The sequence below is a fragment of the Glycine soja genome, chromosome 11, assembly GCF_004193775.1.
Source record: "Glycine soja cultivar W05 chromosome 11, ASM419377v2, whole genome shotgun sequence".
In the NCBI taxonomy this organism is placed as follows: Eukaryota; Viridiplantae; Streptophyta; class Magnoliopsida; order Fabales; family Fabaceae; genus Glycine; species Glycine soja.
The window spans coordinates 52,860,682-52,983,080 of NC_041012.1; the positions used below are offsets into that span (position 1 = coordinate 52,860,682).

Consider the following 122,399-nt stretch of genomic DNA (forward strand, 5'->3'; position numbering starts at 1 on the left):
ATCAGAGTAATCCAGGTATTGACCACTGGAGAGCTGCTAAGAAAGTGTTGAGGTACCTTCAAGGGACCAAAGATTACATGCTTATGTATAGACAGACAGACAATCTAGATGCGATTGGTTATTCAGACTCAGACTTTGCTGGTTGTGTTGACTCTCGTAGATCAACATCTGGGTACATTTTCATGATGGCTGGTGGAGCTATTTCATGGAGGAGTGTTAAGCAGTCTTTGACTGCTACTTCTACCATGGAAGCTGAGTTTGTCTCTTGTTTTGAGGCTACATCACATGGTGTATGGCTTAAAAGTTTCATTTCTGGGCTGAAGATAATTGATACTATTTCAAGGCCTTTAAGAATTTTTTGCGATAACTCAGCTGCTGTCTTTATGGCTAAGAATAACAAAAGTGGAAGTCGAAGTAAGCACATCGACATTAAGTACTTAGCCATTAGAGAAAGAGTAAAAGACAAGAAAGTGGTCATTGAGCATATAAGCACTGAGTTGATGATCGCTGATCCTTTAACTAAAGGCATGCCACCGTTTAAATTTAAGGATCATGTAGAAAGAATGGGACTTGGTTCCAATTTATGATTGTATACATATATGTAAAAATTGAAACTTTTATATTATGATATTTTCTCATATTTTGGTGCACATTGATTTATTTGAGAAAAATTATGTTTTGGACCAAGAATAAACATTGGGTTTATTCATGAAGTTTTATTACCACTTTAAGTATACTGCTTGGGAAATTGAGTATATTGTAATACATAGATGATATTACTCGTTATAAGAGGAACTATCACTATGATTCATATATTCATTTCTTAAGAAGATTGAGCATTAAGTCAAAATGTATGGACCAAGTGGGAGAATGTAATAATTCATGGTCATAACATTTTTGAAATTTTGTAACGCTCATCAGTTTTGAAAGCCATTTTTGAATGGTTGTTAATGGATGATAATGGCCAATAAAGAATTGTAACAGCCAATAATGAGTGGTAATGGCTGATAAATGCATTCTTGATGGTAGAATGCCTATATAAGCACATGAATTTGGTCCCTGAGCTCATCCCTTCGAATTCAGTCTTATACACCATCTAGAGAGTGGAAGAGAGAGAGCTTGGAAGAACCAAAACAAGAAACTCTTCATAGCAATGGCTGGAGGTATGTTTTGATCTATAATTTCCGCATTTTATTAATAACCTGTGTTTTTTTGTAGTTTGTAATATCACAGGTTAAAAGAGATTTGTTCTAACAAAAAATACTTGACAATTAATGAAGTATTTAAAGCAGTGGGTAGTCAGTACTAAAAAGAAAAAACATGCTGCTGTTAAAGCGAATCATTCACTTAACTTAATAGGGAAAATGAGATGTTAATTTTAACAAGTATGTTATTCATTATATGGATACACATATAATATCAATCATCAATTTTTCATTAATAATTGAGAGTTGAGACTTGAGAGAATGTATCTTTTTCAAAGTAATTAAACTGGTCACTTTTTATTGTATGTTTATTTACTTGCACATTCTGGTCATGTGACAAATTTGTTTGATTGTAAATTAGACTTGAGATGAACCATCAAAATCCCATGAAAAGGTGACACACCTTTGAGAATGTTGATTCATTCATGGTTTCTTTTCTTAAGATATATACGCTACAAAGTCTGGTTGACGTATATAATGTTTTAAGTGGCTAAAATTTAAATGAAGAGGAGATGAAATAAACCACATGTACATACGTCTTGAACTGAATGGACAAAGTTAAAAGCAGTTTACCTTCAAGGGGACCCAACTCAAACTGTTAGGGGTCCCTTCCCTAGTACAAAGTACTAGTCCAGAGTGTAAATCTCGTGACGAACATAAATGCGCAAATTCTCTCCTCTCACATTTATAACACTAGCGTCCTTTCTCGTGAGCACACATTACTCCACTCCATGCACATCACCAACTTCGCATTTAAATAGTTAAAAACACAACATAACTTCTCTCACTGATCCCCCCATTCATTAATGGATATCGATCCTCTATAAAAAAGAAACCAAATTCCCACCCATATCATACGACCACACACTCCAAAATGAGTCCGTGTCTTCATCTACTCCTACAAGTACTATGTTGTACGTTGATTTTGCCGCATGCAGTAGTAACGGCGTTCACGGTGATCATGTCCGATTCCGGCGTGCCGTCCACCCTAGTTGACGGTCCACAAACGGGATTTTCCATGAACCAAGACGGTTCCCGAACCGACAAGCGAGAGCAAGAAGCAGTGTACGACATCATGCGAGCCACCGGAAACGCTTGGGCCACCGACATCCCCGACGTGTGCCGCGGCCGCTGGCACGGCATCGAGTGCATGCCCGACAAGGACGACGTTTTCCACGTCGTTTCCCTCTCATTCGGAGCACTCTCCGATGATACCGCTTTTCCGACATGCGACCCAACCCGCTCCTTCATCTCAGCCTCCATCGCCAACCTCCCTCACCTCAAGACCTTGTTCTTTTACCGTTGTTTCAGTTACAACCCTCAGCCCATCCCATCCTTCTTGGGCCTATTGGGCCCGTCCTTGCAAACCTTGGTCCTCAGAGAAAACGGCCACGTTGGGCCCATTCCTGTTGAATTGGGCAACCTCACCCGTTTGAGGGTACTTGATCTTCACAAAAACAACCTCAACGGCTCCATACCCATCTCCTTGGGCCGTATCACTGGTTTAAGGTCTTTGGATTTAAGCGGCAACAAAATAACCGGTTCCATACCCGGTTTTGCCTTCCCCTCTTTGAACGTATTGGACCTTAGCCAGAACCTTCTCATGGGCTCAATTCCTTCTACCTTTTGGGACTGCTACTCTCTCATCAAATTGGATTTCAGTCGCAACCGGCTCGTGGGCCCATTGCCGGAGAAGCCCATGGGCCTGAAGGATCTCATGCTTTTGGATTTAAGCTACAATCGTATCCAAGGCCCATTTCCGGGATCACTCAAGAGCCTGAGTTCTCTTCAGGCCTTGATCCTCAAAGGAAACCCAATGGGCTCGACGAGCATACCCGATGATGGGTTCGATGGTATGAAGGCCCTAATGATCCTTGTTTTGTCTAATATGAATTGGCATGGGCCGGTCCCAGAATCACTAGGCAAGTTGCGAAACCTTCGGGTGCTTCATCTGGATGGCAACCACTTCAATGGGTCAATTCCGAAGAGTTTTCGAGATTTGAGAAGCCTTAGTGAATTGAGGCTGAATGATAATGGGCTTATTGGGTCGGTCCCATTTGACAGAGAAATGGTATGGAGGATGAAAAGGAAGCTAAGGTTGAATAATAATTCAGGGCTTTGCTATGATGCAAGTAGTGGTTTAGGGGATAGCATGGATTCCACATTTGATTTAGGTATCAGTTTGTGTGACACTTCGAATCCAGGGTCGGTTAGGACAGTGCAACATCTTTCGGCTACCCAAAAGTTAATGCCCGTCACATCAGATGCTGTGGAAGCACTTACTTCATGGTCACTGGGACTAACTACTTTTGTACTGTTTTTCTATAATTTTGTTGTCAGTTGTAAATATTCATATCAATAGCAAAAGAATCTCAGGATGCCCTTGTCAGCACCTAGGAAGGAAAAAAAGTTTTTTTTAGTACATCTAATGTCTCATAAAGAGTAAATAGTTTTCAGTGTTTCTTTGCTTACCTGTCTGCTACTATTATCTCTTTCGATTTTTGAATAATATATATAAATAATTTTTGGTACACATGTTGTGGGTGCACATCAGGAAGTTGATGGCGTCGGCGTTTGGATATACAGAAAATAATGTTGAGATGAGAGAAACCGTGCAAATGTCACGTTTATATACACTTGCTTTCTGGTCCAGTGTAATGAAATGAATGCTAAAGTAAATTATTGCAATTATTAAGGTATAATTTTTCTTGTTCATAGATTAGAATTAGAATTTTACAACAATAATTCACTTCTTACTCCTTTCTTTTTGTACCTCTCAATGTGTAGATCAAGAGGTTTTCAAGAATCATTTTTTTATTAGAGCAAGTGCTAATTATTATCATTCAGTATGCCAAAATCCCAAAACATTGCACTTTCTTTCATCGTTTTTTTTTTTTGTTATCATTTTGTCTGCCATATTACATTACTAATAATTATCAATTATATTTATCTCCTTTCTTCTTGTATCTCTCATGTGTAGAGATCAAGATGTTTTCAAAGAATCATTTTTCTATTAGATCTTACTTCCATTTAATATATTATTTTCCACGTGGGAAAAAAAGAGAGAGCAAGGCTAATTATTTTCTTTCAGCATGCCAAAATCCCAAACATTGCACTTTCTTTCATCGTTTTTTATTTTTTTAGGGGGAGGCTAATTAAGTTTCTTGGATTTTTTTTTGCGGTACATATATGGATAACATTTATGTATAATTATAATTATATGTTAAAAATATAAATACCATTTAAAGGTCTATATGTCTATAAAGAGATGTCTGTAGTGGTTTGAATTTCAAATTGCGTTGCGAATACGAAACTGCTGGTACGAAGTCATGCTCGACTAAATTTAATCCCCTCATTGCACCCAATACAAATGTATTTATATGTTATTTTTTTATTCATACGAATTAAACATGATATTAAAAGATTTATAATATTTATATAATTCAATTAATTGAACTAAATTTTCTAATATTTTTTATTTTCTTGTAGGGGATAACTCGGCCTCCAGGTATTGGTTATTATACAAATTATTTTTTGTATGCAACCTTAAAAAATGATAATATAGTACTCCCAATTTCAGTAGTTTGCCTCAGTTATCTCCTTAAATAGGGGCTTAAAGAATCAGCTCTAGATATAGGAAAAAATAATTAAGACTACTGCACCAGTTTGCACCGTACGTGTATTAAGACTTAAGAGTGTTGTTGTCTATATAGGCTTTCATATTAAAGTGAAAGTATTTTGATACATATATACTTGCATAGTTGCATGGCATAATAGTTTATAAAAATGATTTTCTTTTTCCCGAAGATCATTTTGAATTGAAGGGTTTGATCGATGAAATAGTTGTTTTTGATTTGTACTTTTTAGTATTAATAATTCTAAACGGTATAAATAAGTCATGAGAATAATCCTTAGCTCTTACTCTCCTTCCTACTCTGTTGCGTAAACACTAAACCGGTCAAGGCAACTGGTTTAAAAAAAATTGTAGGACATCTCATTTCAGCATGTCTTAGAGGACAACTCGCATCCCTCACAACAATCATTGAATCATCATAGGCCTACCTAATTAGGAAAATCATATTATAGATATAACCTACAATCCCTTAAAACAAAGCTACCTTCACCTGACACTGAACAAAACCCACAAATAAGGTCAAATTATTTATCCAATCTCATGTAACCAAACAAAATTTCTAAATATTATAATATTTTTGTTGTAGCAAAGCAACCATGTATATATATATATATATATATATATATATATATATATATATATATATATATATATATATATATATATATATATATATATATTACAATGCTGACACTAAAATTAAAATCTAGAAATTCATGTATATTATCTAAACTTTCAACTACTAGATCGATTCCAGTGATTTTGTATAATAATATAAGATCATTTTTCATATTCGCAATTGGTTGCTACAAAGATTCAATAATATTTGTTGCGAAGAACGCTTAAACGATAAACTAATCATGGATTCATGTGTTTATGGAAAAAAAAAATCCTTGAAAATCTAACATGTTATAGATCTTAGAAATTTTTATGAATTATTCTATAATATATACATGTGAATTTTTTACTTATGCGTAAAGAAAAATTATTATAACAAGGATTAAAATCTAACATTTTGTGGTTCGCTCAATCTCTATATATGATATATTATTAAAAAATTATAAATTAAAAAATATAATTACATGCATGCCAGATCAAAATTATCAAAATTGTATAATCAAATCATATAATAATCATATAGAGGACTTAAGGAGAGAGGACTGGCTAATTTCCTTTTTAAAGTTAAGAAGTGTTCTACAACTTCCTATCTTGTAGGCCTAAGTATATGTTAATCTTTTTATTCTCTAACAATCAGTGTGACAAATTATAGCTGCCAAAAAAAATTTGTCTGTGCTTACGCATCTAAACGAAAGTGCAGAACAAAGACAATTATTTATCACTTGACTTTACCTGTCAACAGTGGAAAAGCACGGTCAACAAGACAAGTATTGTCCAACACTCCAACTAATGGAAATTAATATCTAAATAAATATATCAATATGAAAATATTGGTGACAAGGTTATCTTATGAGAATATTTTAGGAAAATTTTATCGTTTACAAGGTAATGAATGATTGGTTGTTGAATAATTTTTTATTAACTATAAGTTAACGATAAAATTGAATTGAAAACAATTGTTAATTGGGAAAACAAATAGGAATAAAGAAGTCTTATGTTAATAATAGACATGAATAAGGAAGTTAACAAATAAATGGGAAGAACTATATTTGATGTCTATATAATTTTTTAGTTATTTTCTGCATGTTGAAAAATAGGGTTGTAAATGAGTATGAATCATCCTTAAACCTAAGTTGATCCAAATCAATCCGAATAGTTCGAGTTTGGTCATTTATGTATTTGGATCAAAATCGAATTAAATCGATCAAAATCGTTCATGTTCAAATTAAATCACGAATCTATATTTAAAGATTTGATCACAATCGAACCGAACTCATCAAAATTTTTAGAGTTCTTTGTTTTGGCTTTAAATAATGTTAATATTGAGACTCCAAGTGGTAGGACTGCACGTGTTGATTACTAATGTTGAACTTCGTAAGGAATTGTACATAATTATTTGTTTCACCTTTTTTCATATTTATTTTTTCTGACATGTTTATAATATTAATAAATTATATTTTATTCATTTATTTCAACAAATCTAGTTACAACAAATTTGGTTGTAGCAAAGCTTATTACAAGAAATTGATTTGTAGGAAATAATTATGATTCAAACTATTAGAATAAATCTCGTTGAAAAATATTTTATTTTAATTTGTATTAGTCTATTTTAGAATATTATGTTGATGATATTAAATGAATCAATTTTATTAACATTTGACAATATTATCTTAATTGTATTGGATATTTGGATGAATCATGATATAAATTAAATAATTATTCTAAGAAAAAAATATCAAATTTAAATGGGTAACTTGTTGACCCGAATCAAACTAATCAAATTTGATTGGATTAAGTCCTAAGTTTGACCAAAACTAATCCAAACTGGTCCGCGAATACTCCTATTAAAAAACATATTAAGTAAAAAGGACCATATAAATTAATGAGTGTTAGACATTGGCAGAGGTATGTACGATTCAAAGTTTACAAATTTATTTCTGATTTTGATGTAAATAAATAAATAAAATACAAGCAACTACTAGTTAGCCCCCTTGTCTCATGAAAAAAAAAGTTAGCTTCCTTGTCTTCAATGGCCCAAGTTTCTAGCAATGATATTAGATATAGTAAAAAGGAATAATCTTTCACAATATAATGTATGGTTTTTACATTCATTGTTCAAACATGAGTCGAATCAAATTACGTTTAAAAGAATATATTCATGAAAAAAAAACAAATTTATATAAAATTTAATGCCTTGAGATTATTTTGGATTATATATATATATATATATATATATATATATATATATGTATATATATATAAAAACTTCACTTTAATTTTTTTAGCCATTAAATTAAAACTTTAATTTTATAATAACCGTTAATTTGATTTAATTATATATTTCGTTTAATATTTTTTAACCATCATATCAAAATTTTAACCTGATAATAATCGTTGATATATAATTTCATGTGATCTAACATTAATATATAGTTTTAATTATCATCTAATTTTTATTTTTTATAAATTCAAACTTTAATAATAATAATAATGTAACTTGAACTTTTTTGCTATCGGATTAAAACTTTAACTTTACAATAATTATTGATTTTACTTAATTTTAATATTTTTGAGATGCCAAATTAAAACTTTAACCTCATATGATATATAATTCAATGTGAAGTAACATTAATATATAATTTTTTATTTTATTAATTCAGACTTTAATAACAATATATAACAATAATAACAACAACAACTTTAAAATTTAAATAATAATAATAATATGGTTTATTAATTTTTTTAAAATAATGGTTTGCTAATATAATATTATCTTTTGTATACTTCTTAAGAAATAGAGAAAAATAATAAATAATAGTTAATGTAGTTTAATTTAAAATTTGAAAATATTATTTTTAAAATAATATACACGAATTTATTTAGAAATACAAAAAACTAATAAAATAAGAGAAAATGTAGTGCTAATTTAAAAATTAAATTTTAAAATTTTAAAATAATTATTTTCTTTTTCTTTATTATGATTAACTTATGATTATTTTTTAAAATGTAGAGTAGAATTCCTTTATTATAAAATATTCATATATTAAATTTGATACTATTTATTAATAATTTATGTACCACTTTAAAATATTTTCTATAGATGATTATAACGTACAATTTTGTTAAAATAAGTTAAATAATTTGAATAATTCACCCATTTATTATAGTCCTTTATATTCTTCTCTTTTCTTTTTGCTTATTAGTACACTGAGGACCAAAATGAAAAACATGAGAGTAGAGTACCATAACTTATGTTTTTAATTTAATTACTTTCATAAATGAATATTAATTTAATTTAAATCAATTTAATATAAACCAGTTTTAAAAACGTTTTAGAAATAAAATACTTAGTTCCAAACTAAAAGAACTGAATTAGATTATCTATAAATCAATTTAATAATAACTATTGCCTACACATATTAATTGACTTACTAATTATAAAAAAAAAGTTGTTTGGCATTATATATACGTATTAGTTAATTTACTGATATTGGTTGATTGGAAAACAAAAGGTCGGTTTGCAATTGTTATCGAGTGGTTGATAACGTTATAATATAATTTACCTCTATTAATTTTATAGTATTTTAATTAATTCAAAATTTTATAATGAATATACACAACTAAAGGTTATATAACTTTTTTTTGTCTTTTTTATTAATTTTTTAATAATCCCATAATTAACTTCTCATTAGTAATCACTCTCACTTTTCATTTTCACATTCATTTTTTTCTCCCACTCACTTCTCTCTCCAACAATTATATATTTAGGCAAAACTATTCCACCACTCACTTTCTCCCACTCATCATTCTCTCTCTATTTTTTTTTTTTTTTGCTTCTTTTACCTCCCATCTTGGGTTTTTTTTTTTTTAATTCACATCTTGGTGATTTTTCTTTAGATGAATCTGCATCTTATTTATTTTACATATTTTTTAATTGTATTCATGTACATATTTAAATTTAGAAAAAAAACCCGTAATCGGTAAATAAATATGAGTATAACCATCCTTATCTCTAAATTTAATAATAATATTTATCTTTGAAATTGAGGAATCATCATTATCTCTTAAATAAATGTGTTTTTTTTAGGTGTTACCATGATTTTTTATTTAAACACAAACAAAAGGAAAACAATGAGGTAGGTGATTTATTTTTAGTTAAGAGCTTCAAAAAAAGAAGAAGAAAGGGAAGCAAAAAAATGACTTTGAAAAGAGAGTATAGACCAACAACGAGGCAGGCAAAGAAAAAACCTCTTGCATTTTAGTTCTAATAACAGGAGTTATAATTATCTTATAATTAAATATTATTTTATTCAAACCAATTTAATTTTCATATTTTAAATGTTTATTTTTACTTTTATAATTTTAAAATATTATTAGTGTGTTTTTACCAATAATTATTTAGTACTCGGTTGTTTCATTTCGTATACTGCATAGATGATCTTTATTTTATTTTCTCAAAAAAGCAGGTCAATAAACCCTCTCACATTTAAAAACCAGATATATAATTATTTATTTGATAATTTTGTTATTGATAATAGTTAAACAATAAATTTGTAACAGTTAAGTATTAAATAAAATTTCAAAGTTTGTGTTAAAAAAAAATAAATTTGTAGCAGTCAAGTATTAACGTTAATCTCAATATTATTATACAAATTTTACAAATAATAACAATGATAATAATCTTTTTCATACTAATAACAATAATAATAATAATAGTGTTTAAATTTATTCTGCAATGAAGTTAGCCATTTAAAATTATTATTTTCAAAATTATTCAAAACATGATTTTAAAATGATCAACAACTGTATCATTTAAAAAAAAATACAATTTCAATAAATTTAATATACACATTACTTTTTTACAATAAATACATTAAACATAGTTTATTATAAAAGACAAAAATCAAGTACATGTTAATATAACATCCAAAAAAAAAAAAATACTCAAATTTAAATGATTATATACTATTTTTTTTCATGTTGAAATGTATAGTATTTATCATAGTTACCTTTATTTTAATTTATACAATTTATATAGGTATATTACATGATTATTATCATTTAAAGAAAGAATAAATCATAATAAATTTTTGTAGGTTAAATATTTTGTAAGACAACATATATTCAACTAAAGATTTAATTAATCTTCTTTCTAAATAATTAGTGTATTTAATATATTATTAAATATTTTAATAAAAAAATAATTTTATTTATTTAAATATGTTAAAAAAATACAATTTAAATAAATTTGTGTGTTAAAATCTAATGTGTATTGTAAACTTCACTTACTAATACGATAATTTAATATATTATTATTAAGATTCCCTATCTTTTAACACACACGTTTAGGAATTTTGCCTAATAAATAATAATGGATGTCCATGTTTCTCCAACAGTTTTACAATAAAGTACAAACTTTCACCTATAATTCTTACGAAGTTAAAAGTAATCAATCATAAAGATGCTGATTGCTTGAATTCAATTTACAAAAGGTTATATTATTCTTTCAACAAATCCCATTCAAGATTCAGTCATAAAAAATTTAGTAACATTAATAATTTCTGCAGTATGTACTCACCCTTATTGACTATTCAGAGAAAAAAAAAACTTATTTGACTTGCTTGAACTTGAAGTACTACCGTGTGTATCATCATAACTAAATTATAAGTGAGTATTTGATACTAGTACATTATTTTAACGGTAGGAATTCGAACCGCTGGGTTTTGAAGGAATAGTTTTGCAATGCATTCAATACCCCGACTTTCAAAAGACATTATTGGTTGATTTTATCATGTCTGATAATGTCTTTCATTCGCTCTAATCCTAAGCCACGAGCCATACTTCATATAATTACTAAATCCATTAATCGTGTCTTAGATATCCTATTTAAGGAACATTTACACTATTATTATTTTATAATGTTATTTGATCATGACTTTCTCATTGATCCTACCCCATGGCACACTTCATATTACTAAATCCATTATTCTTGTCTTACAGCCTCTGGAAGGAACTTCTACTACTTCTTTTGATATAATAATAATAATAATATCAAATAACACCGTACAGAGTTAAGGGAATTACCCTTAAACAAATTTCCATATAATAATAACTAGTGTCAATGAACCGTACGTTATACGGAGCGAAAAATATATATTAAAATTAAAATTTTAAATTAAATTTAAATATAAAATATATGAGAAATTTTAGTAAAAACACTATTTCTCTAAGTATAAATGCAGTTACACATACAATTTTTATTTTTATAATGCGAATGCTTATCATATTATTTAGATATCAATATATTTCACAAAAGATTTATTATAAATAAAAGAAAAATGGAGCCCACAGGTGTGTTTCTTCTGTTTTGAAATGTGCAACCAGCTGGAAGAAGACAGAAGACTTGGCTTACACACCAGCACCATCATTCGCATCTCATCTATTCTACTCGATCAAACAATAATAACCGATTATTCCCACTTTTCCTTTTCTTTTTCTTTTGATTTGGGCTTTCGGTTTCACGTTACATAACGCAACGTTTGCAGAAAAGCCAAGCTTGTCTTCAGTTTCTCTTTGTCGCTAGTAACAGAATATTACAAAGTAACGGCTTTCTGAGTGGAGCGCTTGATTTCGTTTGGTGGGTCAACTTCAAGTTTCGATTTTGTTCATTTTTCTCTCGTCGATTGAGAAGGCTCAGTTGCAGAGACAGTGGGGGTGGGACGGTTATGGCTTTTTGCCCAATTTTTTGTTGCGGAAATGGTTCGGATCGGTATGACAATGCTTCATTGGTCTCTACTTTATATAATTTTATCAATATTATTGTTTGGATCAGATGTGACATATTTGCCTCACTCATATCACTTTCAGATTTTGTACTTTTTTATTTTATTTTTTGAGGGAATTAATTATAGAGAGGGGTTTAGATTCTGGTTTAGCTTAGATTCTAGGTATGAGTCAAGCTTCTCTGTGCAATAAGAGTTCTAAAGGTTAGTTTGGTAGGTGAAGCCACAGGGAAAATAAAGAGGAAAAATTGTCAGATTGAGTTTTTTTCTTATGACTTTAATTAACATTACATGCAAGGTTAATCGTTCTGGGTTTACCAAAGTACTCTGTTTCATTGATTCCATACCTGAAGAGTTTTTAAAGTACAGTTTTAGATTCAAACTGTTGTGTCGGCTATGCTTTTTTGAATGGAATAGTTGATATTAGTCTCTTTCAATGCAGCAAAGGACGAGGGAAGAAACAACCTCCATGGCGGGTGTTTTCTTTGAAGGAATTACACTCCGCTACTAATAATTTCAACTATGATAACAAACTTGGCGAAGGGGGATTCGGCAGTGTGTACTGGGGCCAGCTCTGGGATGGATCGCAAGTAGGACCATACTTTGCTTTTTTATTCTTTGTTCATCTTACCAAATCAGCTTTAGTTTATGGTTATTCTTGACCATTCTAGTTTTGATTACAATTGCTGTGTTCTTTGTAATGGTTAATACAGTTAATTCAAATGTTATGGCTAGTTGATATCTTAGTGTCATATTGAGATCTACTTGCTTTGACAGATTGAAACATCTCAGAAAAATAAAATCTTATGGAATCTTGAATGACTCTAGTTATGATGGTTTTATCATGTAACACTGATAAGGATCAGGTTATGAAGGATTTGTGTGGAGGATTTTTTTTTCTCGATCAAATTAGGGATAGAGAGGAAAAATAACTTACATCCGGTATCTCCTCTGGCTTTGTTTCTTTTTTTTCTATTGCAGCAATCCTTCAATGTAAGTACAAAAGACTGATGATTAGTGACTGAACGTAAAACAACTTTATTTCTTAGCTGCCTTCTTGGTATTGTTTTCCCTTAATTTTACTGCTGAGCAAGGATGGTTATTGCTAATGGATGATTCTTGACTTGTAAGTTTTTTTATTTAACCTTATAATGCAATTTATAAAACAAACGGTCAAAAATTTCAGTGTCCAATGCTTCAAAAACCTCTGATAAAAACATTTTAGCTGGTACCTGTGAAATGAACCTTTTTGTAAAATTTGCCGATGGCTGGCACAGTAACCTTTTTCCTTTTTCCAAGATCTTTTCGTGATGGCTGCTGCAATTCTATGTATGTTGATCTGTGTACATGTGCAGATTGCAGTGAAAAGATTGAAAGTTTGGAGCAACAAAGCAGACATGGAATTTGCTGTTGAAGTTGAGATGTTGGCTAGAGTACGACACAAGAATCTTCTCAGTCTACGTGGCTATTGTGCTGAAGGTCAGGAACGGTTAATTGTGTACGATTATATGCCAAATTTGAGCCTGCTCTCTCATCTTCATGGACAGCACTCAGCAGAATCCCTTCTTGATTGGAACCGGCGGATGAATATCGCAATTGGGTCTGCTGAGGGAATTGCGTGAGTGCTAACATGTCTTTTCCTTATACTCTTCTGCCTCTATCATTACATTAATACTAAAATTTAATTACTTTCAGATATCTTCACCACCAGTCAACGCCACACATCATCCACAGAGATATCAAGGCAAGCAACGTGTTGTTGGATTCGGATTTTCAGGCACGGGTTGCTGATTTTGGTTTTGCCAAGTTGATCCCTGATGGGGCAACACATGTGACTACAAGAGTTAAGGGCACCCTAGGCTACCTTGCACCAGAATATGCTATGTTAGGTAAAGCAAATGAGAGTTGTGATGTCTACAGTTTTGGAATTCTCCTTCTAGAACTTGCTAGTGGCAAAAAACCACTTGAGAAACTTAGTTCTGCAGTGAAGCGATCAATAAATGATTGGGCGCTGCCATTGGCTTGTGAGAAGAAATTCAGTGAACTGGCAGATCCAAAACTTGAGGGTAACTATGCGGAGGAAGAGCTTAAAAGAGTGGTTTTAATTGCTCTTTTATGTGCTCAGAGTCAGGCAGAGAAGAGACCCACCATACTCGAGGTAGTAGAGCTACTAAAGGGAGAATCCAAAGATAAGTTGGCTCAGTTGGAAAATAATGAACTCTTTCAGAACCCTCCAGCTGTAGGACATACTGATGATGGGACCGTTGCTGCTGAAGGCAGTTCAGATTTCATCTCAGAAGAGAAGGAATCAAAACATGAGTTGGAAGAGAATACTGAGCCATAAACTATGCAAAAGAAATGGAACTATGGATTATTGGATTTGATATGTTAAATACGGATTGATTGTGAATCTGCAGGATTGCTTTTTTTGTATTTACTATTTTTGTTACTTGTGCAGAGAAAGACTGGGCGCCTATTTATTATAGAGGTGACTGCATGCTTGTTTCTACTTGCACACTATGAATGTGGCTATGAATCATGCAGAATTGCTGAAAGTCTGTAACTAGGAATTTATTGTTAAATATAGATTGTGAAGTTTTCAAAATTTGTGATTTCTTTTTTAAATGTTTGGAAACACTTCCTTTTCGTGGGCTATAATTTATTAAACGTGGACGCTTGCAGAGCCGTTGTCCAGGCTGTAGGGTCCTAAATAGTGTCCAAACTTAAAAGTTGAAATTGATACCATTTAAGCAAAGTTACGGCCAAGTCAATACTTTATATTGAGATACTAAATTTTCGATGATGTCATAAATCTTATTAATTTGATTATATATAGCATCATATTATGTTATGGTTACCTCGTTGATGATGGAAGTGAGATTAGTAGTGGCTTTATTGTCGGCAACAATATTTTGAGTGATGCACTCCTCTAACTCTATGGCTATCTTTATAAAAAAACTGAGCAAAAAAGTGTTTCCTAAAATAGAATTTTTATCAAATTTGAATGCGACAAAAGTAAAGGGATTGCCTTCTACATTTATTCATAAGCTGTTGGAATTTTGACTAAGAATTTCTCACTTTTTTTTGTCAAAGTTCATAAAAATAATTGACTTTATAAAAAATGTTAACATGAATAAAGATTTAATGTGTTTAAGATTTAAAATATTTATTGTTTTAAGTTTAACATGTATTGATACTATTAAAAAAATAAAAAAAATCAACGAAGTGAATAATTTATAACTACAAATAATTGTTATGAAATTCAACATAGTATTTTAGTTTATGGGTTAAATTATATTTTATATTTATAACAAATAATTTAAATTATATAAAGAGACAAAAGAGATAAAGATAAAAAAAAAATTGATAGTTTACTTAAGTGATCATAGAGATCATATATTGATGGAAGACAATTATGTTGGAACTAGCTTGAACCAATATGGGTTATAAAAGGCTTTTTTTCAAGTATTTTGTATAATTGCACACCAAATACTCTAATATTTTTGTTACTTAATAAATTCTACAAAATTATTTTTAATTTACCTGAAAATTTTATATAATATTTTGCTGAATCATTGTTATTTATGAGATTGAAATGGGCCGATATTATCACTCCTAATTTTTTAGAAATTTCAAATAAAATTAATGGTCCAAACAAGTATCGAACATGTGATTTTTGCATTATTAACACAATGTTCTAACCAACTTAACTAATTAGTCAATTATATTATAATACTAACATTTCTAACATATATTTAATACGCATGTAAATTTGATAATAAATTTTATAAGAATTAATTGATATAATAATTAATATGTTTACATATATAAATTTTTATGAAACTTATGATTTTTATTTAAAAATTATATATGTAAATAAATTAATTATTAGATTAAAATTAATTATCACAATTTATTATATAAATTTACATACACGTTAAATATAAATTAGAAATTTTAGTATACATATAACAACATTAATTATTTTATAAAATAACTGATTTATTAGTTCAATGAATTAAAATATTTTACCAAAAGACAATAAAAATCATGCAAATTATGCTTGACGTACCAATAATTTGCATGGTGTGCGTAACAACAGCCTAATCATTGTTGTATTATATGATTCGACTCAACTAATCGGACTGAGAAATGCATGACCCAAATTCTTAGTTGAGTCATGACAGCATTTTGTAGGCCGAATAAAGTTTAATTTTACACCAGGAATTTTGGTTTAGTAGTTACAAGATTTAAAAATAATACAGGCATGACCTTTACGTCAAATATATATTATACATTAGACCACGTACAGTTATTCAGTTACGTCCTTTCATAATTTGCTAAAATTGGATATATAGTAAATGCAGAAGCAGATATTTGTAGAAGTAGAATTGTTGATTCGTAATTATATACAAAGCTATGATACCGTTGTTGCAAAATCCCTAGGATGAAAAAACAGTAGATAATACAACATACTCTGACAAGTTTAAAAAATTAAAAGACCTGCCACTTGCATATCTCAAACAAAAATATTTTTATCTCAAGAGAATGTATCCTCTCGATCTCCCTCAGCAGTTATCTCCACTTCCTCCATATTGCTGAACTCTAAGAAATGGGTTGGTCTATGGTCCTCGTGGTAATATTCCCTAGGAGTCCCAAGCTTCACTCCATATTTCATCCCTGATGCGTGTCTCACCCCCATGAAGTTGTAATTCCATGGACCATTATCAGGAACCTACAAAATTGTAGCAAAAAAAAAACACAATCAGTGAACCACGTTCAATAATAATAATAACAACCATGATTTTAACAAAAAATATAATAATTATAATTAATTATATAATACGCCTAGACAACTTTGAGCAGGCAGGAAAGTTACCATGTAGAAACCAAGGAAGCGATCACTAAGGAGCATCTGAACCTTCTCATAATGGGTGGGAAGGTAACCATGTGGATTGCTTCCCGTATCCTTATTAACACGCCCCCATTCATAACCAGATGGAGTGAGCTTATATGCAGTTAAAGAACAAGAACCAGGAGTAAAGCTGCAAGTCAAGATAATACACTTCTCCCCATCCCATTGCTTATTGTTCTCTAGGATCTTGGCATGTGAAGTGAGATCCTGCAATGATCATTTCTCACGTGAGACAATGTACCATGAATCATAAATATATTTCCTTGACAAGAGGTAGGGGAGGAGTAATTGTTTCAAAAACTATATCATCTACATTTTTACATTTGTTACTATCTTCAAAAAGGATAAATAAAACCTCACTCTTGTAATCAAATTAAAAACATAAGAAAATTGCAAATTGAAGTAAGCAAAACCTGAGGCGACAACTGAGGAAGTTCATTTGGTTGAGTATGCATCCATCCTAAAGGCTCCAAATCATTCAAGAAATCATGCTCTGGAAGAGCTGATGGCAGATGAACTTGTTGATGTGTCCCCCATTGGGGTGGCATCACAATGCAGCGAATTTCTTTAACCTGAGGATTATCTGGAGGACTTATGCCATACATGTACCCAGAAATTTGCGTTCGAAGATCTGCTATGCATATAAACTTTTTCAAAATGTTCTTTGGCATAATATAGGTGTATCCCGTTTCCTGCACCACAAAACCTGGTATTTAGCATCTGACAGGAGTTGTAAGTGTAACACAATGGGCAAAAATGAAGAAAAATGGCACAAACCTTTATATCCTCAGAGTTCACATATATATGGTTCACGCGAAGGTATAAATTTGTGGCTGATATTGCTCTGACACGCCAGTCAGTCTTAGAACCAAAAGCAGCTTGCTCATAAGGACTAGTGGTGGTTACTATAAGTTCTTCACCGTGAACATTTGTAGTCTTTGTTGTCACAGCTGTCACCTGATTTGCTTCATGGGCCTGCAAAATAATAAATACAAAAGTCGGGTAAGTAATTCAACAACAAAACAGTGAAAAAATCAAGTATATGCAATGAAAAAGAATAAAAAGGGGAGAAAATAGTCCTAAGAATTATGTCTGAAGAAGAAGCAAAAAATAATTTAACCTGTTTCTCAATCTCTGCAATCTGTTGCCGCTGTTGAGAAGGTGGAGTAATCTCAGCTCCAAGTATAATATCACGGATCTCAGACTGAGTCAAAGCTGAAGTATTCACATTGTTTTTCTTTGCATAATCTGATAGTATAAGATCTCTTAATGCAACCTCCACCTGTGAATGCATCATGTTTTAAGCCATAAATACTAAAAGGAAATAGAAAGCTGCAGAATCAGAACTACATATAACTTCACCAGCAGCAAATAAATGAAAGTTATGTAGCAACTATTTCTAAGAGTATAAAAATTGAAGTTACTACAGTATAAAACATCAGAAAATTGCAAATGAAAATTAAAACTACCTTCATCCATTGATCATCACTTAGAGAAGGCCAGATGTGATGAGGTTCAGTGATGATAGTTTTATCAGGCTTCAGCAACATTTTTGCCTTTTCATTATTCACATGGAGTGCACGCAGAATCAGAATCAGCCTGGAGAATGCAGTGTATGAAGAAATACTCTTCAGCCAGTCATCATAGATATTGAACAAAACCATTTGCGGTTCTGTGGCCTTCAATATAAGATCCCCAAATTTCTCAATTTTCAAACATGCCTGGAAAGGAAGTTGCAGTTCACTTCCTTTAATAACAATGTTGGGGAAATCCAGCAGGTGAACCTCCAATGGATCCAACATTCCTTTACGAGTGACAATAATTTGCTTTGGCTGTTCTTCAACAGGCAAAGACCTTACAAGAGCAGCAACTTCTTCTGCTGTTTTCCACTTCGCCAACTGCCCAAGACGCTTCTGACCAGCCCACACACTGGTATGAATAACCTACAAGGCACAATATGAAAGATCAATAACTAGACAACTATGTTACAAACACCTCAGCAAAAACAAGAGAATGTAAACAAACCTTGAGAAACAACTGCCCAGTCCTTGGATTGAAAATAAATATAGCACCATTGATGGGCTTCGTTGTAAGATTTCCTTCGAAAGTCTTATGAATTGTAACACGATACACATTAGTGTCATCAACAAACCATATTATTTGGTTGCTGAATATCTCTCCATAGTTTTGGGAAGACAAATATGGTTCAGTGGGCTCAGAAGAGTACAACTGCAAACCTTTCCTTATCCGTTCCCTCAACACATACAGTGCAGGATTTGACTGCATATGAACAACATTATTAGTAAAACAGATAAAAAAACACACTTAGATTCAACACTACGGTCACCATAGCTTAGTGAAGATAGTGTTAATATAGATTAGAACAGATCATAATCACATTTTTATCCCCCCCCCCAAAAAAAAAAAGGTAATTGTATCCAAGTGATTTATAATTGTGTAACAGACTTACCTTCATGATCTTATTCATGGCCTGCTGAAGTAGTGGTTTTGACCCTGGGAACCAGTTCCCAAACGCAGAATGCAAATTATATGCCAAATCAAGACCAATCATCACCCCTGCATGGAAAGCCATGCTGTAGTCAACTCTACATATAAATTCCATATCATGGAGAATTGTAAAATGATAGAGATATACCAGTAGGAGATGGGTATATAGACATGTTATCTGTTGTGTAGTCCATAAATTTGGCCCGAGTATAACGCTCAATATCATGAGAGTCATAATCACCCCATCGTAGCTGAACATCAATCCAGTACTTATTGCTTGCCTTCTGATCAAAAACATCCTTAGATTCAGCTACAAGACTAGGCTTTGACATTGGCCATCTATGGGCAGCAAAGAGAAGAATGTCTGCACAAGAACTGTTCATTTTGTAGCTTTTCCTTGGATGGATTGTTTCCTTCTGAACAGTTTCAATCTCCAAAGCATCCAACTCTTGATCCAAAACCTGACAGAGATCCATAACAACACTCTCATGGATCTTTTGCCACAAGTGAGCTCTGAATATCTGAATAAGGGATATCTTCAAAGTTGGTATTTTTCCATGCATGAAAATACCAGTCAGATCTAGCTGCACTTGGAAACCCACATAAACATTGGCTCGGTTAATGGTTGGGGACCACCATAGTGTAAATCTTCGGTTGGGTATCTGGTTTAGACCAGATCTCTGAGCATTGGTGAGCTTCTTATACTTCATAGATTCCTCAAAGCCAGATGCCTTTTCCCAGAAAAGACCCTCCCAAGTTGGAAAACTAACAGTGAAAAATAACAGTAAATCAATCACAGCTTTTTCCATAGTAGACACATAATAGAAATAGTTAAATACTAAATAAGAATACCCCAAATTCAAAAAGCAAAACAATCTCAAAGAAAGTAAGACTTACTATGTTCCTTTGAATAAAGTATGTTCAAGAATTCCTTCAACTCCTCCAAGGGCTTGAATAACATCAGTACGGTAATTGTTCAAGTTCCACAATTTCCCATCATGCCTCTGATGTGTCCACCAGAAGGGATTTTGTTTGAGAACTTGATACTGCTTGAAATCAGTACGCACCCTCCATCCTTTATCATAAGCCAAAGTGTGTCTATCCTTTTGAAACAAAGTGTTTATACGTGGTATACCTCTATCCCATGAATCCTGCGGAACAGGTCAACAATAACTTATTAAGTAAATGAGTAGATCTGTTCTAAGAAAAACACAGGAACATTGCCACTATATAATCCAGACAAAACCAAACATTGGGATCGTTAAGAAGGCATCAGAAACTCACTTCCAGATCTTCAAGGGTCAAACGTCTGTTTTGAGCCTGTGCTTCCTGCCTCTTCAAAGCATATTCAGCCCAGACACGCTGTGAATCAATGAATTCGCTCTCCCAAGGCTGCATAAACCAAAAGAGCAAAAAAATATGAAGTACATACAAATATTCAAATATAAGATTCTTAATAAATCATATGTGAAGGTAAATGCACACAGATTATTGCATTTAAGGGGGAAAGAATTGAGGTTCACCTGTATATAACGATAAAGGTTGGGAATCAGTTGGTCCTCCTCATGACTCATCCCACTCCTGAAGTGGGTTACTCCAACATCTGTCTGCTGGCTGTATCGAAGATCACTTTGTGGAATCAAAATGTGGCCCATGGACAACATTCCAAGCCCTCCAATTTCTTTAGGGGTGTAGAAAATGACAGGTGGAAACCTGATAAAAGAAACAGTATAATAGATTTGAGCATTAAAACCCAATAGTTATGAATAAAATTATAAAAAAATCTGATTATTTACCTGCTAGGCATCTTTGAGTTGAGTCCAATCTTAATACGAGTCTGAATTTTATTTTCACATTTGACTAGCAAATCCAACAGCTCTTGAGTATGCACAGTTGCCTCCCGGAAATAAGTCATGAGTCCTGATAAGAACCAAACACAATAATGATAACCTCTTATTTCTTAATAGAGCTCCTACAATTCAACTTCTCTTACCTATTAAAGCTGTGTTCCACTTATTGACAATTTTTGTGAATGTAGTAGAACCGGAAGACATAAGAATCTGCCTCACACGATTCTCGAACACTTTCATGTGTTCATCATCAACTCGTAAGAAAGCAACAGCTGTCCTTTCTTTCGTCTGTTCATTCTGGAGATTCCAGACACCATCTCTTGTGTTACTGAATGCTTCTTGAGTCATTCTAATTTTAGGAAGTATCCTCACTTCAAATCCACACCTAAAGGTCATTCACAGATGTCAGTAAAGATAGCTTCATTCATCATATAAATAGGTTAAAGGAAAATTCAAAACCCCAAAAAACAAAAGATCAACAACCTAGCACTGACAATTTGGTACCAAGGAAATTAACAATTAGAAACACAAAGTTTCCAATGGGAAGCACAACTGACAGAGACAGATCATCTAAAACCATATTTTCAATCACAATCATATCAGGTTAGACATCCAAGGACAGTTTAAAATTCTGAAAGACTTCAATGCAAAGTGAAAAGTGATTGATATGCATAATCACTTCCATTTCCCATTGGCAAAAAAAGGGGAAGGAAAAAAAACACTATAACAATTAATCAATACTCACATGCTAAAAAGCAAGTTTGGATTATCCTTGCTGTAAACAGAAACAAAACTGTTCTCCCACAAAGGAAATTAACAATTAGAAACACAAAGTTTCCAATGGGAAGCACAACTGACAGAGACAGATCATCTAAAACCATATTTTCAATCACAATCATATCAGGTTAGACATCCAAGGACAGTTTAAAATTCTGAAAGACTTCAATGCAAAGTGAAAAGTGATTGATATGCATAATCACTTCCATTTCCCATTGGCAAAAAAAGGGGAAGGAAAAAAAACACTATAACAATTAATCAATACTCACATGCTAAAAAGCAAGTTTGGATTATCCTTGCTGTAAACAGAAACAAAACTGTTCTCCCACAAAGGAAATTAACAATTAGAAACACAAAGTTTCCAATGGGAAGCACAACTGACAGAGACAGATCATCTAAAACCATATTTTCAATCACAATCATATCAGGTTAGACATCCAAGGACAGTTTAAAATTCTGAAAGACTTCAATGCAAAGTGAAAAGTGATTGATATGCATAATCACTTCCATTTCCCATTGGCAAAAAAAGGGGAAGGAAAAAAAACACTATAACAATTAATCAATACTCACATGCTAAAAAGCAAGTTTGGATTATCCTTGCTGTAAACAGAAACAAAACTGTTCTCCCACTCCAATGTTGTGATGCTTCGAGGAAGGCGATTCTTCATATCCCAGAAGACACTCCTTCCAAGATTGACTGAATTATAACAATTAAAATGTTAAACATATTAAGACCAAAAGGTCAACATAAATAATCCACACATGGTAGAAGGAAGAAACAAATACCATCATGTTTCATAAGCCTCATTCTAGCATCTCTTGGCCAACACTTCTTATTATTGTACCCCACCATGTTCTCATTGTTAGGATCAGGGTGCTCGGTCAGATACCGCTGAATGAGATCCCGAGCCTCCTCATGGGTGAAACGAAATAATATATGGACCCGATCAATGTACCGAGAATAAAGCCTGATTGGATGCTTAGTCTCAACTTTTGTATCCCAATAAGTAATGAATTCGTTTGGCATCTGTGGTGGACCAGCAATCTCACTGGCTCGAGTCAGTCCAAGAAGTAAAAGATCTAATACCAGCCCATAATACTGAACAACAAAGGAAGCAAACTGCAGGCCACGTATAAGACCATATGAATTTGTATGGCTCATATCCTTGTATGACAACACCACATTGTTCTTTGCAGTGACATAATCAGCAATATTATGGTCTAGAACCAGTCGCAGAAGCCTGCAACATCAATAATAAATTTAGCAGAGAAAATAACCAAGTGCATTCACAGAGTGATTTACAAAATGAACTCATACCTGTTAAGCATTGTTAAATCAATCTTCTCAAAGAATTTCTCAAACTTAGTTTGCAGCATCACAACACACTGACCCTCACTGGTGTCCCATATACTTTGCAAATTGTTTATACCTTGACACCATTTGTAAACTAAAAGGGGAGGAGGCTCTGAATCTGCTGGCTTGATCCAGTTGGGAAAGAGATGACGCTTGTCACCTTCATACCACAGGTATTGATCAAGATATGCATCTGTAATTTTCTCAAGAGGCTCTATCTCGTAAACTGGAATCAAGTAGCTATATAAATCCATAAACTCTATCCCAACCTGTCAAAATAAAACAAAACAAAATTATACTCGTACTGTGCTAGGAATGGACATCCTAAACATAACTAAATTAATTATATTGGCATACTTCTTTGAATGCACGCTGGGTGAGCAAGTGCCGCTTGATTCGCGATAATGCCTCATGTGGATTGTCATAAGCTTGCTCAATCAGCCCCAACTCTTCTCTTTGCAGTTGATTTAATCTCACTGCAACACTATAGGATTCTTTCAACCTCTCAAGTGCAAGGATAAGCAGCTTGGTATCATGCTTATATGATAAAGGTGGAAAGGGAATAGGGGAGAACTTCCTAGATTCCAACCAATGTACAGTTGTTGTATAGATAGCAACAGCTTCTTCAGGAGTAACATACGGACCATCTTTCAAATAATTGTGTTGACGTTCCTGAAACAGGCATCAATGATAAGGAAGTGACTTCAATTATTAAAATGTCTATAGAACTAATTCAAACAACAATTCGTTCAAAATAGTGAGCCAGCAAAAAAATCATATCAATCATAGAGAACACTGAACACACCTGTTCTGCCTTCAGCCAGAGTCGTGTCAATCTTCCAAGATTCTTACGACAAACAGTCTTATCCACAGTTGCACCTCTTCTTATACGCTCACGATTATAATGAGCAACATTTGTCCACCAGTCTGCTTTTGATTTCACATATCGAAGAATCATGTTCTCAATGGGAACAGGCAGGCCAGGAACCTACATATTACAAAATATATCAACAATAAGACCGTGAAAGAGGGAACCAAATTCATATGAGGTCAAATGATTTTTTAAGAACAAAAAATGTATGACCTCTCTTTGCTACAATATTTGAATCAGATTTCAGAAAACTTTTGGAACCAAGTTTCCATTGCTTATTGTGTCTCACTATGCTCAGGACCTAGAACAGCTTATAGACAAGCAAACAAGACATCTTGAGATTACAAACCAACCACATGTTTAGTTTCACTAACTCACCAGCAATACAATTTAGTGCTTGTTTGGATTAATTTATTTTCAAAAGAAAAATCACTTTTTTTCAACATCTCAATTGATTATTTCTCCAAAATTAAGCTGAAACTGAAATATTAATAGTCTACAAAATAGAATCATCAAAGAGTCATTTACCTTCCAAGGAATATTTGCTTTCCAGCATCGCCAAGCCTCACTCAAATGTTGCAATATAGTCCTTGCCTTATTTTGCTTTATACCCTCTGCCATCAAGGAGGAAAACACCTTAACTTTAGTATATCCCTTAGGGAAAAGAAATAGCAGAAATCACTTGGTTAAAAGAAACTCAAAATCAGAAAGAATAATGTTGTTAAATAAAAAATGATCACCTGGCATGGCATCAAGCACGTCATGCATAACTGCTGCCCGAAGCTCCAAGTCAAAGTGGCTCTCAACACGCTGTTTAGTTACAGTCTTGGCCACTCCTTTTGAATGGCGCCCCTCAAACTGCCGTGCAAGTAAATTGCCCAGCCATCGTTCAAGAAGGGGCACAATACCACGAAGGAAGAATAACCAAACCCTCCACATTGGTGCCCAAAACCCACACCCAGGTCCCTTCCCAACAGGCCCAGTGTTAAAGCGGTAGTAAATCAAGTGCTTCAAATCCTTGCACATCCTTATTTGCCGCATAAGCCTATACTTGTACCTATACATACCAGTCAACTGTCCAACATGTGAAAAAGTATACTGCAGACCATCTGCAAGCTGAAAAGCATCAACATTCCCCAAACGGAACTGAACATTGGCATCAACCACGAGTTTCGTCAATCGGAGGATCTCACGACAGAGATGGAAAGCATTACCAAATCGTGATTTCTTCCGCTCTTTTGTAGTCAAGGTTTTCACAGGCTTTAGATTAAAATTATAATCAAGGTGAAGGTAGTTCAAATTTTTCCTGTGTATCAGCAGATTCAGCATGTTATACCCCTGCCTACAAACTTGAAGACCTGCCTCAACCCAATCAAGTTCAGTGGTTTGGAAAAACTTAGTTGCTTGGAGAGATCGGAATAAGTGCTTCTTTTTTTGAGCCTTAGGAGGTCTATGATGCAGCTCGTTCAACACAAAACATTTCAGCAACTTTTGATAACTAACCCGAACTTTAACTGGATATGATGGAGGACTGTTGGGCAATAAAAAAATAGTTAATTTTCCTATCAGACTATTAAGAGAAAATGGAACATTATGTGCATAATTAACAAACAAATGACATGCTAGAAAGCATACAAGGTAAAGCTATAACTTACCAATGCTCTTTATACCACTCTGACACAAGAGGAATATCCTCTGCCCGCCTCATGCGACCAGATCTCATATTAAAAGGACGAGGAGCAAACAGCAAAGAGATACCAGCAGCTGTCGTGTCTGTATAAAGTTGTGTATCTTTAAGCAAAGGCTCCACACCATCTGGCAATATCCAATCATCATCATCATCATCCTCATAAACTCTCTTCTCACGGCGCTCCTTGTTAGCACTGGTTATTGGATGTATCAAGGGATCATAATAAAATGCGGGTAGATCAGGATCTTCAGCTTTTATGAACATGATCATGGGAGTATGATACACGCAAAGCTTTACTTTGCGAGGCCTGTTGTTATAAAGGTGAGGAAAAGCAATTCTATACTCTGTGCGAAGTGGTGACCTTATAATGAGTTTATTGATGTCATTAAACTCATTCCAGTCCTCATCTCCCTTTTCCATATCACGGTAGAGAGGCTCAAATTTAGGTCCACCTGGAGGGCATCCATAACAAAAAAATCAACGCAGGTTTTTGACTCTCCACATAATTCTAATATGCATATTTGTTTTCAACATAGCTTTCTATGCCTTTTACAGCTCATTATATTATAATCTGCATTGTTATCTAGTTTTATATTTAGCAATATCTACTCAATGGATAACACAATCAATATCTAACCCAGTAATTATCAATTAAGTATTAATACTTTTTAGTATAAATAGCCATAAATATATTAGCGAATGAAATGATTACCGGGTATGCACATGTTCAAAGCCTTTGCTGTAAAAAATGACTCCATGTCAAACAAGTAGAAATAATTGCGGTCAATTAAATCAGAAAGTAGCTGCCCAGCTAGCCGATGCAAAGTTGCCATTATAGGGAGGGAAAGATGCCATTTCCGGTAACTAGGACCATTTATGAGCTTTGTTTTCACAAGAGGTTTATGGTCATAGAACCAAGTATACACAGCAGAATCTTCCTCTTCATCTAGCTCCAGCTGAATTGGCTCTAGAGGATCAACATCTAAAAGATTATCAGCATAGTCTAGTGGAGGCTCCTCATCATCAAATGGAGGAAACCGCATCCTCTTAAAATGACGACGATCTCTTTTCTCCCTTCTCATCATGATCCACATGGTACCCCACTGCAAAAATAGTTTGTTTAGTGCCAAACTATGGAGATAAAAAATTGCTGTGTAGTGATACACAACATAGCTGACTTTATCTATAACTGTAACTTCTACGATGAGTTGCTACATAAATACAGTAGAAGGAGAATGAAACAACCAACCTGAGCGAGATAAATAGGCTCAACGACCCATGGTATTTCATTGACAAATGTGATAGCCCCAGAAATATGGTACAAGACCCTCACATCTCGGACCTGCATTTACCAAAAGTAAATTTAAAGATACTATTAGTACGGAATTACAATACAGTGAATCAAATGAAGAGAAGGAAAACCAGACAGCAAAGATTGATCAAAACATGATGAACTGAAAAACGTAGAGAACCTGCTCCCACGGCATAGGCATATTTTCCAGAAGTTTGTAAACTGCATGTGGTATGAATTTAAGTGCTCCAAGATAAACACGTTTGTCATGACGATATTTCTTTGAGGACATGTCACCATGATCCCTGAAATAAAGAATGGCAAAGAGAGTTACAATTTGAAACAATGGTAATAGCACCATAATTAGATTGGGAAAAAAAAGTCTCAGATGGAATTATCCTTTTCACAGTTCGCACCACGGAATAATATAGTTTCTACAAACTATCACCCTGACAAATACTAAATAAATAAATATAGTTTCTAATAAGCTATCAGCTAACCCTAACAAGCTATCAGCACCAGCAAAACCAAACAACTCCAATCTCACTTATATTGTAAAACTAAATAAATAGGTTCATCAAGCAACTGTATTTCACACACGAACAAGATTCAGATTCTGAAGGGAAAAACACTCGCCTGATGATTTTCCTGACATGTTCGGGAGGCATGTCCTCTTTCTGCGTCTCGACAAACCCGAATTTCCTCTTGTCGCTGTACCGCTTGGAATTGAGCTGCTGCCATTTTCTAGCCTTCTCCTCGAGGCGCGCCTCCGCATCGGCCTCGGTCTCCATAGGCACCGGAGGTGGAGGCGGCGGCGGAAGCACCGTGTAGGAGGGTTGCGCAGCGGGAGGCGGAGGAATCGGAGGAACGGAAGTTCCAGGCGGCAGAATCTGGCCGTTGTTCCACATCTTGAAGAGACTCTATCTATCCTTGGGAAATTGAAATTGGAATGATTGGGGATAGTTTCAGAGCATGTTCTTGGTGGATTGAACGAAGAGCCTTGGCGGGCTCTGCACGAGTATTCGTAGGTTCGTTCTAGGGTTTGGGTTTATGAGTGGAAGATAAAATGAACAGAGCTTTAGTAGTGAGTAGTGAGTACTGAGTAACGAGTAGTAGAGGAAGAACTCGAACGATACTGCCCAGGCGTTCAAAAATGTTTTTATTAATGGTAGCACGTGCTGCCTCTTTTCTGATATACCGCCTTCACAATTGGGTTGGGTTATCTTTACTTGGGCTCCATGTTTCAGCCCAAGTCTTTGAGGCATTCCTATTTTATTACTGAAATAAAATAGATTAAAAACATTTTAGATAAATTATTAAGAGACAATTGTTACTCGATAACCTTCTTTATTTCCTTTGTTGTCTATTCAAATCTGTTGTTTATTAATTTCCCCTTTCTTTCTCATAAGCTCATAAAATTATTTTCTCCTTATACCTTAATATCTCATGTCAAATGCTGACAATGACTAATATTTTTGTCTAGCATGTGTATTTCTCTCCCATTTTTCTATCTTTGGTTGTTGCTTAAAGCACTATAAACTTTTTTAAGCCTTTTGATGTTATGGTAGCATAAGATGGCGTAATTTTTTCCCTTGCATTGAATAAAATATTTTAAACATTCCAGTTAGTAATTGAAAGTATCAACTTTCTTAATTTAGTAAAAGAAATTGTTAAGTTGTTATTATTATTATTAAAATATATGATAAAAAAGCTGTTTTTTGTAATAAGAGACTAACCTCAAATTAAAACTTACAAAAGAATGATACAATAGACACATCTACAATAATAAAAGTCTAGATATAAACATGTAGATTTTCAAAGGTATATAGACCTTTTGGCATGAGAGCCACGTTTAACAATGATATCATGAATTTAATTGGGTTCTTTGAACACATTGTTGCAAAAAATGCCCCTCTCAAGTTCAAACATATCAATTACCCTCCTTACAAGCATATGGGTTATGTTGCATCCCTCGTTAAGAAACTTTACTATCAAAGTTGAGTCAGATTCTACAAAAAATCCTTTCATTCAAAGTTCTATCTTGAATTAATTGCAATACAAGACAAATAGCCCAAAGTTTAGCTTGAACAACGAACCAAGATCCCAACTTCTAGGAATAAGGAATAAGTTAGGACAATGACACCAAGATGAATATGTATAATTCCACCACAAGAAACTTATTTTCTACCATTCACATACATTCAATGGTAGAAAAGAAAAACTTGTAATGGAAAAAATTGTTTATATACTCTTGTGTATTTGATGATAGTTTCACTTGTTTGATAATTGTTTACATTATGTCATGCTTCCAATCATGAGTGAATCGTTAAATATCATAATTATCAAATTTAAAGTTTAATTGTTTGATATCAAAATTCTATCTTTAATTTGACATTTGTTTATTTATCCTATCAATGTCATACAAGTAGCAAATAAAATAGTGAAAAAATATATGTTTTAAAAGAAAAAAAGGTCAATTTATTCAAGGAGTAATTCTAAAAAAAAATTATTCCTCATTCTTATCATTTATTTCCTTGAAATTTAATGGTTGTAACAATTAACGAATCTTAACAATTAAATTTCAAGAAAATACAAGATAAAAATGAGGAATAACTCTAAAAATTTATATAGAGTAAGCTCATCTCTCCTCATTTTAAAAATACAAAGTGAATGCATATAACACCCTCATTAAAACTAACCATAACACAATAGCTAGCATCAAAACCTTTTTGATTTCTCTCAATTTTTTAGCTTATTTAAATTGTTCTCCAATGTAATACAAAAGAGTTATTATAGTGGTATAAGGTCTTATTGTATTTACATGTGTGAGAATAATTATTTAATAAAAGAATTGTGTTCGATTTTCACTGTGTAAAAAATCACTAAGATAAGTGACAACTACACACTTTGAGCGAAATTAGTCTTTGATCCAATAGATTGAGAGACACACGTGATCTCTAAATATAATTAATTTACTAAAAGTGTAAACTCAACCACATTTAATTATTATCAAAACACATTTAGTGACATATTTACAACATTAACAAATGTACATTTTTAGTGTAGAAAAATAATTTTAACAATTTAACAAATGTATCATTGCCAAAAGTAATAACAATTATTTGTCAAGTATAATAAATACATATATAAAATATGTATTTTCTTTTTAACACAATTTATTTCATACCAACATGATTCCAACCCAAGCACATTTGTTTTATTTTGCTTGTATTTGAGTTTGGATTAGGTATTAATTTCAGTGAATCCATTTGTTTTATTAAACTAAACATAAAAAATATAATTATAAAAAAATTAAAAATATTAGGAGGATGGCATTACGTTAAGGGGAGGGGTAAAGACGGGAGACGAAAGTTTGCATAAAACGGGAACGGGAAATGGAAATGTAACCCTGTCTTTGATTTTGGAGCAGAAGAGGCCGTAACTTGTTTGTTGGGAACTTGACCTATCCAAGAGACGAATATCAACCAAACCCATTTTTTCATTTTTAGGAATATAAGGAATCCCCTTCTTCCCCGTTGCGCTTATGGTTTTGTGAGCAACCCTAATCCACCCCAACCCAACCCTATTGAATTGAATTGGGGGAAGAAGAACATAGAAAGAAGAAGAAAAATCTGCACAATTGTTGTAATTGAACGATGTCTGCTGCGGTGTGCGGAAGCAAGAGATCTTTGTTCGAAGAGCTTCCCCCTTCCCCGCCAGTATCCAAGAGGCTCCGCTGTTCCTCCTCCCCTATTCGCCTCTCTCTCCCTTCTCTCATCGACCACCTTCGCCCTCTCTTCCCTCATATGGATGACCAGGTTCCACTTTTGCTTTTTTCTTTTTCATTCATTCATTATCAATTAATTAATCAATAATTGAATTAAAAAATTATTCATTGCTATGCTTTCTTCGTTGGTTTTTTTATTAGGTCCTCGAGAGAGCGCTCCAAGAATGTGGCAACGACCTAGATGCGGCCATCAAGAGCCTCCACGGCCTCTGTTTGGGATCTGCTGATGATAATTCTCAACCTGCTCCACAACCTGACCACCCTAACCTCGTCGTCGACACAGGTTTCAATTCTATACTTTATTTAAACGTCCACCAAGAGATTAGGGAAAGGATCATCAATTTTCACCTATTGACTGGATTACACATATTATTCGTAACCACGGGTTTCAAATTTCAATTGGGTGTTGTTCGTTTTGTGCTGTTGTCGGCTGTAATTTCCTTGATAGCATTTCGTGGCTTAATAAAATGGATTTTGGATGATTTGATTTTCAAAAACTTGCTTGCAGGTGCGTTGGAAGAGAATGGGGATGCTTCTGCTTCTGGGGATCAGCCCGCTGCTGCCAATTTTCCTGCCGGTGGAGCAGAATGGATTGACTTATTTGTTAGAGAGATGACGTGTGCTACTAGTGTTGATGATGCCAGGTCCCGTGCTGCTAGATTGCTGGAGGTTCTAGAGAAATCAATTACTGCACATGCGAGTTCTGGGGTGACAACGGCTCTTCAAAGGGTATTTGTTTGTGCTACAATTGCTTTTATTAACTGTACATGGTAAATACCGTTAGAATTTCATCTTGGGAAGGCTGTCTTGTTGATTAGACAAAAAACGTGAGTTGCGATATATGGTATGGGCAAGGGATTGTTGAAGCAGCAGTTGTATGATATGATATTAATAACCAAGGTTTAAATATGGTTCCGTTACACAAAAAAGGGCACACCAAAATGGTTTCATCTTTCAACGATACCTTTACAGGATGATATTGTGGAGTGAAAAGAAATCAAGTATTTTGGCCGCAACACACTACCGTTCGCATCTTCCCAATCTATGCTCAGCAGCTATTAATGCGACTTTTGTGCGTCGAGGGAGAAGAGTTGATAGTTTGTGTGTGTGACTTGGGTGGGCAAACTGATGAGTTGGATGGTTGTGGTTGTGTGTGGGAAGGGGATTATGGGGGTTGGAATTTTGAAGCAGGGTTTTTTGACTCTGTGCGCGTGAGAGTTGGATGTAAGTATGGGGTCATGGGTTGGGGGGATTTGGGCTGAATGGGTTGATCTCAACATGTGTGTAGTGAGATTGAGACGTGTGGCTTTGGGGAGTGGGGATTGGGAAAATAGGATGGGATTATTATATAATAATACATGAAATTTTAATATAATTTGTGTCAAGATGTGCGCAATTCACACCGCAACGACCACAATCCGCATTGCAAAATCTATAATATCCATAAGCACGAAAACCTTAACATGACTGCAACTGCAACTGCAATTTAAAACATTGTTAACAACTGAAGTGTAAGTTTTTAGCTTGTAATAGTAGTTTTCCTAACTCATAAGAGGTTTTCACTTTCAGGAAAATTTGATGCTGAAGGAGCATATTGAAGCTTTGACTAAGGAGAAAAATTGTTTTAAAAGTGCTTTTAGAATCCAGCTTGAACGCCTTTCTGATTATGAGAATAGAAACCAAGAGTTGCAGCAATTGAAGCAGTTGGTATCTCAATATCAGGAGCAGATCAGAACTCTTGAGGTACTGCTTTATCCCAGTTCAGTTCACACAGTTAACTTTTGATCAAAACATTTCAATGGTTCTCGTATTTGGGTTTTTAAATATTGAAATTTTAACTAATATCTGCATAAATTTTTAATCCCTTCCCCCTGTAAAACGGAAGAGAAACAGAGGAAATGACATGAATGCTTTAACTGTAGAAATATTAGACTCAATGACGATGATCGTGGGGATGCTGCCATGCACTCCTCCCCTAGGGATGGAGACTTGGTAGTAAATCCACACTATCTACAATCAACCATAGGTCTAAGTGTGAGAATTTTCCTTTCACAGGTCATCTCCCAATTTCCTCCCTTTTGCCTGGCAGAGCTTGCACTGTAAAGAGGGCAGGGCCAATGCTGGGTTTATTGCATCTTAACATAAGAAAATACTTTATACTGCAATCTGTCCATTATTTCTGACAAAGGATTAGTAGAGTTATAATAGTGGATGGAATTCTAAGATTAACAATCATCCCCAATTTGTTTTTAGTCAAAAAAACATTTTTTTGTACATGCTGATGAATGCTGTGTCTATGGCTTTGTTGACAGGTGAATAACTATGCTTTGCGAATGCATTTGAATCAGGCACAACAATACAGCCCCTTTCCTGGGTGTTTCCCTCCTGATGCCTTCTAGGGCGATCAGTATGTAGGATATCATAATTGAGGCAGTAAAATAGCTGCATCTGGTTAATATCCCAAAGAAAAAAAATGCGTATTGTTAAATTGTTGCAGTTTGTGAAGCTCCTGTAGGTCAAGGAATAGTAACTGTTTCCAGTTCAGGGGCGATTCGGATAGAGTTTGATATTATAGATGAAATTATTCGTCAGTTTATTCAATTGTTTATTCCCCATTTTAGCATTGAGATTTGAGTGTACTGTAATTACTAAGGATGTTCAAGATCACTTTGATGTACCATCACAGCAGACTACTACAAATTATATTTTATTTCCCAGTCTTGACTATTTTCGATTATCACAATGGCAGTGATTGTTCTATGCTAATATTTGATTAAGAAATGGTTGAGTTTGAGCTTTGTGTATAATTTTTTTTTTGCTGTGAAGTTAGTCTCACTGCGTAGTAAGATGAGTTAATTATGTTTGGTTTTGGGTTTGTAGATGAGACGCTAGGGCTTGCCCTGGTTCGTGGGTGGCTGCAAGAAGTGTTCTTCAACCATGTATACTTTTGGCACTTCTGGTGCTCCTTTTAATATTTTATTGTTATTGCTGTTAAAAAAAAGTCTGACTGCGTAGTAGTAGATGTTTATAACTTGAATAATTCTGTTTTTAATATTACCTGTGATTTAAAAAAAATAAATTCAAGGGGGCGAGGGTTGGTCGGGTGGTCCCGTCAGTCTTTTTTCTTAATTTTTTTTTACGAAATCTAGTTATTTATGTAAAAAAAATATGGATAACATTATGTGATATAATGATGATGCATAATAAACTTTAAATAATTTAGACTTTATAAATATAAAGATCTATTTTAACATCAGTAAAAAAAATTATTTTAACAATATATGTTTGTTTGTATATTAAATGATATATTGTGCATTAATAATTTAATATGGCATATAGAAAAAAAGTTTAATCAATCATTAATTATAAAAAATATAAATGTGATTCATTTTATAATAACTTTAAAAAAATGGTGTAATGGTTGAGTAGATTTTTTTTTCAAAATGTTATTAAAATATAATTTTATAAAGTTTGATATTTAATGGGTTAAATTACTCGTTTGGTTTCTATAATTTTATTATTCTTACCTTTTTAGTTTCTATAGTTTGAAAGTTATTTTTTTAATCCTATAGTTTATATTTTAATTCTCTTTTAATTCTTGTAGTTTAAAAGTATTTTTTTTAATCACTATAATTTACATTTTAATTCTGATTTCCTTTTAGTCCCTCTAATTTGAAAACTATAAAAATTATAAAAGTAACAATCATAAAACTATAGGGATTAAAAATATCACTTTCAAAATTAAATAATTAAAATGTAAACGATAAAGACTAAAAAGATCACTTAAACTAAAAAAATAAGAATCATGAAATTATAGGAATCAAATGAGTAATTTAATCTATTTAATATCTTAAAAGAAGTATCTAATATCAATTTATTTTATTTCATAAAAGCATGTAAAGGTTAATTAAGAGAGAAAAGATAATTAAGATGAAATAATAAAAAATTATTCCGTGACTAAAAAAATATTTAAATTGAGATGGGATGACCTTCAAGTCGAGAGGTAATTATGAGACTAAATTATAATTTTTATTTTTCAAAATTTTCAATTTCATGATTTTTGGTTTTTTTAGATTTTAATTATAACATTTGGTCTCCATAATTTTATAATTAGTAATTTTGATCCTTCTAATAAATTATTAATAAATAATTCTAATTAATCGAGTTATTAAATTATTTATAAATTAATTAAAATAATTAATTATTAAAAAATAAAAAATATTAATAATTTTAATTTTTCACAACATTGGGATCTTCTTGTACACAAACATTTCTTCCACCTTCATTGTTGTACTTAACTCCACCTACACCTTACTATCGTTAATAATTTTTTATTAAATTTTTTAATGATTAATAATTTTTATTTAATTTATAACTAATTTAATATTTATAATAATCAAAATTATTAGTTAATTATCTATCAAAAATAATAAAATAATCAATTTATAAAACTTGGGACTAAATATTTCCATTATAAATTTAGAAAACTAGGAGAATAAAATTGCAATTTATTGAAAAAATAATTAAGTAAAATTATCTTTAAAATGTTTGACTTCAAAATTTGAATCACTCTGACTAATATCTAGAAAATTTGCCTAAAAGTATAGTCACTTCAATGAAATGTTTGGAACAAATGACGGTTGGGTTAAAAGAACAGCGAATCTAGCTAAATTTAATTTAATTATAGAAAGTTAGAAACCGTTTGGAATGCTATAAAACAAAAGAAAAAAGTCCATTTGATAAGTTTTAATGTGTTACATTTTTATAATTTGCAACCACACAACTTATCCAGTGGGTCCCACGAGGTGGTTCGCAGCAATAGCAAGGCCATAAAAGGTGACCTTTATGCTTGGCACACATAGCCTAGTTCCCACCCACACACGCGCGCAGACGCAGAGTGAGTGGGTAAAGCAAAATCATGAAGTGTTGTTCCTCCCTGCACTTGCTCTCTTCTTCTTCTTAGTTATCATTCCTTCCTTCCTTCCTTTCGATTTCCGCATTCATTCAATGGCACTTACAACACTCTCTCTGCTCCCACCCTCCACTCCTCCCTGCTTCTGCGGCACCCTCCATCTCCGCTCCCACAACAGCTTCCTTTCCATCCATTCTCCTTCTTCTTCTTCTCCCTTTCCTTCCTTCTCCTCAATTTCAATTCCCAACCACTCTCCCACGCGCCGCCGCTTTCACACTGTCTTCGCCGCTTCCTCCGACTACTATTCCACTCTCGGAATCCCCAAATCCGCCACCGGCAAGGAAATCAAAGCCGCCTATCGAAGGTTAGCTCGCCAGGTATGTATCCAATTTCATCCTAAAGTTGATTCTAAGCCTCTTCTATGGTAGCAAATTAGAAGTTGAAAAGGAATTCGAGTGGTTATTTCTGTTTTTCGATGCCTACTTGTTGGAACTTGAACTATGCAATGCTCCTAAAAAAGCATATTCCCAACTTGCCTGATTTTTTGTGTTCATCCGTCGTCGTTTTGTCTGCAGTACCATCCTGACGTGAATAAGGAGCCCGGGGCAACTGAAAAGTTCAAAGAGATTAGTGCTGCCTATGAGGTATGCATTGAAACTACACTGTGATGTTATGTTAAGTCTTCTTTACAGGACGACCTGTATGTATGTATGCATGTTTAGCATCACTTCCAAAAGCGTGTTTAGGGTCCTGACACGTGTGCTGTTTTTCTTTTAGTCTTTTAGTTTTGTGTAAAACATTGGAGTTACATAGGCTTTGGTCCATGATTAACTTTAGTCAATTGTTGTTTGAATGTAATCAGGAGGGCTTCAGCTGCCTCGGGCTAGATCCAATATATATATATATATATATATATATATATATATATATATATTTTAACGTTTTTTCTTATTGGAATACATGCTTGCTTTTAAAATATTTCCATCCTTTTTCTCTCATTTTTGTAGTTGAATATGACTGCCAATATAAAGCATCATTGGGGCATGGAAAAAAAATTATAAAACTTAGATGCAATTTCTTAGGTACTCTTGGTGTTGTTCTCTAACTAGAATTGGAATTTCACTTTGGTAACCTATGTTCACCAAGAGTACATAAATAATTGCTTCTAAGTGAACATAGGTTATTATTGAAATGAAATTCTAGTTCTAATAGGAAAATAGTACCAAAAGTACATAAATAATTGCTAGGAAGTTTTCTCTATGAAGAATGGGCTATTATTATAAAATATATCTTTTTTTTTAAAATAAAAAGATGACAGATAAAAAAATCACAACAGACGTCACATTTTAAAGCATAGATAAGTAAAAGTGATTACCACCAAGTCATAGGTGTATATTGTGTAGTTTAAACTTACATTCTTATTTATTTATTTGTTTACTTTTTTATGTTCTTTGTCTTAAAGGACTCAACATCAATAGTTTATGATAGTAATTACTTGTTACTCTCAACTGGGTTGGTGGAAATATCTGAGACTCCTACTTTATTCTGAAACAATGGCATGAACCAGTCTTTGTAGTCATACAACTGAATGCACAGTTTTTTAAATTATATTTGTGATATTAGTTTTTGAATTCTGAATTGCAACACTGTCAGGTGCTATCAGATGATAAAAAGAGGGCCTTATATGATCAATATGGCGAGGCAGGAGTTAAGAGTGCAGTCGGAGGAGGGTCAAGTGCCTATACGGTATTCAATATGTTATTTTTTTTCTGGTATATAAGTTTTGAGAGCAATACCTATTTGAAAGGATGACAAAAAGTTCACTGGTCAGCAGAATTAGTGGTCACTGGTCAGCAGAATTAGTGGTTAATATACTGAGAACTCCAATGCACATATGTTGTCTTATTTTTTGGGGAAAAAACTGAAATGTATGGCAATTGAAGTTGTGTTTTACGTTATCCACTCTTCTTTTGCTGCTTCTCTAAGGTAGAATTATATTTAACAATCTTTTTCTTGCAGACAAATCCATTTGATTTATTTGAGACATTTTTTGGGCCAAGCATGGGTGGCTTTGGTGGCATGGATCCAACTGGATTTGGAACTCGTCGTCGTAGTACCGTTACTAAGGGTGAAGACATTCGGTGAGTTGTGGATAGTTGGTTATTTTTTGTTTGGCTATGTTAGTCAGGAGAATGATTACTATGTTTAGCTGGTTAAAATAAATATTGCTAGTGTTTGAAAAGAACCTTGGCACAGTTTGGATAAACTTCTCTAGAAATATTTATAGGAAAAGAAAATAAGAATAAAAAATACTTCAAACTTTTTCCATAAGTTAAAATCAATTTATCCACCTCAACTTTTTAATATGTTTTTTTTTGTCCAACTTCTCAAAAAGTTGATTGCATGAGTTATTTTTAATTTTTAGGAGAAGTTTGGGCTCTTATTCTATAAATGATTTTTTGAATATTTAGTTTTTGCTTGAGTTCAATGGATATTGTTTGATTCATATAGCTGTCCTAATTAACTTACTAACACCCTAATTAGCTAACTAATTGATATAACTGTCTTAACTCCTGACAACATAAAGTATTAATATGGGGAAATTTTAAGCAATAAATTTCTCCTATTATTATTTGATGATCGCAAATTTTAATATCTAATATTTTATATTTTATCCTATCACATTAATTCTGCATTCAGAACATGTGACTTGACAGTTCTATATATGAAAATATTACAGCTTCCAAACTTTTAATGAGAGTTTGCCATGATTTGAGAAGACTTCTGATTCAAATGTCAACAGGTATGATTTTTCCTTAGAGTTTTCTGAGGCAATTTTTGGAACAGAGAAAGAATTTGAGCTTTCTCATTTGGAAACATGTGAAGTCTGTACTGGTACTGGAGCAAAGATAGGCTCCAAGATGAGAGTATGTTCAACTTGTGGTGGGAGAGGTCAAGTGATGAGGACTGAACAAACACCTTTTGGGTTGTTCTCACAGGTAATTTGAGTTCTTTGCCTTGGATGCCCCCCCCCCCCCCTTTAATTTTGTATGCTGTGATCATGTGAAGAAAAATAAATTAGAGTTTTATAATCAGTACCCATATGGAGCTTTGAGATTGTCCTGTTAATGTGAAGACCTCGCAGTTTTTCTATGAAATTGATTGCCTCCCTGGTAATTTCATAAAATGAATCTCATTTGCTGCATGAAATGACTCTGGAAGAAACAAGTAAAGCACAGACCTGTAACCTATGTTTCTTGTCCGTGAACCAAAAAACAGAAAAGGATAAAAGCAAATCTACCAATGAATTTATTTTAGTGAGTCATATTTTTTAGTTCTGATATCATTGATTTATTTTGAGTTCAATGTCATGAAAAATATTTGATGATTAAATTTTTGATAAAAAAATGCTTGCTGAGTAATTTACAACTGAGATTGTAACTTGCTACGTGAATACATTTGTTGAGAAGTATGTAATGATCAATTTGAAAATCTCTGTTGAGAAATTAACTTGTACGGCTTGGTTTGATTTCTTTTGTGATGCCATGCACACAGTGCAGCACAAAAAATCAAATGGTTTGGTGTGGTCAGAAATTTTATATGCTGATCCGTGTCTTCCAAATAAGTTTCTTCATTGGGCAGACATTCTGCTTGTCCCTTTGTAATTTTCCATTTCTTTTCATGAATTGTAGACATCCTCATGCTTTACTTTTGGGAATAATTGATTTATATTCTCATCAATTGCTTATATTACTTCATCACTCATCTGTTCATCTTCATTTCGTACACAGTTTTCTTTCACAAGGTAAAAACCTTGTACTTTTCTTATTCTTGAGAGTGCTATTCTAATCTAATATCTTTTTTTCAATATTAGGTTTCAGTATGTCCCAACTGTGGAGGGGATGGTGAAGTCATATCTGAATATTGCCGTAAATGCAATGGTGAAGGACGAATACGGGTTAATAAAAATATTAAAGTTAAAGTTCCTCCTGGTGTTAGCTCAGGCAGTATTCTAAGAGTTACAGGGGAGGGTGACGCTGGACCAAGAGGGTATGCTGTCTTTATATTAATATCTGGTCTCATTGCGAAAGTCTTTGACCAACAATTGAATAAAAGTTATATTGAGATTTTGTGTGTTTTGCTTTTATTGTAAATGCAACATGGTATTCCATCCTGTGTTAGAACAAATCTAGTTGTCCAGGCCTTCAAGGGCAAATGTCTCGTCAAAACTTGAGCATTCATCTATAATAAATGACACTAAAGGGTAGGATACAAAGAATACTACCATACAGCCTACTTCAAATGTAAATAGCTAATGGGAAATGTATGTACAGAGAGCAACACATCAGGCATAAACTATGCTCCTAACATATCTATTAGAAATGGACTGGGTCTAATTTATTCTCAAAAGTTAACTCAAGGGAGGAGAATTGCCCAAGTCTTACAAGGTGTATTTTGTCTATATTCCTAATTGGACATCTTAACACCTTCTGCTCATGCCCAAAATTGGAAACTTGGAGCATGAAGTATGCAAGATTGGACATTTGCAACTAGCCCAAAATTTGGAGGATTGGACATCTTTGGGTGACCCAAGATAAAGAATGGATATGTCCTGATACCATATTTGGAATGGATTGGATTTGGGTCTAACTCATTCTTAAAAGCTGGCTCAAGTGATGAGGATGGTACAAGTCTTCTAAGGGGTATTTTGACCATATTCCTAAGCCAATGTGAAACATCTTAACTGTATCCAATTAAGAGAAATGAATTTTGATTTTCTTTGTTATGACATTATTGTTGACCTTTTTCTTTGTTCTGGTCTTTAAGTTTAAATTTCTTGCTTTTTTTTTTTTTTGGAATCATGGAGAAAAGGAATTGGAGAGAAGTATCTATGAATCTTCAAATGTTTTGAAAAGAAGGTCAAAGATAATAAAAGTTTTTCCAGGCATCTCTTTTGATTATTTTATGCATGCTAGGAAACCAATTTGTATCTTTTCATGTTTAACCCCAACAGAGGGCATGATGAACCTTTCTTTAAATGGAAAGGGTTTACTTGTATGTGAATTCAGAGTCAGACTATTTTATTATTCAATTATATGATTTAGAAGTGGCTATTTATCTTGTCATAACAGGGGCCCTCCAGGAGATCTGTACGTATATCTTGATGTGCAAGTGATACCTGGAATTCAAAGAGATGACATTAATCTCGTCTCAATAATATCAATCAGTTATCTAGATGCTATACTGGGGGCTGTTGTGAAGGTAAATTAATTTAGTCAGTATTCATGCTTTGAGCTTGAGTGTTTTTTGCATCATTTTGTATTAGCTGGAATTGCACTTTTATGCCTCTTAATTTCAGTGGCAATATTATCATCCCTGTAGTTTTCATTGTTATCCATGTCACCATGTGTAAAACTTGACACTTGGCATAGTGTTACTTTTCGCTAATCCCTGGTATTCCACACAACCCCTGGCCTTAAAGTGTATATATATATATATATATATTGCAATAATAATGCTATATCTTCCCATATAATGGTAGTGGAATGATACTCATATTCATATCTTCCTTTGGATGGAAACTATGGCATGATAGATATATACAGAGGAGTTTATGTATCTTTCTTATGTTCAACAACACTTTTGTTGTTCCACCAGCTAGTAATTTTGTTGCCTTGTGAGTGTCACATGAAAAAAGTTAGAATTGATGTCACCAAGTGATATTTTTGCAAACATGTTTGGCTAATAAGATTTTGTATGACTAAATATATAGTCTTCCCTTTTTTAGTTTTTAAGATTTTTTGCTTTTTATTATAGTGAATGTTAAGGTAGCAAGGTTTAATATTTGCTGGATATTTAATCTATTTTCCCTCAGCTTTTTGTATTCTGATATAATCTAGGCTGGTGTGACTTGTTAACTTGTGTCCTCGTGGCCTCACCATTGATTGATTGAATTTTGGCACCTAAACAGGTAAAGACAGTTGAAGGCATTTCAGAACTACAAGTACCTGCTGGTACCCAACCTGGAGATGTCCTTGTCCTTGCAAGAAAAGGTGTACCAAAATTAAATAAACCATCAATACGTGGTGACCACTTATTTACAGTTAAAGTTACAATACCAAAAAGGATTAGGTAATGAGTCATTTTATAATTCTGATTTTGATTTTGTCTCTATTGCCCCCCGTATGTCTTGTTCTTTTGTCCATATCCCTTGAATATATATCAGAAGTTTGATATCAATTGACTCTGCGTTGCATCTTCAGTACAAAGGAGCGTGAGTTGCTTGAAGAACTTGCTTCTCTAGGTGACACAAGCAGACGTTCAAAATCCCGTCCTAGGACTCACTCTTCCAGTAGGTGGCTTTTTTATTATTGACATATTTGTTAGTTTTTTTCCCCCTACCTATCCTACAATCTATAGGAACATTTAGTCATTTGGCAACTTTAATCTTTTATGTAACATGACATTTGGCTAGGTCTTTGCAACACATTTCCAAGTTGCAATGGAGAAATCTCACAATGCAATGAGTAGACACTATATTTGAGTTGTGAACCACTGAACCATATTTTTACCTTCTGCAGCAGGTGGTACGGAAAGTCCGAAAGCTCAAAAGGATGAAAGTACAACATCAACAGTCGAAGAAAAAACTGAAAAATCAGAAGATGAAAATGATGTATGGAATAAATTGAAGGACTTTGCTGGGTAATCATTTTCTCTTATTTTATTTTTATTTGTTTTTTCATAAATGTGTAGAGAGAGCCTTCAATTTTCAAAAATTGAAAACTTTAATTCTGACTTAAATAACTAATTTCTGCAGAGCAACACTCCTCTTTTTATGGTATAAAAACAATCAAAATAAAGCATTTCAGTTTTAGTAGCATTTAAAGAATCCTTAATATACAATGAGCTCTTAAAAGGACTTATAGTTCTGTCTTAGATAAGTTTGAGCACAGATTATGTTCTTTACGTACTCTAGTGCTATTTTTCCAAGTAAGAATTGATTCTTATTACAAGAGTGTATTTCTCATTGAGTTGATAACTTGGAATGGAGATTGTAGCTACTATGTTGATGCTTTTTATTATTGTTCAGAGTCCTCACAAATGGTTTGACAAGAAAAGAAATGCTAAACTGGAGTAGTTTATCTTTGCAAATTGATAGATTGTTTTAGATATGCCGTTTATTGTAACTTTATAGGATGCTAAATTGCCAAAAAAAAAATTGTACTGGTCCTACTATTAGATTGAAAGCTTCCTCATTGGTCATTGTTTTGTTCATGTGTCAAGTTGACTGAAACTTACCACCACTGAAACTTGCAGATCTGTGGCAAATGGAGCTTTAAAGTGGTTTAAAGATAATCTCTAGTCCTATGGGGTTGTTGGGTGGAGCAGAATCTTCAAGATGTAGTTTACCTAATGTGGGTTAGAGTTCTCATGATTCCAACAGTTACTGGAAGGAAAGGGACTAATGCAGACATTTTCTTGAAATGCTTTAACTGAATTTTTAGCTACCCAGCGAAATCAAATAAGTAGTGATGCAGATTCTTTTATTTGTTTTTGATTTGTAAATTTTGGCACCAGTCAATTTACACAGAATAACTTGTTCAAGGATCTCAAATTGTACTCCATGAGCAGGTTGCACTAAGAGAAAGCTAGTGTATATCTGGTAGGAAGTCTAAGCTCTTCTACACGAGTGAATGAATTACCTAAAAATTTAGTTATTGAGTGAATCCTTGTGTTTAGTTTCGCTCTTTGCATTAGATTTTTTGTTTTAAATAAACTCAAAGTGATCCGGTAAACCATTAAATTTGTCTCAAATATCAATATTCAGACTTTGAAAATGAGAAAAAAATTAGTTCTTGAAATTAACTATTGTAAGTTATTTCAGTGTTTATTATTAGGGAGCCATCAATTTGAACTGTGACTAAAGTAATTTCAGATAGTTTTTGTCCTGGTTTTAGAATGATAATTTAATTTGGTTCCTAAAATTAAGGACCAAAGCAACTGATAATATTTGTCAAATTTATAGACTAAATTAATTGACTTTATAATAACAGGGACTAAGTTAACCAAGTAATAAAAAACTTATTTTAATTGACTTTATAATAATAGGGACCAAGTAATTAAAACCTTTTATTTTAAATAAATTTTAGACACTATGATGATAAATTATCCGATTATATCTCACGTTTTTTTTTACCCTCAGCCCTTTGAGTATTTTGAATGCAAAATTAGTTACTGCAAATAATTTTTACTTTCTTTTGTAATTTATTGTAAAATAATAATTTAATTATTCATTTGGTTCTTAAATTATTTTAAAAAATTTAATTTGGTCCCAAATTTTTGAAAGATTCAATTTGATTTTTAAAATGCAATTTAATTCTTTCTGTACAACTAAATTGAGGCAGTTAAAAGTACGAATTTCAAGAGTTTTTGTTTAACAATGATAGATTTTAACCGTCATTATATTTACTATTATTAAAAAAACGGCTTTCCCTTTGTTCTTCACACCTTCATTCACCACCATCATACCTTAATGTTAGAACAACACCACCAAAACCATTAAGAATAAATTAATTATTAAAACCATTTTTATTTTAGTATTATTACAGTTGGATTCTGAGAAATCATGCAGACACAGTACAAGCAAGTGCATCACACAAATTTGATATTGATAAATGATAAATAAAGTTGCTGCTATGGGTTTGTACGACTTTCCTTGATCAAAAGAAAAACAGCGACAAGCACAGGAGTTAGAATGAGAAGTAGAGCCACCACAAGGTTGGGAGTAGTTATCTCAGGGAATAGAGCACTGCCATATTTGATTGCAGCCCCACCCGCAAAAGAACCCGCCACTAGTTTTCCCACGTACACTAAATCCTCCTATTTTGCACCATTCAAAAAAGAGTATTAATTTATATGATAGCTTTGGAAGGAAATTAATGTAATAAATAAAAAAAGAAATTGGGTCGATTGATTGATTTTACTTGAGAAGAAGAGGTGTAGTTTTGATGTTCGGTTGATTTGGAGGAACATGGGCGTGTTTGGTATTGCTGGGTTAACTCTGTGACACAAAACCCTCCAACTTCAACCTATCTCTGATGAGATTGCCATATCTATATTTCTTTTCGTTGTTTTCCCTCACCACATAACAAGCATCATCATGTAATACAGTTACGTACGGAACAACACATGACATGGGTTACAAAATGAAGGCCCAATCCGAGCCAAGGCCCATTAGTATGTAGTGGTTACAGTTTTACTTTTTTTCCCTCCCAATAATGCCCCGCTCATTTTACCGGCGGTGGAAGAGAGATAGACCAATAATCTGAATCTGAAACCTCCGTGTTGGGGTTGCATATCCAAACCCTAATTTGGAAATTGAATTGTTGAAGGGAAGAAGATCAAGATGGTTCTGGCGGAGTTAGGTGGGAGCATTGCGCGTGCTCTCCAGCTGATGAGCAATGCGACAGTAATCGACGAGAAGGTGCTCAACGATTGCCTCAACGACATCACTCGCGCTCTTCTTCAATCCGATGTTCAATTCAAGCTTGTCCGCGACATGCAGACCAACATCAAGAACATTGTCAACCTCGACGATCTCGCTGCCGGTCACAACAAACGCAGGATCATCCAACAAGTACTTTTTATCGTTTCTCAATTAATAAATAATAAATTTGTGATATGTTTGTTATTATTGCTTATGCATGCCCTCTGGATTATTCTATTCTATTTGTAGGCTGTGTTTAACGAACTCTGCAAAATTCTGGACCCTGGGAAGCCCTCTTTCACTCCCAAAAAGGGCAAAACAAGTGTTGTCATGTTTGTTGGTTTGCAAGGTCTGTTACCATGTTTGGATTCTCTCATATTCTTTATGCTCCGTTTTGTTATGTACTCAACCTTTATGCATTATCCTTAGTAATATGTAGCATTTCTCAGCTTTTGTTCTGTTCTTTTTAACAAACAATAAAAAAATAGTTTATTATTATTGATAGTTACTTATATGCTTTTAAAATGAATCCAGGTTCTGGAAAAACCACAACGTGTACAAAGTATGCATATTATCATCAGAAGAAAGGCTGGAAGCCGGCTCTAGTATGTGCAGATACATTCAGAGCTGGTGCATTTGATCAATTGAAGCAAAATGCAACTAAAGCTAAGATCCCTTTCTATGGAAGGTAGGTACTTGTTTGTTGCCATTTGTTGTTGGTTAGTATTTATCGTATGTAGGCTCTGATATAGATGTTGATGAGCACAACTGCAGTTTTATTTCTGTATGGCTTGTATGTTTTTGTTTTTTTTTAGAAAAAAGGGGGAAGGAAAGGCATCAGGGCTATGAACAGCATCCCAACTATGTTGGCACTTTGCTCATATCCCATCCTATGCCCCCACCCCACCTAAATTTATATCTCGAAAAGAGATGAAACAAACTACATGGGGGGACTATGCCAATACCCATGCTACTGTAAGGAAAACCTATGACTTGTATGGTAGCTGCTTATAGTTTTTATGTTAATTCTGAAACTACAAGATGAATAATATTTCAAGGGATCTGGCTGGTTCTTTCTGAAGATTTACTTCTAGAAGAATTATCTGTAGTTGTAGAATGGTGTTTTGGAAGAATTTTTCTTTATATTGGGTAATGCATCCCAAGCTTACTGCTTACCTATGTTCTTTTAGTAACTGTTAATTGAGGACAAGGTTAGATCAATGATGATTGATGAACAAAACAAACTTAACAATTTCTAGTCTGAGGCATGTAATTGTTGGGCCTATTAAAAAAGAGGGGAAAAAAAAAGTAAGGATAAAGAAATTGCTGGGCCATTATAAATACATGGGTAATTTGGAAGATATCAAATTCCCATCACAAAGCAAACTTATCATTTTCCCTCTCCCCCACAGGATATCTGTTTAGTCTAATCTTATGATTTCAAATTTCCTTTTTTTTTTAATCTTTGTTTTTTGAAAGGGGTCATCCATATTGAACCACTTTTTATTCTTATTATAAGTCCTTGAAGATGAGCTATGACTATGATATGCTGCGCTTAATATTATTTGTCTGTGATTTCCATTGTCCATGATTTCTATTCATAAGTAATTATTGCATTGTTGTGCCCCCATTCCTCTTCAGCTATATGGAATCCGATCCGGTAAAAATTGCTGTGGAAGGTGTGGAGAGATTCAAGAAAGAAAACTGTGATCTTATAATTGTTGATACTAGTGGGAGGCACAAACAAGAAGCTTCTCTTTTTGAAGAAATGCGCCAAGTTTCGGAAGCAACGGTATATCCCCTTGTTGCTATATGTGTTTGATATTTATTTCCAAAATCCATTAAATGCTAATATATTTTATTTGTGTTTTTCAGAAACCAGATCTTGTTATATTTGTTATGGATAGCAGTATTGGTCAGGCTGCTTTTGATCAAGCCCAAGCATTTAAGCAGAGTGTTGCAGTTGGAGCTGTAATTGTTACCAAAATGGATGGCCATGCAAAAGGTGGTGGTGCTCTTAGTGCGTAAGTGTTAAGAGGATAATTGCATATTATTTACTATCAAGTATCAACTTTTGCAACTATGAACATATGAATTTAACAGCTAGTAATCTTACTTGCAAATGACACTGTTTAAATGAACAAATGCATTTAAGTGTTACGGTGTTACCAGTATAATGCACTTGTCTGGAATGCAAGTGCATTGCAGATTTTGCAACGTAAATTTTAACTACCCTTGTGATTTAAATCTTACATTTACGCAACAAAAATTAAACTTTTCATCATCTAAAGGATTTGGAAATTAATATTATAAATGGATGTGTTTGTATATATTTTTGTGTGTATTTAATGTGTACATGTGTAATTATGTGGTTTGGATACCTTACACTTGGTAATTTTATATGTGCAGTGTTGCAGCAACAAAGAGTCCTGTCATATTCATTGGAACTGGAGAACATATGGACGAGTTTGAAGTTTTTGATGTTAAGCCATTTGTCAGTCGTCTATTAGGTGTGTATTTTTTTTATTTTTATTTTCATCTCATTCATTACATTATTATTTATCAGGAACATGCTACAGATGTCCAAATTCCTAAAAATATTTAATCTTAGTCGTTTCAAATGGCTTTTTGAACTAGGAATGGGCGACTGGTCTGGGTTTATGGACAAAATTCATGAAGTCGTTCCTATGGATCAACAACCTGAACTGCTTCAGAAGCTGTCAGAAGGAAACTTCACCTTGAGGATTATGTATGAGCAGTTTCAGAACATACTTAAAATGGGTCCTATCAGCCAGGTTATTACTTGTACCCTATTGTATTAAGTGTTCAATTGAATTTTTTTTTCTTTGATATTTTATGAGGGCGAGCCCTGGTGCAGCGGTAAAGTTGTGCCTTAGTGACTTGTTGGTCATGGGTTCGAATCCGGAAACAGCCTCTTTGCATATGCAAGGGTAAGGCTGCGTACAACATCCCTCCCCCATACCTTCGCATAGCGAAGAGCCTCTGGGCAATGGGGTACGAAGTTTTTATATTTACATTTGATGTATTAAGTGTTGATTGTTGCTATATAATCACCTAATAATGGCTGCTATTTCATTTTGAACTAATTTCTTGGTTGATTTATGTAGGTTTTTTCTATGCTTCCCGGATTTAGTGCTGAATTAATGCCAAAAGGCCGTGAGAAAGAAAGCCAGGCAAAAATTAAGCGTTACATGACAATGATGGATTCAATGACAAACGAAGGCAAGCATTATGTTTTGATTGTTGTGAAGATCAACTTTATGCATACACGATTCTGGTCCTCATTAGAATTACATACCCTCACATGCTAACCTTTAATTGCTAATACGTTTCAGAGTTGGATAGTTCAAACCCCAAGCTCATGAATGAGTCACGCATGATGCGGATAGCTCGAGGTGCAGGTCGTCAGATTAGGGAAGTGATGGAGATGTTGGAAGAGTACAAACGTCTTGCAAAGATATGGAGCAAAATGAAAGGGCTTAAAATACCAAAGAAAGGTGATATGAGTGCCCTATCCCGAAATATGAATGCCCAACACATGAGCAAAGTCCTTCCTCCTCAGATGCTGAAGCAAATTGGTGGCATGGGTGGGTTACAAAACTTGATGAAGCAGATGGGATCCGCCAAAGACATGATGGGAATGGGAGGAATGTTTGGTGGTGGTGGTGGTGGTGATTAGTTAATTGGCTTGTGAGCTGAGGATTGTTCCTGACCATAGCCACTGTCATTGCATTGTGGTGTTTTACAACTAGACTCGATTGAGCAGGTTATGCAGTTCAATCGGTGTTGGAGTGCCATCTGCAATAGCCGCAATGGGTGCAAGTGTCTCTTTTTGTAAAATTAAATCCTTCTTCCCTTTTTGTGTATATTTACTTATTTATTATTCAGAGCAATCAAAGTAATCTTATTAGAAATTTTCATAGTCTAGGAACATTAAAAACAAAAGCTATATTCCTCGGATCATGCTTGTCTCGTTTTGGATTCTGCTCCAGCTGAATGTTTCATTTAATTCTAGCAGACAGCTTAAGCACTGTTACTGTTAGGAGCTAGTTCTGTTTCTGTTTGTTTTTTTTTCTGCATGATTATTTTTTTTTATTGATTGATGGAAGAGGCGATGAGGTTTATATTCAGGTATTAGATTTGTGGATTACAATTGATTGGTACAATGTGTTAGCCGTATTGACTCCAACTATTCATATTAATTTCGGCGGAACAATAAACGGACTGTTGTTTCCTGCACCTACAAGTTACTTCATGCACTTTTTTTTTTCTTTTGAAATGATCAATCCGGAATATAAAATTACGTTATGGAATGATTACATATTTTGATTTGACGAGTCCAAGTTTAAACAAATCAACTCAAAATTTGTTTATTAAAATAAACAGAAAATTATATTTTTAAGTATAAGCAATTTAATCAACCATACTTAAACAAAATAAACTATTTATTTTATTTAATAAAAATATTTCTTTTAACAAATATGCTTTAAAAATGATAATGATGATCGACTCGCAAGGACAGTGAAACCAAACAGTTGCAAAATAAAATTATAGACCATAATTAACAGAGAAGTAACCCAATAATAAAATATATTAATAGATACAGATGTAGTGTTGAACATGCTATCTTTTTTTTTTTCTATTTTGTAAATAGTAACTATAATATTATAAGTATATCTACTTTTCTGTTTGCTCTATCGCATTCTTTTCTATTTTGTTAATGTGTGTTGTTCACTGAGAAGATCATCTACATGTCACATGGTTTTATGCGCAAGAGTTAGGCACACTAAATCGATTAGTAATTTTATGAGTTCTATGTGGAGGAAGGAATACCCATTACAAATTTTATTTTATCATCATCAAGCAACCCTTTGTACTTTACTAAAAAGTGTACCCTTTTAAATGATACACTGCCATAAAATGAAATGGAAGTACATGCATAATAGTTGATGAAATTATTAATTTTTATTTTTCGATTATAATTAAAAACATAATTTATATTGCAATTAAATTCTATTCCTATAAAAAAAAGATAATGTGTCATCGTTAAAATAATTTGTATCATAATTAATTAATTTGATTACTATTAAAAACACAACAAATATTGTAATTAAATAATTAAAAGCAAAAAAAAAATTGAAAACACGATTTCACTGTGTATCTAGGTTTCTCTAAAAAAAACTGTGTATCTAGATTTAGATACACAGCAAAAATGGATTATGTTGAATTAACAAAAAAATTGTCTTGTGTAGTAAAATAGAGGAGATCAACAGTGTCTTTTCGCTCGATTTTAAAAAAGTAACGGGGGAAGATCATTAATTGTGGCGGAAATAACAGTCCCCTAAATTATGGATTGGATAAAAACAGCAGATCCGTTAAAACGGGATGGATCGGATTCAGTTAATGGATTTTCTTCTCAGGCAATATAATATATGAGAAAAAAGGTTATACTGTCACAGATGCAAAAGGCAAATGCTGCCCCCAGGAACTGATAATTGAAATCCTGTTGAGGTTGCCGCCAGTGAAGTCTCTTGTTCAATTCAAATGCGGGTCTAAATCATGGCTTTCTTTGCAAAATTACAAAAAGAAACATCCAAGGAACAAAAAGAAACAGGCTTTTTTCTTTTCTTTTCTTTGTTACGCCTTTACTATCTTCTGGATACTCGTCTTATATCATGATTTATGAAATTCTTGGGGTATATTAAAGCATGAAAAAAATAATAGCTAGAATGCTGAATTGCTATTTCATCATGTTCTGTTTGACTGTTTTAGGAATATTCCATCGTGATTTTTATTACCGTGTTATTGTTTGCAATTTATATTCTTCCACTCATTCACAGGCTTTTTAGCTTAGCCTTAATAGTGAGTTTATTACATTTTTCTTGCATGATATGTAGCTAAATTTTAAATTGGGACAATGAGTTGATAGTTGAAGGAACTGAACTAGATAAAACGTTACTATTAATGTTGATATCTAATTCAGTCTAAGCTACATGACAACATGTTGTGAAGTCAATATTAACAATCTTGGCTTCCATGCATGCCAAATCAAGGTGTTTATTTTTATATTCATTCATGTCTTGATTAACTCAAATTACCATTACTTTGATGAAAGCCACATTTTATGAATCCAAAATTACTCTTTTTACTTCATGTATTGGCTTGACCGCTTTAATATGAAGTAGCCAAGTTGTGCAGGCTGAAATGCTACTTCATAGCCATGCTGCAGTAGATAGCTTAATAATTTTTAATTGTCAAAGTATGATGCTTAGCTTTTATCTCAATGTAAATCACATGTAGGTTTGGAAATTCAGCAGCAACATAATGTCAATGTGGTTTTGTAGCTCTGTTTTTTTTTATATATTTCTAATGGTATGTGCAATCACATACATATTGAATCTTCATCAATGAATGTTTTAATTAAACATTGTTGATTTGCAATAATGGAATTCACAATTGATTTTGTCTCGAGGTTTGATCTGTCCTGCATAACCAGGACCTCGTTCTTCTGCTCTTCAATGCAGTATAGAAAGGCCAAATGAGTATAATTCCCAGTAACCCGTTTCCATAGTGCCACTGAAATTGGTGCGGTTCTGATGATGGGTCTTCATTTTTAGGAACATGAAACTCCTTTACCATTCCCTGTGTTTCCACAAACATGTATCAAAAGTCCTTTTTCCATGTGGTGTGCGTGTTATGCCAAATCATCTTTAATTTGACCTTAAGATTTCACGAAATCACCTTGATAGCTTCTTGAATGAACAACGCTGTAATCAACATGCTAAAAAGCTCCTCCGCAACCCTCGTAAATCTGTTAATGATATTGCCAGCATTGAATATTGCTAGAAGAAACAGCGGGAGTGTTATTATTTATCTTACATGCTATGGATGTCCAAGTTCCTATAAATTTTTAATCTTTAGTCAAGTAAAACTGCTTCAAAAGCTGTCAGAAGAAAACTTCACCTTGAGCTGGGCATTATTGCTGACCATAGTGCTTTTGAACTAGACTCAGCTTGATCAGGTTATGCAGTTCAATCGGTGTTGAATGTGCCATCTGCAATAGCCGCAATGGGTGCAAGTGTCTCTTTTTGTAAAATCCTTGTAAGATTACGTTTTTTTTTTGTACACTTATATGATTGCTCTGCATACTAAAATTAAATATACACAAAGGGTTTTAATATGCATAGCAATCATAAAGTTGTCAAACAAAAAAGACGTAATCTTACAAGAATTTTTAGTAGTTGAGTATCATTAAAAACAAAAGCTATATTGATTGATGGAAGTGTCAAACTCAGGTATTAGATTTTTCGATTACAATTGATTGGTACAGTAGCCGCAATGACTCGAACTATTCATATCAATTTTGGCGGAACAATAAACGCATTTTTGTTTTTTTAAGATCGGCTCGGAACGAATGGCAGTGAAACCATACAAGTGCAAAAATTTATAGACCATAATTAACAGAGAAGTAACTCAATAATAGATACACGGTGTAGTATTGAACAAGCTATCTTTCTAAGAACTTGCTTAGGACAGTTTTTTGCAAATGGATTTCTTCACCGTCCTCTTCGGAATTGATATTTGCATTTAGAGCACAACGAATAACAGAATTGATTTGTTTCCTTAAACTGGCATTGTCAACAAACATATGTGCCAGCATCTTTCTCAATTCATCATAAGTTTTCCCAGTATTGTCTGTGGTTATATCCCGGGTCTCTTCAACAGCAACAACAGTATCTTCTACATCTTGTGCCAAGAGCTGTGCCTGTTCCAATATTTGCATACAGCATGTAACCAAAACAGTGAGTAGAGAGGGCAGTAAATAGAAGGCTATATAGGGCAGCATAGTAAAACATAGTATAACCCCAATGACAATTGCCAAGTGAACTTTCAGAATCCTGTCTTTTTATTGAAATAGTTAATTTGACAGGACTCTTCATTCACACACAAAGTATCATTTAAATTCCTACTGACACCAAAAACATACTGCACGTAAACCACAGCCATTGTAATACTCTGGAAGATCCATCATTTTGCATGGCTCTCATGAAAACCGATGCCAATGAATATAATAATGGATAAACAATGGAGTGTAATGTCCAATCATGGAGCTACAAAATAAGTTAGAGTAGTAGGGAGTAAAGAGGAGAAAACCAGAGGGGCTGGGGAGATAAAATAATTTTCAAGAATGGGATAGATAAATAGATTGTAAACGCAATTAGTAAAATCATGAGGACTTAATGTCTAAATGCACAAAATAAAAACCAGACCACCAGTAATAGCCTGCACCGTATTTTCTAAGTGCCCCAGAAAATAAATATCTAAGGACAAAATTGTTGCTCAAGGTGCATATCATACCTCTGCAAGCAAGAGACCAATCCGATTATCTGATGTTGCTAATAAATCCAGAGCATCAGATGGCAAAGTGTCGATATTTAGTTTATCTTCCTCTTCAACAAGGAAATTTACACTACACTCCCGAAGCCTCTTCTGAAGGATTGCACACTCATGCAGCAACTTTGTATTTGCATTATGTGAATTTTCCATTCTTTGCTTTTCCTTCTGGAGGATTCTCTGAATACCATGAAAACAATTGGATTTTCAAACTTTTAGGACACCACAGAACATAATATTTGAATCATTTTGTCATTAAAAAAAGATTATAAATAAGAAGAAATTTCAAATTTGTGTGGGAAAAAAAAAACCGTAAAGATTTTAGAAGGAACTAGTCAAAATAGATTAATTGCATGCGTTTGTTTACAAGTCAATTTGATACTTTCCAAGTCTAAATGTATATATATATATAAAAAAAAAAAATCATCAGTGCTAGTTGACATCCAAGAACCAGAAAAGACCATACCTCCAAATCTAACTTCTCCTTCATCAATTCACTTAGCTGCTGTTTCAGTTCTAACTCAGAATTTCTAAGGGATTTTACCTCCTTTATTAGAACCTTCAAATCTGTCTTTGATTTCATCTCAAACTCATCATGATGTTTTTGCAAGTGCTTAAATTGTTCTCTAGCTACATCTAGCTCTTGCTGCAACATTTGCTTCTCCTGAATGACAGATTCTTTCGTAGATTCTGCTAGCAGCCTTTCATCCTAAAACATTATAACTTTTCACTAAAAGCCCACCAAAATGCAATGATAAGAGATGTTGATTAAAGTAAATTATCACAACAAACCTCTTCCAACTTCAATTTCATTTCTGTCTCCAGGCATTTCCTCCGAAGTTCCTCCATATCCCACTGCATTTGTGTAAACCTTTCTTTTTCAGTCAAAACAGCCTGCTGCATGTTTTCTCGGCAGTTCAGTCGAGTTGTTTCAAGTTCAACTTCCAAATCTTTGACCTACAAGTAAAAAGAAATATTAGAACATATAACATAAAAAAGCCCAATAAGACATCATCATTTCTTGTCATTTTTCCAACATGAAATTCTGACTTTCTAATGGCAATGTGCTGAATATGAACCACAGGCACATAACTAAATCTATGGCATGGCATTGATTCAAGGTTTTAAGAACTGGGAACAAACAATCTACCAAGGAAAAACACCATACAGGTGGTGAATATTTATCCTAACTATATTTAGTGTAACAAATAAAGCAAGTGACAAATGAAAAATTCTAGGTTTAATTACTCATTTGGTCCCTATAGTTTCATTATTTGTACTTTTTAATCCTTATAGTTTTAAAATTATTTTTTTAGTCCCTATAATTTACATTTTAATTCTTTTTTAATCCCTGTAATTTGAAAGTGATTTTTTTAATCCTTATGATTTGCATTTTAATTCTCTTTTAGTCCCTATAACTTGAAAGTGGTCTTTTTAGTCCCTATTGTTTACATTTTAATTCCCTTTTAGTCCTTACCATCAAAATATGAGTAATATTATTAATTACAATTAACTACAAAAATATTAGCAAGAATTCATAACTAATTTATCGCAAGATAATTTGTAATAAAAAAATACTTGATAATTTATAACTAATTTGTAACTTATTATTTTTATATATATTTTTACAGTAAGGACTAAAAGGTAATTAAAATACAAATTATAGGGACTAAAAAGATCACTTCCAAACTATAGAGACTAAAAGAAAATTAAAATGTAAACTATAAGGACTAAAAAATCACTTTTAAACTATAGGGACTAAAAAAAAATTAAAATGTAAACTATAAGGACTAAAAAAATCTCTTTCAAACTATAGAAATTAAAAAGATACAAATCGTGAAACTATAGAGACCAAATGAGTAATTTAACCAAAATTCTATTTTAGAATTCAATAATAAATGAAAAATCTTAAACATACACAGGATACCTTTGTCACAAGATATTGTCTTGCAGCCATTTCTTGATTCAATCTTGCTATAAGATCTTCAACATCAGCTTTTGCAGTGACCAATCTCTGTTTCTGGGTATTAAGAATTTTGTTCAACTTGTGCCGCTCATCCAATGGAAAAGTCAAAAATAAATCTGAATTTCTTGAGGCTTCATGGCTCCCAGCAAGGTTATGTGAAGCATCCTGAACCAAAGTGGTCGTAGTTAAATTTGATGTTTCAGTATTCCTTAGAGAACTTAAGTCACTTCTAATGCTTTCTGTTGACAATCTCTTAACATGAGCATTCAAGTTATAATCTCGTACAGCAGGTGTAAACTCAGTTCCATCTAGGTGAAGAGCTATAGCATCAGCAGTATACCCAGTGACTTTGTCTGTAATATTATCCTTATAAACGAAGTTTTCGCTGGATGTGGCATAATGAACATCCGTTTCAGTTGGATTAATTAAGCCATGTTCCAATGTTGAATTATCCATAATTTGATCAGAACGGTTATCCATTCCATGTTGTGGTGTTCCCAGCTCAGAAACTTCATCGTTACCAGGAACTATTGCTGCAGATGAACCATGAGCTTTTACAGAACCAGGTGAGGTATCTTGGATCATTTGTGAGGGTGTAGTAGCATTGGCAGATGCTTCATCCGAAACATGCTCGTTCACATCATGAAATGCTGGAAAATATCAGCAACAAAAGGGTGTTAAATGCTTGTGGAACATCATGATGGACTGTTTTTCATACTCTTCCAAATAATGAACAATTATTTAAGACATAAAATGACAAAATGTTGTTATGTTTAGGTTTACGAGGAAAACAGAAAACATACATGATCTAGCAGCAGCTTCTAGCTCAAGAAATATTGCCACCGGGGCACTTCTTGATACATCAACGTCCGATAACAACTTTTCCATCCAATCAGCTAATAAAAGGCGTCGCTGAAATCAAGGAATTTGTAAGTATCAAAATCAACTAAGAGTTGTTTGTGATTTGTGAAATAGCATTGCAGTGATAGTAAATGATGTAGGTACCTCTTCCAACACAGTGTGACTTTTAATTCTGAGTATCTTTTTGGGTGGAGGTGTAGGCAGATCTTTTATGGGAAATTCCTTTTTCAGCTGCAAAAATGAAACAAAAATAAATATCGAAATTCTTTTTTCTCCACACAAGGCAGAGACAAGTACACACACTTACTTGAGAAAAGAGATTGACGAAATCACTAAATCTGCGTAGTAATAGTCGAGAAGTGGTGATTGCTTGGGGAGATTGTACACCGACTTGAACCCTAAAAAACTAGAGAGAGAGAGAGAATAAACGTTAGAATAGAAGATAAGAAGAAAAACGGTAGAAAGGAAGTGTTATACTATTATTATTATATATACTAACGGCGACGGGATCAGAAGGAGGGGATTGGGGAGCGGTAACCCATGAAGGAAGCGTGACGCAGAAGCTCCATCCGGTGGGAGGATGACGCGGCCAAACAGTGCTGCGACCCTCCCATAGGCGCGGCGGAGGGCTCCAATCCATGCCCAGTGGGAGAGGTGAGGTTCCGTCGTGGTGATGGGCTGAAACGGCATCGTGGCGACGGGCCGAAACGGCGTCGTTTGGAAAGAGGTCATCGTCGTATAAGTAGGGACGATGATGATTGTAAGTGAAATTGGGGTCGAACACAGGTACGTCGGGACCCAACCAGTGCATATGCATCCTTTGCTGCAACTTCAACTCTCTCCTTCTCCCTCACTTCAACCTCAACTCTAACCCCTAATCATCCAACACAGAAACTAGCAAGTATTAAATGTATTTGTATAAAATAATTAAAAATAGGGTTAATTATATTGTGAATCTTGTCAATAACATACAATATTTAAGGATCAAGTTTCACAGTAAGTTATATTTTAAAAGATTAATTTAATATTAAGTTTTAGAGTTAATAAATTAATTCATTTAATATATTTTTTTTTATTTTATAAGCATTAATTTATCTTCCCATCACGTATCAAAAGACTAATTTAACTATTATCATTACATCACATCACATTTTTTACAGATAAATACATTACTTATTCTTATTTAAAATTACTTTATTTGTATAAAATAATAAATATATTAGTTAACTAAATTACACACTTAAAAGTATTTTGATTCTTTTAATTTAAAATATTCTTCATTATCCTAATTATTATGTCAGAATTAAATTAACCAGAGTTAATAATCAAAATTAAAAAAAGTGTTAAGAGTCTAAAAATAAATAAAATCATAACTTAAGAGTTAATAATATCTTCATATTGTTTTTTCTTTGTTGTTCTTAATTACGCCGGTATATTATGCGTAAAAGGAAATGTATATATATAAAATTTATTAAAGTATAATTTAAGTTTAGCTTCAAATTTATTTTTCACCCATATAAAATTTACTGGATTTTATTCAGTGAATTTTTCATTTGTTTTGTGTCCATGTGATTTTTTTTCTTAAAGTAAAATTCATATTCAAGTGTATGTAATCAATAAAAAATATTATATTTACATTAATTATATATGTAATTAATATAATTAATGTAAAAAAAATGTTACATTTACATAAGTTGCATAATTGATATAAATTTTATTATCATTACAACCAAAATTTATTTTGTGTAAAAATGACACATTGTAATTTTATAAAGACAGAAAAATAAACTAAAAATTTGTAGGAATAAATTCTGAATTTTATCAAATTGACAACGAGGAGAAACATAGTAGGTGTAAAAAATTTATTAATATACAAAAATTTATTTATACTTTTTGCTTGTCCCTTAAACATTTTCTTGATTTGTGGTACCGATGAGATCAATAGAGTCATAGAGGGAAATTGATTGTTGACCTTACCCCTGAATTGAACCAGACTACTACAGAGGTATTAAATACCATCAGCCATCAGGTCTATTACCGTTCAGAATTGCAATATGTGTTTTCTGATTATACATCTACATCATTTATGAGCGTTTTTGTATTTTCTTCAAAATACTACACTTAATTTTAAGGTTAAAAATAAAAATGATATTGAATCATCAAGTCATTATATCAAACTGTCAAAAAAAAAAGTCATTATAACAAAAATATCACGTAGGTAAGTAACCTGAAATTGAACATTATTATTGTTTTTAACCGACTCTTAATTGTTGTTCTCTAATTTAGATTGTTATGGTTGCTTCACTTTAACATGAAAATCAATCCGATCCACCCTTTTAGGACACTCACAAGAAAAGCGTGCACACTTTAAGTTTTGGGCCGATGTTGCAGTAAACCTGTGAATTAACTGTGCCTGGCTGCACCTTTCATATTGCAATGCAGCCCCACTGTCCCTGATCCTGATCTTATCTTTATATCATGTTGAAATGTTGATATTGCTTATCTACAGCAAGCTCAAAGGGTCTTCCTCCTCTCTCCTTTCCACTCCTCTATAATTCAATTAATTCTGCTATATATTTGGCTGCTTCAGGATTTCAACTTCCATGCTTTCTTCAACAAGTCCTGTTATGCTTTTCCACAGCTTTCTTGAACTTCTTATGCCTAGTGCAATTATTGATGTGGCATAGAAGTTTAAGAAAAATGTGGAAAAACATGTCAAATCTAGGACTTAATTGGTTCTAAAAAATCCCACACAATAAGCTTCTTTTTTTTTCAGTTATTGCATATGCCACAAATAAATGGTGGTCTAATTGGAAGGAGATCATCAAACTCATCCCACAATAATATGAATTCAAATTTCACTACCAATATGAATACTATGTAGATGAACGATTTGTAAGTGTTTTATAAGTATTCTTTAACTCACCTAATTCATCTAAACTTTTCATCACACAAAAAAAGCCATAGCATATGCCACATATAGGACTTGGTGTCCTGGTTGTAATATCCAAAGCCAAAGCCTCGTGTACTTTGAGTATGACTGCTGCTCCTCCCTCTTTTCTTTTCTTTTTCTAAAAATGTTTCTTCAAATTATATATATATTGTTTTCATCATCTATAGTCTAGCTCTGACCTAGTTATATAGAGTCATATGCAACCTTTCTGTATATTAATTTATTTATTTTCACTGTTTCAATGTTGTCTATTTAAAGTTTTGCTGTACATGGCAATTTGTTTGGTAATTCACTGAGTAGCAAATTTTCCAACGTTAAATCTTAAATTGAAAGTAATGATAAACGGTGAAGCAGAAAAATAGTTGATTCTAAGTTTTTTTAATTAAAATATTAAATCGTTCAGTTTAACAAGATATCTTACGATATTGTCAACGAATGAGTCTCTGAACCTAAAACAGTTTGGAAATAAGGCACAATAATAATAAAAAATAAAACCTACCAGCACACAATCAAGCAGTGCAAACAAAAGCAACGTGTGAATAAAAATTGCAAAACTCTCATGAAGCAAAAAAGCAAGGAATTGGCCTAAATCAAAGATCTGTGATATATCCAAAAATGTATGTCCTAAAAACAAATGTTATTTTATAAAAGCTTCTTCAAAGTTCAAACTTTTTTTTTACCAATTCAAAGTTCAAATTTATTCAAGAGTTCCTTAATCTGATAACGTTGAATTATAATTTTGACCCCATAATTCAAAAATTCAAAAAGTATTCATTTTTTTATCATCTAATTACAAGAAGAATTAGTAGGAAAAAAAATTAAAATTACTAGTATTTTTGTCATGCAGAAGATAAATGTTTATATTTATATAACTAAAATTTATAAAAAATAAATAGTTTTAAATATACGAAATATATTATAATCTAAATTTGCAATAATTAAAAAATTAAATATAAATTATATTTTGGATTCATATAAAAATTATATTATATTATGATTCAAGATTATTTTTAATCATTGATTATTTATTTAAAAATGATTAAAATTAAATTTATTTAAAAAGATAGAATTCTAAAGATAAAGTATACATATATTTCTTAGATTTAGGATTTTTTTAAACATAAAGATATTGAAATCACACAAAATCTTGAATGGTTTGTTCTTAATAAATTAATAAAAGGGAAACGTGTTTGAAACCCTTAATTGGGTTATTGGCATTGGCATTGCCTGGGAGTGACTGAGTAGTAAGTGGCGCTTCCCTTCCATTCCAACACGTTCGTTCGTTCGTTCACTGCCTTCTCCTCCTTAGGCTACGTTCGCCGCCGCAGCCCGGAAAGGTTTTTCTTTTTCTCTCTTTTTTCTGTCTATCGGTTATGTATTGTATATATCCTTTTCCCTCTTTCTGTCTCTGTTTCTGTTTCTGTTTCCGTTTCTTTTCAAAACAATCAAATGCACTGCTACTGAATTCGTTTTTGTGTGTCTTAAAAAATTGATTGTTTCGTGCATCACGAGTTTGTGTATCGTTTTCCCGTTTCTTCTGTTTTATCTCTTTATAAGATCTTAACGTCCACTGTAACACTTCCCTTCCCATTGAATACTGGTGAGACTGAGAGCGTGGGGAAGAGTTAATTTTTCGTCCTTCAATCTTATACAGTTATATGGTTTATCAAGAGTATTAGGTTTTGCTAAAATCATTCTTTACCCTCCGTGAACGGTGCATCTTCCTTTCACGCATTCACTAAAAAAAAATTGTGTACCCCACTTGTTTGTGATAAAGAGTAAATTAGTGGTATTTTAAAAGATTTGTTCTATAAAGTTGTAACTTTTTAAAATCCTTCTTTTAGGAAACAAATTGGTGTATATCAGCTATTTCTATGTACAAAAATGATTGGTGGACACCCGGGAGCTATTTGAAGCCTAGTGAGAGAAAGACAGAGAAGTTTATGGCCAAGTTTTATATATTTCTAGTATAAAATTATTACATTGAACACTGTATCTTCTATATGATATATTTGAAGTTATTTTCTTATTGTCTCTAAATCTTATGATTCATGGTTTAAAAATTAGCTTGGTGATTTACGATTTTGAATCTCAATTTGGTAACCTTTTGTGATTGATTGATAACTATGCTCAAGACCACAAGCTTCTTTTGTTTTGTAACACTTGCCTTCCCTTGTTACTTTTATAATACTATTGCTATAAGAGATGATTATAATTCTTATCCTGCTTTCTTAACAAATAAGTGATGTAATGCAGGTCCGTTTCAACCACTTTTTAATTACTCTTCTAATGATTTTCTCTTAATTTGTCTTTTAGGATTCAACCTTCTGTCATGTCAATGGAGTATGATATACCTGATTCTGAAATACAACAAAATAGCAGGAGAAGAAAGAAATCTACTGTCTGGGAACACTTCACTGTGAAAATGGATGGACCTGGATGTGCCAGGGCTTACTGTAAAAGATGCCAAAAATCATTTGCTTATCTAAAAGATTCAAAACAATCTGGCACCAGTCATCTCAAGAGACACATTACTTTGGGAATCTGTCAGAAAAATCAACGAATACCATGTTCCAAAACCGATGCCAATCCACCAAAGAAACAAGCAAGAGCAAAACCTTGTTTTGCTGCTATCTCATTTGATCAGGAGCGTTGCAACAGTAAGATTGCTAAAATGATTATTTTACATGACTATCCACTTCATATTGTGGAACACCAAGGTTTCATTGATTTTGTTCGAGCACTACAACCCCAGTTCAATCCACTGAGCTTTAATGCTATTCAAGGGGATTGTGTCTCTATGTACCTCAGAGAGAAGCAAAACCTATTGAATCTTATTGATGGGATTCCTGGACGAGTCAACCTCACCTTGGACTTATGGACTTCAAACCAAACATCGGCCTATGTTTTTGTTCGAGGGCACTTCATTGATGGTGATTGGAACTTACATCATCCTATACTTAATGTATTCATGGTACCATTTCCTGATTCTGATGGTTCCTTAAATCAAACTATAGTGAACTGCCTAAGTGATTGGCATTTGAAGGGTCGGCTATTTACTCTTGCACTTGATAAATTCTTCTCCAATGAGACTTTGATGGGAAAGCTGAGAAGTCTCCTCTCTGTTAATAACCCTGTGATCCTCAATGGTCAATTGTTAAGCCAGAACTGTTATGCTCGTATGCTTAGTCGCCTTGCATTAGATGCACTATCAGCTATGGGAGAAACTATTGATAAAGTTCGGGAGAGTGTAAAGTATGTGAAATCTTCTAAGTCTAATGAAGGGAATTTTTTGAATCTGAGGCAACAACTTCAAGTCCCTAGTACGACGAACCTTTTAATTGATGACCAAAATAAATGGGACACAATATACCACATGCTTGTTGCTGCTTGTGAATTAAAGGAAGTTTTTGCTTGCTTTGATGCCTCTAATCCTGATTTCAGAACAACTCTAACATTGGATGACTGGAAGCAGGTGGAAAAACTCTGTGCATATCTGAAGTACTTGTATGATGCAGCTAACATTTTAACTTTTCAACCATACCCAACTGCAAATGTATTTTTCCTTGAAGTGTCCAAACTTCAGGTGGAGTTGACTTGTGCTGCCTTAAGCCAGGATCCTTTCTGTAGTCGTTTGATTATGCCTTTGCAAGAGAAGTTTGACCAATATTGGAGAGAAAGCTGCTTGGTCTTGGCTGTTGCTGTAGCCATGGATCCAAGATATAAAATGAAAATTGTGGAATCCACTTTTGCTAAGATATTTGGTGAGAATGCTGACCAATGGATAAGAATTGTTGAGGATGGTCTTCAAGAGCTGTTCCTTGAATATAATATCATACAAGTGCTTCCTTTTGCAGCAACAAATGATGATGAAGGGAATGAGGCTATGATAAAGACTGAGACATCTCAAGAATTTGATGGATCTCTTTTTGGTGCTGATGATGGACTTTCTGATTTTGAATTTTATATATCCGATTTTACATGTAACCAGCAATTTAAGACGGAATTGGATGAATATCTTGAAGAGCCTCTAGAACCCAGAGTACAAGAATTTGATATTCTGAGCTGGTGGAGAATAAACGGATTGAAGTACCCAACATTGTCTAGACTAGCATCTGATATTTTGTGTATGCCAATATCCACCCTCTCTGCAGATGCTGTTTTTGATACAGAAATTAGAAAAATGGATAGCTACCGGACTTCATTAGACTCCTTGACTCTTGAGGCCCTTATTTGTACCAAGGACTGGTTCCAGTATAAATCATTACCCATGAATGTTCCAAATGCACTTGTCAAAGTTGAATGTTAGGTATAGGTTTCCTTGGAATAGATTCTCAACTAGCTTTTAGGTATTTAATTTTTGGTGCTGTCATTCAGGTCAATTAACTTTTGTGATTAATTGTCCGATTTTTTGTTACTTGTTTATAATATAGAGTTGATATTGTTCTAATCTTTTGTCCAAGCAAAGTATCAACTGTATTCACAGGTTTAACCAAAAACCTGGAATTTGGTTATATTTTGCCTTTGAATAGACTTTAACCTCATGTCACGGATGTTTGGTGTTCACACACCAATAGTGAAACATTATCTTTTCTCTTTTCTTGATTGGAAAAATAAAGATACAATATTTTATTATTAAAAAGAAATGATGTTAAGAATGATATAATGAAATTTTGTGGGAATTACATTGATGTATTATAAAATAGATAATATAAGAAAAAAAATGTCACAATATGAAAATTAGTTAACCACAGTATCAATTTTAATAAAAAAATATTTTTTTTTCAATTTATTTTTTATTGAAATTTGATATCAAGAATAAAAAAAAGTTATTGAAATTAACACTTCAATTAAGTGAAGAATATTTTAAAGATAATAACATTAAATAAAAAAACTTAATTAAAATTTTCTTATATTTAAGACAAAAAAATATATTTTTTCTTCTTATATTTAAGACTAGAGGGAGTAATTCTTAAGCTTAAATATGTTTTTGATCTATAATAAACTTATGACTTTTATTTTGGATGTCTAATAAAAATTTTGTTAAAAACTTTTTAGTTTCTGATTTTGTTTTTTCCCCCTAAATTTGTTTAGATAACATGAAGTGATTTAAATAGCACTTTAGGAAACAAAAAGTTAACAAATTTATAATAGATCCAAAACATATTTATGCCTAATTTGATTGTTAAATAAAAATATTTAAGCCTAATTCGAATTATTTGACATGTTCATCTATATTTTCAATTTATGCCACTTGTATTTAAATTTAAATCATTCCATGTTGTTAGCTAACATGAAACTAATATATCAGAAAGCAAAACAGAAAACAACTTTATCAATTAAGGTTTCATCATGATTGATTGCAAGATTCACAAATTAAATTTGATAAAAGTTGTATTTTTCTTTCTCGAACAAGATATTCAGATTTGGAGTTTAGTAAATGGATTATACTTTAGAGAATAAAGTGAAATAATAATAATTAATTAAAAATTAATGGTTGAGATTATAATTAGGCCTAAATTTTATTATTTATGTATTGTAACACAGTCCTAGCCACAAAGCATTAGATTGCAAGTGAAGTTAACAACAAAGCTTAAGAGGAATGTTACATTCATAGTCTCAGACCCAAACACATTCGTTTAAACGCACTCTCAACTTTTGGGGGCACATCACTCACTTTGTAACTAGCTCTCTTTGTTTGTATCTTTTGATTTTTAATTTTTTATTATTGAATCACAAAATGTCATTGTCATCAAACAACAAATGTCAACAGTGACAAACGACAATAACAAGACTCCAAAGAGAACACCGAGGAAACCTACAACGACAATTATATTAATTGTGGCGAACAGTGACAGGCAGGTTCGTGTAAAAAAATTAAATAAAATCAAAATAGAAACAAATAGAGAGAATCGATTACCCAATTGAGGGCTATAAAAAGTGGGTGACGTGGCCCAAAAGTTGATGGTGTGTTTAAGGGAATGCGTCTTTTACTGAGTGGGACCCTACTGGACCACATCTCAAAAGGCTTAGAAGTTAGAAGTACCGTTTCCAATGTTTTTGTCGATGTAAGCCTTTACCCATTCTTCTAACTCGACTACTCGAGTGCTTCCAGGTGCGCACAACTACAAGAGCGCTTCATTCCCATCAATAATGGCAGTCAAAAAAACCTATATATATCTCTTTCGGACATTTGATGAAAACCCTTAGAAGCAAAATCGTTGTGACCTTCATTGATAAACTGTTTAATAATGGACGTCCAAGAAATTGCATCTCGAGTCATAACATAAAAAATACCTTGTGGCTTGTGTACACAAGAAGTGAGCATTAACAATAGTCACAAAAATTGAAGGCATCCTACTCTTGCCTTCCATTTGTCTGCTTAACATGTGGAAATTAAATTATCATGCACAAGCCGACCAACAGATCAAAAAGACAACATATTAAACAGCAAACAAAGTTGCAGGCACATAACCATCCTTCTGTTCTAGTGTGAACACAGTGGATGACAAAACTATGCAAACCCCATAGTTGTTACTTAGCTTTCCTTTTAGCACTCCAACTAGTTTGATTGCTTTGAACTCTCCTGTTTGATTGCTTCTCTCCCCCAGCTTGTTTCCTACTAGCCACGTTGCCTGGATTCTTCTTTTCAACTTGATCACTATCATAATCAGTACCAACATCACTACTATCTTTGTCTTCATCACTTCCCCCTGACTTTTTCTTTTTTGAAGGCTTCCTACCTTTAGCTCCAGCCTTTGTCCCCTTCTTTGATTTGACACTTCCCAAATCGTCCACTTCCCCATTTGTTGGTTTTTCAGTGTCATCATCTACCCTTACTTTCTTTGAGGCTTGCCTTTTATTAGGCTTACCAGTTTCTTTTACATCTAGAGATCCACTTAGCTTTTGCAACTCTGGCACGTAAGCAGTTGTCTAAAAGCAACATCATGTGCAGATCAGAAATACATAAAGTATAATTATAAAAAACAATTAATGGCAATGTTCAGAATGACATACCCTGCCACCAGCTGTGATGAAGTCAATTTTTTTCCCTGCTATCACATGAAAAATTATAAATGTTTGGATATAGCAACAAAAGCATGTTTCAATTATTCTTGGCTGGGAAGCAAGGTACATTTCATCCAATATGTAAGCAGAAAAAAAGATACCAACTGAGTAACAAATAAGAGAAATATCAGTTAATTTCTGAAACCTATTGAAAGCATTGCAATAGGAGATAATCTAGTGAGTTTTAAAATGGTCTTCAATGATGCATGGGTGATGTTTTCATTTTCCAAATTTGAGAGATCAATTACATAATATCAATACTCCAATAGCACTCTCCAAGTAAAATGCACTAGAATTTCACCAATAGGATATATGATAATGCATATTAGAACTTTAGTTCTATATCCACAATCTCATAAGAAATTGAAAATCAAATCTAGGATTGGTGGTACCAATCAAGAATAGTAAATGAATACAAGCTTTTCAATTACTCTAACCTTTTAGGCAAATTGCACATGAAATTAAAACATAAGCAGTAAGAAACCTTATGAAGATTGGGTACCATTCATGTAGCACCAAGAAAATGTTTATTTTTATTACACAAAGTTGGGAAGCAAACCATCAACAAAAGCCTTGCCGGGCTTCTTTTCACGTGAATGAAATATCCAATTGGTGGGATACTGACTACTTTCTGCTCCAACTTCAATTGCTTTTTCAATGACCTGTAAAAAGGACCTATTTGTCAACTAATACATATTAGATAAGTATTCTCACCACTTATTTTTCCAGGCTTTTTTCCCCATCGAAAATGAAATAACCATTCAAGAGGAAAACGGCTACAGTCGGCATCAACTTCAACAGCCAAATGAATAACCTACAGGTTTTATTCTCTATATTTGTTTATTAAGTACAGAAGTAACATAAACTACAATCTTCAAAAGAAATCAGTATCCCCACCTCTTTAATGCACTTGCTCAAATTTGAGCAGCTTTCATTAGACAGGCTAGAAGCCACCTGCCGCGGATGAATTCTTGCCTGGAAATAAGGAAAAATAATACGACACTAAGTAAATTTTATAATTTGATTTCTATCCAAGGCCAGAAGGATAATTTATTAACTACTAAGTACAAAAGGATGTCAGCAGATACTAAATCCTGTGAAATGCAAGTTCCAAAACATTTTGAAGCTCATGATATACAATGTAAAGATTAAAGACAAAAAATTAAAATCTAGTAAATAACAATACTTTTTAACAGCTTGATTTCATCTAGATCAATTTCAATACTATATAACACAGGTAGATTTTTCACTACCCAAATAATAAGTTAACCATATATCTGAGTATAAAGTTCATTTCATATTCTAACAGAGCATCATCCATCCTCAAGAAGTTGACAGGCTTACTTCCAATTTCACAATGAAGAATCTAAACTACAATGATGATTATTTAGAGGTTTCCCTTCATAAATGTACCATGATATATATATATATATATATATATATATATATATATATATATAACTTCACACTAATAAGACTAAAAGTCACTAATAAGAACCCCTCCCAGCATATTTCTACAAAACTAAAATTATGACTTATTTCCCCCTCTGGATTTCAGAACCTCTAGAGTCAGGAGCCTATGAGAAATCTATACAGTAGACAAGATAAAATCAAGTTTATGTGAAGAGCATATTGATCATCTTGTATATGTAGTAATGAATAAGGAAATGGTATTAGTCTTTTAAAAAGCAATAGACTGCCTTCATAAGAGTCATTAATTAAAATTCATGTGATTAAGGCTTTATCCCTATCCACTACAGGATTATATATATAAATTACTAAAAAGACTAAATTGAGAAAAAATATTAAAACTTAAAGCTTAATAAGCTACGTATAAACTCTAAGGCCACGTTTAAATTTCGTTATCATCCACTAAAAAGTAAAAACAATGTGAAACGACAAAGATTTGAAATCATTTAGAAAATGAAGGTTGTACTTACTTGGTATAACACTTCATCTGCCACCCAATTTCCAATACCTGAAATAAAGCTCTGCAAAGATTGAAATTTCAGATCTTTTATAACTGAATACCATATAATGATACACTCAGCTGTAAAAAGAATGTCAAATTCCTATTCACTGTGAAACCAAGAGGAGGGGAATATATATATATAGCACAACATTAAGAAAAAAATAACTAAGCTTGCCCGCATCATAAGTTAGCAAAAGTAATTCATCTAAAATAAAATTTGTTTTGTGCCTACAAAGTACAGACAATGTTTAATCATTTTAACTGTCCCATTTGTCTCATCAATAAACTGCTCAAGCAAAAGTTGTCAATAAGTATAAGTTAAAAGGTCCACAATGAACTTGATTAATGAACAGCATATTTTGACTTCTCAAGCAGAAAAGATCAACACCCATAATTATAACCCCTACCAATGTAAAAACAAATAAAAGGTAGCAAAAGGATGATATATCCCGAAAATAAATAAACAAATTAAAAGATGAGTAAAATACAATCTTTGGGAAATGGGAAGTGATAAAGGAATGCACTTAATACTTGATCAAGTAATAAAGCCTTGATTTCAGTTTTCTTCTTGTGCAAAGACTCCGTAAACTTCTCAAGTGTCATAGGTTCGAAAAGTGCATCAGGACCAAGCTCGGATATGGGAGGCACTGATGTCGGCTATATCAAAGGAAAAAGATATACAGTCAATAGCAAACTACTTCATTAAGAAAATAAAAGAGTGACAATTGGCAAGTACAGTCACAATACATCTTTGAGCAGACGAACTTTAGCAAATCGCCTTTTGTCAGTGAAAGACAACTCCAAACCATCATCTAACTGCATAAATGTGATTTAATCTGATTAATATTCATACAAAGTTCACAAATGATGATATTTGTTGGAGAGAAATTTCTTCTAATCTCAAGCTCCTGGGCATGTTAAGAAAATTGAAAAATTGAAAGACAAATCACCTTCCTACACAGGTACAGCTTTATACTGATTATGCTATCATGTATGGCAATGAAATAATCAGATGTTTTACCACAAAAATTTTAAGAAACGGAACTGAATCAAGTTGACACCCTTCAGCTCCCCACCAATACCAAAAGTGTTATGCATATGTTTATTGAAAGAACTCCCTTCACCAACTATAACTTCTATGGATCTATTTGACCTTCAATATTTTGAATTGCAAAGAATATTCTTTATATTCTTGTGAGATTTATAAGAAAATATTAATTCATTATTTGTCAATCAAAGTCTGCTGTATGCGTAAAGAGCCAAAGTACTTGGGGTTAAGCTTATGGGTTAACAGAGTAGTTCATTGTACTACCTTCATAGCAAAGGATGTAAATTCCGCTGTGTAATCAGAGTCCTAGTGTACAATAAATAAAGGTCCATGCATGGTAATGGTAATGGAACACAACAAACAATAAAGTTCCAGCCTATTCACTCTCCCCATTTCCTCAACAATGTGCAAAGACTTGAACGTTTTAAACTCCAGTAGAACAGACAGTGGAGGAATACAATAAATAACATCCACTTCATTGACAAGAAAACTAATTTTCTTGATGACATGAAACCAAGCTTTATGGAAGTAAACAAATTAACCTGCATACAATTTTTTGGTTGCCACAAATAGAATCTATCCCAACTGAATACAGATCTTATGAGTCCACAACAAAATGAAATTTAATTTGCCATTAAATCAACTCAAAGAATTGAATCACGTGAGGTTACAAGAGCAGATGGTGAAATAGTTCAAGCATTTCACTCATCAATGGAGTTACAGCTCTTACCTCAATGAAAATTTTTGAATATTTTGAGGGCCACTCATCCTCGTCTTTTACAGCAGACCTACATGCATGCTTATTCTTTAAATCATGACAATAACTTATCAGTATAATAGATAGTATTAGTTAATCATAGCACATAATATGCCTCACCTTTTATAGTTTGTTACTGCAGCTCCTTTAATGTATATAGCACCAGCCATACCTGAGACAGATAGAAGTAGAAACTCATAAGTTGCATATTTGGAGTTAAAAGAGAAAGAGAAAACGAGGAAGCTAGCTAGGGTTTAAGGAGAGAGAGAGGACCGAATTGGAAGGAAGGAAAAGGAGGAGAATCAAGTTGAAGCCACATGTTCTTTCCCTTACGGTGAGCAGCGACGATGAGCTTGCCGAGGACGGAAGCTTGGAAGTCGGAGGGAGAGACACCATGGATCACCTTAGAATCATCGGCGACAACGCACTTTGTTATCCTCTTTCCGACGCAGTTATACTCAACGGCCCTCCTCGCCGCCTCTACCTCTGGAAGCTCCGGCATTGCTCACTCCGCTGCGCTGCTGTTTCCTTGTCAGACTCACTGGCAATTTTCTATTTGGACTGTGCAGTGCTCTTACCCTTCATCTCACTGCAATATATATATATATATAGGGAGACTACAAAAATTAAGCAACCTTACCGTTACCTTCTATTTGCTTGATCTTCTAAATGAAGATATATATTTTTTAATTTTTGTAATTTTAAAAATAATCTTTTTATTTATATAATTTTATAATTTTTATTTTTTTATCTTATAATTTAAAAATTATAAGGATTAAATAAAAATTAAAATATAAATTATAAAAATTTAAAAAAATAATTTTAAATTATATAAATTAAAAAATAATATAAATTATATGAAGTAAAAAAATTATTTTTAAATTATAAGAACTAAAAAGATAAAAATCTTAAAACTATATGAATCAAATAACTAATTTAACTTTTTTTTTTATCAAGTCTATCTGATCCTCTTTCCTTTCTTTCATTTCAAATAAAGAATACACGAGGTACAGATTTCAACTTATAATTCCTTGACTGTTTTATTAATTAAATATTCCAAAGTACTGTGGTATTGGATATTGTATATGATTTTTAATATTTTTTTTACTATTTTTTATATGTACCAATGACAATTACACTCCTGGAAATATTTTTCTTGATCCATTTTAATATTAAGTAACATTTTCTTTGCCTTGATTTCGTGTTGTGAAGTGAATTTTGAGCTTGATTATTATTATAAAATAAAAACTTAATATGATTTTTGTCTTTAAAAAAATAGGTTATTTTAATTTTAGTTCTTTAAAAAAAATATTTTAATAATTGTAAAATTTAATATATATATATATATATATATATATATCATGTTAAGTAACCTTGTTATTTTAAAAAATTGAAAGCAAAACAAAAAAAAATAAAAAAATCCAAAAAAAAACTTTGCACCTAAAGTAAAAAAATAAATTAAGATTTCAAAGGCGTAACATATAAAAAAAATATATACGACTTTGTAAATAAAAAAAAATAAACTGAAATTGTAAAAAATTTATGATTTCATTTAATTAATAAAATAACATTTTTAACTTTAACTCAAAAATCGTACCACTTGTTATGATTTATTTTATTTTTATAATAATTTAAAATCAACCCATATAAAAAAAAGCATAAAAAATTTACATCCATTTGATAAAAAAAACTTAAATATAATCAAACTTATCTAATGGGATAAGGATGAGAGGGACCCATGTGTATGGAAAGGGGGTCTTACCCCCTAAATTTTTTTCGGTCACACTAATTAGTTGCTTTTTCCTAAATTTATGTTATTGTATGTTTTGTATTCGAAGATAGGTTGTATTACAATTTTGATAGAAATGAGAGCTAACATGAAATAAAAAAAAGTAATAAGTTACGAATTTTAATCCAAAAATCGTAATATCTGTTACTATTTATTTCATTTTCGATAATAATATAAAATCCACCCATACGAAAAAGGCATAAAAAATTACACTCATTTAATAAAAAAGCTTAAATATAATCGAACTTATCTGATGGAATAAGCATGAGAGGACCGATGTGTATGGAAAGGGGGTCTTACCCCCTAAAATTTTTTCTGTCACACTAATTAGTTGGTTTTTCCAAAATTTATGCTATTCTATGTTTTTATTCGAACGTAGATTGTATTACAATTGATAGAAATGGAAACTAACATGAAATAATCGACGGAAATTGATTTAGGTTATCATCTCTTTCTATATCAATTAACGTTATTTATTTGTTTTCCGTGCTTAATCAAATCATAAAAAGATTTATCCTATCTCAATATTATGCTTTGTCACTTTTTAATTATTATATAATCAGTTTTTACTTTTGACTTTTCTAAATTAAAAATAAATAAGACACTTCTTTTAAGAAATTTTATTTAAATATTATATTTAATCAAATTTAAATTATTATATAATTAAATTTTTAATCCCTAACTTTTTCTAAATTATAAAATTAACAATAATCTTATTTTTGAGTAAATTATATTGGTATTTTTTGAAATTTTTTTATATTACACATATATTTTATGTCCAGTACATTAAACTCTATTAGGATGGGAATACACAACCTAATCATATTTTTTAAACATTTAAGAAATTGATATTGATATTTTTTTTCTCAAACAAAAAAATGATACGTTAACTAATAAAGTTAAATAATCATATTTAATTGCGTTGATTTCAATTATTTTTTTTTAATTTATCATTAATTGGAACTTGATATTAAGGATAATAAAAAATTATTAAAATTAACACTTTAATCAAATGAAAGACATTTTAAATATAATGACATTAAATAAGGTAAAATTATTTAAATTTTTTTATATTTGATAACAAGAAAAATATTTTATTTTTATTTTTATATTTAATACCAAAAGAAATAAAATATAAGGGATATTAGTGTAATATTTTTAAACAATTAAAGGAACTAATATAAAGATAAAAGTATACTAATATAATTTGATTCATTCTCAAAATATGTGTGGTTGCCCTCTTTTGGTTGAAGTCTGGTTTCACCCTTCGGATAAAACTTTGTTGTTGTAGTTTAGATGAAACATTTGTGGTTGAATATAATAAAATATTTAATTTTTTTATTTATAATTTGCATTTAAATTTTAAAATACTCAATCCTCACCGTAAATGTATAAACACAATAAATATTCCAACAACAAAAAAAGGAGATCTAATCTAAATACATGTACATACTCACTTAATTAGCATCGATAGGTTTTATTTTATTCAGAGCTCTAGACTCTAGCAGTCTAGCTACAACTGTGATATCTTTTGCTACATGGATTGCTCTCATTCCTCGCTGATAGTATTTCCAATGTGTATCAGCATAATATCTTGGTTGTTCCTCATTCACCAAACTTTGTTCTGGTCCAATTTCTTTGTTTGGCTCCGGGGTATAGAACATCGCAACAGATATTCTTTCCCTCTTGGAGTTTGCTAGTACCCTATGCACGGGACTCTTGAAAATTCCATTAGTCATTATCTGCAGTATTAGAAAGGAACATTACTATTGTCACATGTATGATCCTTGAAGTGCATTACCCACGCTATGTCATCTCTAAGAGTTAAGCAAAAAGTAGTAACTTTAAGAGGGTAGACAACAAAATTGAAATTCAGAAAAAAGTAAAAAATGAGTGTCATGTTAAGTTGTAATATTATATTGGATAAATAACTACTTTTATTTCTGAATATGTAATTTGTTAATAAATGCATTCCTGAAATATGAAAATATAAAATTTAATCTCTGAAATTATAAAAGTATGACAAATATATACCGTCGTTAACTTTCGTCCATCACTGTTAATAAAATAATTTACGTGACAAAAAAGGACAAATTTGTCATTTAAATGACTGTCAACCTGACCATCTTTAATTGTCGACCTAGGAGCATATTTCTCATATAATATTTTTTTACTTTTCGTCTTCCTACCCCGTTGAGAAATGCGTCCCTGGAAGATGAAAATACAAGATTTAGTCCTTAAAAATGTAAAAAGTGCGATAAATATATATAGACGTTAACAGTAGATTTGTGAATAATTATTATTATTTGAAAAAAAATTATAATGATTATGACAAAATTTTTGAAGAGTTGTATCACACTCATAAATGTTTGTGTTCTGTTATATATTTTTTAAGCTATCAACATAAAAAAACAATAATTTACTGTAAATGATAAAAAAATTACTATTTCTGTTTAATTAAACATTATTTATTTAATTATTGTTTATTATAAATTTTCATAATAAAATATGAATGTCTATTAATATATACAATGCTGTCAAATTATAAATTATAATACAAGTTTGTTGATTTTTAAATTAATTTTTTAAATTATATACATTTATTTTTTATTGACTGGTCATTCAACAAATTATAATCTTAAAAAAATCATTCCAAAGTAGGTGAGTGTTTTTTACAAATTAAAAGTGTCATTATAATTGTAATTTTTCCTAAAAATTATTCATAGATCTAATTTAACTATAATATTTTACAATAAACATTTTTTTACTTAAACCTTTTATCAAGCATTAGAATACAAAAAAATTATTTACAAGTTTATAAAACAAGTATTTTTTTTTCTTTTAAATTCAATTTAATTTATGAGTTTTTATCATTAATTTAAAGTTAATAAAGCAAATACAAAAAAAATTATTTATTATATTTTGTGAATTTTAGTTAACAACCAAATTGAAATTTTAAATGTATACTAACTTTAGTTTGTTATTTGAGATGAGTTAAGTTAAAAAAATATTAAATTATTAATTTGATTCTTTTGTTGTCATTATTATAAAATTTTTCAAATTATAATAATGAGTTATAATCTATAATTAAGGTTCGAATATATTTATCGCACTTTTTACACTTGCTGAGATTCTTTCAAATACGTATTTATTAACAAATTATACATTTAGACACAAAAGTAACTATTTACCCTATTATATTAGTTGAAATATTGATGAAAATGCTCAAATATGCAACAAGCAACAAAAACTGGATATTTGGGTACAGGTACAACGCATGATGTGTTCGTTCTATCTGGAACGTTGTCCTAATTAAAGGCCACTATTGGGCCATTAATTTACCCAAGGTCAAGTGTTCAAATCTCTTATATATGTACCGGCAAAAAAAGTTATAAAAACAAATTAACAAGTACATCCATTTGATCTCCCATGAGAACTAAAAGGGCATGAGAAATTGTTGAAATTGTGAACCATTTTCCATCATGGTGGACTTGGAGTCTCTCAACATCATCTTGCAGTATAATGATGTACCCCGATCCATCTGCATGGGGTTTAAGTCCAAGCACAAGATTAGGTCGGTCGTGTACAAAAAGGGTAGTAGTTGAACCTCACTTGCAGCAGAGCTTGTTCACCAAATTGATTCAGGAAGCAATTTTCTTCTAAATCCAGTGACTTTGCAATTGCTTTAGAAATAAGATTTGTTGCCTCTCTCATCTTTGCGCTGTATTCTTCCACAGCATCCCTGCACAACAAGTGTGACTTACGTAATAATAATACTTTAACATAAACAAGGCAGCTACCAACCTTTAATTTTGAACATTTGTTTGTTGCATAATTAGTTAGCACTTAGCATTAAGACAGCCCTTTTTTACTCCTTGGTAAAATATTCAGTTTTTATTGACCTCAAGGATGATGGATTTTCTGGCCAGAGGCTTGGCTTCCTTGTGTCTTCAGATACATCAAGAAACAAACGATCTGACCAATCTAAAGACTGGCCTTCTTCAGGAACTGGATCAGCACCATACCCTTCAAATTCTTCCACTCCTTTAGAAATTATCTTCTTTTGTTCCATTGGCTGCTCGAAAAATTCCCTTGCAACTTGACGAACCTTATCCAAAAGTGAGCTTGATGTTCCATAGTTTATTGCCTGAAATTCCAGAAAACAAAGGTTATAGGATTGTTTTGTGCATGTGATATCTAAAAGCTGAAAATAAATTAGGTATTAATATATTCAAATTACAACCATTAATAATATTAGATATAGATTCAAAATACAATTCGATCATTTATTATTATCTTAAACATACTTTAAGTCAATAAGTTAAAGCATATGGTATGTATGTACCACAAAGCATCCCCAGCAAGAGAGAGCCGATCTTAGTCTTTGTAGCTCTTGTTTTTGTTTTGTTGGTGAAGAAAGGAGGCCGAAATCAATGATGGGTAGTGAACATGACGCAGAAGGCACGTTTTGTGTATATTTATTTATTAGAATTTTCTATTCTAATAACTAATATGTATTAATATTATAAGATAATTATATTATGGGATGATGAAAATTCTATTAAATTAATATACTATAAGATTATTGTCTTCAATATACCAAATTATCACATGTAATTTTTTTTTTCTTCATCGGAAGAGTTACTAAAATCCTATTAAGGATTAAAGAGACTCTGGTTGAAGAAGAGAACCATAAAATCACCAGCTACGCTATTAACCACTTATTCATTGTTTTTTATATCATTTCGTATCAGATTCTAAAAATAAATACATAGATTAAAAATCACCTATGTATTCAAATTCCGATGCGTTTGTTTAATTAATCATTATAGATTCAAGTATTCTTAAAATTTTTCGTGATAATCTAACGTAATTCTTAGTGATTATTGATATTTTATAAGAATTTTCTAAAATTCCAACATCATCAACTCTACAAACATAAGGTGGAGGCAAACATAAGGTGGAGGTGGTTCCTCCCCATTTTGGACCATTTCTTGTACATGCTTGGATAGCAGCTATAGAAATTCCTTCCATATTGGATCAATGACTCAGACACCTTCCTCTTCCTTACCTATGCAACTGTTCTACTACTACTTCTCTCTTTGTTAACGTACCTTGCTTAATTTTTATCACCACGTGGGAACCTCTCATGTCAAGGAGTGTGTAACTTGTAGAGATAGCTCATTTCTGATAAATTATGAACGGAGGCTAAATATATATAAAAATATCAGGCGGTGCGGTTATCATTCAAAGGTTTCGTGAGATTCGTGCAATCTAGCATTTTCCTTTAAAAAATTCAAAGGATGCGAAGAAGAAAAAGGGAGTGTGAATAGCATATTTTTCATTGTACATAAAGGTCCACAGTATTATCCAGTGATTGAAGGCCCAAACAAAATCCCATCCATGAACGTGTGAATGTTCCATTGATGAGATCCAACGGCCAGCACGGTGCCACCTTTCCATGTTCTCTTACACTACACCCTTCACTTCACCCTCTCTACTCTCTCTCTCTCTCTCTCTCTGCGATCTGCTTCGTGTTGTAGCTAGCTCCTCGAAAATGCTGGCACGCCTCGCCGCGAGTCGCTTCAACGAGATCCGTCAGATTTTCCGTCAGGTTTTCCGTCCATTTCCCCTCCCATTTTTTTCACTTCCTTTTCCGATTTCTGATTCTGATTTTTGGTTTCCCCCTTTGTCAGCCTTCTAGGGCTTTCTCGACCGCTCTGAACTACGTAAGTGCTATTCCTTCTGGCTTCAATTTTCTCCGTGTTCCGTTTCGTGATTGTGACTGTTGATGTATCCATTTTCGATTGGCACAGCACCTTGACACACCGGACAACAACCCTAAACTTCCATGGGAATTCACCGAGGCCAATCAAGCAAAGGTAATGTTTCATCATAGCACTTGAAATGCGGGTACTCGGATTTGTGATCATTTGCCATTGTATAGTTCATCGTAAGTATCGAAATACAAAAAGTAAAATGAATGTAGCGACAGGCACTGCTGAAGATTATCAGTCCAATTATCTTGCTTTTATGGGGTAATGCCTAATGCTATCAGCGTTTTGTCTTTACAAACTCTTCATATTCTATTACTTTACTACTTAGCCCAACGAAATGAATTATATATATTCTGTTATAGTAAATCTGAGTTTGGTTTGGACATAAAAAAATTGGTGTACGAGAAAAGTAGGTGTTGTGTTGCAACTTATTGCAGTATTGTATTGTTTGTTTTGCCCCACCATTATTACTCTTTTGCATGACTAGCTTTATTCTTTCACCTGATTACTTGATCAATTGGGTTTAACATGTAGAGTTAAAGGCTGCTTGTTAAAGTATAAAATATTATGGAGAAAGTGTAGAGTGATATGATTTGATGCCTTGTTGATTGATTGGTTCTATGTCAATATTGTTTCCAAATTCCAAGAGTTATGGATCTTTAGTTCAATGTGGACATTACATGTATGATCCATTTTGGCATGTAGCCCATATTTAAAACATTTAATGATTTAAATCTGTGACAATTACAGGTTAAGGAGATTTTGTCTCACTATCCATCCAACTATAAGCAATCTGCTACAATTCCTCTTTTGGATCTTGCCCAGCAGCAGCATGGTGGCTGGCTCCCTGTTTCTGCAATGGATGCGGTATGTTGGCCTTCTGCTTGAAGTATTCTTCTTCAAACATCTAGAAACATATCACAGGACTATGTCTGATTCTCTGAGCAGGTCCTGTACTCCTGTTGCATGGAAAAGGTGTTATTGTGCCAAATAGATAATGTCTATTAAGTACCAATTAGAATAAGACCCTTAATAATTCCCATGGTTGTCTTGACATTCTTGTAACAGGATGCAAAATATATTTACATATTTACAGCAAAGATGATCCCGTCAAAGTGAAGTTGTGCTTGTTATAGTTTGTTGTGCACATCCTTTTGTTAAAGCATCATTCTGTTGGTTGACATACATGCCATTTCTAAAATATATGCATGCAACAAGGTTTGATTATTGATATACAGATTATTTCTTCTTCTATGCAAGTACTCATCATTATTTCATTGAGTTTTACTTGTAGCTTCTCGACTTTGATGCTTCAGTGAAAATCCCTAATTAACATAATGTTTGCAAAGTGCAATTTAAATTTTTTTTAATAATGCAAAAAGCTATATAACTCTTTATTTACAAATTGCAATCAGTGTTATGGATTATTCAGGTAGCTAAGATTGTAGAGGTTCCTCCCATACGGGTCTATGAGGTTGCCACATTTTACTCCATGTTCAACCGAGCTAAGGTGAAAGCTTATTATGCTTTTATGCTTTCAATGTTGCTAATCCACATTAATACAGGCCAAAGCTTATCTGGACCAACTTGCTTTCAGGTTGGGAAGTACCATCTGTTGGTTTGTGGAACAACACCTTGTATGATAAGAGGTTCACGAGGAATTGAAGAAGCCTTATTGAAACACTTGGGAGTGAAGCGCAATGGTTGGTTCGCCTGTCTTAATTTCTCTCATTATCTGTCAGGATATCACCGAACCAGATCTTATTCATGACAAATTGGAACTATATGCATTTACTAATAATTAGTTTCCTTTCTCCTCTGATTTGCAGAAGTAACACCAGATGGTTTGTTTTCTGTTGGAGAAATGGAATGCATGGTAAGTCTTTTGTTTGAGCCTTATTTTAATTTCATTGAATTCATTGTTTTTAGAGTTGAGGGCGAGCCCTGGTGCAGCGGTAAAGTTGTGCCTTGGTGACTTGTTGGTCATGGGTTCGAATCCGGAAACAACCTCTTTGCATATGCAAGGGTAAGGCTGCGTACAATATCCCTCCCCCATACCTTCACATAGCGAAGAGCCTCTGGGCAATGGGGTACGAAGTTTTTTTATTGTTTTTAGAGTTGTAGCATTGCTTGATATGCCCTGGCACTACAATTGTATTGAGTGGAAAGAATTACACAAAGTTCAAAACTGCTTGGCAAGTAGTGTTGTGATAAATTTGGATATATTTAACCTTTTCCCAGTAATATTAAGTTATCCTAAAAATCCCTTGGATTGTTAGCATAAGAAAGATTAAAACAAAATTAATGGGACATTAATAACTAACTGATGGAAAAAAAGGAATCACCTATTGTGGTATACAGCTTTTGTTATTTAGTGAAAAATAAAATCCAAGAGGATGTGAAAGAGGTGCATACTTGTCTTCTGTATCCTCCTATATGTAGTCTCTAGAGTGGTAACTTGATGTTCTTGCATAATTTTATTGATCAAACAATGGTGAAAGATTGAATTTATTGGTGTTGTGCAGGGATGCTGTGTGAATGCTCCTATGATTACAGTGGCCGATTATTCAAATGGATCGGAGGGATATACTTATAATTACTTTGTCTGTCTTTCCTCTTTTTTCCCTTTTTATTTTGGGTGTGGGGAGGTTGCTTCTGAAACACACTCTAACATGTCATATTGATGTGAATTCAGGAAGATATAACCCCAGAGAAAGTAGTTGAGATAGTAGAAAAGCTGAGAAAGGGTGAGAAGCCACCGGTAAGGACATTGGCCATGATCTATTTCATTATTGTCCATGTTCTAGAAACTTACACCTTCTTGGATTATGAATCTGGTTTCTTTTTATTTAGCACGGCACCCAAAATCCCCGCCGAATTAAGAGTGGACCTGAAGGAGGGAACACTACTTTGTTAAGTGAGCCCAAGCCTCCTCCCTGCCGTGACCTGGATTCCTGCTGAAGTGTTGTATACTTTTTGCCTTCAATAATGTGAGGCTTGCATGTCTTGGAGCTTGCCTTAATTGAAACATTGTCAGACTGTTAGATGCTCAACCAATTTTTGTATGAATCATCCTGGATGGCTTCCGTTTCAAAAATTTGTTCCATAAACGCCATCCATAAATTTCTTGGCTTGTTTATTACTTACCAGCGTTATCTATGCGTTTCTGTACTATGTACATTAATCATCATGAATGAAATTTGAGATTACGATGAAAGATAATTTAGTTAAGAAGTGAAATGCATTACCCGCGTAGGTGTGTAGAATGGATTTATCAACAATGGTATGGGAGAGCAATCATGTTCAATGCAATATTCACTTCCTTGATAATGGCCAAAGGGTATTCCGGTCCTGGCATGATAGATTGAAAAATGAAGTTTGATTGTTTAAGGAATACCAAAGCTGACAATCAGGGTAATTCCTTGACAGGACCAAGCATGGTAACATGCTCCTTTCCCGTATCAGTATCATTCTTGTTATTAGATTTTAACAAAATCCTGAATAAGTACCGACATACGTGGTATATTCTTCGGCTTTGATTATTGGATTTCTCGAAGGACGCGGACACAATTCCATTGGAGTTATCAATGATATGAACCACTTGAAGTAATCTTTAATCTTCTATTTTAGGAAAGAGATTCCGCATTGAAGAATATACTGAACAAGATAGGCTTTTTTACTGTTTAGGGGTGTTTTTTTTAACTGGGAGTCGCTTTTAAGTAATTATTCAAACGGGAGTAAGTTGTGACAAGTGTCACAACTTCTAAGTTAGAAAGTCATGACATTTTATATAACTTCAGTTAATTTTTTTTTTACTTTAAAGTAGTAAGCATTTATTTTTTGCCTTTACGACTTTAATGTTGTAAAAAAAACCTTTATTTAAAAAAAAATGTTAAATTTATTTGTTTCTTAAAAAATAACAGTTTTTTTTTTACTTTTTTTTCTAATTTTTCCAAATTATAAAAAAATTATTTATTTAATGTCAAATAAATAATTTTAATTTTACTTATTAATAGTTTTTATTTATTATGGTGTATATTTTATATGTTGTTAATTTATTTTAATGTTTTATCATTTAAAATATATGATATATTTTTAATATTTTTTTATTTTAATGTTTTGTTTATTTAAAATTTAGATAATCTATTAATAAAAATACATAGTAAAATTAATGTATTATTTTGTTTTTAATTTTAATATGGACTTCAATATATAATGAAATAGACGAATCAAGTATAAATAAGTCTAAGGAATGCTTCTTGTATATAAGTGAAAGACATAATCGTACTAATTGTCCATACATGACTAATATAATTTTTACTTTTTACGTTTTTCTTTAATTTGTATTTTTTTATTTTATATTAATATATTATGTTATTTTTAATTTTAGTATGTATTTTTATCAATAGATTATCTAAATTTTAAAAAAACAAAACATTAAAATAAAAAAATATTAAAAATATATCATATATTTTAAATGATAAAACATTAAAATAAATTAAGAACATATAAAATAAAACCATAAAAAAATATATACCATATTAAATAAAAACTATTAATAAGTAAAATTAAAATTATTTATTTGAAAATTAAATAAATAATTTTTTAATAATTTGGAAAAATTTAAAAAAACATAAAAGAATAAAAACTATTATTTTTTAAAAAAATAAATAACTTTAACATTTTAAAAAAAATATTTTACGACTTCAAAGTCATAAAATAGAAAAAACAACTTTTCCAATTTTGAAGTTGTAAAAGAAAAAAAAATATTCCTACGACTTTAAAGTCATTAAAAAATTTATCTGAATTTGTAAATAATTTTACGACCTCAATTAAAAGAAAAATACAAAATATTCAGTGACACCTGTCATGACTTACTCTCTTCTAAATAATCATTTAAAAATAATTCCAATTAAAAAAAGTCAAACAGTAAAAAAAGTCAAACAAGAGGTAAACCTTGAATAATCCTAAGTTTTACTTATGTTTTGCTAAATGTTTAAATTTTAATCCATTCTAGTAAAAGTCCTTTTAGCTTAAAATTTCCTCTCATTAACGTTTATGTTTGTTTGTAGAAGTTATACCAACTTATTGGAAATAGAATAAAACTGACCTCAAGTTTTCAATTTTTCTCATCAAGTTCTCAAAATATACTGTACTAGTACTATTTTTTACGCGAAAAAGATGTATTGAGAAAAGAGAAATGCATGATAAATCAGAAAATGAATAAATGTGGCTAACAAAGATTGAGCACAAAAATAAGTGAGTATGGAGACTGTTTGCTATTAAAAAAAAAAAATACATATTATTGTTTGAAATAAAAAAAAAATAGACGAGAAAGGTATAAAAAAGATGTAGGCTTTAGAAAAAAAAGGAAAATTAAATAGAGAAGGAAAGGAAAGGAAAGGAATTAATTAATTAATTAGAGATAAATGTGAAAGGAACGATCCATCGACACAACACTAGTTTGCGGGTAGCGAGTAGCGATGCATTGGTGCGTTCGAGAGAGTCGATGATGACAAGGCAAGGCACGTGTATATATTCGCAGTCGCAGGTGGTCTGATTACGCCAACTACAGTACAACGAGGTAATAGTCGATGGTTCTTCAGATTTTGGTTTGAAGCCCAAAATTAGTTTTAGTGATATGGGGACTGCATCATCTATGTTAACTCAATACGACATCGAGGAAGTTCAGGAACACTGCAATAATTTATGTGGGTCCTCTCTCTTGTTCTCCCTTTATTATTCTTCTTTTCTCTTTAATTAAGATCTGAAAATTGGGTTTCAAACTCAGTTTCCCAGCAGGAAATTGTGTCCTTGTATCAAAGGTTTTGTCAACTTGACCGCAATGCCAAGGGATTTATTTCCGCAGATGAGTTCTTGTCTGTTCCCGAATTTGCCATGAATCCACTTTCTCAGGTACACACACACACACACACACACTTTTTTTTTTTTATACTTTATTTCGACCCTTGTTTTCTTTTCCCATCACTACATAGCTGATGGATTCTGACTGTGCTTGTCTGCAGAGGCTGCTAAAGATGGCCGACGGCTTGAATTTTAAAGACTTTGTGGCCTTCTTATCTGCATTCAGTGCCAAAGCCAGCGCACAACAAAAAATTGAGCGTACGTTTTAGTTATTTTAATGCTATCGATTATAAGTTTGGGAGTTAGAAGATGCAGTTGTAAATTAGGGATTGATTTTGCTTTCTCAGTGTTTGCTCAAGGTTCCTAAGTTCTCTCTGACTTTGGTCTCAACTCAAGGGAAGATGCCGTTTTCTGTTGCTTAGCCCAAGACTGAAATTCACAGTTATGGTCACATTCTCAGTCAGAAAAGGGTTGGACTTCTCGCACATAACCACCCACCCGACTATATTGGGAAGTGCCATATAGGTTACCCAAATTTTGGGCTGACCTATCTAACTTTATCTAGTCCAACTTGAATGCAATGTTAGTTAAATTCATTTTGGATTAAAAAAAAAAGCTAAGCATAATTTCCAGCCTATCAATTATTACCACCAACCAACTGATCGTGTTCAATTATATAGACATAACTCCCAGCCTTTCAGTTATTTCTGCTGACCAACCAATAAGCAATTACGGTCATTAAATTGAAACAATTTCACCACAAGAATCCTAAATTTGGGACTGTTATAAATCCATCTTTATAAGGATTCCCAAGCCTGTGTTAGAGACAATCTAACAAAAGTTTCTATGGGTGTCCTAAAGAAAAGAAAAGTAACTTTTAGGCTGGTCAGTGGGATACAAACATAAACACTTAGCAATGCTGAATTTTCTCAATTTTTTTAATGCAAAGATCATACTTGTTAAGTTGATATCATTCCATTATTAGTTCTGAATGATTCTTTAAAGAGATTCAGGCTTTGCATTTGGATAAATTAGATGTCTCTGCATCTCACAAATAAAATTGTCTATTTGTCACATGTAGTCATATTAGTTAGAACATACTTCTAATAATATGATTTAAGTTTATTGAGTAGGATCCAACCCTGGGTTAAAAGATTTCAGCACCTATGTAGAGTCTTCAGAATTTTTGTTAATGTATTTCCGAGAGCTGATAAACAATAAAGTTAGTTGAACAGTGAAAAATTGCTTGTGCAAATAGGGAGGAGTTCAAATGATATGAATTATTCAATGATTTTCATTGTTTAAAGAGGGAATCCTTTGGGGGAAGGGAATTGTCAAATTTTTCCTTAATAAATTATAATACTATCTTCTACCACTATCATTGTACTTAATAGTTACTAGTTTTTCACAGTTATTTTCAAAGTATACGATTCAGACCGCAATGGAAAGGTGTCTTTCAAAGATATGCTGGAAGTGCTAAAAGATTTGTCGGGTTCATTCATGTCTGATGACCAAAGAGAGGTATCATCAACAATCTGTACGCTTCCCTGTATTGCTTAATCATGAAGCAGTTTTACCTGGAGTTGCTAAATAAAAAAACTAGGTTTTCATTAAGGTGCATCAACTGTTGCTAGTTTGACATCCCTATTTGAAGTTTGGTATGCTGAAGTCTGGATTTAGTATCATCCAGTTTCCTAGGATTAGTATATTCATTGTGGGTTACATGGAGAACTTCTTCACTATAAAATTTGGATGGTTAGTTTTTATTTCTTGGGCACACCTCTTTTTCATGTTCTCTAAAGGGGAAGCTATTGGCTAAAATGGTAACCAATAAATTTCTCTAGTTTTTGTACGATCCAGTTTGTTTGTGCTTTTTTATTTACCTATAGGCTATAGATTAATTGCATTTCCATTTAATGAAAACTATTTTTTTCTCCATACACCTTTTCGGTTATGCTTGTATTATATTTAGACTTAACTGGAGTTTGGCTAATTTTGTCTTCTATTCTTCGATTTGCAGGAAGTTCTCAGCCAGGTTCTAAGGGAAGCGGGATACACAAAGGACTCCTACTTGACATTGGATGACTTCATTAAGGTCTGCCCATTTTCTTATATATTTCCTCTGGACAATTCTTAAATGAATATCGCAAAAAGTATTGAAGAATAGATAAACTGTAGCCTTTTTTTCTCCATTTGATCCTCAGACCTGTGGGTCACGAAATGAAATCTACTTTGTGTCAATTGATTTTATTTACCTTGATACTTTGTTGGCCACTGTGGGAGGGCTTATGGGAAATGGTTCTTACTAGTGAATGGGGCAAAAAAGTAGAAAAAAAAGTCTTGCATTAAGGGATTTTTACTATTGTGAAAGCAATTAAAAATCAACTTGCCTGGTGCTTTCTTCATCCAGAAATTTGACCCGATTGGGCATTGTGTAAATGATGAGATATTTGAATACAAACAAGATTATTTTATATATAAAAATTTTCCATTGTAGTATACTAAGAATTTTGATTACTTGCATTATTGCATGTCAAAGAACTTCTGTATTAAAAGACTCATTGACGTAGCATTTCATCAAGATCTGATAGTGTCACCAAGAACTTCTGTATTAAAAGACTCTTCTTTAGCCTCTTCTTTCTCTTTTATTTCTGTATATTCAATACAACAACAATTAAGCCTTATCCTACTAGATGAGATTGGCTATATAGATCATACAACACCATTTGGCTTGGCCTTTTATTTCTGTATATGTTTGATTTGGATTTTAATTTTAATTTGTCACAGGTTCTTGGTCAATCTGACCTAAAAATGGATGTTGAAGTCCCTGTTGATTGAAACTACCTGCAGTTTTCCCTGTTCTCTTGAAAGATAAAAATTGTAAACTCTATTCATAGGATTCTTGTAACATATTTCACGTGGAAATGAAAAGTGCACAAATACTGTTGTCCCCCTTCTTCTGGGGATTCTTGTAATGCTGTTGTTTTCCAGCCACTAGCTGTTTTAGAGCCAATTTGAGAAGCTCGAGCATGATTTAGTTTTTCACATTCTTTGACGTGTTATACAACCTTTTGTGTCTCCTGGATTCAGTTTTGAGGTAGTTCTTTTTATTCGAAGTTTCTAACTGTTGGATGAATTTTCCAAGTTCAAGTTTCTTACCCTTCTAGTTGTTTGCTGCGTGTCTTTGCACCTTTCTATTTTGGTTAGCTTGTTATCCAAACAAGATAATTTTTTACAAAGTATTAGGATACTCGATAGAAGTTCAATCCCTTTTATATATTAGGATTTGTTTACCCTAGAAAAAAGAAAAAATATATAAGAAATGATGTCTCTTTTGTCCAAGGAAAAACTCATAGACAATAGGCCTTTAAAAAGGGGTAGGGAAGAGAAGAGAATAAGAAAGCGTTGGTGTGCATTGAGGGGATTGTCCAAGTTATGTTTTGCAGCTTAATCAGTTGAGCTCATTAAAAGGGATAAAGATCTGGACAAAAAAAAAGGGATGAAGATTTTTTTTTCTTCTTGAAAACCAAATGAAATTCTAATTGTTTGCACTTTGCGGACAATAATTGTCATCCACCAAATGAAGGAAGGTGGTAAAGTATACCGATTGATAGAGAAATCTCGTCCCTGAAGCAGATAAAATTTGACGTCAAGAAAACTTAATCCTAGCTTACGGAAGTTTGATTGCAGTTGTTAGAGAAAGAAATCACATTAACAAGTTTCACGAGTAGATGTTATTGGTGAATGAAATTGAATATGCATTATTAAAGAGTGAGGCATACCCACGACGACAATTAATGTCAACGTCGTCTTGAAGTTTTAAAACAATAGAGAATTAAAGTTACAAGTAAAAAATAACAAAGGTAAATATGATTTGATATATTTTAGAGAAATAATTAATTTTTTTTCAACTTTTTCAAAGTTTTTGGGAAAAAAAATCATTTTTTTCTCTTTAAAAGAAAAAAATTCTAAACATACACTAAGAATTAAGATCTTGTTTCAATAAGTTTTTATATAAGTTACTTACTGGAAAAATGAAATAATTTTATCTTATAAAGTTAAAATTAGTTTATGTATAAATTAAAATATTTTTTAAAAAAAGTTAAAATCATTTAGTATTTTTTTTACTAAATCATTTAGTATTTTTAAAAATATGATTTTTAACTTGTCCATAACATAATTTTACGGAGAAACTCATTTAAATAAAACTTAAGTATTATTATAATCTTTGATTAAAAATTATTGAAATTGTCAGGAAAAAAATGCTCATAAATGGCGACACAATGAAGAAGATTGATTACTGCTCCCCCTCATTCTGAGCACCTTCTATACTTGTCCTTTGAATATTCAAAGTTCAAACACAAAATAATCGTTGACTTGAATATTTTTTTCGAACAAAATCAGTTGATTTGATATGAAGTATATTATTATTTGTAGTTTTTAAACGTTGCCTATGCTACAGCACATCTTTTTTTCTGATAGGAAGGGACAACTAGCCCCAGTCACAGAAAATACTAAAAGTAGGAATCAAAATTGTTTTCCTTTTTCTCTTTCTTTTATCTATAGGGACCGAAGAGGGTGTCAAATATTTATAATATTTTTAATCCTGCTAAATCAATTATGTCAAATGAGCTATACTCCTTTTGGTAATTGTATTTAAGTATATGAATTTATTGTACTTTTTCTTATATATTTTATATAAAGAAATTTATCTGATTAGGATTATAATAATTGATTAATAATTTTTGACTTAGTCAGGAAAAAAATGCGTATAAATGCCGACACAATGAAGTTGACTAATCCAAAAATATAGTAGATTATTGGTTTTAGTTTTCAAACGTTGCACCTACTACATCTTTTCTTTTATAGTCCTTCTAATTCTATGGACATAAAAAAAAATAAAAATTCTCGCGGGGTGGATTTTGTTCTCGCCTTCTCGGTATGTTTTCACCATTTTTTTTTCTTTTTAAGGAAAAGTACCGACAATGACATTTTAATTTACAGTTGTCTTATCCTGAGTTATAATAATTTGATGTGAGTCTGTAATGTTTTTTTTATTTAAAATAAATAGAATTTTAGAAAAAATATGAGATTTTTATAATTAAATAAATAAAAAAATAATTTTATTAAAATAATAATTAAAAAAAATTGATTTATTCATTTGATAAGAAATAAAATAAAATATTTATTTATAAAATAATAAAAAAATAAAATAAATAATAGGTTAAAGAGTACTAAGATAGATTCTGACTCCCCGCGTACACCCAAATAATCTTAGACATGTGAATCTTTTATTTTCTTAAAATGTTGTTATTTAAATGTTTTTGTGCAGCTTGAGCGAAAAATTTTGCACGTGGGAGATGAAATGAAACCTCCTTCAATTCCTTTTTCAATCTTCATGGCGGATACAACACTCCAGTCTAGCTGTTAATGTTAAATTAAAACCGATACTTAGCCGCTAATTTGCTTGGACCACATGGTGATCGAGTTTACCGATTACGTAATGATCAAATTATGTGTAGTACACTCAATCAATCACATGAAGAATCAAAACACAAGTTCAAGTTGGTAGTTACGTGTACGAAGAGAAATGGCATCTTACTCAAAAACAAAAACAGTTGTTGTACGTATTTTATTTTATAACAAATGTTAATTATTAGCATTGTTAGTAAACCAATCTTATATATCTGTTGTTGTATGTATTTGAGTGTGAACCAACCCCAACTCTGTTTACTGTCGTTCAGATTCGCATTGAAGCAATAAGCAATGGTAACTGCAGCATGTCAGTCAGGGTACACTCGATCTCCCTCTTTTCTTTTCTTTTCTTTTCTATTGCTATTGCTTACTACCACGTGTTTTCTTTCCTTTCCCAGACGTGTGAGTTTCAAACATCCTTCTACTCATTTCCACTTACCTCAATGTCCATCCTTGTTGGACTTGTGCATCCGCAAAATCACTCACACTCTGACTCGGGTACTCTACTCGATCTATTACTTTATACTTTTATTTTGATCATCTGATTGAATTGAAAATTGCATTCCTTTCAAAGGAGGACATACATAAATATAACACTTTTTCTGCACTCCCACCGGACTTGAGTCAGCGAATTTTCAACAATATGGTTTACTCCTCCTATCTCACACCTGCTTCCCTCCAACCCTTTCGAGATTCTGCCCTCCAGGTTAAATTTCTAAATGTCTTGTGTTCCTTCCTCCCTCATCTACGTTATTTGATTTTGATTTTCATTGCAGCTCTTACTCTTATTATAATTATTTTGTTGTTTTATAGGATATTTGCTTGGGAGAATATGAATATGCAAATGGTGGTGGTGCTGCTGCTGCAATTGTGGATGATGCCTGGATGGATGTCATCTCATCACAGGGATCCTCTTTACTTCATCTAGATCTTTCTGCCTCTGATGTCACTGATCATGGTCTCACCTTTCTTGGACATTGCACAAATATCATCTCTTTAAATCTTAATCACTGTCACCAAATTTCAGATCATGGACTAGAGTGCATCAGCGGTTGGTATTCTTTTCAATATATTATTCATCTGGCATACATAATGAATTCTGCAAAGTGCTGTTGAAAGTTATTTATGCACATCACGTGCAACATCACATGATATGGTTGCAGTATCATTTATTATATTGGTCCTCCTCTGTCATCTGACTTGAAATTTTATACATAATAGTAATACTTTCCAATTTGTCATCATCTTTGTGTGCTTTTGAATGTGCTCATATTCAGAATCTTAAAATCAGGTCTCTCCAACTTGGCAAGTTTGAGTTTTAGAAGAAACTATGCAATATCTGCTCAAGGATTGAATACCTTTTCTGGTCTTATTAACTTGGTCAAGTTGGATTTGGAGAGATGTCCTGGGATTCACGGAAGCCTAGTTCATATTCAAGGTTGGATCTTATATGCAATGTTGTGTGAAAACTATTGTTCTCTGGTGCACTTAAATAACCCCACTACTCATACAACTTTCAAAAAACTATTTATCAGGTTTAACCATGTTGGAATCTCTCAACCTAAATTGGTGTAACTGCTTAGTAGATGTTGATATGAAGCCTCTATCAGGTTAGTCACGTTTTTCTTCCCTTTTACTGCAGTAAACCGAAATTTTGAGAAACTGAAAATTTACTGGAGTTTAATTGTCTCCACTTCTTTTATGCAGTTAGCGTGTTTTCCACCTTAGAGTAGTTTTGGTATAATTATTGACAGTCTCACATTCCTTCTAAATACATAACAATAAGAGTACTCCTCCTAGATGCTCAACAAGGAAAAGGAAATCTCAATATTATAATTATGCAAAAGGTGTGCAAATGTTCAGAGTTATGATCTATTTATAGACCAAACACCCTATCAAGATAACCCAAATTCTATATCATAACTACTTCCCATTTTATATCTTGATTTTAAAATAGGATAAATTCTCAAAATAAATAACCCCAAATAAAATATCTTAATTTTAAAATTAAAATCCTAAAAACTACTTCCCATTTAATATCACCTCCATTAAGAACTATGCATAACTTACTACAAAAAACAAATTAACAAATGAAGAATGTAGTTTCTGTCAAATAATGGCTCATTGCATTATAACAGATGTTGGTTTTATAAAGGATGCCTTATACTATGCATATGTATATGCTGTAGTCATGTAGATGGATTATGGGTTATTAGTTTTTGTTGATCTGAGTTATTCATTGTTATCGTCTATTTTGGGGATTTTATTTTATTTTAGATTATTCCATTCCAGCCTAGAATAGGAATAGCTTATTAGGGTGTTTGGTTATGTTGGGTCTATAGATGTAAAAATCTCAGACGTTTTTTATTATTGCATGGTATTGAGTTTTCTTCATTCAAAGAGTGTATAGTCAAAAGAGCACTAAGCCCTACATGATATTGAGTTATCTTGATTTATTAGAGGAATATCCTGCAAAGAACTGTAATTTTTCTTGCCCTGTGTCTGTTGCTACTTACTATGCTACCTTTGAAGGTCTTTCACTCTTTGCCTTCGTTTGGTGTTAAAACTAGAAGACAATAAATGAATAAATGCAATTATCTCAGTGTTGCAACTGATAGTCAGTCGAGTTTATAGAAGCATATTCATTGCATTCTCAGTATTACATCAGCTGAAATGGGATACTTAGTTCAATGACTAATGGCACATGTTCCTTAATTTACTTCCAGTGCTTACAAACTTGAAAAGCCTAGAGATTTCCTTCAATAAGGTCACAGATTTTGGGATCAGTTTTCTGAAAGGTATTGTACCTTGCATTGTCTTATTCTGGTGTTTCAGAGCATTAGGAAATATATGATCATCTTTTGATTTTTGTTTCTCTTAAAGCTTTTTGTCTTCATAAAGGTTTATATCGTTCTGTAACTAAAAAATGTACCATTTGATATTTCCTGTCCTGGAAAGTGAGGCTTGAAATTGATAAGTTCAAACTAGCTTTTTCATCTTCATTATTTGTAGCTTTTTCATCTCTCAGATGTATGATTTAAAAGATCAACTTAATTCTTTTTTTAAAAAAGTTGAGTTTGATATTCTATTTGGAATTTGACCAAAATGTTTTTTTTTTAACTAAATACTATTTTGGGGTGGTCTTCAAACAATTTATCAGATGAGTGATTCCTATCACGTAGGTAATTGATGGCGCCAATCAACACAATTCCACTTGGTGACGCTATTCTAAAAAGTGTTACCACTTCAAATGTGTGAATGACTTGGTGGTGCCACCTTAGGTGGCTTCACCTATAGTCAAACAGGTATTTCAACCAAATGTAGTCTTTCATGCATCTTGGGAAGTGCATCTAATGAAAAATGTGTTTGATTGGGTGAAGCCATCAAGGGTGACACGACTAAGTCATTCACACACTTGAGTTGGTGACACTCTTTGGAGAGGTGCCACTAGTAGGACTGACCTAATGATAAATGAGGCCTAAAGTAAATTTTGGAAGAGATTTTTTACATTAAATGTGTTGGGCCTTTTTACTAACATATTTAACATTTTTTTTATCAACACATGAGACCTTTGTTACTTTATAAATACTAATAAGAAATATTTTTTTGCTTGTGGGCCTAAAACATAAGCTTTAGTTACTTTACCCTTGGGCCTGTCCTGGCCACCAGGTTGAGCTGTGTTGATTGAGGCCATCAATTGCCTATGTGGATCCTGTCTAATGAATTGTTTAAAGATCACCCCAAAGTAGTATTTACTTTTAAAAAAAACCTATATTGGTCAATTCCCTTTTATCTTCATTGTTTTTTTAACATGTAGTTTCTAGTTATTTAAAAGCTAGAGTTCACTAGGGAAAAGGGAAAAGACATTCTTGAAATTTATTTCTTTAATGATATGAAATTTGACTACTTATCCTTCTAAGTTGAAATTATGAAGATGGTTAGCAACAAGTTGCAGTCTTTAACTCTGGCAATGTTAAAATACTCATGTTGAATGCCATGAGTTCCAAAATGCAGGGATTTTGATTTTACAGTGTGTTAATGGTTGATATTCATCTTCCTTTCTTCCATTTTCAATAATTTCTCTGTTGATTTCAGGATTACAAAAGCTTAATTTGTTAAATTTGGAAGGCTGCCAAGTAACAACTGCATGCTTGGACTCTCTTGAAGGTTGAATTACTTCATGGATTTTTTATGCTGATTTTGTTAATTGTCATTAAAATATTGAATTCCTTTGCAGGCTGATTTACTTAATTGACATTTTTATGCATTTGTTAATTTTTTCATGATGACATCAAGGCTTACTTGCACTAACTAGTTTTCTGGCTATAATCTTGGTTATTGCGCAATGCCTCATGAAGGCTTTTAAGCTTAAAGCCGAACCACATTATCTTTGTTGGGCATTGATTATATCACCCCAGAAGATTGTGATCTGAGAAAATTGTGGGGTCAAGTAAGGGAATATAGTTTTTTTTATGTGTAGGAATTGAACACGGTATGAGGTATTTATAACACTGATGCACTCCACTCAACCAACTGAGTTAGGCTCGCTTGGTTAGGAGAATATAGTTTTAGGATTATATTCAAGATGCTAAATGTTAACCTCTATCATCCCATATAACTCCACCACATGCTACCCTACGAGTCGTCTCCGAGAAAGCACCATTACAATTCACCTTTACCCAATGCTCCGAGGGAGGGAGCCAATTCATTTTGCAACAAACAACTAGGACCTTTTTTGCCAGCTTGGTAGCTTTAGCAATGATAGCTGCGTCAGGTTCCCACTCATTCTGAAAAATATATTTGTTCCTCAAAATATTATTCCAAACCGAATTGGCCAATCCTTGTCACCAACTAGAGTACTCAAAATATTATTCTACACCTAGTCTTGGAGTTTCCCACTGAAGAACGCATTCCACCGAGAGGAGGTTATCGTTGACTTCCACGAAGCCACTACACTAGGGCAATCACGTAGAGCATGAATGACAGTCTCCTCCATCCCACAAATACTACACAAGTTGTCATCAGCCAAGTGCCTCTCCCGTCTTTTCGAATTGGTGAGGAGAGCTTATTGGCTAATCCTCCAAAGGAAAATTCTAATTCTTTCAGGACCGTGCCATCTCCAAAGAGCTTTACAGAGAGGATTTTCTTGAAGAAAAGCTCCCTGATTAATGCTATTGTAGGCAGCCTTTATAGAGAATTCACCATCCTTGGAACTGTCCCAGAGAAGGTAGTCTTGAAAATCCTCCAAAGCAAGAGAAGGAAGCCTTAGAATCATATGACAGACGGATTTTGGAAGTCCCAGCCCCCAAATCGTCCACTACCTCACCAACCAGTTTGGTCAGATCTGACTCATGCAGAGGCATAGTATCCTTCTTGATAAGCATCCCAGTGTTAGGCACCCATTGATCTAGCCAAAAACGAGCATCCTTACCATCCCCAATGTGCCAAGATATCTTCTTACTAAAATCCTCCCAGACTAGGCATATACCTCTCCAAGCATTCGAACCCAGGATATTCCTACAAATATGAGGCCAAACAGAGCCTCCACACCTATATTTGCCCCGAATAATCTTCACCCAAAGCTTCTCTCTATTCATACACATATCCTAGGCCAGCTTCATTAAAAAAGCCTCATTCATATGTCTAGCCAGTCGTAAACCCAAGCCACCAACCCCTTTTGGTTGGCAATCTTTCTTCTAAGACACCATGCGCAACTTCCTTTTACCATCATCATCACCCCAAAGAAACGGGTGACAAATCTTATCCAGGGAATCATAAATCGAACGGGGAATATATGCAGATTGCATGGTATAGGCCAGTAAAGCGAAGAGCACTGACTTGGTCAAGGTCAGTCTAGTCGCCATAGACAGATTCTTGCTCTTCTAAGTACTGAGGCGTTTCTTTTCCTTACAAGAATGTCTTGGAAACAAAAAGCTCTGTTGTGATGTAGTTTCACCCCTAGATACTTGCCCAAATTTGAAGTACAATTGAAATCAAGTTCACTACTAAGTTGGTTACGGGCATTCCAACTTACATTCCTGGAGAAGTATACTTTCATCTTCTCGTTACTAATTTTCTCCCTAGAGCTAGAGCAGAAAGCACCTAGGCAAGAATTAATCACCTCCACCTGGTCCAGAAAGGCTTCTGAGAAGAGGATTAGGTCATCAGCAAACACCAAGTGGGACAGTTTTGGCCCTCCCCTCCCTAGCTGAATAGGCTTCCATAATCCTTGTTCTACAATTAACTCAATCATCTGACTTAGTCTTTCCATGCACAAAACAAATAGATAGGGTGATATAGGGTCACCCTGCGTGATGCCTCTAGAAGGTTTAAACTCCTATAACACTTCCCCATTCCATAGCATAATAGTAGTTGGAGATGAGATACAGTACCAGATTGCATTAACAAATTGCTCTAGAAGTCCTATATCCTTGAGTGTGTCTCAGATAGACTCCCATTTTAGCCTGTCATAGGCCTTCTCAAGGTCTATTTTAATAGTCATCCACCCTGACTTCCCTCTCTTCTTCTTCATTGAATGGATCACCTCTTGGGGGATGAGAGTGTTCTCTTTGCTCTGTCTGTAAGGAACAAAGCTACATTCCTTAGAGAATCCCTTCACCAGATCGCAAAGATGAGCCCCCACTATTTTCCATTAGGATTTATAAAATACTGGTTGGAAGCCATCTTCCCCTGCGGATTTAAAACTACCTATATCGAACACAACATGCCTAACCTCGTCATCCGTAATGGGTACTCCCAACTTTGCCAGCCTATCAGCATCCACCATGGGAAAAGCTCCTGTGAGACAGTATTGATCATATAATCCATCATAGTGAAAAAGAGTTTTATAAAAATCTGTAACCATCCCTTCAATCAGTTTTGGGTCTGAAACCCATTCACCCTTTCATCTTGGAGTTGGCTTACTATATTCCTTATCCTTCTCATTAGAGATTTTTGGAACCAGAGGATTTCCTCTTGGTGCAAAATCTTTTCTAATTGTCTCCACAAATTTGATTTTAAAGTGGTAAGGTGTTGAAGCTGACTCTTTGACAAGGCTTGGTCAACCCTTTCAGACGACCAAGAACATGTTTCTTCCTTGTCTGAAAAGATCCAAAAACGTCTATGTTCCATGTTTTGAGAGCTCCCCAAAACTCCCCAAGATGCCTATACCAAACACTAAATTCCTTCCAGTTATCCATCATAAGTCTATGAAAGTCATGATGTGACATCTAAGCTGCTAAAACTAAAAAACCTGAAAGGTCATCGTCCTCTGTTAGGCGAAGTACCAAAATCAATATGGACCAGTAAGGGTCTCTGTCTGATTGAAATTGAGGTAGGTGTTCCACCACAGGTTGAGGGAATAGAATTCTCCTGTTATCATCAAGAAGGACCCTATCTAGTCTTTCCATCAAATCCCCTCTGTCAAGTATACATTGACCCATTAAACCCTGCATCAATTAGCCTGATCCTGCGAACAAACCCTTCGAACTCCGAATCCCTCTTAGGTCCTCCTTGCGCTCATAAGATTGTACTGAAATCACCCAAAAGAACCCAAGGCCCCTCCATATCTTCCCAAAGGTTTAAAAGTTCGTCCCACAGACCATCCCTCCCTACTCTTGAGGGACTTCCATAAACAGCAGTGAGGAACCACTGAACCCCTCCTTTATCTTCAACTCTCAAGTGCATAAATTGTCTATTGTGAGAAATAAGGTGAATGGAATATATATCAAATTTCCATAGGCACCAAATTCCTCTTGATTGACCGTCAGACTCAATAATAAAATTTGAATCAAAATTCGGCATTTTTACTATCGAATATGCCCTTTGCTTTGACTTTTGAGTTTCCATCAAAATACAAACACCAAGAATTCTATGATTGCCTCTGTTCCCGCTCTGTCAGCATCCCCATTCATGGGAATCCCTTGATTTGATTCATCCTCCCCTTTTCGCTTCCACTAGGCTCACAGAGTTCTCCTGCCTGGCCATATCTACTACAGCGAAAGCAGATTGAGTGTAAGCCCTCATATTTGAGCTGTATGGGAATTCCTCGAACCATGATATGATATGAGAAGCTATCTCTACGCATATCCGGGCCCTCATCTTGTCTATCTTAACCGATTCAGCATTGTTCAAGAAGAAGGGTCGCCAGCGCTGGACGATGATATAGTGCTGCTCCACAGACTTTCCGCGTTCGCTTTCAGAATTCTTCTGGGTACCATCGCTTGGTCCTTTAAAATCCATAAGCTTTTCCATATACGAACTTTGTTTCTGATCATCTGAACCTTTTTCTTACTACTAACCAGCAGATCTTCCTTCTGTCTTGATGGCGGAGGGGGGGATCCTCTGCAGTCGCCACTCATCCGAATCCTTTATAGTTTTGAGATTCTAATATTAGTTTTCTCTGCTTAACTAATTTAAAAAGAAAAGGTGTCAACTGAATTTTATTATATGAAAACGCATATTATTTTGAACCAATTGCTATTATTCTCATTAATCATTATTTTCAGCTAACTTCATTTGTAAACAAGTTCACTTGATTGCCTCTTTCTAGTAAATGATGAGCTTAAAATAAGCTTTGAAGTTTTAATTTGACAATGTCATGTTTTCTGCCAGAGCTTCCTGCCCTGTCAAACTTGAATCTTAGTAGATGTAATCTTTCTAACGATGGATGTGAAAAGTTTTCACGTAAGTTAACACTTGTACAACTACTTTGAATTTGCTTATTGAGATTCCATAACAATTCCTGGGGTACTAAATTTGTGGCGTTGTTTTCTTTTTTTTCAGGACTGGAAAATTTGAAAGTATTAAACTTGGGATTTAATGACATAACAGATGCATGTTTAGCACACTTGAAAGGTGATTTGAGATGTGAACCCAATTCTCTCTCTCTCTCTCTCTCTCTCTCTCTCTCTCTCTCTCTCTTCTCCACCCATCAACACCTGTCCTTGCGAACCATTTGCCCAACTTAATTCATTCATGACTAGTCCTGTCAAGTCATTAATTACTCTAGTTATAAAACAATTAAAGTTAAATGGTTTATGGTAAATGTTCTTTAACTTTCCTCACATCAATATCATTTTAAATTTGATTCATGACGTTACAGCACTGACTTGGAATGTCTCGTGACAATAATTTTGATACAACATTAGGGACTTGTAGCTTTACTCTAGTTTATTAACTGTTTGAAAAGGCCAGCTTTCTAGAAATATATGATCACACTAATCTTTTAGTTCAAAGTTAATATTTTACCATTTCTTAAGTTTCAACTTTCAAGATCATAATCTTGATTCATTCCATTAGGATAGTTTAGTTTTTATAGTTTCCAATTGTTAAGGTATTGGTCCATGAAAGACCAAAGTCAAATTGAATGAAACGGTGAACTAGTTTTGGAAAAGATAAACTACGAGAACAACTACTGTATTTGTTTATTTTAACGTTTATATTTTTCAAGCAGGATTGACAAAGTTGAAGAGCTTGAACCTGGATTCATGTAGGATTGAAGATGAAGGGTTGGTCCACCTGGCAGGTAAATCTTATGCAGGCTCTCATTTTTTGACTCAACCTTTTTGTTCTCCGGTTATTCTAACTTGCCATAATTTATGCTTTAACCTTATAGGTCATCAGCAACTGAATTGCTTGGAACTCTCTGATACGGGAATTGGAAGCAATGGACTACATCATTTATCAGGTTAAATATGCCTTACATTACTTTCAGTTTCAACCAAAGTTTGTATGCTTTTATAGTTATAGACTTATGGTACTTTCATTGTAATGGAAGTACTAGTACACTTATAAAGGAGTTTTGTATGCATGACCATGAACATGGTGATGTAGAGTTCTCTGACCATCACACCATCTTCCTCATGCACTTTAGTTTTTCCCTTCTTTTTTTAAATTATTATTTTGTTATTCTATTTCTTGTAGGATTGTCTAATCTGGAGAAAATAAATCTATCGTTCACTTTTGTTAATGATAGTGGTTTAAGCAAACTGTGTGGACTCTCATCTCTTAAGTCACTAAATTTGGATGCTCGCCAAGTTACCGATACTGGATTGGCATCCTTAACAAGTATGTGTTCGGTATTTCTATGCAAATTTACAGTTCGAACAATGGTTTGTCTTTTGCACAGGCTTCTACATGTTTTATTAATCTCAGGTTTGGAATATTACCACTAATAACATTACTAATACTGATGCAGGTTTGACTGGGCTTACAGAACTGGATTTGTTTGGTGCACGAATAACAGATTTTGGAACAAACTATTTAAAATGTATGAAATATAAAATATTGTACTAATATGATTTTCCTACCATTAATCCAAGTAATTTTGGTTTCACGAGACTGGAAGCTGAAATATGGTTATAACTTATAACCTTTCCTTGTTTCGAACTTACAAGAAACAGAAATAAGTATAGTTATAATTATTTATTACTGTTAACTTCCACGAATTTGAATATTTATTTAATTTTTGGGGCTTATAAGTTTAACCTGACAATGTGTTTAGTTTAAATTAATTTTTTGGAAAAAATATTTTCTTTCTTTTCAAAAGCTGATTATAATTATAAGTGATTTTAATTTAAAATAAGTTGATTCAAACACTAAATTTCTATTTTTGGTAGCTGTAATATTCAGGACTTTTTTGTGTCCTTATTTTAAAAATACTATTTTCTAGTTCTATAAACCAAAAAAAATGTTTGAACAGAGTACTTTCTGAAAACCATTTTCAAAAAGAATTCCTCTTTTCTAGTTTTAAAAATAAAAACTAGAACATTTCTATGCTATTTTGATTTTCTACTTCCAATTTTATAGTGTCCTTGTACTTCTCCATCTTCTACCACTTGCTCTCTTCCACCCCTTCTAAAAAGTTAGATTTCGAAATTTATTTTACAAAATACTTTTCTCTCCTAATCAAGATTTGTTGGTCTCATGTAAAAGTTATGGCATAATCTTTATTCCATTTGTGATCATCTGTATTCTGTAGAGCTAATTACATGTTAATGGCAAAACAGGCTTCAAGAACCTAAGGTTGCTGGAAATATGCGGTGGAGAATTGACTGATGATGGTGTGAAAAATATCAAAGAACTTTCATCTCTGAAGAGCTTAAATTTATCACAAAACTGCAACCTTACAGACACTACCCTGGAGTTAATTTCTGGTATATTTGCTGACCTTTGTTTTGTTTCAAAAACACAAGGGGTCATTTTTGTTTTCCCTCTTACCAAGTGGTAAAACCAAAATAATCACAAACAAATAAAAACCAAAACGGAAGTTATATACAGGGTTTGGACTATAGATTTAACTTAAATAAATGTGTTTATGTGATACTTGCTACTCAAGGTTCTTTGAATGCAATTTGCCACTTTGAGCTCACAAGTTTATCCATGCAATTTCAGGGCTTACTGATTTGATTTCTTTGAACGTTTCAAATTCTGGTATCACAAATGCTGGGCTGCAGCATTTGAAAACACTCAAGAATTTGAGGTCTCTATCATTGGAGTCCTGTAAGGTGACAGCAAATGGCATTAAGAAACTTCAATCAACAGACCTCCCCAATCTGGTAAGCTTCCGGCCACAGTAATTGGGGAGGTATCCCCAACATGTTGTAGTCTATATTAAGAATCTCTATTTGCACTGGCATACCTCAGAAAAAGTATGGAAAGACGACCTCAAATTGAATATACTATGTATATATAGGCTAATGCCTTCAAGAGAAGTTAGAATTATTATTGCCTCTTAATTTGGTTCGAAGCTTTCTTTAATTTTATATTGAAGTATGCCTAGAGCTTTTATATTTCAACTTTCAAGTGGGTCTGTGTAGAAGTGTATAGAACGTAAATCAGCATGCACTATTCCATAAACAAAATGGTGTAAACTATTTGTAATTGGTCCAATATTTTCAAATTGATTTTTTTCGCCTGTATAGCAGTTAACGAGTTTGGCCATTCTGATCAATCTCTGAAAGAACAAAACCATCTTTATGTACTAGAGGAAAAAATAAAGGTTGATCTCGTTTGGTAAACTTCAATCTACAAAACAAAGGAATAGTTTGGGATCAACCTGCCATGAGGACAACTGATAAAAAGGGTAGGGGACAGAGGTTTTTGTTAGTTGTTTAAGCAAACAACATGATAATAGTAAAAGACAATCAAAGAGGAAAATACGAATCATTATAGTCTCTTCAAGCTCTACAACAGGTCACTAGTTATAATTGAAACAAGATACTACAATTAGGAACCTAACAAAATACCAGCCACATGTACTGACGGTACACTACGAACCCTGCAATTTCTACACTGATAACTCAGTGAAAATGAACCAGAGAAAATATGTTTGCTTCTTTCTAACACATGTACGGATATTTTGTACTACACCCCCAATTTGGCACTGTTAAGAAAATTTGCCCATGTTGCAAATAACTTTACCCCCAGTATGACTGTACTGATTTCTAAATAAGATTATTCAACACATTGCTTTCCCACATGAATAAGGACCTTCTCCAATTTAGATTCCAATGACCATTCCACCTCTGACAAGTTCCCATATCTTTGACATAGTTGCTTTGCTGCATATGTAACAAACAATCTACTGTATTTAATGTTCAGGCCTCAATCCCCACCCAAATATCCTCCCAGAACCTTATTTCCTCTCCACTACCCAATTTAACATGCCTCCAAAGTCAATCTTATATTTAACCATTTTAGCACTATCTTCTCTTTTAATAATAAGTATACTATATTTCTTCAATTGGCTCCATTTAGAAGATTTGTCTTCCTGACCTTGAACTATTTTTCTCGTGTCTCTCAAAGTCTATACTGATCCTCCCAAAAAAGAAAGGCTCTATCATGAGATATGACATGCTCAAAGGTTGATGCCAGCTTTCTCATTAACTCCAAAGGTAGATAACCTTTTCTCTTTTGGGTTCATAATTTGAGATTTCATTAATCGTGAATTTTAATCAATATAACACTTATGTGGAAACAAGCTGGCAGAAATTGAGAGAAAAAACTCATGCTAATTGCATATTACAGATATCAATATATAATGCAAACTTAATTATTGAAAAGAAAAAAATATAATTTAAGAAGTCAATTTGACTACAATCATAACGTCAACATAATTTTTTCATTGTGCACAAGTTAAGAGATCATTGTGCACAAGGATAATTTTTTCATCAGTTTAAGCCTTGGCCGTTTATTTGTCATGTCATGTAATACTATTTCATTCAGCATGATATATCTTGCAAATTCAAACTCTGTTTTATAGCCACCATAATCATTAAAGCGTGTTTTAAGGTGTGATGAGATTGCATCAAGGAACACAGAATGGATATTGCCAATCACTCCTATCATCGTCCAAGAATTTATCGGACTCCTGTTAACAATATACATGCCGTAAAATTGGTAAACACAAAATTATTAAAATAAAATAAAATCATCCTTGAAAGCTTTAAACTCAGCAAACCTGATCAAACACAAAAGATGACAAACAAATAAGTATTCAATACCAAATTCATGCGCAGGAACCAAACATTGGAAACAACTTCCAGTGGAATTGAATCTTTATCCATAATTTGCTTCAGTTACATTTACATAGCTAGCAAAACCTAAATGAATGAGTTCCATGTCCTCAAGTTTGAGAAAGAAACACGGTGCAAATGCAGGATTTTAAGGAAGGGAAGATCAACAGAGGAAAAAGCTTTCAAACGTGAGAACATGAATGTGAACTCCACAAGAGTTTTGCAGCTAAGTACGACAGAGGGTAAGTTTGTATTCACCGACTCAACAAACAGTTTCATGTCTTCGCTGATGTAATCCATTCCTGACAGTCACAGTCGAAGTCGAGAGCGGGATCATGCTAATAATTTTATAAGGACACACTCTTGCTTACATGCATGCATAATGCCTTTGTTTAACTAGTTCGAGAGGAATGAGGGCAATTTTGGTATATATGTTTGTTCAGTTTTTGCATTGGGATTAGGATTTAGGATGTTAGAGTTTGTTCAACTAATTCATAAATAATTTTTAAAGAATTAACATGAACATAAATTAATTTTAGAGTTTAACTTAATACTAGTACTTCATTATTATATAATCTTTCTCCTCCTATTATTCCTCTCCAGTGTATTCTATTTTTTTAATAACCGATGAAAGTACCTATATTTTCTTATTCAATTAATAAATATGGAAGTACCTTGTCTTTATTTCATTTGACAGACAACGAAATTTTTATAATTCATAATCGTAAAACATGTCAGGGAGATTTGCTTTCGTTCTTGATATAAACTCAAAAAACTGGACTTCATATTTTATGAAAAAAGAAAGAGTAAGGTTATGCATAACAACGAAGGTATTACGAAATTCTGCACAAAACACGTTCCTTATGTGTATCGGTTAAAAATTAAATAGAAAAAGGGGAAAAATAAAGAGAAACTCGACAGAAACATGAGTGGCTATTCATTTATTTCCGTGCAAAATTTCTTTAGTATTGTTAAGCAATTTCCAAAAATAAAAGAAAAGTAGTTATTTTCATGGATTTTGTTTTAAGAAAAAAAACAAAGAAGGTTGCCCATTATAGAAAAGCCTCCAATAAATGTTCTTAGACCTTAATCTTAGATGTAAAGAACTGGTCTTTGCAAAGATTTTCTCTTGGAGGAAGGGGCTTGATATCCGGCATGACAAGACTGTTTTTGTAGAAGAACACTCAAAGATCAGCATGCAAATCCGAAAAAAAAAAATTAATCCAACCCTCCACGGTGGTCCACAGGAAAATTGAAAAACAAAACTGAATAAGAAGAACACAAACAAAAATAGTCTCATAAATCAACAATAAACAACACCAACATAGTCAACAATAGTCCCAAAAATGATGAACAATAAAAATGAAAAAAAAAAATTAAAAACCAAAATTATAAATCTGAGGGAGTATGAGGGTGGCACGGCATAGCAAAGAGGAGGGAGGAGAGAGGTGCGATTCTGGGAGGGTGAGGATGACATCGTCATGGCACAACAAAGCAGAGAGGAGGGAGTAAAGGGGCACAACACTTGGAGGGCGAGGGTGGCACCATCGCAGCACAGCAAAGGAACAATGGGGATTGGGGGCAACAACAATGTGTCTTGGTAAGTGAAATGAAGAGAGAAGAGTTGCTCTTGGGGAGAAGTTGAAATAAAGAGAGGCATCGGAATCGTGAAAGGGAAAAGTTTTGGAAAAAGTTGTCAGCTTAGAAAGTGAGTTCCTTGTAAAACTTACAAAAAGTGATTTAAGATCACAAAATATAATTTTTTATTGGAACAAAAAATTAAAGAAATCTTTAGAGTGATGTGACAACACAAGGTTCACTAAAAAGTTGATTAAGAACACAAATCTTGATCTTCTATTGATTAAGAACACAAATCTTGATCTTCTATTGAAGATATTCTAATAACATTTCTCAATAAAGAGAAAAAAAATCTACATTGATTTTTTTACAGCACTGGTTAACATTTGATCAACTTACAAAGCCAAAAAACTGTTTAGTTACGACGATCACAAGTTAAAGTGGCGAAAAAATATCTATAACCTGGCACTTCATTCTTCGTGTTACAAACTACATGCCATGAACAACAAACTACACCATTTAAAAAATTTATATATTTATATATAGATAAACTGTGAGCGATGAAGACAAGATTATCCTAGCAAGTTACATTTAGACTGGATGGGATTACAAAAGAGAAGTTAGGATAAACCAATCTAAATAAATAGCCAGAAAAGGTTTAAACTCGAGAACTGCTGCTTCTGTAGCATTAGACTAAAAAGAAATTTTCACATATTTTAGCAATTACAAGGTTTAGATTTTGGTTTCGGGTTTGGTCCATTGTTCTGGTATGTGACTGCACAAAGGCCAGACAACACAATGGCATTATCTCAAATACATACCTAGTTCTTGAAATGGCCAGCAAGCCAAGTATGTAAAAGAAACTTGTCTTTGGCTGACATGGATCATCTCTGAGCTTCATCTGAAGAAGCTCCAACTGAAGTAGCTGCCATATTGCTCGTTGACCCATTCTCAATGGGTGGAGGCACACCCCATTTTCCTTCAGACTCATGGGGCTCAAAGACATGAACTCCGCCATCCGACAGTCCTACAGCAAACTGGTTTGGTTCTTGAGGATGTGCAGCAATAACAAGTGGTTGTACGTTAGAACTGCAGCATAAAAACCAACATGGTACTCAGTATTCAACAAGTAGTGCGGAAAAGATTGTTAGTTGCAGACATAAAACAAGCAAATTCTGAATTTAGAGTAATCCAGAATAAACTTCATAAAGAATCAAAGAATTATTTGCAATGTTAATTAGACTAGATTTGTTATAGACAAAATCCCTTTTTCCATTGTTTTTTAGAAGAAACAACATAGCAAAACATACTGGACATACCTTTAAAATCATTCACATTATAGTATTATACTCTGTAAGCACGCAATGATTTTTGTATACCCATAATGTCCAAGTGTAAAGAGAAAATATTTTTTTTCAGTGTGGAAATTCAAAGAACTTAAATTTCCAAAAAGGATATCGGTAAATGAAATGTAAAATGTTCCCAATTTCAATGAGATTTATATACTAAAACAGATTAAGTGATTAACTAAATGAGACAACAAAGAATACGTGTTGAAGGACAACTACTTGGGATTTTCAATGACTTCAAACCCAATTGCTTCAAAAGAAAATGAAAAACTATCAAGAATTCATATTCTTAATACACAATTTCAACCAAATAATTTAATAATGTTTTGTAACTTGTCATAAATTAAAATTGAGAAAACTGAAAACAATAACAAGTATCATCCAAAGTGTGATAGAAGTCTGTCAATTGCCAAACAAAGCATTACCTGACACTTGCAGAAAGATATGCAGAAGGATTGATTCGACAGCGTAATCTAAGGTTTGAAACACTCAATACACAGACTGTTGCATCTAAAAAGCTGGCATATATGAGCTGGCTATCACATGAGAAAGTTGCATGTGATATTGGTGCTGATGAATCCCGTGGGAACCACTACAACTCAAGTTTCATACATTAGACAAAAGATAAATTTCATTATTTACAGTCAACATAAAACAGAATGAACTAACCTGCTTTAAACATTCTAGCTTTGTTGCTTCATAAATGGCAAGCTGTGTTTCATGTACAACCAAGAAGCGGATCTGGTCCTGATGAAATTGTACACGGGTATCTGCCTGTGCTGGTGGAGTCCTCCCAGCAGGAAGTTGCAAGAATCTAGACTTCTGCTTTTCCCATCCGTCAGTATTCCACACACAAATCTGCACAATAGACAGATAACTCTATATATATGATATAGAAGGGGCAATGCATTGCCAACAGCATGCTCAAAGGGAGCCATAATTGATGAAAAGTAGTTATAAGATACTAAACTAAGTCTTTTAATGCAATTTAATCATAGAAAAGGGATTCCGGAGAAAGATCTCCAGTGGATAATTATTACCTGAGCATCAGCCCCAGATGAAACTAGCACATTCAACACATGAGAAAAAGCAAGACCAGTTATTCTTTTAGTATGGCCTTTGAGTTTACTTTTAACCTGCAAAGAAGAAAAAAAAATGCATAAACACCTTATTACTCAAATAAAAACTGAGCAGGAAATGTTTATGGGCAGCAATGATACCTCATCTACACGGACATTATATATTTGAATGGAAGAATCATCCATGCCTATAGCAATAATATTGTTATCCTGAGGATGAAAAGCAAGAAAAGTTGCTGCAGGTGGCGGAGGCATGAATGTCGTCATTGTCTGCACTTAGCCGAGAAGATTGAAATAGATTATTAGTTGCAAACCAAATACAGTCTTGAATAATGACCAAGGATCATAGCTCACCTTAAAAGTCATCATATTGAACAGAGAAATCTTCCCTCCTGATGCTGACATTACATAAGAATCATTTTTCGACAGAGCAAAGCAGGGGACGGCATCCTCGGTATTGTTATCAGTAATGTCATTAGTCATCAGGATGCCACTAGAAGGTTGCCACAACTGGGGTTGCACACTGGCAGTGGCCTACAGGAATGAATATCATCAAATAAAATATAATTCCCATTCCCAATTATATGATTAGAGAAGGTAGTTGGAAGACTAATTTTGCACATTCCCCAAACCTTGCCAGTTGAATTACGGTCATTTCGCTGCCATTTCCAGAGCAGATGAATGGCATTTGAAGCTAACGCCAGGATAGCATTACCTGAATTAGTATATATCAACCTTGATATCTGTCATAACAAAGATGCGGATAATCAGAACAATTTTAGTTTTGGAGAGGGTATCAGGTTACAAGAAGGAAATTCAATGGTGGTCTTAACATAGTATTCATCAGTATAAAGAAATAAAGGACAGATGATAGAACCCATGACCTTGTACACAAAGTATTCTACGTATAGATGAGCTCCTAGTCCACAAAGTTACAAAAATTAAAGGTATATTATAAAGGAAATATACAGACATTACATATTCCTTGCTCGTTTGTTGTCCAATTGAAACCAAGTTCATTGAAAAAGATGAATTTCAATGAAATAAAAATGCTATGAAAATTGGAATGGGTATTTGATATAATTAATGACATGAACACTTAAAAAAAACAGTTATTAAGTAAATAAAATACCTTGTTCACCCTGACATTCTCAGGCAGCTTCAAGGATCTACATTGAGATGGTTCATTGATTTCAGTGAGCTTCCATATCTTCGACTTATCATTGGATTCTTCACTTATTCTAGGTTTAACATCACCCAAGTTTCGGGCATCCCCGTTCTGATGATTTGAAATTGACAGATAGTATCAATAATAACAAAAACAAAAGTAATTGAAATTGACAGATAGTATCAATAATAACAAAAACAAAAGTAAGTAGTAACGATAATAAATACATTAAAAAATCACAGTGACAGGTTTTATCGGTTAATCCACTTTTGACTTTTCCATTGGGATAGGAGTTGCATAATAAGCAAAAAAAAATCATAAAAAAAGCCAACAAGTGGCATTCAAGTCAATAACATGCCACTGATATATAGAGAAGATAAACAGACCATCGCAGTAATCGCTACCACAGACGAGGCCCTCTCTGCAAGTGCAGCACTAGTTGCAGCAGCGGCGGCTGCTGAAATTGGATTTATTGTAGGCTGTCACAAATATAATATGTCAGACTAGATTTTATTAATATGAGGAAAGGAAAGTATAAAATCTATATAAATCTACCTTTGTCATGGCTTCCGATGTTCTTGATGTATCATATAAAGAATTTTCTAATGTGCGTAACAAACGAATACCATCTGCATTGGCTAAGATTTTAATTCCATTCTCATTTGCAGAAACAGCTAAAAGAGCTCCATCCTTGTTAAAACGGATTCGTGGGCTTGCCTAGAATATAAGGTTACAATTAGCAACTACTATTTGCAGAGACTGGCTATCCAATTTGCAATAAAATAATGAACTTACAGGGAGACCCCCATCAGCATCAACAGTTGTCAAAAGCTGAATATTGTCCATATCCCAGAATTTAATGGAGAAATCATCGCCTGCAGCCAAATATCGATTTTTGGTTGTATCAAATTGTACAACACCCAAAGATCGTTTCCGAAATCCTTGATAAGTCCTTTTCACAGCTCCTTCACTTTCATTCCACTCAACAATAGAGGATTCCCCTTCCTTACTTGTCCCACATGAGAAGAGTCTATAAAATACATTCAAGCCAAAAAGAAAATGTTTGAGCAAAAATAGATCAAAACAGATAGTATAATTCAATAATACAAGTAGCCATGGTTGGGTATATAAACCTTGTACCATCAGCACTATAGGCCATGGTTGTACACCATCGTCCAGGAGCTTCATAATCAACACGAGATCCCAAATTATCATACAACCATGCTTTTATCTTTCCATCTAATGCCGTTGAAAAGATGAACTATAGCATAAGAAAGAGTTTCAACAAGAAAACGAATTAGAAACATTGTCAAAGGATTTTCTATGGGGCACTCTACCAATAGGGCTAAAGGAATCATATGGAAACAAACTCAACCAACGTTTTCCCATAGGTATCAAAGTCAACTTGTACCTGAATGTTTTCTTTATAATGCGGACAGATAGAATAAACTGGAGCCTCATGACCTTCGAAAGTATACTGTTTCGCACCCGTAGCAGCATCCCAAACCTTAAGTTGCATAATTTAGTTAGTGACATATTATCTTCAGTTCTTCACTTAAGAAATCCAAGCTCATGCTTTGACAAACCTACCTTAATGGTCTTATCATCACCACAGGTTATGACACATAGTTGCTTATTTGGGTGAGAAAACGCTAGATCATTTACTCCACCAACATGAGCATCAATCTAGAAAAGTTCACAAGTAAACAATTACAAAAAAGTATACATAAAACCTAAAGTAGAAAGAACTATTCATTATTCAAGTGTTTGCATGCATGAATACCTCCAGATGCTGTCCAACATCATCCCCGCCATGGTAAGAGTATATCTGAACGATGTGCCTTGAGTAAGCAACTCCTGTTTAACAGAAAAACTCACAAATAAGTGATTTGTATATTTGAGTTCTGAGAGTAAATATTACTAGGATCAATAGATTAAATTTGAAGAATTTAAAAACTCACCGAATAAAGCCCCATCAGGACTCCAAATCACACGGTTGACAGAAACACCTGGATCTTTGACAAGAGCAGCCTGAATTGATTATGATTAGTTTTATTTTCAGTTACTGCAAACTTACAAGTTTCAGGGTTTGGTACAAATATTCATCACAAATATCAATGGATAAAGGTGAGAAAGGACAACCTGAAAGGGCATTGAACAAGCACTAAGATCCCAAACTTTAAAGTTCCTCATGAGCAATCGCTCCCTAGAGCCCACTTCCCATAAAGCAATGTCCCCCACATTCGTACCAACTGACACATTGCATCAAGAAAAAAATTCAGTCAATTTCCAGTACGAATAGTACATACGTCTAACAAATAATCATGTCAATAACACTAACAAAAGGCCTTAAAAGAGTAGCAGACCAAGAAGCAGTGTCTGTTGAACTGGATGAAAGTCCATGCTCATAGGAGATGAGCCTTGGTTCAGACTTCGCATGGCAGTCTTTGGCAAGTCATCAGGTGCATTAAAAGCCTGACCATGACCATGACCAGGGAACGTTGCTGACAAAACATTGACAGGCAGATTTACCTGCACAAAATAAAGATTGATAGCAGAAATGTGAGATAATAACTTGTATTGGTATGAGTTCCAAGACCAAGTATGATGTTTCCATAAATGACACCAGACCTCATCTGACATTCCAATTGGTCTTGTTCTCTTAGAAACATGATCTGAATCACCAGATGGATAGTCAACAGAAGGATTAGTTGGAGGGGTCCTAGGGTGCTTCAAAGCAGCTTAAAAAGACAAGGAGCATCAGAGATCAAAGATTATACAAACCAAACATAGCTCATGAAGAGTTGGAGAATGATAGAAAGAAAATGAATGTAGTACCAGGGATTGATGGCGCACCAAGACCTATAGCTCCTCCCGAAACTGCAGGATGTGCTACAGTGGTTGGATTTGACATCCAACCAGCCAGGGGTGTTGGCACAGGAGCTGGAGTGGGTTGAAAAGGCTATACACATGAACCACAGCACAGAGTCCAGCAACATAATAAGAACCAAAAGATAACAACATATTATACAATTCTTATGAAACCAAATCAGTTTAGTAGCCCACCCCATGTGCACCAAGAGGAGGAAATCCTCCAGCCTTTGGTAATGATCCTAGTAGTGGATTATTAGCAGGTGATGGAGCCCGTGCACCATTTGGTTGTCCACATGAATGATCCACAAAAAGAGTTTTTATATCTGGATTTGGCCGTGGATTCTTACAAAGTTGGTGCTGCCAATTCAAGCTGAAATTTAATTTGGAAACAGGAAAATGAAGGAAAAAAAAATCAGTTATCTCATAATATAAGATTGTCTAATCAGTTGTTTATAGAGCAATACAATGCAAAAAGTCTATGCAGTAACCCCTCTACATGCAGAAGCTCCATTACATACAAATTATCTAATGAAAAGAAGCATTGAGGCAGGAACTATGCAGCCAAGAATTGGCGGATACATAATAAAAAATTCTATGAATAAAATTAACAATGGTGCCAGACATCCTATCACTGATGAAAAATTCAATAGGAGTTGAATGGTTGGAATCTTGGATAACAACAACATAAGGCATGTCTAACCAAATAAAACAAAAACGTAAATATGGAAGATGGAAGATGAGCTCCTTCAATTGTAAGTAAAGATACCAAAAGCAATCTCATGCCTGTAGTAAGTTATTACATGCAGTGCACAAAGTACTGTTGTATATTTATTGACAATATCTTAGACTTTGAATGAATTACCTTTGATTGATTAGAGTCCGTAGCCTTGAGTTTTTAAGGTTAGGAAATTGCAATTTGTCACGAAATAAGGGATTGGCCTCAATCAACTTTTTGAGCTCAACCAACATGATTGCCCTTGCAGACTTTGTATCACCATACTTAGACAATTGCTCATTTTCCCTATAATGCCAGAAATCATTTTCTGTTTCTTACAGAAGTTTTACACCAAGCTAAGAATTATATACATACCTAAAATTCTCCAATGTCAAAAGCTGTGTGATTTCCTTAAACAGTTCTTCATTAAATGTGGCAAAGACTTTCAAATCCTTCACTAATATTTCTACAGCCTTAGACCGATCATGCCTACCAAAATATTAATTACAACAGCCAAGTTCAATACTTATTAAAAAAGAATGCTGAGTGTCAATAGAATACATATGTGAACTTGTTGTGAGCTTACTTATCTAATGCCTCCAGGTACTTCTGCTTCCTAATTTCAAAAAATATCTTCATAGAATACCTATTATCATCCACTTTGGTGAAACCAGAGAGGTACCTCTCAACCTCATCCCAATTACCATTGTGCACTTCATCCTCGAAATATTTCATGTTAAAGAAAAACCCAGACTCCTGCTCAAGCCTATTATTTAAAAAGAAAAAAGAAAAAAAAAAAAGGGTCAAATAATGTGATAAAACCTAATCAACACTAGAGATAAACAATAATAATAATAATAATAACAACAACAACAACAACAAAAGTGAAATGGAACAAGCCCCACTTGTGAACAGTTTCTTTGAACTTTTCCTCATCCAGAAACTGCAAGATCAAGAACACCAACTCCCTACTTAGAGATGACATCGTAACCGCCTCGTCTTCGATTAGACCAGCACCAAAATGAGCAACTATAAACTAGATCTGCGGGAAAACAATTATTTTAAAAAATGAGCGGTTAGAGAAATTGCACGTCGACCAGTAACGAAAAATGCAGAAAAGAAAATCCACACCGAGAGTGAATCATTTGACTAGCCCCAGCAAAGCATTTAGGGAAGAAAACCTTCCATGTCCGAAAAATCAAGGTTAATAGGGGCAAAAACGAAACGAAAGGGCAAAAGAAATTGAGTGTATCCCATAAGATCAAAGGGCAACAAAAGAAAGCAGCTTTAATCCCATGAGGGAATCCAAGACGCAAGAGAAAAAAATCAAAAAGTGTTCATAAAAGGAAACAAACAAGGAAAAGTCGAAATTAAAATACACATAAAAGTTACAGACTTTAAAGCAACAGATTCGGAAACTTGAAAGAGAGAGAAAGGGTTTGGTTTGGAGAAACTCTCACCTTCAAAGCTCTCTCACACACACGGAAAGAAAGGTCCCCCGAAGAATATAGAACGCACCACCACCACCACCACCACTCCACAACACAACTAGAGAAGAGACCAAAAACACCAAAAGACCAAACCTTTCTCTTTCTCTCTCTTCTCTTCTATTCCACTTTCTCTCTCCTGCAAGAAATGTCCTAATATACTCTCACTCACTCTATCTCTAATTACCTCTTTCTCTCTCTCTCTAAATATATATATAGGACACATGAACTTGCTCAAATAGTAGGTGTTTTTTATATAGGAGGCGACAAGGAAGGGAGATGATAAGTAGAATTACTTATAAACTAGTGATTATCAGTAGTGTCAATAAGCTATAAGAGAAGCACAATAGCTTATATTTCAAGTGCAGTTTAATGCGGGGCCCACTAAGCCGGCTTCGTTTTGTCTAAAAAATCGGCTCGGAATCTCGAGCTGACAGCTGTTCATCGGCTCGGAGTAAAACTAGAAGATGGGTACTGTTTTCTACTTCCACACCTAGGGTCTTATCTCAGATCTGTAGCGTTGATTCAGAATTTCACTTGACGGAGAAGTATTATTTGAGAGATCGTAGGGATGATAAGCGACGAAGAGTTGTTGGGAAAAGGAGAGGATAATTGCCCTCGAGTAACAACAAAGTATCTCGGACGGACGGGTCCCCAAAGTATTTGGCCTCAGTGTTTGGAGAATATTACGGTGTCTGCCATGGAGGGATGGCACTTATTGTATCACGTGATACAGTCCATGATTGCGATACGATATGTCGATATTATGAGATGGAGTAAAGAATCGCGATATGGGTGTTAATAAAAGTAAGTGAAGTGAATTAAATGTCCCTGTCAAATGTGTTGGTCCACCTCTTTCTCCAAACCAGACATAAAATGCGTAATTAGGAGAAAGATTACACTAAACACTTTGTTTAGTTGTGAGAAATGAAGAATAAAAAGAAGTGAATTAATATAGAAAAATGGTGGACAATAAGGTTATTTAGTAAAAGTGAAATAAAGTAAAAATAGAAAACAGAAAAATAAATATTTAATAATAATAGAATTAATTTTAAAATATATTGTTTTTATTTCTAACCACTCAAAAATATTAAAAAGTATAAAATGTCACAAAATAACATTTTAAACCGTTAGGAAACAAAAATAAATGTCTTTATCACACTGTTTTTCGCGTTTAAATTGCCACCAAACATTATTTCCAACCTTAATATATTGTGCTTTTTTGCTCAGTTTGTGATCATAAAAGTATATGATATGGGTTGTACCACTTTTTCTGTTCCTTTCACACCTTTGTCATCACAAAAAAAGAACTAACTCTTTTCATTTTTTACCTCTTTTTTATTTTTTTCCATTTCAGTTCTCATCTTTGCAATACAACCAAATAAACCATAAAGGTGGTTAATATACTCGTAAATAAAAATTAAGTATCGATAAAACTAATTAATATTTTTTACAAATGTAATGGTGACAAAAAAATAATATTTTTTTGTTATTTTTAACTTTTTAGACATTGTAAATATAACTTTGAGTACTAATAATGCATAGTTGTTATCATAATTTTATGAGATCTTATAATTCTACATAGATTTAAATACTTACAAATGAAATTCAGTTGCTGATGTGAATGATTAATTTAATTTTGAGATCCTACCATGCTTAAAAAATATTTTATTTATTGTATAAATTTATTAAGCAATTGTTATTTTATACAAGTAACGTCATATCATTTGCTCTAGAGAAGAAAAAAAAGTTAAATAATAGTATTTAAATTTAAACAACTCATGAGCACTTCTAAATACTCTTACAAAACAAATATACAAATATACAAATAGCAATAGAAATAGCATGTAATTGTAGGCAATTTTTACTTATAATTTTAGTAACTTAATTTTTAGACTATCATCTCAGGAAAGACTCTATTTAATTACTATATTTGACCCAATAATTCTTCTGACAATTATGTTTATGAAAAATTCTCAATCAAAGAAAAAAATTGACACTAGTATTATTAATAAATTTTTTGTCATTTATGAATAATTTAATGTATTGTTCTAGTATATGATAATTAAAGAAGAAGAAAACAAATGAATTATCTAGACACGCTCGAATATGTTTAGAAACTCATCCAAGAGTGTTTCTGTATTCTATATTATTTATGCATAAAAATATTATTATTATTTCATAAAATATAAATCATGAGTTTTTAATTTAATAATGCAACACAAACAAACAAGTGATATGCATTCACATGATAATGCAATAAGTTGAAGCTAAGCAATTAATGATATCATCTTATTCACAATTTTCTACGTTCCTGAATATGCATGCTTAAACTAGTGGCATTACTAAGAAACAAATAGCATTATTATCATATATATATATATATATATATATATATATATATATATATATATATATATATATATATATATATATAGCGCGAGAGAGAGATAGAACTAGCCAGCAAAAGTGTACGTTCACGCTGAGGATCACAACAAGCTATGGGAATGGGATGGCCCCTCTAAAAAAAATGCCCAAAACAAATTGAAATGCATGCCTTCCCCACCATACTGCTTTCTTCCTTCCTACCAAATAAAGCAACACAATAAGTGCTTTTACGTTATATATTTATTCTTATCCTACTATTTTCTTTTCAATATTAAAAAAAAATACTCATTTTGTTGGGAGATGATAAAACACTGATTACTAAAAGAAGAAAATTTAAATTTAACCTTCCAAAAGTAGGACAAATTGATTATATAAATAATTTAATGACAATTCAATCTATAATTTTTACAACTTATTATTAATTTCATAAAAAAAATTATTGTCAAATTAGTTTTTAAATTTAATAAAAAATAATTTTAAAATTTAATGATGAGATTAATTTATCGTAAATTAAATTTTTTACATATTTAATGATTAACTTTAAATTTTTACTTTTTAGAGATGAATTCGTTGTCATCGTGTTCACAATTTTAATGAAAAAATGGATATTTAAGCTGTTAAAAATAACAGTTGGGAAATGGGACGCGTCGTCCATGGTGCTGCGAAACGAAAGATGGTGGAAAAGGCCAAGAAAAGCTCAAAGATTCGACTGAAAATTTTATAGAGAAGAGTCCACAAACCACTAAGGTCAACTTTACTCAATAGATTTGAGAGAATATAGTACATCATTCTAAAAAAGATACACTAATTACAATAAACAAAGTTGTTTTGGGCACAATACAATAAACTAATCATAAGATGCATTATACTACTACGACGACGTAATAATTAAGATAGAAATTAGGAAGCATGAATATTTGAGAAGGGAGGGGAGGCCCACGAAGCACTGAGGAATGACATTGACAAGGTACAAAATAAAGGGGGTTGGGTGGGGCCCGCACAAGAAGAAGAAGATAGCCAAGGATAGGGGTAGGGGTAGCTCTTCCCTGTTATGCTTCTTGTTTGGTCATTGGTGGAGTGCAGTGCAGTGAATGGGACTTGCTCTTGGAGCGCGTCACATCCACGTTCTTGCTCTTTTTTCTTTTTTTATGCTCTCATTAGGATTGGTTAACCGAAACCACCGACCATACTTTTTTTTCTTACACTTTAAACATGTTTTATGAAAAAAAATTAATGGACACGCTAAACTCCTATGCAACATCTAAAAAAATATAAGTATTACAGGTTTTTATGTGATAAAAAGAAAATTAGAGAAAAATGAGAAGTGATTAGGCATTTAAAATAATAAGAAATTTTTGTATCATTAGTCATATTTGATTATTGTACCCCTACGGTCATCGGCACTCGAGGCAGATAGCACCACGAGTAAGTCATAAGTCATAACCGTCCATATATGATATGCGTATGAGAATCTCGGATAGTTGCTATATACATTAGTTATAATATGCTTTTGGCTTAGGTGTTTTGTTTTCCTAGATACAAGAACCATCATTATCTTATATTTTAAGATAAATAGTTATTTTTCTTACTCAATGTATAATTCATTAATAAATATGTTCTTGAAATATGAAAATATAAAATTTAGTCTCTGAAAATATAAAGAGTGTGACAAATATAACCGACCGCTAACTTTCATTCGTCACCGTTAATAAAATAACTTACGTATCACAGATGGACAAATTTGTCACTGAAATGATTGTTAACGTGGATTGTGAACACAATGACATATTTGTTATAATATTTTTTTGACTTTTCGTCTACAACAAATATATTTGAACGTTAATAATAGACAGTGACTAATAATAATAATTATTATTATGTATTTGTAATTTACTACTCCTATTCGTTTAGTATTTATGTAATATATTTTTTAAATTACATTTTAATATATTTTTTTTTATTATTTTGATTTCCTTGTTGAACCTTAATCTTTGTTGTTAAAACCTTTTTTTATCTTATATCTTATAATTTTATCAAATTTCTACTAAATTTCTCACTTTTAATCTTTACAATTATTCCATATCTCAATTTCAACTTAAATATCCTTATATTTAGCTTAAAAATAATATGTCGAGAGTTTTGAGTAACAAAAACACAACAGGTCGCGAGACCAAATTTATTTATTTTTAAAAAAAATTAATCAACTATTTTTTTTAAAAAAAAAAGTCTCACAAAATTTAAACTAGATAAAACTAACAAAATTTAAACTAGATAAAACTAAAGTAGAATTATAAGTATTTTTCCTTAATCAATAGTATATATATATATACCTCAAATATGAAAAATCCCTTGGATAACGTGCTTTCATAGGAGACAACACTTATTATACATAATATGAATGAAATTAAAACAATTATTAACAAATAAAAAATCTAAATAAATTTAAATAAAAAATATAATAATGTTTAAACTAATACAAAAGTTAACTTAAAAAAACTAATACATAAGTTTATTCTTTGGGACCTAGAATTGTTCTCTCGCTAACTCAAGGGCTACAATGACCTTGCATTCCATTTGACATATTGTGTCAGAGTACATAATAAAAATTAATAATTAATTGAAGAAACAAAAAATTTTAAGAAATAAAAGGCTTTCATTTTTTTAAATAGTAACTCAATTTTTTTATATCATAAAACTAAAGAAATTTATTTTATTTTGGAAAATAAGTAGTTATATTGATTAATTAAAAAACTATTTAACAATTTGATAGATGATTAAATAAATAAATAATCAAAGTATAAGGCTGTATTTTACTATTTTATTAATCCATTTTTCCCTAGCTTCTCTCCTATATAATTCATTATTAATGTTTAGATATATTAGTTGCACTTTTTATACCTTTGGGGACTAAAGTTTGCATTTTTCATGGGACGCATTTGTCATCGGAATGAGAAGACGAAAAATAAAAAAAATATCATGACAAATATGTCCTTGTATTGGTAATTCACGTTGGCAATCATTTCAGTGACAAATTTGTCCCTCCATGCCACGTAGGCCATTTTATTAACAGTGACAAACAAAAGTTAACGGCCGGATATATTTGTCGTACTTTTTACACTTTTAGGGACTAAATTTTGTATTTTTATCTTTCAATGATGCATTGATTACACATTGAAAGATAAAAGTGGTTATCCCTATATTTTATGCTAATTTTACTATAATAATAATAATAATAATAATAATAAAAGATTATAAAAAGGTATAATATTATAATATATTTATATCACCCTAAAAAAATTCATTGCAGCTGGCCGTTTCCATTGTGTCTGCACAGTACATGTCCACAGGAGTTTCTCCACCCAGACCAACATTTGGGCCCACTATATCTGTCCACGGCCACAGCATATATTGACTATCACCATCAGGATCATTTCTTTCTTGTTTCAAAATAATGTAATTTTAAAAGGTTTAAATGTATTTTGCTCCTTGTAATTTGATGTTTTTTTATTTAAAAAATATTTTAATTCTGGTAATATATGATTATTTTATTTTTTCGTTTTTAAAGTATTTTTAATGATATTTTATTATTATTTAATACATGTTTTTACTGTTCAAATTATTATAAAACACTTTAAAAATAAAAAATAAAACAAACATATTTTACAATGAATAAAACAAAGAAAAAAATTGTAAGGACAAAAATGAAAAAAATGTATTTAAACCATTGAAAAATAATGTAAAACTTGCATAAATATTTTGCAATTTAGATGAGATTGATTAAGAAAATAAAATAAAAAAAATTATTTAAAAATCAGAAAGTTAAACACTTCTTAAATAATATGCTTAAAATTTTTATTAACAAAAAAATCACCAATAACAGATTTAATAGCTTTTTTTTTTACAGATTTAATAGCTATTCAATACATGTTTAAGTCAGTTAATTTTATAATTAAAAACAACATTTTTAAAAAATATATAAAGATAAAATTATTGATTGTTTTATTATTTAAGAAAAAAATTGAAGCGTAGACTAAAAATTAGCTTAACTTTTGTTTTAAGGCTCGCAAAGACTATCTAAACTCATGTAAGTAAATAACAAAGTAACAAACATGCCAGTCAAGCTCAATACTCTTTATGGCTAGAGAATCTTCCTCCCATACACCAACACTTGTGTAGGTGTAAAACACGAGATTATGAAATATTTGTTAATAATAGACACTGCAAATCAATGGGACTTTCACGTCTCATGTTAGAGGCATCTCTCATGAGACACCATTTTGACTCAATAAGAGTCTCAATGAATAAGTCTAGCAAAACTCAGATAAATAATTATATTTAATTCTATGCATTTTTGTCTTCTTTTATAACAATTATATCTCATGTTAACATACTCATTCTAACACTTTTTTTCTTCTAATTTTCTCTGCTATATTACCTAAAATTTATTAAAAATTATAAATTTTAATGAATCTTATTTCTTATTCCATGACTATCTATCTTGATTTGCAAGTGATATTTACATAAAATTATGATTTATAATAAATTTAAAAAATATTAAAAAAAGTGTTATTGGTATTTCTCTTAATTAAATAGTAGTATTTATTTGTTTATCGTGAAAAGTAGTCAATTCGTGTTTGTGTCATCATCCTTCAAATTGACAAAAATCCTCTTAAAAATGGAGCAGCAAATGGACCTATGATTAGATCTGATATCTTTCAATCCTTTTCTATATACCTAAAAAACCAATAGAATGAAGTCACGATGAATGTTTTTGACGAATGAGGGTAATCTATATTTTGTTTTTTTTTTTATCATAACTCATAATTACTTTATTCCTTTATAAGGTTTTTCATTTAGCAATAGCTTTTTATAGTACGTTGAGACTTCTTATTAAAATTTGGTGTGTAAAATAAATTTTATTTATAAATAATGTTTAATAAAATTATGAGTGGGCTATGTCTAAACTCTAAAGAGATCACTTTTTTTTTATATAGTTTAAGTTGAAATGATGAAAAATATTTTTCTCACTATATTAAATCATGGTTTATAAACTATAATCGAATATGTTATAAACGTTCACAAATCTAAAGATTTAATTTTTTTTCTGGTAGCCTTAGCTTCTCTTGAACACGACATTGGTTATTAAATTATTTGAAATTAAAAACCATTAAATGGAAGTTTGTTGTTGGTAGAATTTTGGTTTTCTCACTATATTAGTTATGTTGTGAGTGTTGTCCCATCTCATCTCCTTCTGTGTCTCCCTCTATTTATGTTTTTTGTCCCATGTGAGTCTATCCAGCGAATCTAGTTGTCAAACTTAACGCGTCAGTGCCTGTTTTTGCGCGCGTTTCTCTCCACCATAACACGTACTAGCCTATTAGTATTGGGTGAGAAATAAATACATCAAAAGAGCATATTTCAATCACGTAATCTATACCCATATGAGGATATAATTTTGTGTAATTATTTTTTAGATTATTTTATCTATATTTTTACTAATATTAAAGTAATAATAATTAATTATTTTTAATTATGTAGATTAAAATTAATTCACTAATCAAAATTAGATAATCATATATTAACTTTTCTTCATTTTCATTCAATAATTTTACCTTTAACTCATTCGTTAAATTTTATTTATTTTTTACTTACATTAATTTTCCTTTCCTTTTATATTATTGATTTTTTTATTCTATCATTTTTTAACTGTATTTAAATTTTTTTATTTTAAAAAATTTAGAGAAGCATTACTTATAATAATTTAAATTTCGATATATATATATATAGCTAAAATTTATTATTCTTGTTCACACTCTCACTTATTTTTGTATTAATCATATTAATAATTAATATTTGTCGATAAAAAATATATATAGAAGAAAGACAATTCATAATTTCTCCAAGATTAATATCTAATTATACACTTATCCTCGTATCAAATACTTAAATATATTTTTAATTTATTGAATATGAAGAATTTTTTGTTTTAGTCTCTAAAATTTAAAGTTATTTTTTAGTGTTCCAAATTCTTAAAATATTTTTTAGTTCCTCGGTATACATGTTAAATGAAAAATATTCATGAAAAAGGTTATTATAATGAAAGTTAATTGTTTATTAAGCAATGTATAATATTTTTAAATATTATTTTTTACTGTAACACATCTTAACTTTATTTTTACGTCAATCATCTATCTTAACTTTTATATGATTTCATTTCTGTTAAACTTTTTTTTATAAACTTATTATTCTATAATTACACCAACATTAATAGACCGTGATTTATATTATTAATAAATTTAATTCAATTGATTAAATAAAGTGTGTAAATTATTATAATTTTTTTAATATTTAATTTTGATTTTTATAGATAAAAAAATCATAATTTATATCGTAAGATTAATCAATCCCCAATTTGATTTGAACCCGAGAACCATATTTTCTAATAGAATGAATGAGATATTGACTTTAATGCTCGTTTGAATGCTTTAATTTTTTTTATAGGTAACTTTTTTATATTGTGAATGCTTTAATTCGAATATTAGCATTTGCGTGTTAAATAATAATACTAAAGTACCGCCTCGGCCTGGCCACCAACATTGTGGTCCTTGCAATTGGAA

General features: G+C 32.7%; 14 protein-coding genes and 1 long non-coding RNA gene across 25 annotated transcripts; 9 read left to right on the plus strand and 6 right to left on the minus strand.

The window, feature by feature from the left end:
* Positions 1-2,004: 2,004 nt before the first annotated feature.
* LOC114375360 (protein TOO MANY MOUTHS) lies at positions 2,005-3,676 on the plus strand. Its single transcript, XM_028333135.1, has one exon. The coding sequence runs from the start codon at positions 2,080-2,082 to the stop codon at positions 3,565-3,567; it is 1,488 nt and encodes a 495-aa protein (XP_028188936.1). The 5' UTR covers positions 2,005-2,079; the 3' UTR covers positions 3,568-3,676.
* Positions 3,677-11,837: 8,161 nt separating this feature from the next.
* Positions 11,838-14,844, plus strand: LOC114376833 (PTI1-like tyrosine-protein kinase At3g15890). The gene is made up of 4 exons (XM_028335127.1): positions 11,838-12,226; positions 12,682-12,829; positions 13,595-13,857; positions 13,935-14,844. The coding sequence occupies exons 1-4, from the start codon at positions 12,183-12,185 to the stop codon at positions 14,581-14,583; spliced, it is 1,104 nt and encodes a 367-aa protein (XP_028190928.1). The 5' UTR covers positions 11,838-12,182; the 3' UTR covers positions 14,584-14,844.
* A 1,718-nt stretch (positions 14,845-16,562) lies between these two features.
* Positions 16,563-28,626, minus strand: LOC114377461 (pre-mRNA-processing-splicing factor 8A). Its single transcript, XM_028335976.1, has 26 exons — positions 28,132-28,626; positions 27,677-27,800; positions 27,454-27,546; positions 26,917-27,307; positions 26,170-26,656; positions 25,255-26,045; positions 25,043-25,128; positions 24,449-24,631; positions 24,001-24,315; positions 23,608-23,912; positions 23,076-23,530; positions 22,860-22,986; positions 21,656-21,897; positions 21,459-21,582; positions 21,186-21,375; positions 20,947-21,054; positions 20,560-20,813; positions 19,811-20,427; positions 19,625-19,731; positions 19,180-19,434; positions 18,624-19,097; positions 18,275-18,436; positions 17,932-18,129; positions 17,568-17,846; positions 17,119-17,361; positions 16,563-16,974 (listed from the first exon to the last, which is right to left on the minus strand). The coding sequence occupies exons 1-26, from the start codon at positions 28,401-28,403 to the stop codon at positions 16,780-16,782; spliced, it is 7,077 nt and encodes a 2,358-aa protein (XP_028191777.1). The 5' UTR covers positions 28,404-28,626; the 3' UTR covers positions 16,563-16,779.
* A 2,265-nt stretch (positions 28,627-30,891) lies between these two features.
* Positions 30,892-34,076, plus strand: LOC114377200. The gene is made up of 5 exons (XM_028335617.1): positions 30,892-31,313; positions 31,424-31,565; positions 31,791-32,011; positions 32,852-33,025; positions 33,595-34,076. The coding sequence occupies exons 1-5, from the start codon at positions 31,152-31,154 to the stop codon at positions 33,679-33,681; spliced, it is 786 nt and encodes a 261-aa protein (XP_028191418.1). The 5' UTR covers positions 30,892-31,151; the 3' UTR covers positions 33,682-34,076.
* A 2,054-nt stretch (positions 34,077-36,130) lies between these two features.
* Positions 36,131-43,933, plus strand: LOC114377480 (chaperone protein DnaJ-like). 2 transcript variants are annotated; one of them, XM_028336008.1, is made up of 11 exons: positions 36,131-36,571; positions 36,770-36,838; positions 37,848-37,940; positions 38,214-38,335; positions 38,998-39,193; positions 40,069-40,244; positions 41,327-41,456; positions 42,166-42,326; positions 42,458-42,546; positions 42,776-42,896; positions 43,512-43,933. In XM_028336008.1, exons 1-11 carry the CDS (start codon positions 36,290-36,292, stop codon positions 43,555-43,557), a joined length of 1,485 nt encoding a protein of 494 aa, XP_028191809.1. In that variant the 5' UTR covers positions 36,131-36,289; the 3' UTR covers positions 43,558-43,933. The 2 variants fall into 2 exon arrangements, with proteins under 2 accessions (XP_028191809.1, XP_028191810.1); XM_028336009.1 differs by having other exon boundaries at positions 42,779-42,896.
* Positions 43,934-44,747: 814 nt separating this feature from the next.
* On the minus strand, positions 44,748-45,335 carry LOC114377482. Its single transcript, XR_003659086.1, has 2 exons — positions 45,179-45,335; positions 44,748-45,074 (listed from the first exon to the last, which is right to left on the minus strand). It is a non-coding gene; the product is annotated as an uncharacterized LOC114377482 (long non-coding RNA).
* Positions 45,336-45,338: 3 nt separating this feature from the next.
* Positions 45,339-49,751, plus strand: LOC114377481 (signal recognition particle 54 kDa protein 2-like). The gene is made up of 9 exons (XM_028336010.1): positions 45,339-45,831; positions 45,931-46,030; positions 46,216-46,369; positions 47,323-47,473; positions 47,557-47,705; positions 48,091-48,191; positions 48,319-48,476; positions 48,810-48,924; positions 49,038-49,751. Exons 1-9 carry the CDS (start codon positions 45,601-45,603, stop codon positions 49,379-49,381), a joined length of 1,503 nt encoding a protein of 500 aa, XP_028191811.1. The 5' UTR covers positions 45,339-45,600; the 3' UTR covers positions 49,382-49,751.
* Positions 49,752-52,978: 3,227 nt separating this feature from the next.
* Positions 52,979-57,821, minus strand: LOC114376592 (PX domain-containing protein EREX-like). Of its 2 annotated transcripts, XM_028334770.1 has the most exons (10): positions 57,423-57,821; positions 57,231-57,329; positions 57,068-57,154; positions 56,866-56,974; positions 56,473-56,712; positions 56,024-56,394; positions 54,889-55,053; positions 54,563-54,805; positions 54,061-54,276; positions 52,979-53,467 (listed from the first exon to the last, which is right to left on the minus strand). In XM_028334770.1, the coding sequence occupies exons 1-10, from the start codon at positions 57,738-57,740 to the stop codon at positions 53,210-53,212; spliced, it is 2,106 nt and encodes a 701-aa protein (XP_028190571.1). In that variant the 5' UTR covers positions 57,741-57,821; the 3' UTR covers positions 52,979-53,209. The 2 variants fall into 2 exon arrangements, with proteins under 2 accessions (XP_028190571.1, XP_028190570.1); XM_028334769.1 differs by having other exon boundaries at positions 56,024-56,712.
* Positions 57,822-61,066: 3,245 nt separating this feature from the next.
* LOC114374348 (zinc finger BED domain-containing protein DAYSLEEPER-like) lies at positions 61,067-64,326 on the plus strand. The gene is made up of 2 exons (XM_028331986.1): positions 61,067-61,213; positions 62,193-64,326. The coding sequence occupies exon 2, from the start codon at positions 62,209-62,211 to the stop codon at positions 64,183-64,185; it is 1,977 nt and encodes a 658-aa protein (XP_028187787.1). The 5' UTR covers positions 61,067-61,213; positions 62,193-62,208; the 3' UTR covers positions 64,186-64,326.
* A 1,756-nt stretch (positions 64,327-66,082) lies between these two features.
* Positions 66,083-71,310, minus strand: LOC114376914 (formamidopyrimidine-DNA glycosylase). 5 transcript variants are annotated; one of them, XM_028335239.1, is made up of 11 exons: positions 70,995-71,310; positions 70,842-70,893; positions 70,695-70,752; positions 69,664-69,732; positions 69,448-69,573; positions 68,885-68,935; positions 67,842-67,919; positions 67,662-67,758; positions 67,504-67,593; positions 66,894-66,928; positions 66,083-66,809 (listed from the first exon to the last, which is right to left on the minus strand). In XM_028335239.1, exons 1-11 carry the CDS (start codon positions 71,221-71,223, stop codon positions 66,411-66,413), a joined length of 1,284 nt encoding a protein of 427 aa, XP_028191040.1. In that variant the 5' UTR covers positions 71,224-71,310; the 3' UTR covers positions 66,083-66,410. The 5 variants fall into 5 exon arrangements, with proteins under 5 accessions (XP_028191040.1, XP_028191037.1, XP_028191036.1 ...); XM_028335236.1 differs by lacking the exon at positions 67,662-67,758 and having other exon boundaries at positions 67,504-67,606; positions 70,995-71,309; XM_028335235.1 differs by lacking the exon at positions 67,662-67,758 and having other exon boundaries at positions 66,894-66,931; positions 67,504-67,606; positions 70,995-71,309.
* Positions 71,311-75,744: 4,434 nt separating this feature from the next.
* Positions 75,745-76,940, minus strand: LOC114373908 (codeine O-demethylase-like). Its single transcript, XM_028331481.1, has 3 exons — positions 76,856-76,940; positions 76,413-76,657; positions 75,745-76,252 (listed from the first exon to the last, which is right to left on the minus strand). The coding sequence occupies exons 2-3, from the start codon at positions 76,580-76,582 to the stop codon at positions 76,081-76,083; spliced, it is 342 nt and encodes a 113-aa protein (XP_028187282.1). The 5' UTR covers positions 76,583-76,657; positions 76,856-76,940; the 3' UTR covers positions 75,745-76,080.
* Positions 76,941-77,961: 1,021 nt separating this feature from the next.
* On the plus strand, positions 77,962-81,504 carry LOC114372887 (NADH dehydrogenase [ubiquinone] flavoprotein 2, mitochondrial-like). Its single transcript, XM_028330446.1, has 10 exons — positions 77,962-78,124; positions 78,207-78,239; positions 78,327-78,392; positions 79,038-79,154; positions 79,720-79,797; positions 79,885-79,990; positions 80,117-80,163; positions 80,813-80,890; positions 80,983-81,048; positions 81,141-81,504. The coding sequence occupies exons 1-10, from the start codon at positions 77,972-77,974 to the stop codon at positions 81,246-81,248; spliced, it is 852 nt and encodes a 283-aa protein (XP_028186247.1). The 5' UTR covers positions 77,962-77,971; the 3' UTR covers positions 81,249-81,504.
* A 2,191-nt stretch (positions 81,505-83,695) lies between these two features.
* LOC114377349 (calcineurin subunit B-like) lies at positions 83,696-87,288 on the plus strand. The gene is made up of 6 exons (XM_028335823.1): positions 83,696-83,998; positions 84,079-84,203; positions 84,314-84,410; positions 85,564-85,673; positions 86,173-86,247; positions 86,940-87,288. The coding sequence occupies exons 1-6, from the start codon at positions 83,929-83,931 to the stop codon at positions 86,988-86,990; spliced, it is 528 nt and encodes a 175-aa protein (XP_028191624.1). The 5' UTR covers positions 83,696-83,928; the 3' UTR covers positions 86,991-87,288.
* A 2,529-nt stretch (positions 87,289-89,817) lies between these two features.
* Positions 89,818-101,576, plus strand: LOC114376679 (F-box/LRR-repeat protein 14-like). 3 transcript variants are annotated; one of them, XM_028334904.1, is made up of 16 exons: positions 89,818-89,944; positions 90,026-90,125; positions 90,202-90,333; positions 90,441-90,678; positions 90,919-91,065; positions 91,163-91,237; positions 92,354-92,425; positions 93,723-93,794; positions 98,241-98,312; positions 98,412-98,483; positions 99,082-99,153; positions 99,244-99,315; positions 99,552-99,695; positions 99,826-99,897; positions 100,637-100,783; positions 101,022-101,576. In XM_028334904.1, exons 1-16 carry the CDS (start codon positions 89,919-89,921, stop codon positions 101,204-101,206), a joined length of 1,698 nt encoding a protein of 565 aa, XP_028190705.1. In that variant the 5' UTR covers positions 89,818-89,918; the 3' UTR covers positions 101,207-101,576. The 3 variants fall into 3 exon arrangements, with proteins under 3 accessions (XP_028190705.1, XP_028190706.1, XP_028190707.1); XM_028334905.1 differs by lacking the exon at positions 92,354-92,425; XM_028334906.1 differs by lacking the exons at positions 98,241-98,312; positions 98,412-98,483.
* A 3,664-nt stretch (positions 101,577-105,240) lies between these two features.
* LOC114375312 (topless-related protein 1) lies at positions 105,241-113,609 on the minus strand. Of its 3 annotated transcripts, none has more exons than XM_028333088.1 (26): positions 113,368-113,609; positions 112,813-112,949; positions 112,494-112,673; positions 112,283-112,396; positions 112,055-112,213; positions 111,385-111,562; positions 111,157-111,280; positions 110,950-110,993; positions 110,685-110,850; positions 110,461-110,570; positions 110,280-110,349; positions 110,102-110,175; positions 109,909-110,004; positions 109,730-109,825; positions 109,452-109,579; positions 109,114-109,348; positions 108,874-109,035; positions 108,705-108,797; positions 108,283-108,429; positions 107,783-107,893; positions 107,505-107,684; positions 107,292-107,420; positions 107,112-107,207; positions 106,741-106,929; positions 106,497-106,663; positions 105,241-105,811 (listed from the first exon to the last, which is right to left on the minus strand). In XM_028333088.1, the coding sequence occupies exons 2-26, from the start codon at positions 112,890-112,892 to the stop codon at positions 105,607-105,609; spliced, it is 3,333 nt and encodes a 1,110-aa protein (XP_028188889.1). In that variant the 5' UTR covers positions 112,893-112,949; positions 113,368-113,609; the 3' UTR covers positions 105,241-105,606. The 3 variants fall into 3 exon arrangements, with proteins under 3 accessions (XP_028188889.1, XP_028188887.1, XP_028188888.1); XM_028333086.1 differs by having other exon boundaries at positions 110,950-111,059; positions 113,368-113,608; XM_028333087.1 differs by lacking the exon at positions 113,368-113,609 and adding an exon at positions 113,039-113,192 and having other exon boundaries at positions 110,950-111,059.
* Positions 113,610-122,399: the final 8,790 nt, after the last annotated feature.

Excerpts from the sequence above, each read along its gene's own strand:
- LOC114377461 (XM_028335976.1), bottom strand. The coding sequence starts at position 28,403 with ATGTGGAACAACGGCCAGATTCTGCCGCCTGGAACTTCCGTTCCTCCG. Across the intron at positions 27,308-27,453 it reads AGCCTATTTATCTCGCTCAG|TGGGGTACCATGTGGATCAT; the intron begins GTTGGTTGTTTC and ends CTATTTTTGCAG. Across the intron at positions 23,913-24,000 it reads CCCAGCGTGCATTCAAAGAA|GTTGGGATAGAGTTTATGGA; the intron begins GTATGCCAATAT and ends TTATTTTGACAG.
- LOC114376592 (XM_028334769.1), bottom strand. The coding sequence starts at position 57,740 with ATGCATATGCACTGGTTGGGTCCCGACGTACCTGTGTTCGACCCCAAT. Across the intron at positions 57,155-57,230 it reads TCGTCAATCTCTTTTCTCAA|CTGAAAAAGGAATTTCCCAT; the intron begins GTAAGTGTGTGT and ends TCATTTTTGCAG. Across the intron at positions 56,713-56,865 it reads AGAAGCTGCTGCTAGATCAT|CATTTCATGATGTGAACGAG; the intron begins GTATGTTTTCTG and ends GATATTTTCCAG.
- LOC114372887 (XM_028330446.1), top strand. The coding sequence starts at position 77,972 with ATGTTCTCTTACACTACACCCTTCACTTCACCCTCTCTACTCTCTCTC. Across the intron at positions 78,240-78,326 it reads TCTCGACCGCTCTGAACTAC|CACCTTGACACACCGGACAA; the intron begins GTAAGTGCTATT and ends CGATTGGCACAG. Across the intron at positions 80,891-80,982 it reads GATATACTTATAATTACTTT|GAAGATATAACCCCAGAGAA; the intron begins GTCTGTCTTTCC and ends ATGTGAATTCAG.
- LOC114376833 (XM_028335127.1), top strand. The coding sequence starts at position 12,183 with ATGGCTTTTTGCCCAATTTTTTGTTGCGGAAATGGTTCGGATCG. Across the intron at positions 12,830-13,594 it reads AGCTCTGGGATGGATCGCAA|ATTGCAGTGAAAAGATTGAA; the intron begins GTAGGACCATAC and ends GTACATGTGCAG. Across the intron at positions 13,858-13,934 it reads GGGTCTGCTGAGGGAATTGC|ATATCTTCACCACCAGTCAA; the intron begins GTGAGTGCTAAC and ends AATTACTTTCAG.
- LOC114377200 (XM_028335617.1), top strand. The coding sequence starts at position 31,152 with ATGTCTGCTGCGGTGTGCGGAAGCAAGAGATCTTTGTTCGAAGAGCTT. Across the intron at positions 32,012-32,851 it reads TGACAACGGCTCTTCAAAGG|GAAAATTTGATGCTGAAGGA; the intron begins GTATTTGTTTGT and ends TTTCACTTTCAG. Across the intron at positions 33,026-33,594 it reads AGCAGATCAGAACTCTTGAG|GTGAATAACTATGCTTTGCG; the intron begins GTACTGCTTTAT and ends CTTTGTTGACAG.
- LOC114377481 (XM_028336010.1), top strand. The coding sequence starts at position 45,601 with ATGGTTCTGGCGGAGTTAGGTGGGAGCATTGCGCGTGCTCTCCAGCTG. Across the intron at positions 48,477-48,809 it reads AAATGGGTCCTATCAGCCAG|GTTTTTTCTATGCTTCCCGG; the intron begins GTTATTACTTGT and ends TGATTTATGTAG. Across the intron at positions 48,925-49,037 it reads GGATTCAATGACAAACGAAG|AGTTGGATAGTTCAAACCCC; the intron begins GCAAGCATTATG and ends AATACGTTTCAG.
- LOC114375312 (XM_028333086.1), bottom strand. The coding sequence starts at position 112,892 with ATGTCATCTCTAAGTAGGGAGTTGGTGTTCTTGATCTTGCAGTTTCTG. Across the intron at positions 109,826-109,908 it reads GTGATGATAAGACCATTAAG|GTTTGGGATGCTGCTACGGG; the intron begins GTAGGTTTGTCA and ends ATGCAACTTAAG. Across the intron at positions 109,036-109,113 it reads ATGCTGATGGGGGTCTCCCT|GCAAGCCCACGAATCCGTTT; the intron begins GTAAGTTCATTA and ends CTTATATTCTAG.
- LOC114377349 (XM_028335823.1), top strand. The coding sequence starts at position 83,929 with ATGGGGACTGCATCATCTATGTTAACTCAATACGACATCGAGGAAGTT. Across the intron at positions 84,204-84,313 it reads CCATGAATCCACTTTCTCAG|AGGCTGCTAAAGATGGCCGA; the intron begins GTACACACACAC and ends GCTTGTCTGCAG. Across the intron at positions 86,248-86,939 it reads CATTGGATGACTTCATTAAG|GTTCTTGGTCAATCTGACCT; the intron begins GTCTGCCCATTT and ends AATTTGTCACAG.
- LOC114373908 (XM_028331481.1), bottom strand. The coding sequence starts at position 76,582 with ATGGAACAAAAGAAGATAATTTCTAAAGGAGTGGAAGAATTTGAAGGG. Across the intron at positions 76,253-76,412 it reads GAAAATCCATCATCCTTGAG|GGATGCTGTGGAAGAATACA; the intron begins GTCAATAAAAAC and ends CTTGTTGTGCAG.
- LOC114377480 (XM_028336008.1), top strand. The coding sequence starts at position 36,290 with ATGGCACTTACAACACTCTCTCTGCTCCCACCCTCCACTCCTCCCTGC. Across the intron at positions 38,336-38,997 it reads ACTAAGGGTGAAGACATTCG|GTATGATTTTTCCTTAGAGT; the intron begins GTGAGTTGTGGA and ends AAATGTCAACAG. Across the intron at positions 42,897-43,511 it reads AAATTGAAGGACTTTGCTGG|ATCTGTGGCAAATGGAGCTT; the intron begins GTAATCATTTTC and ends TGAAACTTGCAG.
- LOC114375360 (XM_028333135.1), top strand. The coding sequence starts at position 2,080 with ATGAGTCCGTGTCTTCATCTACTCCTACAAGTACTATGTTGTACGTTG.
- LOC114376914 (XM_028335239.1), bottom strand. The coding sequence starts at position 71,223 with ATGCCGGAGCTTCCAGAGGTAGAGGCGGCGAGGAGGGCCGTTGAGTAT. Across the intron at positions 70,894-70,994 it reads TTTTCCTTCCTTCCAATTCG|GTATGGCTGGTGCTATATAC; the intron begins GTCCTCTCTCTC and ends TATCTGTCTCAG. Across the intron at positions 67,920-68,884 it reads CAGATGAAGTGTTATACCAA|GCAAGAATTCATCCGCGGCA; the intron begins GTAAGTACAACC and ends CCTTATTTCCAG.
- LOC114376679 (XM_028334904.1), top strand. The coding sequence starts at position 89,919 with ATGGTAACTGCAGCATGTCAGTCAGG. Across the intron at positions 92,426-93,722 it reads TGGGATCAGTTTTCTGAAAG|GATTACAAAAGCTTAATTTG; the intron begins GTATTGTACCTT and ends TGTTGATTTCAG. Across the intron at positions 98,313-98,411 it reads TGGATGTGAAAAGTTTTCAC|GACTGGAAAATTTGAAAGTA; the intron begins GTAAGTTAACAC and ends CTTTTTTTTCAG.
- LOC114374348 (XM_028331986.1), top strand. The coding sequence starts at position 62,209 with ATGTCAATGGAGTATGATATACCTGATTCTGAAATACAACAAAATAGC.